At 32.2% G+C, this 118,831-nt stretch overlaps 13 protein-coding genes and 2 pseudogenes across 23 annotated transcripts; 9 read left to right on the top strand and 6 right to left on the bottom strand.

The window, feature by feature from the left end:
* Positions 1-8,993: 8,993 nt before the first annotated feature.
* On the top strand, positions 8,994-14,978 carry LOC110604172 (sphingosine kinase 1). 4 transcript variants are annotated; one of them, XM_021742300.2, is made up of 10 exons: positions 8,994-9,402; positions 9,691-9,813; positions 9,909-10,009; positions 10,851-10,923; positions 11,128-11,214; positions 11,332-11,409; positions 11,631-11,701; positions 12,722-13,018; positions 14,168-14,290; positions 14,685-14,978. In XM_021742300.2, the coding sequence occupies exons 1-10, from the start codon at positions 9,075-9,077 to the stop codon at positions 14,874-14,876; spliced, it is 1,473 nt and encodes a 490-aa protein (XP_021597992.1). In that variant the 5' UTR covers positions 8,994-9,074; the 3' UTR covers positions 14,877-14,978. The 4 variants fall into 4 exon arrangements, with proteins under 4 accessions (XP_021597992.1, XP_043808067.1, XP_021597993.1 ...); XM_021742301.2 differs by lacking the exon at positions 8,994-9,402 and having other exon boundaries at positions 9,791-9,813; positions 10,848-10,923; XM_021742302.2 differs by lacking the exon at positions 8,994-9,402 and having other exon boundaries at positions 9,795-9,813; positions 10,833-10,923.
* A 9,053-nt stretch (positions 14,979-24,031) lies between these two features.
* Positions 24,032-34,488, top strand: LOC110603579 (B3 domain-containing protein Os07g0563300). Of its 4 annotated transcripts, none has more exons than XM_021741337.2 (14): positions 24,032-24,439; positions 25,841-25,922; positions 26,051-26,149; positions 27,302-27,623; positions 27,775-28,105; positions 28,282-28,378; positions 29,366-29,540; positions 29,798-29,877; positions 30,124-30,168; positions 30,263-30,520; positions 30,908-30,957; positions 32,605-32,718; positions 33,090-33,160; positions 33,359-34,488. In XM_021741337.2, the coding sequence occupies exons 1-14, from the start codon at positions 24,306-24,308 to the stop codon at positions 34,126-34,128; spliced, it is 2,628 nt and encodes an 875-aa protein (XP_021597029.1). In that variant the 5' UTR covers positions 24,032-24,305; the 3' UTR covers positions 34,129-34,488. The 4 variants fall into 4 exon arrangements, with proteins under 4 accessions (XP_021597029.1, XP_043807757.1, XP_043807758.1 ...); XM_021741338.2 differs by having other exon boundaries at positions 24,033-24,439; positions 33,362-34,488; XM_043951822.1 differs by lacking the exon at positions 32,605-32,718.
* A 4,183-nt stretch (positions 34,489-38,671) lies between these two features.
* LOC110602832 (syntaxin-124) lies at positions 38,672-40,010 on the top strand. The gene has a single exon (XM_021740405.2). The coding sequence runs from the start codon at positions 38,920-38,922 to the stop codon at positions 39,826-39,828; it is 909 nt and encodes a 302-aa protein (XP_021596097.1). The 5' UTR covers positions 38,672-38,919; the 3' UTR covers positions 39,829-40,010.
* Positions 40,011-40,376: 366 nt separating this feature from the next.
* On the bottom strand, positions 40,377-41,492 carry LOC110603183 (annotated as a pseudogene).
* A 4,056-nt stretch (positions 41,493-45,548) lies between these two features.
* On the top strand, positions 45,549-51,067 carry LOC110603647 (pre-mRNA-splicing factor SYF1). The gene is made up of 5 exons (XM_021741460.2): positions 45,549-47,583; positions 48,064-48,248; positions 48,336-48,506; positions 49,437-49,889; positions 50,429-51,067. The coding sequence occupies exons 1-5, from the start codon at positions 46,098-46,100 to the stop codon at positions 50,885-50,887; spliced, it is 2,754 nt and encodes a 917-aa protein (XP_021597152.1). The 5' UTR covers positions 45,549-46,097; the 3' UTR covers positions 50,888-51,067.
* Positions 51,068-52,596: 1,529 nt separating this feature from the next.
* On the bottom strand, positions 52,597-54,153 carry LOC110603164. Its single transcript, XM_021740859.2, has 2 exons — positions 53,401-54,153; positions 52,597-53,023 (listed from the first exon to the last, which is right to left on the bottom strand). The coding sequence occupies exons 1-2, from the start codon at positions 54,011-54,013 to the stop codon at positions 52,629-52,631; spliced, it is 1,008 nt and encodes a 335-aa protein (XP_021596551.1). The 5' UTR covers positions 54,014-54,153; the 3' UTR covers positions 52,597-52,628.
* Positions 54,154-58,857: 4,704 nt separating this feature from the next.
* On the bottom strand, positions 58,858-64,631 carry LOC110603699 (ADP-ribosylation factor GTPase-activating protein AGD5). Of its 2 annotated transcripts, XM_021741543.2 has the most exons (11): positions 64,169-64,631; positions 62,610-62,668; positions 61,975-62,065; positions 61,795-61,849; positions 61,583-61,673; positions 61,237-61,471; positions 60,449-60,650; positions 60,164-60,291; positions 59,552-59,794; positions 59,413-59,471; positions 58,858-59,165 (listed from the first exon to the last, which is right to left on the bottom strand). In XM_021741543.2, exons 1-11 carry the CDS (start codon positions 64,217-64,219, stop codon positions 59,009-59,011), a joined length of 1,371 nt encoding a protein of 456 aa, XP_021597235.1. In that variant the 5' UTR covers positions 64,220-64,631; the 3' UTR covers positions 58,858-59,008. The 2 variants fall into 2 exon arrangements, with proteins under 2 accessions (XP_021597235.1, XP_043807802.1); XM_043951867.1 differs by having other exon boundaries at positions 61,795-61,871; positions 61,975-62,668.
* Positions 64,632-64,935: 304 nt separating this feature from the next.
* Positions 64,936-68,295, bottom strand: LOC122722115 (transmembrane protein 184 homolog DDB_G0279555). 4 transcript variants are annotated; one of them, XR_006348964.1, is made up of 5 exons: positions 66,688-67,249; positions 66,474-66,596; positions 66,068-66,358; positions 65,446-65,760; positions 64,936-65,257 (listed from the first exon to the last, which is right to left on the bottom strand). XR_006348964.1 is itself a non-coding variant. In XM_043951870.1 (4 exons), exons 1-4 carry the CDS (start codon positions 66,949-66,951, stop codon positions 65,554-65,556), a joined length of 885 nt encoding a protein of 294 aa, XP_043807805.1. In that variant the 5' UTR covers positions 66,952-67,248; the 3' UTR covers positions 65,277-65,553. The 4 variants fall into 4 exon arrangements, 3 of the variants coding, with proteins under 3 accessions (XP_043807805.1, XP_043807803.1, XP_043807804.1); XM_043951870.1 differs by lacking the exon at positions 64,936-65,257 and having other exon boundaries at positions 65,277-65,760; positions 66,688-67,248; XM_043951868.1 differs by lacking the exon at positions 64,936-65,257 and adding an exon at positions 68,100-68,295 and having other exon boundaries at positions 65,620-66,358; positions 66,688-66,965.
* Positions 68,296-68,711: 416 nt separating this feature from the next.
* LOC110603967 (quinone oxidoreductase PIG3) lies at positions 68,712-70,338 on the bottom strand. Its single transcript, XM_021741975.2, has 6 exons — positions 69,947-70,338; positions 69,681-69,860; positions 69,535-69,616; positions 69,343-69,450; positions 69,104-69,262; positions 68,712-69,017 (listed from the first exon to the last, which is right to left on the bottom strand). Exons 1-6 carry the CDS (start codon positions 70,196-70,198, stop codon positions 68,821-68,823), a joined length of 978 nt encoding a protein of 325 aa, XP_021597667.2. The 5' UTR covers positions 70,199-70,338; the 3' UTR covers positions 68,712-68,820.
* Positions 70,339-75,297: 4,959 nt separating this feature from the next.
* Positions 75,298-76,651, top strand: LOC110603968 (annotated as a pseudogene).
* Positions 76,652-78,123: 1,472 nt separating this feature from the next.
* LOC110603685 (quinone oxidoreductase PIG3) lies at positions 78,124-80,920 on the bottom strand. Its single transcript, XM_021741515.2, has 6 exons — positions 80,568-80,920; positions 79,591-79,770; positions 79,305-79,386; positions 79,107-79,214; positions 78,809-78,967; positions 78,124-78,525 (listed from the first exon to the last, which is right to left on the bottom strand). Exons 1-6 carry the CDS (start codon positions 80,817-80,819, stop codon positions 78,329-78,331), a joined length of 978 nt encoding a protein of 325 aa, XP_021597207.1. The 5' UTR covers positions 80,820-80,920; the 3' UTR covers positions 78,124-78,328.
* A 639-nt stretch (positions 80,921-81,559) lies between these two features.
* LOC110603686 (endonuclease 1) lies at positions 81,560-85,252 on the top strand. The gene is made up of 9 exons (XM_021741516.2): positions 81,560-82,253; positions 82,794-82,974; positions 83,057-83,149; positions 83,686-83,741; positions 83,831-83,914; positions 84,219-84,314; positions 84,413-84,477; positions 84,607-84,680; positions 84,836-85,252. Exons 1-9 carry the CDS (start codon positions 82,116-82,118, stop codon positions 84,958-84,960), a joined length of 912 nt encoding a protein of 303 aa, XP_021597208.1. The 5' UTR covers positions 81,560-82,115; the 3' UTR covers positions 84,961-85,252.
* Positions 85,253-86,416: 1,164 nt separating this feature from the next.
* On the top strand, positions 86,417-90,600 carry LOC110603684 (internal alternative NAD(P)H-ubiquinone oxidoreductase A1, mitochondrial). Its single transcript, XM_021741512.2, has 9 exons — positions 86,417-86,587; positions 87,598-88,247; positions 88,359-88,572; positions 88,655-88,815; positions 88,894-88,959; positions 89,043-89,206; positions 89,284-89,398; positions 89,479-89,658; positions 89,747-90,600. The coding sequence occupies exons 2-9, from the start codon at positions 87,690-87,692 to the stop codon at positions 89,900-89,902; spliced, it is 1,614 nt and encodes a 537-aa protein (XP_021597204.1). The 5' UTR covers positions 86,417-86,587; positions 87,598-87,689; the 3' UTR covers positions 89,903-90,600.
* A 16,684-nt stretch (positions 90,601-107,284) lies between these two features.
* Positions 107,285-110,977, top strand: LOC110603896 (PAP-specific phosphatase HAL2-like). Its single transcript, XM_021741890.2, has 3 exons — positions 107,285-107,893; positions 109,740-110,427; positions 110,588-110,977. Exons 1-3 carry the CDS (start codon positions 107,518-107,520, stop codon positions 110,889-110,891), a joined length of 1,368 nt encoding a protein of 455 aa, XP_021597582.1. The 5' UTR covers positions 107,285-107,517; the 3' UTR covers positions 110,892-110,977.
* Positions 110,978-114,384: 3,407 nt separating this feature from the next.
* On the top strand, positions 114,385-115,118 carry LOC110603737 (glycine-rich cell wall structural protein 2). Its single transcript, XM_021741622.2, has one exon. It carries the CDS (start codon positions 114,467-114,469, stop codon positions 114,905-114,907), a length of 441 nt encoding a protein of 146 aa, XP_021597314.1. The 5' UTR covers positions 114,385-114,466; the 3' UTR covers positions 114,908-115,118.
* Positions 115,119-118,831: the final 3,713 nt, after the last annotated feature.

Here is a 118,831-nt window from a genome sequence, read left to right on the forward strand (position 1 = left end):
GCCTCACAGGCCTGCTCGATCTTCTTTTTCAGCTCGTCAGACTCTTGATACTCCGCAATACATTATTCGCGCACTAGCTGAGCCTTATCTTCAACATGCTTTACTACCCCAAGCAGGGCTGAACACTTGCGCTCTAAGGTCTTGACTTCATGGTTGAGTTGCTGGTGGCGAAGGTTGAATTCCTCAGCCGATGAAGCCAGGTCTCTGATGCGATCAGAGCTCGTGCTCAACTCCTGCTCAAGGACCTTCACCCGAGCTAGAGCCATTTCCCCCTGAGCCTTCACTTCCTTCAGCTGAGCTTGAAGCTCTTCACAATCAGCCTTTAAGGCCTCATATTGTTGCTGGACCTCAGCTTTTTGCCTCACGGCCTCATCCCTTTCGCTAAGGGCCTCCGTCATAGAGGACAGCTGCTTCAAAACTCCTTCGCAGCGAACCTCCAAGGCAGCTGCCCTCTCATCAGACACTTTGAGAACCTCACAGGCCTGAGACAGCTCTGCTTTTAAAGACTCGGTACGCCCTGCTGTCTCAGCCGCCTTCTCATCAGCCTTTCTAAGGGCCTCCAGCGCAGAATGTAACTCCACCTGGAGGGACTGAATTTGCTCCCGAGCAGCTACCAGATTACCCCTCGCATCACTGGTTGCAGACAGATTTTCCTCCAGACGCGCCTCTTCAATTCGGCGGTCTACAGACTCCCGGAGGGAGCGATCACGAGCATCCACCTCCATAAAGAGGCCCGTCGCCTAAAAAGGAAGAACAACTGTCAGAAAAAGAAACGAAGCAAACCTAAAGAGAGGTGAAAAAATAACTTACCATCAGAAGCATCTCTCTAATTGAAGACCCGAGCTCCTCATGAGAGCGAGATCGGAAGGACACTTGCTCCTTGGTAGAACTGGCTAAGAGACCAGTCAGGGCAAGAAGACGAGGATCCGAAGCCTCTGTAGTTCCGTTGAACATTCGCTCTCTGAGAAGGTCAGCAACAGCATTAGCCGGAGATTCAGGAGTAATATCCGACGCGTTCAGAGAGTTGTCAGAAGAAGACATCGAAGGCTCAACAGGAACACTTTTCCCCTTCCCAATGGAAGGAAGAGCTGGAGAAGATCCTGCGGCAGCCCTGGATTTCTTCCGAGCAGGAGATGGGGCAGATATTCCAGGGGAGGCTGGACGCTTGTCCCCGGTCTTTGATGGAATGCCCTCAGAACCCTCAGGTTCGGTCCTCACAGGGGCAGGAGCATCTCAGGTAAAAACCTCTGGAATTGGGTCCTCTATAAGGACGATCTCCAGCCCTGTCCCAGAGGCCTCCTTATCTTTAGCAACAGGGGACTTAGACTTTCCCCCTAATACCCTTTCAGGAGAATGGGCAATACCCTGCTCCACTTGTTCAGCACCTTGGGTCTGCTCCACAATAGCTAGGGAGGCTTCCCTCACGACCTCTGAGGAGGCTGGAGCAAATCTAGACCCTTCAGCAGGCCTCGAAGTTGAGCTCGATCCACCTCGGCTAGACAGCCGAGCTGACTTACTGCTGCGAGAGCTCGGCTTCGAAGCTCTAGAAGAAGCTTTGGCAGGAGGTCGGCTAACCTTCTTGGAGGAAGCAGCCTGAACCAGCTCCGCAGCAATCTCAGTCATTGAACGCCCATCCCCAAAGGCGTCGAAAATGGCATGCATATTATCCCGAGACAGGACAAAGTTCTTGGGGAACTTGATGTCATCCATTTTTACCTCAGAAGCTGCAAAAGAAACAAAATTATAAAGAATCAGCATACTTTCTGATATTATGAGCAAAGAAGAAACAGAATAGTCGGACAAGGCATTATACCCGTGTCCCGGATATCCCTAAGGTTGGACGCGAACATACACTTCTCGACGTCATACTTCCTCTCAACGGAAGTCAGTCGAAGCAGCCCGACCTGCTCAATAAGACTCAATTGGGGCAACTCGTTGCAACCCGGAAAGATCTCCCCCCAACTTAGATCCACCTCCCACGATCGGGCGGACTCTAACTTTAGCTCCACCACAAGGAAATTATCCATCCATCCCTTTATGGAGTCCTTGTACCCCGTGAACAGAGATAACCCAGTACGGGGGGAAAAATAATAAAACTTTTGAACCGCCCTAACCAGACGGAAAAAAGTGACAAACAGACAGGCCGTGGGTGTAAAACCCCAACTCAGGCAGATAGACTCAAAACAGGACATGAACAAAATGGAATTTGGGGATAACATCCGAGGAGTTAACCCGAAGTATTCAAAGACCTCAATAAAGAAAGGGGTAAAAGGAAACGGTAGACCGAATTCTCTCTGCTTCAAGAAAAATACTATGCGACGACCCTCTTGGGGATCTACCAAACCCGGAGGGGGAGGGTAAGGAAGGACTATCCTTTCATTTGAAAGAGGCGCTCGAATGTAATACAACGGAGCATCCAAAAGTCTCTGGGAAATATACTTAGTTATGTTGGAGGGTGTAATATGTGACTCAAGGTTATCAACATCAGGAAGCTTTGGACTTGCCATGGAAGAACAAGGAAGCGTACCTGAGAACACAATGGGGTGAAAAATGCAGAAGGAGTTGCAGGAAGACAGAGAGCAGAAAAGAGCTAGTTTCTTCAGAAGACAGAAGGAATTCGTGATGAAAGGCAATAATGAGACGGCACGCTGATCTGAACAGTTTTGTCGTGGAGCGGCGCGATCATTAATTACCCTCGAAGTTTACCCTCTCAACGGTTAGATAAATAACCGGTGAGAAGGTAAAGGGGCAAAAAGATGATCGATGGGCTTCTCCACATCCGTCAAAGGCCAGATCCGTGATTACAGCCCATCAAACAAAAGCCCATTCGCCACCTACATAATACAAGCCCAACTCGCCAGTCAGAGCAACTTAGCCCACAGGAACAACTCAACCTGCAAAAATTCACCACTTCCATGGTAACTACCAAGGAAACAGAGGGGCAAGTCAAGAAAAGACTCAAAAGTACAAGCAAATGGGAGCATGATAAAGGGAGCATGATAATGGGAGCATGATAATGGGAACATGATAAAGGTCAGACTTGCTCATCACTTAAAAAGTTATAAGATTTGATTTATCGTTATTGAACAGAGGCTGCGAGATCAGAAAGAGGCGACAAGAGAACCTCGGGATCATACAGAGCTGAGAGCTCAGAAATTAACTCAAGGATTAAAAGGCCGAGCTCACAGGTCGGATTAGTCCAGCTCGAAAAACATAACTTGAGAGCTCGGTCGGCTAAAGGAGGCTCAAAGCTCAATCCATCAAGTAAAGACCGAGCTCACAGGTCGGTTAGTCAAGCTCGGAAAAGTAAACCGCCCGTCCAGTTGGTTAAGTAGGCCTGAGGCTCGGCTCATCGACTAAAAGAAGGAGTTCGCGAAATACGGTCAATTCAGCTCGGAAAAAACGGAACAAAAGTTAGTTGGCTAAAGCTACGAAGAAGAGCAGTATCAGTACTTCATCCATGACAGAGAAAGAACAAGTATGTGTAAAAAACAAGAATTTCATTAAAAGAAAAGTACATTACAGCACGTTACAAAGGCCTACATTACAGAATGGAAGACTATCCTTAAAGGATTTACATATCCGGATACTTCATCATCTACGATTATCACCTACCCTACTATTCTAGTCTTCAGTTCGGAGGACTTCTCGCAGCTCGGAATGCGAGTTTTTCAGAAAAGGCCAAGATCTGTCTCGCTATTATAGGGGAACTGAACAAGTTGATTCCCATAAGTATTTCTCACTGTTCCCCTATAATAGGTCGACACCCTGATTGCCCAGATGTGATTCACGATACGTACGGACAGGATATAATATCCGAGCTTGTCCGTATGTACCATGAAAACACGGGCTTTCTAGTTACGACTCCAAGGAGATCGCAGAGCATACGTTCGAAGGCATCGCCAGAAGCTTGACTGAGTGCAGCAGATCTCAGTCTCGCATAATACTGGTACTTCACCCCAAAGTCTTGCATAATACTGGTACTTCACATCAAAGGGAACAATAAGTTGATCATTCTCTCCACTTCCATTTATATCAAAAGAAGACGACGGGGGCATTAAGGAAATTTCCTTTTTCTTCTCGGAAGAAGGAGCAGACCTCTCATCAGCCCAGAACCTCTTTGGAGCTCGGACAGCAAACTGAGGAGGAGGCCGGCCAGACGACCTGGGTAAAACAGTCTCAGTAGCTTGCCGAATAGTCCCACCCATCGGCCGTCCTACCAGCAGGATCTCCAAAGCACCGTCCAGACTCCTTAGAGGTAACATCAAATTTTCAAGAATTTTGAACTGACCCATTCTTATCTCAGGTACTGCAAAAAGTTTCAAAACAGAGACAAGTCAGAAACAATTCTCCATCAAGATGATAAAAGCAAGATTAGCCTCTGGGGCAACAAAGCAATGCAAACTCAAGCTCACCTCATTCCGTTTGAAGAAGGCGTCAAATGGATCATTTGCAGATAAAACAGAACCATCAGAACAATCTCGCTGGAGGAAAAAAGCAAACAGAGAAACGGAAAGGAAGAACCTCTTGTTCCAACAGAGGATTTGAGAATGAAGAAAAGTTAGCGTTGATATATACCCGGAGCCTGAGGCCTTAGCACGGAGCAGAGCTATGCTAGACTCTAAGCTAACGGTGTCAGAATTTTAAAAGATAGTCATGGAAAAGGAAAGAAAGGACATGTCCAGATAATGATGACAGGAAAACAAAGACAGCAAAGAACACGAAGAATGGAGAAAAGCCAGAAAAGGGAAAGAGCAGATAGGATTCGGAAACTGCACAACGACAGAAAGATGAAAGGATGTTATTAAGGCACCTAAACACGAACAGGCGCGGTCATAATGGTTCTTGATATTCACCCCCTCGGCAGTAGGAGCAATAACTACCGAGAAGGTGAAGGGGCAATTGATGACCGCTGGATTTCTCCATCCTGGCCTAGGGCCTTGATCATAGCCAAAAGCCCATCTTGCAGAGGCCCACACACCTGATACACGAGACAAGCCTGGTTCGTGCCACCTTCAAGGCCGGGCTCAACCAAGCTTCTTCACTTAGATCGGCCCAGTCCGTGACTAGCAGGCCCTCTCCTCTCAGACTTAGCGTCCGGCCCGACTCTCGGCCCAGCCCAGTATCCAGAGCCATACTAAGGCAGCCTAGCAGATCCGCTCGAACGTACGCACGAGGAGAATCAGAGGCCGTTACGCATGGAGCAGGCTGCTGATACCCTCGTACACCCGAATCTGTATGTCAGAGACGCGTGTCCCAATCATGGAAAGGCCTTTACACGTCACCAACAAGCATAGCGAAATGGATAAAAGGGGAACCCCTCCCCAGAAAGTTTAAGTTTATTTTTCAATACCAAAACCCTTGTAAAACCCTATTCTATTGGATCTCAGATCATCAAATATTAAAAATTATTTTTAATTCAAATTATTATTGTTTCTTGTATAAAATATTTTTTATATAATACTCTTTATTATAATTTTTATATTAATTTAAAATAATATTTTTTATAAAAAATATATTAAAATCTGTTTCTTGTAGCATATATTTTTTATAAAAAAAATTGAATTTTATTAATAGAATTTAATTTATTTTTATATAAAAAAAATTATTTATTTAAAATCAATTTAAATATAATATAATTGAATTGAATTTTTTGTATTAAATAAATTAATAATAAATTTAAATTAATTTAATTTATTTATTATTTTTACTTTTTAAAATTAAACATAAATATTTATACTAATAAATAACAATCATTTTTATCACGAAAAATCATTATTAATATTTTCATAATATTTAAAATATAAATTTTACATAATTTTTTATTATTAAAAATATAAATTAAGATGTTTTTCTTTCAAAAAATATTAAAATAATATAATAAATTTTTTAATATGAATTATAATATTTTGTTGTGAGTAGTTATTATTAAAAAATAATAAATAAATTTAAAATTAAAATAAAAAAATAAAGAATAAAATAAAAAAATAATTCAAAATGACTAATTAAATAATTTTAATATAAATAGTTTTAAATGAAATCACTACTTTAAAAATTTTAATAATTTTGATAATATTTATTTTTAATTTAAAATCAATTCTTATAAGAATTTAAAAGAATTAAATTTTTATATTATTAATTTTGTTAAATCTAAAAATTAATAAAATTATTTCTTTTAATTTTTTTAAATTAGTCATTTTAAACAATGGTTAAACAAAGGCGTAACTTTGATATATCATGTCCATTGTTACAATTAATTAAGTAATGTCTATAGTGATAATTTCACATTCAAAATAAAATAAAATTTTATTACGCATGAATTTAATCTGAATGATTTAAATTTTTTCTTATTTATTTTTATATAAATAAAATTAAAATTTTAAATTAATTTAATTAGAGAGATTATTTCGATTTAGAGTTAGGAGTATTCGGTTCAAACTGAAAAAATTGATTGAATTGAACCAATTTAAAAATTTAGTTCAATTTTTTATATATTTCTATTCGATTCGGTTTTTAATTTCAGAAATTTCAGTTATTTCGGTTCGATTTGGTTTTGATCAGAAAAAATCGAATCGAACCGATTAGTGATAATAATATGTTTTTTCAATAATATAGAAATCATACTAAAATTAAAATATTTTAATTAAATTTTAAAATATTAAAAATAAAGTGTAAAAAATAAAAAAAAATTATTAAAAATCAAAATTAATCAAATCGAACTGAATCAGACCGGTTCAGTTTGATTCAATTTCTGATCAAAATCAATTCGGTTTGATTTTCATAAATACTAAAATTTCGATTTTCGATTTATTCGGTTGGATTCAATTTTGAAAACTATACTATAATGTGTCCTTATGAATGATAAAAGTGGTATTTTCCCTTGCCAATATTATAAATGCCCATTATTTTCATGCCACTATTACGATCTCATAAATTTTTGTACTCATCTGTACTTTTCATATACAAAATGGACATTTTTGCCCTTGAATTTTAAAAGCATTAACTTTAAAATCATTGAACTATCTAAAAAAGGAATGCGATTTATGTTTCGTGAATCCAGAAACAAAAATCAGCACAAAGCATTGGGCCCAACAAACTCTTTATATTCCCGAATCTTTGCCTGCATAATTTCCTCAATAATATCGTTAAAAAAAATTTCTTCAGTGATTGACATCATGCCTTCGCTGAAAAAAAAAAGTTGGAATTAAAAAGTAAGTGGAAAAAAATATGTGCCTATATTTTAATTATATATATATTATTTTTTTTTATATTTAAATTTAAAGTTGCAACAAAATTATGTTATTTATTATAATATCTTTGACGGAAATTGTTCTGATTCCGATCTCAACTTTTATGATTCATTTTTAATTAAAGATAAATTATATTTTAATTTTTAAATTTTATAATAATTAATAAATTAATTTTTTATTTTTAAAATCGAAAATTTAAATTTTTATATTATTATTTCAGTAAAATTAAAAAAATTTTCATCTTAAAATCTATTGAAAAAAGAAAGGGTAATATTTTTTAATTCAAAAAATACTCTTAAACAAAATTTCACCCTCTCCCTCCTTCTCCATTTACCTCCTTCACATTATTTCTCTCCACGTAAAATAATCGAGCATTGAAGAACACAGGCATAACTAACTAGATGCAAAGACCAAAATGGATACCATGGCAGTTGCAGTCTGCAATAGCTATGAGACAGCCGATCTGAACGTCTCTCATTTCGGTGCTGAGAATCCATCAGTCGACATGTCTTAGTCACCGGCATGGTTATCAAAACTAGACTGATTTAATCGAAACTGGATCACAGTTGAAATCAATTTAAGTAATAAATCCTCTCTTCGAAAAGCCCAGAGATCTAGCACGCTGAATGGCTGCACCACCATCCTTGCTGACTCCGACCAAAACTTCAGCCAACAGCGTCGGTAAAGTCAGATCTAAACCCTTAAATTTCTGTTCTCACTAGTTGATTAATCGAGTCAAATTTAAAAACATTGATCACTAGTCGCCAAACGGACATGGACATGCAAGAAGACTTCAACAGCGCAGAATAATCAAGCTTTAGTTTCTCTCAACTAAATATTACATACACTGAGAAGCCACCACCAAGAGGACCCAAACCCCAAAAGCTCAACCACAGCCACGACATCTCAATGAAGGAAGACCGGAGGAGACTCAGACTGCAAAACTATACAAAAAAACCAGCGCGAATTAGGGCAAGGGAAAACAAATCCTCGATGGGCCGATTCTGTCTTCCCCTTTCTCTCTTTCTCTTTCTTCTTTTCAATGTTAGTTTCAAATATTGAAGGAAACTATATTTTAATTTAAATATCTTTTCTTCCAAAATCTTATTATCTCTTAGATAAATACAATTATTTTAATTAATATTATACTTATTTAAGAACCTTTTCATAAAAATAATGATATAAATGAACTACAAATTAAAATTACAGATTTAATAGTATTGTGTATAAAAAATTTAAATAAATTAATAAACAATGTGTTAATTTAATTTAAACATTTAAAATAAATAGAACTTTTATTTTAAATTAATCATAAGTAATATTTAATTAATGATATTACGGTCTATTAATTCTTTAATGCAATTAAACTTGCAAGTCAGTAGATTGCTTGGTAAAAAAAATAATTGAATAAATAAAAGATTTTAAAACTCTTAAATATGTTATAATTTATTTTTTAAACTAAAAATTTTATTAATACATCTATGAAAAACTTAATTTAAAAGGTTTAGACTAAATTAAATCAGCAAATTAATTTACATATAATCAATTTAGAACTTAAAAAGTTGAGTGAAAAAAATCTGAAATACTTATGTACTAATTTGTAAATTACCAAGGAATATTTATCCACTGCCGCAAAGGCGCGTGGCTTAATCTCTAGCCAACCAAACCTCAGATGGCGTGCAAGTGGAAGCAATCATAATTGCCATTTGCTTTTAAGCATTGCTAGTCATCACCAAAAGCCGCCATCGTTTTCGTTTTCTATATAAACCGAACCGAGCCAACACAGAAGCTAAAACAAACCAACTACTATCCTTGAGACCCGAAATGGATCAATCCGAGAGCTCGCCACAGTCCATATTATCGGACAGAGTCACGGTCAATGGGACCGTCACGCAGTTGACTTTAACCGCTGATGGAAAGCTCCGGTGGACGGACAGAGGTCAACGGTGTTTGACCATCGAAAAAGAGGTGCTTGGATTTGTAATCGAAGGAGCTAGAATAAGGATCAAGGCTGTTGTTGATAGTGAAGATAGCATCTTCTGTGCAGGGAGTAAGGGAACTCTGGTCAGGAAGGATTTCGTGTTCCATCCTCTAAATGAGGACCAGCAAAGAATTTGGTTTCAGCATCTCCGTGATTACCTCGATTCTCTCGGTACTTGTTTCTGAGTATTTCTTTTTGTTTGTTTGATGAGAAAATTATAGGAGAATAAGATAAAAATTGGAGTTCCAATCTTGTTTGAATGACCGTTATTGATATTCATAGTTAAACTTGATTTAAACGTTAATTTGCCAATCTTCAGTAGCCGAGTAAATAGCTATGTGAATGGAAGTGCAAAGTTAACCTTGCATTATTTCCGCTGTTTGCTTGTCAAGAATCAGTAGGATAAAAAGCGAAAATTTGACATTTTGAGCAGTCAAGTGAAAGTCTAATTTGTTACAGGTCGGCCAAAGAGACTGTTTGTTTTTGTGAATCCATTTGGGGGAAAGAAATCTGCATCGAAAGTTTTTCGTGATGTTGTAAAACCGTTACTGGAAGACGCTGATGTCCAAATTACAGTGCAAGGTTTGGATTTTATACTTTATTGTGCATATTGGATATTTGATGCTTACGTATACGATGATTGCTGGTCATGCTCTTATGCTTACTAATACTGTCAGAAACAAAACATCAGCTCCATGCCAAGGAGGTTGCTAACACCCTTGATCTTACCAAATATGACGGTATTGTTTGTGTTAGCGGAGATGGCATCCTTGTTGAGGTTAGTTGGCTATGAGCAGTTTATGCATAAACTCTATTCTGTTTTGTTGTGAAAACGATCATTTTGGACCAAAGATTTTTAGATCATATTTGATTGAACATTTCTCATTAAAATTAACATTGAGATTGTCCTCGTTCATTTCGGCTTTTCAATTTAAGTGGTAGATTTTCCATTTCATACACCTGTGGTGGCAAGTTGGTTGAAGTCTCCTGATTGATGCACAATCTAGATTCTCCAGAAAACAGATTGCTTTAAATGTGAATTCACTCTTGATATTATAAGTCCACTCAGAATGATTTGTACCACAATTGAAAAGGAATTGCAACCATATTGCATCAGCAGAACAGTTTGCTTGTATGTGGTCATGTAGAGATTAATGTGTTTGCTCCACCTTGATGCTTGGATACTTAACAATTAAGGAACAAGATAACTATTTAATCAGATTGTAACAATTACCATATTGGTTTGTCTTCAGTGCAGGTAGGTAAACTGAGACCTAAGTTTGTCCTAATGCCTGAATATTTGTTATATTGAACAGTAGAGATAACTTTCTGGTGAATAATTGCATCTTTTTGTACATCTCTATTTGGATTGTGTTATTAGCATTTCTTGCAAGCTTCTTTAGAAAAGCTATGGTTCATTTATTCTTGTGCTTTCGCATCATAGTGTTTGTTTTTGCATGATTATCATTTCTTGTAAGCTTTGATGCAAAAGCTAGGTTTCCTTTGTTCTTGTGCTTTTCTGTCATACCTGTTTCATGCATTTCTTGTGCTGTTAAAGTAGGGCCTCCTAGTGATCTCTGTTCCTTTCACCTCTTTATTAGCGGTGTACTTTTTAGTAGGTGGTGAATGGATTTTTGGCCAGAGAGGACTGGAATGATGCAATAAAAATGCCTCTTGGAATGGTTCCTGCAGGTTTTTAATCTTTGCCTCTATTTTAAGACATTATTCTCGTGTGGCTTTGAGCTTATCTAAATTATATTTGAAAAGTTGCCATTTAGCTTGGGGAATTCATTATGATCATGAACTCACATCAGCAATGCTGCTTCTTTTATTACATAAGTTCTACTACATATTTTTACGATTGGATTTTTTAAAATGAACTGTATCTGATTGCAGGTACAGGAAATGGAATGGCAAAATCTCTTCTGGATTCAGTTGGGGAGCCTTGTGAAGCATCTAATGCCATTCTTGCAGTAATACGAGGTTAAACATGGCATTTTGAGTATTTCATATTTATTTAGCTGATTTTTTTTTGTCTTCATTAATGATTGCAATTTTTTTGCTCAAAGCATTTTCAATATCTTTTTTACTTGCTGGCAGGCCACAAGCGCTCACTGGATGTAGCTGCTATCTTGCAAGGAGAGACAAAATTTTTCAGTGTCTTGATGCTCTCATGGGGTAAAAAGATATTCCACTTTCCAATACTAGTACTGTAGTTAAAGTTGAGATTTCGGTCCTCCTAATATTTTGCAAGTAAATGTAATGTAAGCTTTGATAAAGAAGTATCTACCTTAACCCTCACCTGCAGCAAGCCATAATCAGAACGTATCTACCTTTAACACGCACCTGAAGCAAGCCATAATCATTCTCCTTTAAACTGAGTGTTTATTTCATTTCAGGTCTGGTAGCAGATATTGACATTGAGTCTGAAAAGTACCGGTGGATGGGTACTGCTCGTCTTGATTTCTACGTAGGCTCTTTCTTTCTTCTTTTTATTTTTTTCCTCCCAATGTTCCATTTGACTATGCAGCTGTTCATTCTAATGGATGTGTACATATCTTTTATGCATCTCACATGTTTTCTAATGATTGCTTAGTTTTGGGAAAATTTACAGTTAACATATATCCAAAGAATAACTTTTCTTAGGCAAGTGCTTAGAATCTTCTCTAGGACATAACTTGGTTTTTAACTTCTTAGAAATTGGTTCATGATAAGGTGTACAAAACTTGTCTGTAAATTTTTATTCTCTTGGATGGAGTACTGGTTTCATGGAATCAGTTCTTCTCACAGCAATAGTATGAATAATTAAAGTATTGTTGTAAGAGTCGCATTGATTAAAGCTTCAAATGGAATATGACTTTGCATTAGCCAGATAGATGGAAAGGCTTTTCTCTACTTTTTTTTTTGGCTAATAAGCTAATACTTTATTCTGATTTTGAACTCTCTCAAAATTAATAGCAAGGCTTACTCTGCCGGACCAGCATGTGCATCTTTCATGATTCTCTCTCTTGCACCTGTAACTTTTTTAATCCTTTTGATGAATATCTTTTCTTTTTTCATTATGAACTCAGGAATTATGTTATAATTATTGAATGCAACTTTCTGCTCATAATATGAGTCATTTATATCCTGAAATGTTTAATTAGGGGATGTCCCTGTGATACAAATTGTTATTAGAGTTAGAAGGTGCATGAAGTGTATGGTCTGTTTGAATGAAACATAATTAAGTTGATGCTGGGACAATAAAATCCTTTTTTGGTTTGCTGTTCAAGTGTAGTTATAATATAGCTTTGTTCATTCAGTTGAGTGTTGTTTTTAGTTATTATTTTGTCCTTTGCTTTCGGCCTTCTGTGTACAGGATATTCAATGAATATTTGTGATCTTCTCAGTTTTGTTGTTCAAACATAGTTACAAAAAGCTTTGTTCATTCAGTGGAGCGTTAACCATTTAATTATCATTTTGTCCTCTGCTTTCCTCATCCCATGTATAGGCTATTCAACGAATAATCCATCTAAGGAAATATAATGGGCGCATTTCTTTTGTACCTGCACCTGGCTTTGAATCTTATGGAGAGCCAAGTAATTACAATGGCGAAACCACAGGCAAACAGAGTATTTCAATTTCCAGCCAAGAACAACCTGTTAAGATTGATCAACATGGATATCAGGGACCTGATGTTGACTTGATCAATCTGGAATGGAGGACAATTAGTGGACCATTCGTTTCAATCTGGCTGCATAATGTACCTTGGGGTGGGGAGGATGTCATGGCAGCACCTGATGCCAAGGTTAGTTTATCTTGTACTTCCTTAGGAATGTATTACATCACTACTACTTCATCCCAATCCCTGGTTTCATCTTCTCTGCATGGCATAGACAAATTCGTGACCATTTATTATTTAGCATGTCCACAGACAATCCAGTCAAAAGACTTCTGAATAGGCGACTTTGAAATCTGATAATCTCATTTTCATGATTTTTTTTTTTGGAGAGAGGTCTATTGTTGGTTTATTGGACTGCTCCTTAACATTGTTGTTAGGAATGTTAAGTAATAATAATGGTTAGGGACTAGTTTGTTAGTTTTGAATTGTATTGTAAAAATAAGAGTATAAATACTCTAAGGAGATGTACGGAATATTAAATTCAAGAATTAATACAAAAATACTCACATTCTCTCTATCAGTCTTTACCTTTCTTCTTCTTCTTCTTCTTCCTCTGTTCTTCCTTTCCTCTCCGCTTTCTTCTATTTCCTTCTCCCCTTGCCTCTATTTCTTGATAGAGTTAGGCAGCATCCTAACAATTGGTATCAGAGCAGTACAATCCTAGACTAGCTTCCTGTTTCTTCCTCTTCTTGATTCTAAATTCTTTCCTTTTTTCTTCTCTTTGTGCTTCAATAGCCATGGGTAGGAATTAGAAGTTTCAAGTAGTCAAACCTTTGGGAAGCAGAAATTTCAGATCAGAGAGCATATTCAAGAGAGAATAGAACAAACTCATCAAACCTTAGAAACTGGACCAGTTATTGGAATTACTGGCTCAAGAATCAGGCATTGCCATTGCTGCCGATAAAGAAGGGTGTAGGAATTTAGATTCTTCCAATCTTGAAGAAGATCGTAATAATGGTCCTGTGGTTAACAAAGAAGGTGCCGAGTAATGTTAGGACTGTTAAATAATAATAATGAGTTAGGGTCTAGCTTATTAGTTGTTGAACTATATTGTTAAAATAAGAGTATAAATACTCTGAGGAGATGTACAGAATATTCAATTCAAGAATTAATACAAAAATACTCCCAATTAGAGAGGATGGTGCTATTTTCCTGCTTTTAAAACATATTCAATGAAAAAGTTCAGGAGAAAAGATTCATATGAAACTCTCATAGGATCCCTGTTCTTTGCCTGCAAGTAAAATTTTAACATGTCAGTTGCCTGTTGATTTGCAGTTCTCAGATGGTTATTTGGACTTGATACTCATCGGTGAGTGCCCAAAATTATCCTTACTAACGTTGCTGTCAGAGTTGAAAACAGGGGGTCATGTCAAATCACCATATGTTATTTACCTCAAGGTTTGTTCACTAACCCTCTGTTTAGAGTCCAAAATTACTCGGGAATTCAATTAAATTAATTTTTTTTAATAATTCTCTTGTTTGGAAGAAAAGAATTCAATTCTTTTTTACTTAAAAAATTTTTATTTTAAAATAAATTAAAATCTTATATGATTTTGCAAGAATTCATTTTATTTCTTTTCTTATAAAATGAATCATGCTAAACAAAAGTAAGAGTACATAACTAACTTCATTAGTTCTCATTTGCTTCCTAGGGTTTTTAGTACAGTCTGCAACTTTTTTTTAAAATTCAGTTCGATTTGTACAAATCGGAACTGTGTTGAGAATTTAGCAGTTCCCTCCATGTCAGTTAATAACAATAAGCAAAAACTTTGTTTTCTGCAACAAACTGCAGGTGAAAGCATTTGTTTTGGAGCCTGGTCCACGGGCCGATGAACCGATGAAGGAAGGGATCATTGATGTAGATGGTGAAGTCCTTGCCAGAGGGAATGGATCATACAAGTGTGAGCGGCCGACTTTGATGGCCTATGATAAACTTCAAATAACAGTGGATCCAGGTTTAGCTACTCTTTTTACCCCTGTATAACGTTATGTGGAACTCTCACATGAACGTGGTGACGTAATTTTACCTTTTCTTTTTTTTTTAAAAAAAAAAATGTTTTACAATGAATATGATTAATTTCATCCACAACCTCTCAATTTACAATGATGCAATTCTTCATCTTTAATCTGTATCATAAAATTCCTCAAACTTCAGTTCAAGGATAATAATATTCTTCATTCCAGATTTTGATTAAATTTAGATGAAAAATTGATGAATTTATGTTGATAATTTCTTTAAAAAAAATACAAATTTGCCATGGAAACAATTTTTTCTATCCAGATCTCTTTTTCTCTTACTTTTGATCATCTGTTCTCCAACATCAACAATGCAACCCTTCAAACTATAAATTTTTTATTGAAAGAATGCTGTCTAGCGGCAAAGATGTATGAATTAAAAGAAATATATAAAATTAATTGAATATCATTAAAGAAAAAAAGGGATTCATATATGCTTCTTTGATCTACATATGCACAATATGTTTCTTTGATCATTTCAGAACTCTTGCAAACCTTACAAAGTTTTATTATATGCATACAAACAATCTCCATTTATTTTGTAAGAAATAATTTATATGTAAATATTAAACATGTTTTCTAAATATATTACATTTTAAAAATAACTTATTTTTATTTTTAATTTCAATATTAAAAGAGAAATATAATAATATTTATACATGATATTTTGAGATTCAGAAAATAGAATTTACAATAATTGTGTAAGTTTGGGCGGAAGGAGGGTGTTTCTCTCTTTTTATTCATTTTCTTTTGTCTGATAGTGACGCGTAACGACTTCATTGTTACAGTGTCGCCCGCCTCCGTTATACGGGTCCGTAGGTATGAAAGCGTCAAACGTTCTCTCTCCACGTTAGACGGCCATTTAATTTTCTCCAGTGCGTGGGTACAGGGATGCAAAGTAACTGGGCTTACTGTCTCTCCTCACGCCACGTCACCGGACTGAGCCTATAACGGGTGGATTTGAGTTTGTGAGTGATTTGGTATGCTCCGTGGGCTTGAATCGGGGCCGAAAATATTGAACCAGTCTATTAGAAAGGCTTTCTGAACTTTGGGCCTACACTACTTCATGAGATCTGAACTCATACTAAGACGGTGAAATTCGACGGTTATAAAATATAGAGTACAAAATTCTAAAAATATAATAAAAGAAAAAAAAATTAAGAAATGGCTTAATAATTTTTTCTCGTTAAAATATTTCTATTCATCAACTTTTAATATCCCAAACGTTAAAAAGAAAATGAAAGAAGCATTTTTCAAGCCTTAAATTTTTTGTAAATCTTGTATCCTTCCTTCGTTTAGATTCAAGAACTTCATAAAAATTTAATTTAATTAATATTTTTATTTGTAATGAAAAAAATCAATTTTTATAATTTAAAAAAATTATAATAATTTATTTAAATTATTTAAATATAAAATGAATCATGCGAAGCTAAGGTAAAAGTTTAAATGTTTGAATAGTTTAAATGTTTGAATTTTGGTGATGATATAGAGGAACTTTCGCCTTACAAACTAACTCCATTTATAGCTTTAAAAATCTGCAGACCTTTTTTATCAAATAATCTCAACCTTTTTTGATCGTGTACTAGTAATAGCACGTTTTCACACTCCTTATATCACTTCCAAATATAATATCAAATTGTATTATAAAAATTATAGTATAAATTGATATTATATTTTTAATTTATAATATAATTATAAAAATAATTAATATCATATTTCTATAATATGATTTAACTAATTAAAATATCTCTCTATTTTTAGAATTATATTAAAATATTTCTATAATTTTATGTCATTAATGCAAAAGAATATTTATTAGTTTTTATTACTCTTATTGTTAGTTATAAATTGTAAAAAAATATTTTTATATTTAAATTATTCTTTTAACAATAAATAAAAAATTATTTCTCTCAAACTCCAATCAAATAAAATTACTATTTTTATAACAAACAAAAAACTATTTCTTTCTTCTTCAAATATTTCTCTCACTCCCACTAAATAAAAAATTATTTCTCTCAAACTCCTACGCCTCTACTTCTTTTTCTTTTTTTTTTATTTCTTTCATCAATTTATACGATTAAAAATATAATAAAATAAAAGATGAACTTCTTCTTGATGGTCTACGTATTTATTATTAGAACAAATATTTATATAGAAAAACACAACACTTAACCCTTTATTTAAAACAATTCATTTTATAATAAAAAATTCAAATAAATTATTGCAAAAATTATATGTAATTTTAATTCTTTAATAAAATATAAAACTTTTTAAATTAAAAATAATTTATATTTTAAATAATAAAATTGATAGAAAAATAATCAATTACATTGAAATTTCATAAAATTTTTAATTTCAAAATGAAAAATTTTAAATTAAAAATAGATGAATTCTCTATTTTAAATAAAAAAATTAACAATCAATTAAATTAATTTTTCATAAAATTTTTAATTCTATACAAAAAAATTGCATAAAATATTTTTAAATTTAAATGACAATAACTAGTTCTCTGTATCCCTAACTTAAAGAGAATCATAAAGTCCTGTAGGAATATTCCATATTTTTATTATCAATCGATTTTTTTTAATTCAAACAGGAAATAATATATATTTTTTAAAAATATCTTTATTTTAATTATAAACAAAAACTAAATATAACTGATAATCTACGAAAGAGGACCTTTAGAAAAAAAAATTATTATATAATGAAAATATTCTTCATGTTTTATAATTTTATTTTTTTATATTATAATAATATATAAATTAATTAGGATAATTCTATTTTATTTTATTTTATTTTTAAAAAAAATAAAATATTTTTTTAATATTTAATAAAATTTAATAATTTTAACATGAATATAATTAAAAATTTAATAAAAATATTTATATTTTTAATATCTATGAAAAAATATAAAATAAAAAGTAAATATTTATTAAATTTAACAGTTGAAGCAATTATTGTGAAGTCAACCATCAAAGTTATTGGTAATGGTTGACCATTAATTATTTGATTGCGACAATTAAATCAAATGATTCCTTATTTTCAAACATGCCATTTTATTAACTTTTTCAATTATATTATATTTATTTTAAATATATTAAATTTTATTAAATATTAAAAAAATTACTATAAAATCTCTGAATTTTAATAAATTTAACTACTTAATTAATTTTTATAATTATAAACTCTAATTAAAATATCCATTATATTTTTAAAATAAAATAATTAAATATTTTGTTAATCTATTAATAAAATCGTCAATTAAAAGAAAGAATTAGAAAATTTAAAATTACCTTCAATCAAATTCATTTACGAAAAACCTATCCTCTCCCCTTTTCTCTTCTCATATTTCTTCCTCCCTTTCATTTTTCTCTCGATCTCTTCTCAAGCTCATCCACTTCTGTCGCCCGGCCTCATTCTATCCCGTCCATTTCTCCGCCAAGTTCTCCACCTTTCCATCTGGTACAGTCTCGCACGTCCCTCCTCCCGTCGATCGTCCCTATGCTCTTTATAGTGCCCACATTGTTGCTGTGTCCATTAGTTCTAGTTGCTTCTAACGGTCGGCGAGGTGTGAAATTCTAAATTCAAGTAGTGATTTCTTTTAGTTTATATTACTTTTTTGTATTTGTACTGAGAAATAAATATGAATAAATAGATTCTTTAATTTTAGAGTGCGATAATGGATTGTATTTTCTATTCGCTTAAATATTTATTATAAATATTTTTTACTATTTAATAGTCATGCATTTAAATAGCCAGTAAAAAAGGTAGAGTACATTTTTTTAATTTATATGAAATAATTATAAGTTTATTTTATAGAATAAGAAAATAATACTCTTTTAAGTCCCATAAAATAAACTTATTATTACTTTTATATAAAATAAAAATAATAGTTACAATCAAAATTTTAAGTTCTTTTATAATATGGCCTTCTGTTTATTATTAAATTATTAATCCTTCCATTATAGAATTTTTATTCATATTTTTAAATTATTATCATTTTTTATTATAATAATATTTAAGTTAATTACTATAATTTATTTTATTTTAAAAAATATATATGTTTATAATAAAAATCTAAAATTTAATGAAACTCAAAAATATAATTAAAAAATAAAATGAAAATTTCAAACAAATTTAAAATAACATAGCTAAGTTAAATAAGCGCGTAAATTATATCGTTAAAATTAAAATAACTAACATTTAATTAATATTTTTAATATTTAAAATATATTTTAATATTTAATTAACATTTTTGGAGTATTAAGGTAATTAGTATTATCATAAAATTTAGAGGGTAAAAAACACGTGGATATCATGCAAGCTTTAAGGAAAAGCAGGAGAGGCACGAGGAAAGAAACTCCTAATCCAGGGTTCCAACTTCCTAATTTCTACTTGACAAGGTCAAGCGCGTGTCCCAAAGAAAAACAAAAACAAAAACCTTATGCGTTACGTGCCTGCATAACTCACCTGGTGGGACCATTCCCACACTCATCAATTATTTTTTTTCTTCCAAATTAAAAAAAAAAAATTCCTCTAAAATTTTACCACCGCTCAGTACGGATATAAACGGATAATTATCGCGAAAGTTTATCTTTTTGAATTTAAATTTAATTTATATTAATAATATTAAATTTATTTTAAATTTAATTATTATTATTTAAAAATTTTGAATTTATTTAATTTTATATATTTTAATTAATAATTTATATAAAAAATATTTATATAAATCTCCTATGTGATGGTATTTTTGTCATAGCACTCTCAACCTCTAAGTCCTATCGTCAGACAATTTATTTAAAAATTATATATTATTTCAATTCCAACACTAATAAAATTATTCTTATTTAAATGTAATAAATTATCTTTAAAGGTAATTACGATACAGTTCATGATAGCATTTTATAAAATTGATAATAGTTTTACTTCCGTTTAGTATTTATAGTTTTAATATTCAAAATAATTTAATTTTTTAAATTTAAATTGATTTCTTAAATTATGGTTAATTAATCTAATAGATATTTTTTATAAAATAAAAAATCAATTATTTAATTATTTTTATTAAAAATATGATTTTTTTAGAGATAAATACGTATAAATATGATTAGAAATAAGACTAGATCATTATTAAAATCATAATAATATTGATAAAAAATATTTAATATTATATTGGTTGTCTTTTTTTCCTTAAAAATAAATATACAAAAAATTTAAGAATAAAATCTGATAATTATTAAAACTATGATAATTTTAACAAAGGCATACCATATAAGAAGCCATTATAAGCAAAAAAAAATATATATATAAAATAATAAAATTAATTTAACAAGAGCATTTCACGAACTACTTGCTCCTTATCCAAGCGATTTCTTCTCTGCATTTCTCTCTTTGGAAATATCTATAAAACTCTTATAATCTGAATCGAACCATCTATAAAATTCTAATAGTCTGAATCAAACCACCCTTTCTTCTTATTCTCAATCCTATTCTTGAATTGAGCTATGAACTTCTCTATTTATGTAATTATTTTCATTTTATAATCAATCGTAGACTAGAAATCTCATTTCCAATAGATGTGCAACAAAATACGTATAATAAAGGATATGCAAGAAGATCTATAAAAGGTGATGGTATATTATAGCGATGAAATCAGGATGAGTCAGAAGCCAATCGATCGATGATGAAGGCATACGATGAAGCCCATGAATTTGAACTTCATCTTAAACCAAGGATTAGTTATTACTTCTTTGTCAGTCATGGCTTGGAGTGAAGAATAAAAAGAAAGGAGAAAGGCAGGAAAAAAGAAACAATTGAAGTGTGGTCGATTTATCAATAAAAGGAGAAAAAGACAGAAAAAAGAGGGAGGAAGGAAAACAAATAAGGGTATTTGGGAGATAAAATATAATCTCACCATAATTTAATAGAAAAAATAGATAGATGGACCTACTTTTTTGAACAAAATTAAAACTTGATCGAGGTGAGCAGTATTCGGTTCAAATTGAAAAAACCGATCGAATCGAATCGATTTGAAAATTTAGTTCGGTTTTTTATACATTTCGATTTGGTTTGGTTTTTAATTTCAAAAATTTTAGTTATTTCGGTTCGGTTCGGTTTTGATTAGAAAAAAACCGAAAAAACCAAACCGAACTGATTAGTGATAATAATATATTTTTTCAATTATATAGCGAAATTAAATTATATTAAGATTAAAATATTTAATTAAATTTTAAAATATTAAAAATAAAGTGTAAAAAATAAAAAAAATTATTAAAAATTAAAATCGATCAAACCGAACTGAATCGAATCGAATCAGACTGGTTCAGTTCGATTCGGTTTCTGTCCAAAATCAGTTCGGTTCGATTTTTATAAACACTAAAATTTCAGTTTTCGATTTATTCAGTTCAGTTCGATTTTAAATCGAACCGACCGAATGCTCACCCCTAAATACATCCGTTCTTATATTGAAACTAATTTTTTTTTCCCTTTAAGTCATTGTAATTAATAAATTTTATTTTTTAATATATATATATATATATATTAAATAATGGTATATTAAAATTAGTAAATAAGTAATGTTTTAAACAATGAAGTTCACTTATAATTTATCTAAAAGAAAATTAAGTCAAAGGAACAAAGCAAATATAATACTTTTCTCTATTATAAAAATATACGTAACCATGTCAAATAAATTTTAAACTTTTTTCTTAAGAAAAATAATTTTCCAATGGAATAGATGTAATAACTGTAACAATCTTTTCCTCATTTAAAGTTTTTTGTACTAGTATATTAATAAAAAATCTAAATTTTTTAGATTAGGATTGATGTTTAATATAACCTATTTATTGTAATAACCTAGAATGTCTATGTCCATAGGGGTGAGCATTCGGTCGATTCGGTTCAAAATCGAATCATATCGAATAAATCAAAAATCAAAATTTTAGTATTTATAAAAATCGAACCGAATCGATTTTAGTCAGAAATTGAATCAAACCGAATCGGTCTGATTCAGTTCGATTCAATTTGATTTGATCGGTTTCGATTTTTAATAAATTTTTAATTTTTTATACTTTATTTTTAATATTTCAAAATTTAATTAAAATATTTTAATATTAATATGATTTAATTTCTTTATATTATTGAAAAAACATATTATTATCACTAATCGATTCGGTTTGGTTTTTTCAATTTTTTTCTGATCAAAATCGAACCGAACCGAAATAACCAAAATTTCTAAAATTAAAAATCGAACCGAACCGAAATATATAAAAAACTGAATCAAATTTTCAAATCAATTCGGTTCGATCGATTTTTTCGATTTAAACCGAATACTAATCACCCCTATATATTACCATTGATTTTATTTTGGTCGATTAAAATCTATAAAAAATTGAGAAGGCTAGAAGTTTTATTCTGCCCTTATCAAGTCCGATCGAATATTTTTTCTGTCTAACTTCTTTTAAAATTAATCATTAATATTAATTTATTTTTAACTATATGTAGAAATATGTATTAAAGCTGAGAAGAGCTATACTTACGGAAATAATTAATAAGAATAACATTCGAGAATGAGATAATCAATAGTCTATTAATGAATCGGATATATATGATTTTTTTGTTTGGATTTATAGATATGAAATTCTTTAAGTTTACGGTTTGGAAGATAGAATTTGTTGTCTTAAAATTTTTAAATTTTTTATATATCATAATTTATTTAAATAAAAATTTTTATTTATAAAAAAAAATTAATGTAACTAAACTTTATAACATTTAATTATAAATTCATTCCTGATATAACATTGGTAAAAATGAATTAATTTTTAGTATATGCAAGAAAAATACATTATAAGGAGAAAAAAATATTATTACAAAAATTATTATAAATAAAATAATCGATAATTTAATTTCAAAGAAAAAATATTTTTTAAATAGAAATTAACCACCGTATGAGTGAAGCAATCGGCTGATAGTACATTGATTAAATTTGCAAGTAAATTTTTTTAATGAATTTTTTAAATATATAAAATAAGATCAATTTGTTTCGCATGATAAATCAAAATACTTTAGCCACTAAATGCAAAAGCAGCTAATTGCGAGTTTTCCCCTTTATAGTTTTTATGGGAAGCAATTAAAAAAGTTATATAATATAAATTAATTGACAAATTGCTTGTCTTTATACTATCTTATCACTAAGTCATTTAAATAAGGATCAGTCCATTTAAAAATTAATTTAATAAAAAAATCATAAATTAAAAAATTAATTTAGAAAAAATAAATTTCGAGACAAAAAATATAACTTCTAAGTTATTTTGTTATTTTGATTTTTTATAATTAAATTACATTAAAAATAATTTTAAATAATGTTTTCAATATTTTTAAATAATATTTTTTTAAAAATATATTTTTTAATTATAACACTAAAAAATACTATATTAAAATTAGAGGTAAGTAGTATTCGGTTCAAATGAAAAAACTCATCGAATTAAATTAATTTAAAAATTTGATTTAATTTTTTATTTATTTCAGTTCGATTTAATTTTTAATTTTAAAATTTTCAGTATATTACGTTGATTTGGTTTTAATAAAAAAAAATTAAAAAAATTAAATTAAATCGATTAGTAATAATATTATATTATTTTTAATAATATATAAAAATTAAATTATATTAAAATTAAAAATTTCAATTAAATTTTAAAATATTAAAAATAAAGTTTAAAAAATTAAAAAAATTAAACTATTTTAATTTAATTTAATTTTTATAAATATTAAAATTTTAATTTTTATTCGATTTAATTTTTGATTGAATCTCCACTTTTATATGAAATATTATGAAAATTAAAAGATTATGAAGAAAAGGTAAAAATTAAAAAGAAAATTATATTTTATAAGTAAGTAATTAAATTTAAAAAGTACAGCTAAAATCATGTACATTGAATGCAATCTAAAATCGGTGACGGTTAACATGTATTTAGTTCTCTCAGGTAGTTTGGAATTTCTTATCCAAACTGACCAACAAGAACAAGAAAAATGTTATAAAACGACAACGCCCACGGCTCTACGTGTTTTTAAAGCCTTTCATTCACACGCGCATCTTCACACGCGCACCAATATAAACATATACGCATTTATTTTCTCCCACACTCCCCATTTCTTTCTCTCTCACTTCAAAAACCCTCTCTCGTATTCGCTCTGTCTTTCTCTCTGTCTTTCGCCCCATGATTGAACAGATCAGGCCGTGACCTCCATTTCCAGCCTCCTTTTCTGCTTCCTTCTCTCGCTTTCTTTCCCAATATAGCTCGGAAGCCTTAGATTTTTTTTTTCCGGCGGAGTTATGCGGTAGGCTTTAGGCGTTGGTCTTTGTTTTAGCTCGCTCTTTTTCTGCTTGAAAATTGAAGTTTCGATGTCTACTGCTCCTTCCTCTTCGTCTTCTTCCATGTCGAAGAAATGCTTCAATTCGGATTGTACGGACTTCAAATCCAGGAAAGGTTGGCGGCTGCGTTCCGGTGACTTTGCGGAGCTTTGTGATCGATGCTCGTGAGTTGTTCACTGTGATTTTTATTTTCCGTTTAGAGTGGTTTATTTGAATTCGGCTATTTGTGTTAATTTTGGAGTTAATTTCAAGGTTTGGGAGTTGGGGGGGATTGTGTTGAGGGTGTATTTAAGAGTTTTACTTGTTTAGGATATGGCTGTGGATTTCTGTTTGGTTATTTGCTATATTTAGCAAGTTGTTTTGGTTGTGGAGCTGAAAATTGAGGTTTGTTGGAAGGTTAATTTGGGAAATTGGCTTTTGCCTCCAGCTCTGTGTAGAAAGTAGTTTGACTAATTAATGCACGTTAGCAGACTAATTCTCTTATTGGAGTGATATATCAAATAGCAATGGAAAAAGAATATCTTTTTATTTCAAAATTTGCAGTATTGTGTTTTTATGAGACAATGATTCAATTGAAAATGTTTGCTTTAGGATTTCCTTTTTCCCTTATTTTATCGTAGTCTCTGCATAATTATGCAAGTTTGGAATTCTACAGTTAGTAATATGTATTTATGTTTAGCTATAAACCTGCGCCTAGAAGTAATATTTGGTAACTGCAGTTTTTCCTTTATGCTCATTTATTTTGATGAACGTATAGCTTACTTCTTGTCAATATCTTGAAGATAAATAACTGCAGCTGCAATTAATACTTTTGCTCTCATATGACTGTTGACGTGGTTTTGTTATTGAAATTGCTTTGACCTGAATTGAAATTGAGGGATAGCTTGAGGTAAACCAGCTTTCTTAGTAGTTGCAGGAACCCTGTTGAAATCCAAAGAGTACAAGGATTTTCTGAATTTCTACAGTTATTTTTTTATTTTATTTTATTTTTTTTAAACTGAAGGAGCTAAAATGGGCACAGTGCCACTATTACAGTAGTACTGGACTAAGAACTGCTTCTGAACTTCTGACTGTTTAAATGGCTATATGATTTATGTTCATGTGCCAAGTACACAACAATAATAATGTAATCCTAATTGAAATTGTCTCTGGTATCATATTATTTCAAGACTCTGAATGGTTCAGGTTTCCAAAAAGTGATTTTATTTTATTTATTTATTTTTGCTTTTCTGCTGTCTCTGAATTTATTTATGATTACTCTGATGGCAAAGAAGGAAAAAATGGTCTACAAACTGCTGAGTTAATGTATATGTTTTTATTGGTGAAAAGATCCCAAGAAGGTTAAACCTTAGCTAGGGTGAAATGATATGAGGATGATATTTCTTTCTGTGATACTGGTCTTCTCTCTCTTTCCCCTCTCTCAAAATTTTTGTTAAAACATATTCTTGGCTCATCTTATGTTCTAATTATTTGTTTTTTCAGTTTTTACTATATCCTTCTATTTTGAGAATTTGATGTCTATCTTTCTTTCAGTTAATAATTATTTATGGCTATTTGTGATTCAGCTCTGCTTATGAGGAGGGGAGATTCTGTGACACTTTCCACTTGAATGCCACTGGTTGGAGATGTTGTGAATCTTGTGGGAAGGTGAGCAAACTATTCTTCTTCTTTTTTTCTCCCTTTTTTTTTACTTGAATATCAAATATGCAGTTGAATTCTGCCAAATTTATTGTTTGTTGGGTTTAAATCATCTTATGGTTAATTTCTAACTGCAGCGGGTTCATTGTGGATGTATTGTTTCAATTCATGCATTTACACTACTGGATGCTGGAGGGATAGAATGCATGGCATGTTCAAGGAAAAATGTTCTCTTGGTAACTAGTCATTCTAATCTTTCCATGAAATTTTGTAACTATTTAGTATTCTTTGTGATTATTAATTATTTTCTCTGATTGCATGGTCTAATTGTTATTCCATTAGTTGGATATATCTGTTCCCATTTGTTGCTTGTGATATATTTATAAGATTGTGCTCTTGAGTATTCTGTCTTGCCTGAATATTGATTTAATACTCTGGTAGTTATCATAATCATTGAAGTGGGTGACCATTAGAAATACGATTGCTTTGCATAAAAAGTTAAAGGTTTTGATGCTATATCTGTTAGTTAATTATTCCCTCAGTCCCAGAAAGATAGGCTTATAGTTATTTTTCCATGGATTAAGAAAATGTAGTTAATATAATTAAAACAAAAAATTTTATATTATATTTTCTAGAATGCCCTCATTCATATTGATCAATGACTAAATTATTCTTGGAATTAATAAATTTTACCTTTTTTATGCATATTTAAAAAATTATAGAAAGCTAATAAAGAACTTACCGTCTCAAAAAGAAAAGTAGTTTATAATTGGGAATGGTTAAAAAAGGAATGTCAGTCTATCATCATGGGATTGAGGGAGTATTATTTAGATGACAAAGAAATTGATGGTGGAATTCCTCTGTCTTGACCATAGAGTTAATAATTCTGATTAGTATGCCTTTATGGAAAAGGCCTTTTTTTTTTCTTTTTTAATTTTTATGTTGATATTTGACTTTCCTGTTATCTGAGGTTTGCTTAATGTGTCAATTTACTTATTAATCATACAGAGAGAATGTTTTTCAGACACATTAGGATCAAGGTGGATGGATCATTTTCCTTCTTTTTTTTGTATGGTCTTCTTGCTCGAATATCAACCCTTTTCTCCTCTTATTATTTCCCTTTTACACCTCTTTGGTTGCTACTTTCTTTTTGTTGCTCTCTGAAGTCATTGAGAGAATTGTAATGTGTGCATATTTTTTTCCTCCCTTCCCCATCTGAAGCTGTGGCATAATAACAGTTGTTATTTTTGGGGGTATATTTGCATCTTTAAATTTCTTCATTATCTCATAATTCTTTCTAAGTGAAGTTTATTAACAATGGCTGATCATACCTCATGTTCTTAAGTGGTGCAATAGATTAACTCTTTGCTCCATGCTCTTTATGTCAGACATCAAATAGCACATGGTCACCTTCTCTTTTTTATAATGCTCCTTTGTCTGAGAGGTTTAAAGACCTTTCTGTCAAAAGTTGGAGTCAATTAGCTGGATCAGGTCCCGTTCCGTGGCGGCAAGCACCCAATTTTTTCAGTTCCTGTGTTCCTCACTCTGAATTGCATCCAAGGACCCTATATGAAATTGACAGGCATAATACCGGTGAAAGATCTTCTGCCCCTTATCTTGAAAAAGGGAGAATAGAGGATTTTTCTGACAGATTAATAAATGGGGGCCTGAAACTTGGTACACGAGATTTGCGTGAGAATGGAAATGCAGGTAAGATCCTTTACCTTCAAATTTCATGCTACTTCAAGGAAAGAAATGTTTGATCATTTGGCATTTGCTTGATGTGCTGAAGACAAAGATGTCTTTGGAACAACAGGTGGTAGCTCACTGTCTACTTAACATGATGTGAATATTGCTGCAGGAAAAAGCAGTGACGAGAAACCTGGTTTGTGCTTAGGCATATCACAACAGCCTTCTTTAAAGGAGGATCCATCTGCTCCACAACTTGGAATGGCTCTACCTTTTGCATCTTTGAATGAATCTAATGGTCAGATTGGGGGCTCTGGAACTCCTTTACGGCAGCCTGCTCCACCTTTGGTTGCAAAGCAATTTCATGGTAATGGAACTGACTCATCACCTGACACTCAGATTCGCAATGGAAGGCCTCGAGCAGATGCCCGTGGAAGAAGCCAGTTACTTCCTCGGTACTGGCCTAGATTTACTGATGAAGAGCTGCAGCAGATCTCTGGAAAGTATCCTTGGTTTGATAATTTTTAAATTTGAAGGAGTTTGTACTTATGAACTTTGATCCCTTACACTTCACTTTTTTCCCCGAAGGGGTGACTAACTTCTATTCTGAATTTTATGCCAGGGTTTTCCTTTCTTTTTCTTTATAGTTGTGAGATCTAAAACCTTAACCATATGAAAGCTCAAATTCTGTAATCACCCCTTTGTTTGAGAAAATGTTGAGTGCTAGTGATGCTGGGCGAATTGGGCGTTTGGTGCTGCCAAAAAAATGTGCAGAGGTTGGTCAAAAATCTAAATGCTTCCTAGGTTGACTTTTCACTTAATTCAGCTTTCTATTATAAACCATTTTATATTAGAGAAGATTGATGAGATGCATGTCGTAGCCATAATGATCTGAGTACAGTATCCCTTGAATTGACCAAAACCTATTGAGTTTATTTTTTCCCATTCCAACTCTATCAAGGGTAACATAGAGAATTCAGTGTGATTGAGATGACATTTATGTTGTTCTTAATAACTGATTTCAATTTCATGCTATGGAAATGAATTAAACTCAGAGCAAATGCTCTATTGAATATTGATTTGATCCCAGGATAGGTTATCATTCATTTGATATGAATTCAAACTTAAGTGGAATGCTGACACATTCATACTTGAATGGATTACTGATATTTTTCTTGTTTTGTCTATGCAATGCTTTGTTTTTACCTATTTTGTGTTCTTCATATAGACCAAGAGCTGTTGGATATAGGATCTTTCCATAGATAAGAGTGCTGGACCAAACTGCAGGATACAAGATGGGCACACGTTCTTGATTGTTCTTTTGGGTGCTCATATTGTTAACGAGTTCTGTGCCAGGAACTGTTGGTCAATGGTGGATTCTAAAATAGACTGTTAACGAGTAGTATACTTGAATATAATTAGAAGGGCGGGGGTTTTAATTTAAACTTAATTCTTAATATGATCATGAAACCATGGTTTCTGCCATTGCTGATTTTGTTAGTTTCCTGGGTGGTTCTTTTGTGAAGGAATATATAGGAAGTTGAATAGGAACAGTCTTGTTAAAATATTTGCACATGCAGCTTGTGTTTGGTGCAACTCTTGTGAAACCTCATATTTTGGAAAGATATGTGCTGCCATTGCCAATGGGGTAGCTTGTAGACTGATTAAATAATTGAATTAAGGAAACCCATAGTAAAATTTTCCTCTCTGTTGTTTGTTTCTTGTTGGTTCTTCAATACTAATATGCCCTCACTTCATGATAGGCCTATTTCCCACCAATCTCACATCCTGAAGGGTTACCTCTTAAGGTCCAGGATTCAAAAGGGAAAGAATGGGTATTTCAATTCCGCTTCTGGCCTAACAATAATAGCAGAATGTATGTTCTGGAGGGCGTAACTCCTTGCATACAGAACATGAGATTGCAAGCAGGCGATATAGGTAACTTCCAAATTTAGTGGAAAGAAGTAGTAAAACATTTTTCTGATTTTGATTTCTGGGCATGATTAGACTGTGTTTGCCTTCTGAAATTGTGATCTCTGTTTATTTGATTTTGTCAATGTGGCTCTTGCATCTGGTAAATACTGTTGGCTGTTAGTTTAGTGTTCTGCCTATACTTGTTTCCTTGTGATGTGGTGCGAACTTCATGGTTTCTGAGGTATCTGGTATTGGAACTGAAATTTTGATTGTTTCCTCAGTAACATTTAGTCGATTAGAGCCAGAAGGAAAATTAGTAATGGGGTTCAGAAAGGCTTCAACTGCTCCATCATCTGATCAGGTATGACTTCATGAAATTGCCAAGTAATATTTTAGATTCTGTATCACTATGTACTGGGACAGGACAATTGGAAACTACTGGACTTTTCTATTGCACTCTTTCAGATGCTATTAGGTATCATTGAGCGTGTAAGCATAGGCATGCATGTGTGTGTAGTTTGTGCTCTTAGATTTAATTTTCAAGGTTACTTGCTTTGCCATTGATTTTTGGGTTTAGCATTAATACCTCATATGCTTTTATTCACAGGACAATGATACAAGTAAGACCAATGGTGTTCCCACAAATGGAGATGTTAGTATTACAAAGACTTATATGTTGAATTTGCATTAACCACTTACCATTTAAAGGATAAATAGGGATAACCTGGTTTTCATCAATCAAACAGGTTGAAATGGCTGATCCGAGTCCTTGGTCTAAAGTTGACAAGTCAGGGTACATCGCAAAAGAAGTTCTTGAAGCAAAATCTTCAAAAAAGAGGAAAAGCAGCACATTAGGTTCAAAGAGTAAGCGCCTGAGGATTGAAAATGAAGACGTGATAGAACTGAAACTAACATGGGAAGAAGCACAAGGACTGCTCCGTCCCCCTCCTGACCTTGTTCCAAGTGTTGTTGTGATCGAGGGGTTTGAGTTTGAGGAATACGAGGTTTGTTTAATTCAACTATAAATAAATTTTTTGGATCAATGATCGCCATCTTTTTTTAGCCACCTTTTGTGTGCTCATGTTACTGCCAGTAGTAGTAGGCCACTTGGATTTCATGTCTCTCTTGTCATCAAGTGTCTGTTATTTATTTATTTGTCATTTCCAGCTCCAATAACATGTGTTGCACTTTGCTGTTTATGCATGAATGGAGACTTGCTGTAGTGAGCCTAATAATTTTATTTAAAGAATCCTTACATTAATCAGAGAATTAATTGATCATTCCTCAATACTGTCATGTTTGGATGGAGAGTATATGCACATGCATCTTTGGCATGTCACATTTTATGAGGTTTCTATTTTGTTTCAACATTAACATGTTTGCTATCACAGGATGCTCCAGTACTTGGGAAGCCAACAATTTTTGCAACTGATAATTTGGGGTAAGTTACTCAAGCACTTACAGCATGATTTGGCTTGTCAGTCTCATGAGATATTTTATTAACATTACCTAGATTGATAGCTGAATATGTTGTTTTTGAGTGATATTTGTTCATTGAAGAGCTCTTACCACCTAACTATATTCTGGTTCTAATTTTAATGATATGGGATAGGCTTATTGGACGTAAAATGCCAAACCTTAATGTTTAATTATGATTATAGTCAAAATTTTCAATTTTGGATGAGAAAGTCCAATTTTTAAATTTGTTGCAATTATAGTCAATTTCTAAGATAATTTGTTCAATTGGATATAAAAGTCGAAAACGTTATATTTAATTATGAACATAGCCAAAACTTTCAATTGTATGTCCAAACTTTTTAATTTTGTTGCAATTATAGTCATTTTTTGAAATAATTTTGATTAATTTTAAATTAGTGCATGTGCCATACTTTATATTATTTATTTACCCTTTTTAACTATTAATTAAATTTCCATAAGCAATTCTTTAACTCTATTTAACCGTATATCTTAAAAACACTTTAACTCTTACTATTCTAATCTCTAATTTAAAATCTGAAATTTCCATTTTGAATGAATTCCTAAATTTAGCTAGTTTTGAATTAAGGATTTTAGAGTTTAAATTAGGAATTCGAACAATAAGATTTAAGTTTTCAAAGTATATGGATAATTAGAGTTAAGGAATTGCTTATGTGAGTTTAACTAATATTTAAAGAGGAAATAAATAACCTCTGACATGACATGCGCACCAATTTAAAATTTATCAAAATTATTTCAAGGGTTGGCTATAATCACAACAAAATTAGAAGATTGAGGAATAAAATTGAAAGTTTTGGCTACAATCATGATTAAATGTAAAATTTTAAACTTTTATGTCTAATTGGATAAATTATTTAAGGGATTGATTACAATTGCAATAAATTTAAAAGATGTGGTTTTATCATTCAAAATTAAAAGTTTTGGCTATAATTGTGATTAAATGTAAATGTTGTCTTTATGTCCAATAGGCCAAACTTTCAATTTTGGATGTCAAAGTTGCTGGGAGAATATAATAACTTTTACAGAGCTTTAGCCTGAATGTACGATCATGATTAAACATAAAATTTTAGATTTTTATGTCTAATTGGATAAATTATTTAAGGGATCAATTACAAGTGCAATAAATTTAAAAGATGTGGCTTTATCATTCAAAATTGAAAGTTTCGGCTATAATTGTGATTAAATGTAAATGTTGTCTTTATGTCCAATAGGCCAAACTTTCAATTTTGGATGTCAAAGTTGCTGGGAGAATATAGTAACTTTTACAGAGCTTTAGCCTGAATGAATTTAAAATTGTGACGTAGATTCTGACTTTGACACATTACATAAGGATGACCAAGTGCATGAAGGATCCCACCCTAGTGAATAATGTTTTACTACTGAAATCTTTTTTGGCCGTCTTTGTCATCTTTCTCTCTTATCTCCTGCCCTGTTCTTTTCTCTGCATTTATGGCACTTAGTGCACTGTCTGCTGTCAAGTATGAGACTGAATACTGATTTCTTTTATTATTGTCATCTTAAAAAATTTTCATGTTAGTGACATATTGTTATCTTTTGTCACTTTGAGCCATTCTTTTGTTTCTTTTTTCAGCCAAAAATTTCAATGGGTTCAATGTGAAGATTGTTTTAAATGGCGCAAATTGCCTGCTAATGCTCTTCTTCATTCCAAATGGACTTGTTCTGGTAACACTTGGGATCCAGAAAGGTACCACATACTTCCATATGTTTGCAGATGCAAGTTTCTCCCCATTACATTTATTACCTTATGCTTTTGAGGGCCTGTTGGAATAGCCTGGGAGCTCTCAATTTAAGCGATGCATAGCAGAACTTCATATCACTTTTCATCCCTCAGAAAGATCTAGACATGCATTCAGTAAGACCACACCATATAGGTTCTTGCTTATGTCTTGCAATGCTTGTTTGCTGTACTGCATTGTAAAATAATGGACTAAACCAGTGTTCTAGCTTATTTTCACTAATATGGACAAATGGCCGAGTAAAGTTGGAGACTATAGTAATACCTATGAATGGCTGTCCAAGTGTTTTACTAACATGTTTGTCTCTTTCTGTCACCAGATCATCATGTTCAGCAGCTCAAGAGTTGACAGCCGAACAGCTTGAAGATCTGTTGCCATCCTGTAATTTAGGTATAAATTTTGTCTTCTTCTCCATCTCCAAATCCACTGTCATTTACCAAGTGCACAATCTTGTTCTACCTTTACTATTCATGCTGTATGTTATGCATACTGATGATTTTAAAATGGTTTATTTTGTTCCAAATGGGGGGTACTGGTATTCCTACTCCAACTGCTCAATTCACAATTGGAATCATGGTTGCGAATTAGTAGCTGCATCCAAGAAAATGAAAGCTGCTAAACAGGAAGCAGATAATGTTGAAGCAATGGAAGGGCTCGACACTCTAGCGAACTTGGCCATTTTAGGAGAGAACGAGGCACTTACAACTTCATCTCAGGCAACCACAAAGCACCCCAGACATAGACCTGGCTGCTCCTGCATTGTGTGCATTCAGCCTCCAAGTGGAAAGGGCCCCAAACACAAGCAGACATGCACATGTAATGTGTGCCAAACTGTAAAGCGCCGATTCAAAACTCTAATGATGAAGCGTGAGAAGAAGCAATCAGAGAAAGAAGCAGAATCTACAAAGAAAAGGCAGCAGCAAACTTTGCCTGAGAAATATCTGGATGATGACCCCTCGCCATCCACCAACACTGGAAGTAGCAGCCCAAACAAGAAGAAGGTGGTCAGTGAAGGTTCAGATGATGATCCCAACAAAATTAAATCATCCACTTCACCTTTTAAAGGCCAAATAGACCTCAATATTCAGCCTGAGCGAGAAGAAGAGTTGTCACCTGGTTCAGATTCCGGAAGCATGATGAAGATGATTCAAGATGCCACTGATAGGTATCTCAGGCAGCAAAGGTTGAACTCTGACGGGGACAATATCTCAGCAGGTAATCAAACATTGGCATGCCATGAAATAGGTGAAAAAGTGAGCAACGGCATCTTGCTTGGCAGTAGTCATCAAGATTCTGACAAAGGTCATCCTGCAACATTTTCTGTGGAAGTGTCTGCATCCTCTCCGGCCGCTGGATAGATGATGCCTTCAATAATGCAATGCTGTATTGACCGCCCATGGAGGATTTGGGAGCTGATTCAAGGGTAATACTCTTTGTACATTTCCTCATCGGCATGGTGCTGCTTTGTTCTGTACATAAAGTATAGTTGGGAGGGGCAACCGTATGGTTGAGAAACTGATAATTTTGCTGATTCATATTCGTACTGTTATCTACTGTAATATTAGTGGATGCTGACTAGTTTTAGAGGGAGGAATGACGATAACATGTCAAGTGGGTAGTTGGTTGAAGCTATGTAGTTCATTTGTAGGAGCTCACCACTACCCTTATCAGGATGAAAGAGTGTAACTAAAGCTGTGCCAGTTTTTTTTTTTTTTTTTCACAGTTCTTTTTTCACTTGGTAAAAGAGAAATTGCCTTTCAGTAATTCTAGATTATATGCATTGATTGCCCACACATAGCAACTTTCGTTTCTTAATCCCAAATAAAAAATTTCACAAGAATTAATTTAATTTATTTTTTTTATTATTTATTTAATCAAAGAATTTATTTTTCTTAATTTAAAAAATTTTTATTTTTTATAAAAATTTATGCATGATTTTGTATTTTCAATATATATTTTTTTAACAAAGTTTTGGCCACTTGAATTTGCGCGCACGATGAAAAATTTAATAGAACGGTATCTTGCATTATTCATTAGAACGTATGAGACATGCATTGGAAGTGGTTGGGATATTGAAATTTGGGCTTTTTTGCAAAATAAGGGTTAAAATGTAGAAACAATTTTCCTGGATGATGGTGAATTAACTCGCTACCGCATTTTATAATTGCGGTAGAGAGTCTGTTGATCCAAAAATTTAATTTTTTTTAAATAAAAATTTTTTATCTCATTTCATTTGTTTTTTTTATATATCTACTGCACTTTAAAAGTACGGTAGAGGAGGGTCTCTATTATGTGCAGAAATTCCTACACCTGACAGAGAGGGTAGAGACGGGTCTTATCTCTACCCCGTCAGCAGAGAGAGCATAGACAAGATCCCTCTCTGCCTTATCAGCAGGAGGCAGGCATTTTTCCTACTGAAGTGCATTTGTAAAGTGCGATAGAATCTCTGCCAGGTGTAGAGATTCCTGCACCTGACAGAGAGACGCTCCTCTACCGCACTTTAAACTCAGTAGAGAAGAAATTTTGATACCGAGCTTTTGAAGTTCGGTATTATACTCTCCCCACTATAAAATCACACCCCTTTCTTGCCCATCTTTTTCTCTTGACGCTTCTGAACCATTTTTTGTTCTCTCCACGCTTCCATGCCTTTTTCTTTTCTCTCATATTTCTCTCAATATTTCCTCTCAACCCATTTCAATCAAATTTTCTCTCAATATTTCTATTCTCTTCTCTACCCATCTCTAACAAAAATTCATCACTTTTTGTTTTCAAAATTTTATATTCACTCTCAAACCCTTTCAAATTAATTTACATTTTCTATCTTCCCAACCCTATCAACTAAATTTTCTCACCTTTAAATATTCCTCTCAAACTCTCTGAAATTAATCTGCTATATTTATTTTATATTATTGGCGGAATTGAAATTTTCAACTAAAAAAAGTATGTTTTATATTAATTTTTTTAATGAAATTTAAAAAAAAAAATTATTAATAAAAATTTTTGTTTTTAGTTTTCTCGATTTCCAATACAATATTCGTGAACATGTGAAATTTGTGGTCGATTTTCATACAAGTAAATCATTAAATATTATTTATAAAAATATGTTATATTTTATTTTTTTAATTAATTAGTAAGATATTTATATTGTTAAAAAAATTGTAGTTTGTATATAATTAATAGTAAAAAATATATAACTGTGTTTATTTAAAATTATAAAAAGTAATATAAGAAAATAGAAAAAAAAATTCTGATTTATAATAATGTGATAAATAAAGTGGTGTGACAAAAATTGTTGAAATAAATAATTAATAAAAGTAGAAAAAATTTATAAATATAAATGTTGAGAATATTTTATGTAGGAAAAGTATTAGAAAATTAGGAAATTAGAAAAAAATCAGTTAGTTAAATTTATATTTTACAAAAATTAAAGTACCGTTGAGTAGTGAAATACTTTTATATTATTCATAATTAATATAAAAATTTAATTATTTGAAAATTTTTGAAAAATTTAATATACATAAGATGATGGGAAAAAGATTGATTGTAGCCATTCAAATAGTATAATAGTAGAAAAAATTTATGAATATAAAAATTATTGTGAATATTTTGAATAGAAAAAATATTAGGAGATGGAAAAAAGTTATTTAATTAAATTAATATTATTTAATAAAATTACAGTGTTGTTTGGTGTGAAATAAGTTTATATTATTTATAATTAATATGAAAATTTAGTTATTTAAAAAATTTAATATACATATGTCGTTGTGACAATAAATTATAGAATTAAAATAGTATAATAGTAGGAAAAATTTATAAATATAAAAGTTGTTGTAAATATTTTGATGAGAGAAAAATATTAGGAAATGAGAAAAAAGTATTTAGTTAAATTTATTTTATTTAAAATTTTAAAATAATGTTTTGTGTGGAAATAAATATATATTATTCATAATAAATGTGAAATTTTAGTTATTTAAAAAATTTAATATATATAGATTGTTGCGACCAAAATTGTAGGGACTAAGGTGGTATTAAGTAGGAAATATTTATAAATGTAAATGTTGCTGTGAATTTTTTGTGTAGGGAAAATATTGGAAAAAAATTATTTAGTTAAATATATTGTATTTAAAAAATAAATGAAATAAAGAGTGGTGAAATAAATTTATAATATTCATAATTAATATGAAAATGTAGTTATTTAAGAAATTTAATATGTACAGTTTGTTTGAAAAAAAGATGTAGGAAATAAAATAGGAAAAATTTAAAAATGTAAATTTTATTGTGAATTATTTGTGTGGGGAAAATATTTGGAAATAGAGAAAAAATTATTTAGGTAGATATATTATATTTAAAATTTTAAAGTAATATTTTATGGGAAATAAATTTATATTATTCATAATAAATCTGAAAATTTAGTTATTTAAAAAATTTAATATATATAAATTGTTGTGACTAAAATTGTAGGGATTAAGGTAGTATTAAAGTAGGAAAAATTTATAAATATAAATGTTGTGATTTTTTTGTGTAGGAAAAATATTAGAAAATTAGGAAAAAATTATTTAATTAAATTTATTTTATTTAATAAATAAATGAAATAAAGAGCGGCTAAATAAATTTATAATATTCATAATTAATCTGAAGATGTAGTTATTTAAAAAATTTAATATGTATAGATTGTTTGGACAAAAAAAATATAGGAAAAAAATATGAAAAATTAATAAATATAAATTTTGTTGTGAATTTTTTGAGGATAAAAAATATTAGGATACGGAAAAAAAATATTTAGTTAAATTTATTTTATTTAAAATTTTAAAGTAATATTTTATGGACAAATAAATATATATTATTCATAATAAATTTGAAAATTTAGTTATTTAAAAAATTTAATATATATAAGTTGTTGTGATCAAAATTGTAGGGATTAAGGTAGTATTAAAGTAGGAAATATTTATAAATGTAAATGTTGTTGTGAATTTTTTTTTAGTGTGGGGAAAATATTAGGAAATTAAGAAAAAAATATTTAATTAATATATTTTATTTAAAAAATAAATGAAATAAAGAGTGGTGAAATAAATTTATAATATTCATAATTAATCTGAAAATGTAGTTATTTAAGAAATTTAATATGTATCGAAAAAAATGTAGGGAATAAAATAGGTAAAATTTAAAAATGTAAATTTTATTGTGAATTATTTGTGTGGAGAAAATATTTGGAAATGGAGAAAAAATTATTTAGGTAGATATATTATATTTAAAATTTTAAAGTAATTTTTGTGGGGAAATAAATTTATATTATTCGTAATAAATTTAAAATTTTAGTTATTTAAAAAATTTTAATATATATAGATTGTTGTGATAAAAATTTGTAGGGATTAAGGTAGTATTAAAGTGGGAAAAATTTATAAATGTATATGTTTGTTAGTGATTTTTTTTGTGTTGGGGAAATTAGAACAGAAAAGAAATTGCTGCCACGTCTTCAACAAAAACAAAAAGAAGCAGCTAATTGTCATTATGTTTATATTATGCAGGATATAAATATAGATATTTTAATATGTATTGGGTTAAGTACGAAAGAAAATATTAAGTTTTACTGGGGAAACCATATTCCTCATCATTGATTACTTTACAATTAGAAAATTGGAGACTAATCAAAGCTAAGATAAGAGTGGATCCATAATATATCAGGTTGATAGATTAGGAGTCTTTGATCTTGGAAAATTTTAGTTATTTCTATTCCTAGCATCTGTGGTTGGGAAGGAAGCAAAAGAAGACCAAGTCAACCAAACTATCTAATTCTTGGATTCCATTGAAAAAGGGTAAACCACTTGTTGAAACTTCCGACAACCTTTTACTATGCTTCCCAACGACCTTTTCAGGTAAGCTTGTCTGGTTCTCATCCTACAATAACCTTAAGCCTCTCAGATTCTTTATCCCAACATCAGAAATTAGCTTACTTGCATTCATTTTCTTGGTGACAATATTGTCACCTCCTCTCTTCCTCCTCATTGAAGAGGAAGATGATGAATAAAACCATTACAGCCATGAAAAGATTCACTTTCTGTTAAATAAGATTATATTCGTATAGCAGCATTTAACATAAACAGATTGAGTTTGACAAAGAGGAAGAAGGGTGATACTTAAGTTCAGCCAAAATGAATGATTTATTCTCAAACTCGTTCAAGAGATTCAGTGATGTCAAGGAGCAACCAAATCTTGATGATTTGGAAGCTGGGAAGGGGAACATGAGTCTTGATAAATTCTTCGATGATGTCGAGAATGTAAAGGAAGATATGAAAGAGGTTGAGAAACTGCACAAGAAACTACAAGAAACTAATGAACAGAGCAAGACTGCTCATAATGCCAAGACCATGAAAAATCTCCGAGCTAGAATGGATTCAGATGTAGAACAAGTCCTCAAACGTGTCAAACTCATCAAAGGAAAGCTTGAAGCCTTAGAACGTTCTAATGCAGCTGCAAGAAACAACCCAGGTTGTGGTCCAGGTTCTTCTGCAGATCGAACCAGGACCTCAGTGGTTAGCGGTTTAGGGAAGAAGCTCAAGGATTTGATGGATAATTTTCAGAATTTTAGAGCCCAGATGTCAGCTGAATACAAAGAAACTGTGGAACGTAGGTATTTTACAATCACAGGAGAGAAAGCAAGTGAAGAAACAATTGAGAATTTAATATCAAGTGGAGAGAGTGAAAGTTTCCTGCAAAAAGCAATCCAAGATCAAGGGAGAGGCCAGATTCTTGACACAATATCAGAAATTCAAGAAAGATCTGATGCAGTAAAAGAGATAGAAAAGAATTTGATTGAGCTCCATCAACTGTTCTTAGACATGGCTGCTCTTGTGGAAGCTCAAGGTCACCAGCTCAATGACATTGAGAGTCATGTGGCGCATGCGAGCTCCTTCGTGCGCAGAGGGACTGAGCAGCTTGTGGAAGCCAGAGAATATCAGAAAAGCTCTAGAAAGTGGACTTGTATTGCCATTTATGGATTTATTATCCTTCTTTTTTTGCTCTTGTTGCCTCTCTTACCAACAATTATAGCTCTCATGTAGAAGAGAAGCTACTAGTTCTCCTCGGATCCCAGAAAATATATATCAGAAACTCTAGAAAATTTATGTTAAGAGAAGATTTCTCAATGTCCTAAATCTTCCGTTCTGAACTATGCAGAGCTCAACTTGTAAGGTTAGTTCAGAAAAACAATTTTCTGCAGAATAGATAGCTCATTGGCATCAAGCTGCCCATTTACACAGCTACAGAAATTGTCTTGTGTTCTATTTTTCCTTCAATTATATATATATATATATATGTACTAGAGATTTCTCTGTAGATCAGGATAAGCACTGATCTTAATATCTTGATGACAGCACGAATCCTCAGAAAATTTTCTCCTTTTTTTTCCATTTATTTTCTAAATTTTCCATCAAGGATGTTGGTAAGGTTACTAACAGATGATGCATATTTCTAAAATAAAAAACCATAGCCCATAAAGATTACAATAGGCCCAAGCTCTGAAAACAGGTAAGATGCTGAATCTTCCTGCACGAAGCTGGAGAAAGTTTCAGCTCTTAACATGCACATCCAAATAATTTCTTCCAGCATATTAAAGACACTAAATTGAAGTACTAACAATTTACACAACATATCACAACAAATACACTCAATTTAATGGATTCCGCCATCCCAAAAATGAATAGAAGCTATTACAAATTAGTAAAATTCTTCCAAATCATAGCTGAGGCTCTACCAAGTTGCGGAAACAAACAAGTCTTTGAATAACTCAAACCAAATGCCTTTGCTCATTTATTACAAGCTCCCACAAATCATTCAAGTATCAGCACTAGACAAGACTGCCACAAAAGATTTGTATGAGGACACTCGAGCAAAGTGTAGTTTTCGTGCCTGCTGCCCCCATGCTATAGAGCCTAGAAATCTGTCTTCACCTCAAAATTTGGTAGCAAAATGCTCAACTTATTAAGCGAAGCTGAGAGGTCTGAGAGCAATGGATGCACCTGATCCACTGCCACCATATCAGGGAAATCCATAACTGTAAAAAAGTTCTGAACACACTCGGCCACAATGGCAGCTGAGGTACTTGCTGAGGCAGCTGCAGCAGCCCGATGTTCTACAATGGCAGGCACCCCAGAGGTTACTAAACGATTTTCGCAGCAGGACACTCCATCTTGCATGTGTCTGCAAAGCGCTCAATGAGCAATAAGTTTCTGGCATTCGTTTTCATACTCAGAAGAGGTCACAAATTTGGGCTTTTTTTAAGCTTCTCTGTGGCTTTGATTATGGCATAGAGCTCAGCAAAGTTATCATACATTTCTCTCTTGCGCTTGACGTTCATTATACGTACAAGGTAAAAATCAAATTTATAAAAAAAAAAAAGGAAATGTACTTTCTAAGTTAGATATATTAAGGCATCTGTGGAGGATTGGAGAAGAGAAAGGGACACGCGCAAAGAACACTAACCTTCTTAGCTGCAAAACATCAAACACGAAGAAGATGAAACATGTTAGTTGGAAAAGGAGAGTAAAAGAGGCAAACTTCTTCATTCTGTGGATTCTTCCGGTTTCATGGGAAACAAAAGAGACATACATACAAGATTAACAAACAGATCTTAATGATCTTAAAAAAGAAACCAAAACTTTAAAACTTTTGAAAATCTTACCTGTAGATCATCCTTAAGAAAGATGAATCCCAAAGAAAGAGGCATGGAAGTGGAGATTAGAAAAGAGAAGCATATATATGATTTGAGAGAGCAAGGAAAAGGGTACTCGCAGGAAGTGAAAAAACGCAGCTTTGAATAACGTGAAGGAGCGTTCTTTGGGTTACTGAGAAAGGAGAGAGAGAGAGAGAAGGTGTTGCGTGTGGGCTCGCCTACGTTATTATGGCTGCTTACGGCATCTACGTGTCGCAGTTGGAATGGCCAGAAATGAAAAGAGAGAGAGAGAGTGGCGACCCTCCGTTACGTTCTGTTACTATGATATGATGCTACATTGGCTTTCATGGCCTCGCATGCCTTTTGTCCAATCATTCCTTTTTATTTATCACGGGCAATCCCGATGATGATCCCTCAAAATCCTTTTTTCTCTTCTTTTAGGCTTTAGGCCCATGCTATTACGAATTATTGACCTAATGAGTTTTTCAGCATGCTTTGTATTATTAGTAAACTAAATCACATTAATTTTATTAATAAGAAAAAGAAAATTTATAGTTAAGAGAGATATATTAATTCCAAATTTTTTCAAAAATTATAATAAATTTTAAAAAATTCAAATTTTATAGTAATATAATTTTTAAATAATTATTTAATTTGCTTCCGCACCCAAACTTTGGGCGGAGATATGCAATTCTACTCGGTTCGTACATAGCTCCACGATTGTCGTTTCCTATGCAATTCATCTGCCGAAAAACTCAGTTGCTGAATAATACCCATAAGTAGGGGTCAGCATTTGGTCGGTTCGATTTAAAATCGAATCGAACCGAATAAATCAAAAATTAAAATTTTAATATTTATGAAAATTGAATCGAATCGAATTGATTTTGGTCAGAAATCAAATCGAATCGAATCGGTCTGATTCAGTTCGATTTGATCGATTTCAATTTTTAATAATTTTTTATTTTTTACACTTTATTTTTAATATTTTAAAATTTAATTAAAATATTTTAATTTTAACATGATTTAATTTCACTATATTATTGAAGAAACATATTATTATCACTAATCGGTTCGGTTCGGTTTTTTCGGTTTTTTTGGTTTTTTCTGATCAAAACCGAACCGAACCGAAATAATCAAAATTTCTGAAATTAAAAATTAAACCGAACCGAAATGTATAAAAAATCAAATCAAATTTTTAAATCAATTCGATTCGATCGAATTTTTCAATTTGAACCGAATACTGCTCACCCCTACCATGAGTAGCCATTCTCCATTTTTTTCCCTTACATAAAAGCATAACCAAAATCGCCAATCTCACCCATTATTGTTTCAATAATAATGAAATCCAACTCTTCTTGCAATCCTAGAACCTTCAATTCGCCCTTTGAAAGAACCCATCTCCCTGGCAACTTTCATATCTGTAAATAGACTGTTCATCTTCTCTAATACAGAGACTCGCACCCACATTTCAGAGACCTATTTCTGATTTCCAAACCTCTTGACACACCCATATTCATATAGCAAACCGACTAATACACTAGTTTTCATATAACCTCATCGCCCCCTATCGAATAGAGTAGTTAACACTTAACCCAACTCTTACACCCATGCCGACTATGCTTTAATAAATATAACATATCCACGCAATCAAAGCTAAATGCACCATAATGAATTAAATAATTTCTAAATTGCAAACCTTTTCAACTTTCAATTATTATTTATTCCCTTCTTATCAATAAAACAATTATGACAATGACAACTTACTTGCATAAATAAATAGAGAGAAAAATGGAAAAAAAAAAATTAAAAAGGATAAGGACAAAAAAAGATAATAAAGAGAAAAGAGGAGAAAAAAATTTTAAGGATTCATAAGAAAATAGGGGTTTTAAAGTAATTCAAAAATCAGAAAAAAGGAAGAAATCTATTTTCCTGCAATCTCATTCAACTTCAAGAGCCAAGCTTTAGATTTATATAATAGATTTTATAAGAACTTTGAGATATAATAAATTTATTTTATTTTTAATAAAATAATAATTAAAATATAAATATAAAGATAAATTTAATATTTAGGAAATAAGTTTTTTTTTAAAATAAAAAATTAGAAATATATGGGATTTAAATCTAAGTTTAAATCTTATGGGTAATATAACTTTAGTACATTGGTTTTAAGTCATGGTAGACTATTTTGAAAATAAATTGATGGGTGTTGAATATACAGATTTTCCTAGTCTCTCTATATTTGGTAAGAGAAAAAAATTCTCAATATTTGTCATTATTTTTTAGTGTAAAATTTCTCTCCTGAAAATTCTAATTTGATTTTCTTTGTCCATATGGGTAGAAGAAGTCCTCATTTTCTTTGAAACCATTGTTGGGTTGGAATATAAATAATTTTTGGTGGTTTTGAAGGTAAAAGAGCTAATGATTTGAAAGAATTCTTGAGCTTTCTTTGTTGCTCTGTTTTTATTTTATATATTTTATTTGCCTTGTACGGATTTCAGATTTTTGTTGTCGGTTAGTAGACATTACTTACGTATTGAGATAAATGGTTTTCTATGAGATCTATACCCTTATATAAATAATGCTTTAATAGATGTCTAAATCTATTTTTGGCTGTGAGGAGAGTTTTTCGTGCATTCATGATGTTAAGAACTTTGGAACCATCGTTCTGCTATTCCTTTTAAGTAGTACCTTAGGCATGAAGATAGCAAACATTTCTCTTTATTCTTTTTTGTTGATTTACTAAATGATGGTAGTGCATCATCGATTTACCTTCTATAACTAGTATGACTTTTTGAAAAATCTTATACTAATGAATTTTGTATCTCTTTTGTTGACTCTTTTTTTAGCGACAACATGATTTTTAGATTGTTTTTTACTTTGAAAGTTAAGACTTCATTTGTTTGGATCTAGATTTATTTGTATGCTTTTCAATAGTGTTTTTTAGCTTCATTTATATTAGTTTGTAGTTTATATAGGCTTTAAAGTATTTTCTTTATTTTTTTCTTTGGTGTATTTAAACTTATTTTAAAATTTAGAACCTTCTAATCAATATATAATTTGTTTTTCACAAACATAAACTTTTATTAAATGGAGGTAGAAAGACCCAAAATACAATAAAAATCTAAAACTCACATAAGAGATATATACAACAAAAGAGTTTTTAGGGTTTAAAAAGAGTAAAAATTCAAGTACTACAAATGCTAAAAATCTAATGCCTAAACAACCTTTATTCCTGACTTGGACCAATAAGAAATAAATGCACTATACTCATTCATTTTGAAACTTTCGATCCTTGCCACTTCTCGAAAAACATTCATTAATATTTTACTCTTTATACAGACAGATAAACCCCTTATTAATCGCACAAAAATCAAAGAGTAGAAATAAAATGCAAGATAAAGGATTAAGCTAAAAGAGCTCAAAGTGAAAAAGAAGCGGAGCAAAAAATAATTAGAGTACATACAATCATTAGATCGAGGAAGACGGTGGCTAGATGCCTAATAAAGAGAAGTCTTTTTTTTTTTAAATTGAGTCAAACTACTGTCTTCATAAAAAAAGGATGAAACCTCTAAAATATTAATAAATATAGAAAGGAAAGGAGAAAGTTGTAGTTGAGACTTAGATGTGCAAAATTGACATTTCTTTATCATAAAAGCACCGACTAAGGAGACTTCTACCTACACAACCAACAAAAAAATAAAAATAAAAACTAATTAAAAATACTTTCCGCTTATGAAATTCTACTTGCCAACAACAAAGAATTCTTTAATAAAAATATTTATAATCTCATTTCAAATGGGAGAGATACAGTCCTCCGACCTTTCACAAAAATCAGATAATTTTTTTTTTTTATATTTTAGATAAATAAGTCAAACCCAAAAAAAGAACTCTCTCCTTAAACAATAGAGAGAAAAACCTCTATATAATCTATTGATATATCATTTGCCTTTTGGGAAAAAAAAACAAAAGAATACAAGAACTTTCCCTTGGTTGTGATATATGTATTTTTTTCAATAGATAAGAGAAGGTAAACAATAAATTTCTCTATTGGGCCAAAGGCCCAAAAACCGTATTGATTCGGGTCCAACGCGGTGAAGAACAAACAACGGGAGTAGGCCTAGGGCGATGGAACTCGCATCTCCCATAGGAAGCTTTTAGCGCCTGCTTGATAAGCTTCGTCTTCTTCATTTCAATCTTGCTTCTTTGTTCGGGGTTCAAATCTTCTTCATGCAGTGTGATTGATGCTGCTCGGGCTGATTCTCTTTCCGGGATAGATTGATTAAACAGGAAAAGGTGAAGGAAAATTTTTTCTAGCTGACCTATTTCGGGAACTTGGTTTCCTCTTTTCGATCCGAAGGATTCTCTGCAAATTTTTCAGGTACTTTTACCTTGGCTTCTGCGTTTTTATCTACAGTAGCAGTCAGTTGCTGCATTTCACTTTGACTCCGGAATTGGGGATTCCGTTTTATTAAATCAGAACAAAGTTTCAGCGGTGGTTATTATTTTGCCTGCTGTTGAGGTTTAAGGTTTTAGTTAGCAATACGCAATTTGGAAAACCATTTTTCTGTGGAATATGGAGTTCGTAAGAATCACTTTTGTGAAATATTAGGAGGTTTAGGGTTTATCTAGCTCCATAAGTTCTTCAATTTTCGCAGAGTCATGTCAATTTCTAGAGAGCTTTACCCTTCCCAGGATGATCTTTTATATGAAGAGGAGCTGTTGCGTAATCCATTCAGCCTCAAGCTCTGGTGGCGCTACCTAATAGCCCGCCGTGAAGCACCTTTCAAAAAGCGGTTCATTATCTATGAGAGAGCCCTCAAAGCTTTACCAGGGAGCTACAAGCTTTGGCATGCATATCTTACTGAGCGTCTCGAAATTGTCAGAAACCTACCCATTACTCACTCTCAATATGAAACCCTGAACAATACATTTGAAAGAGCATTGGTTACTATGCATAAAATGCCCAGAATTTGGATTATGTACTTGCAAACCCTTACCAACCAAAAATTGATTACCCGCACGCGTAGAACTTTTGATAGAGCACTCTGTGCATTGCCTGTCACTCAGCATGATAGGATTTGGGAGCTATATTTGAGGTTTGTGAGCCAAGAGGGCGTGCCAATTGAGACTTCACTTCGGGTTTATAGGAGGTACTTGAAATATGACCCTAGTCATATTGAGGATTTTATTGAATTTTTGGTGAATTCTCGTCTTTGGCAAGAAGCAGCTGAGAGACTAGCTTCAGTGTTGAATGATGATCAGTTTTATTCAATAAAGGGGAAAACAAAGCATACATTATGGCTAGAATTGTGTGATTTGCTTACTAGACATGCAAAGGAAGTGTCTGGGTTGAATGTTGATGCCATTATTAGAGGTGGGATTAGGAAGTTTACAGATGAGGTTGGCAGGTTGTGGACATCGCTTGCTGATTATTATATCAGGAGGGGTTTGTTTGAGAAGGCAAGGGATATTTTTGAGGAGGGGATGACTACAGTGGTTACAGTAAGGGACTTCAGTGTTATATTTGATGCATATTCACAGTTTGAAGAGAGTATGGTTGCTCATAAGATGGAGAATTTGGACTTGAGTGACGAGGAAGAGGATGAGTTGGAGGAGAATGGCTCTTTGCAGGATGAAGATGTTCGTTTGGAAGTGAATTCCAAGTTTGAGAAGAAGATACTTAGTGGGTTTTGGTTACATGATGATAATGATGTGGATTTGATGCTAGCCCGGTTGGAATATCTTATGGATAGAAGGCCTGAATTAGCCAATAGTGTACTTTTGCGACAAAATCCACACAATGTGGAGCAATGGCACAGGAGAATTAAGCTTTTTGAGGGTAATCCAACTAAACAGATACTGACTTATACTGAGGCAGTAAGAACAGTTGATCCAATGAAAGCTTTGGGAAAGCCCCACACTTTGTGGGTCGCTTTTGCCAAGTTGTATGAGAATCATAATGACCTTGTCAATGCAAGAGTAATTTTTGATAAGGCAGTGCAAGTGAACTATAAGACTGTAGATAATCTAGCTAGCATTTGGTGTGAATGGGCTGAAATGGAAATTAGACACAAAAATTTCAAAGGTGCACTTGAGTTGTTGAGGCGGGCCACAGCAGAACCATCAGTTGAAGTGAAAAGAAGAGGTACTCCTATACTAAGTCTTTCCTTATATTATTTGATCATTACTCTGAGTTTGGTATTAGACAATCCATTCTGGCCTGTCTCCAGAAGTATTCTTGCAAGTTATCGTACTGGTTTCAAACAAACTTAATTTCCATTAGAAAGTTATTTGTTTGTTTACATAAGTTTTAACTGTACAAGTACAAGTCTGAAGGTATGTGTGTAAAACCATATGTGAATGTATCTTCAAACTGTGAAACCTAGGGAATAATATATCTGCATGTTCGTATGTGTTTTTTATTTTTTATTTTTGTTGGTGTCGGTGAGTGGATGAGGGGATGCAGTTTTGTGGTGTTCAGGTAAAAGCCTTCCAATTCAAGTTATAAAGTACAACTAGATGAACATAAGAAATTATAAAGTTGGTTGATTTCTGAATAAGTTTTCATTTAGGGATCCAAATCAGGACCTGACCTTAGATATTTTATTATGTTTTCCACTTCCAGTGGCTGCTGATGGCAATGAACCTGTCCAGATGAAGTTGCACAAGTCCTTGAGACTCTGGACCTTTTATGTTGATTTGGAAGAGGGACTTGGGACCTTGGAGTCCACTCGAGCAGTTTATGAGCGGATATTGGACCTGAGAATAGCCACACCACAGATCATCATCAATTATTCATTGCTTCTAGAAGTACAGACATCTATAATTCTACTGTTCTGTTAGTTGTTACTTTTGTTGTTGTGTATTGACAAACTCTTATTATATGGGCTCATGCAGGAACATAAATACTTTGAAGATGCATTTAAGGTTTACGAAAGGGGAGTGAAAATATTCAAGTACCCTCATGTGAAAGACATATGGGTTACATATCTTTCAAAGTTTGTGAAGAGATATGGAAAGTCAAAACTGGAACGAGCGAGAGAGTTATTTGAACATGCTATTGAAATGGTATGCACCTTACCTTTCTTCTCTCTGTTTCAGTAATTCGGATGTTGTAAGTGTTAGTTATTGATAATGACTGGTCACAAGTTTTGCAATGTTTAACTGGGTTTGAAATTGGTTCTGGAGTTGTTAGCTTTGGAGAATTTTGCAGCCTTAGAGTCTGCTTACCTTATTATTTCCAATTGTCTGTTCTCTATAGACATTTCTGACTTGAACATCTTCTTGAGGTTGATATGAAAGGGTTTCTTTCTGGTTGTATGAATAAGTTCAATGTAACGTAACTCTCATCTACGAGCATGGGACTTGCAATCCAATGTTTATTGTATTGAGTTTGCTTCATGATGTGGTCTATTTGCATCATTTGCGTGCTTCATGAATAAATTATTCTGCCACTAGCTTTTAAAAAGAAATAGTGTGGGTTTGGTTGTGATACATTTCATTCAGGAACTCAGCTAGGAATTTTTTTTATTGACACCGGTTTCAAAAAGCAAAAAATTTTAGTCCTGAGTTTGTGTAATGACCTTGAGCTGGGTCATTGGTGGTTTGAGATTTATTGTGGATTTAAAATTGGTATTACCTAGGACATGCTTATAGTTCAGATAAAATTTTGGGGTTTAACTATCAGGAAACAGAAGAACTATATTAGCTTGTATTTAGTTGAGAAGCCTCTCCTTGATAGGAACTCGTCAAAATCTTGTTATTTAATGTTCTTTAATAGGTACTTTTTCAGTTCACTAGTGTCACAATGATATATATTTAATTCCTTCACATGGGTATTTGTTCTGGGGTGAGTTCATTGTTTGAGCTAAATTCGTCCAATATGGTGTTTCTATGGTTGTTCAACTGAGTGATGCTAAATGCTTTTGAAGTTTGAAGTAGTATTTCCTGTGGTGTGATGCTGACCTTCTTGTGCCTTTCTTCTTTTATCCTTGTTAGACTCCTGCAGATTCCGTTAAACCTTTGTATCTTCAATATGCAAAGCTGGAAGAGGATTATGGTTTGGCAAAGCGAGCCATGAAGGTTTATGATCAAGCAACTAAGGCTGTCCCAAATAATGAAAAACTGGAGATGTATAAAATTTATATTGCCCGTGCAGCTGAGATATTTGGTGTCCCAAAAACAAGAGAAATATATGAGCAAGCAATAGAGTCTGGTCTTCCTGACAAAGATGTAAAGACAATGTGCTTGAAGTATGCTGAGTTGGAGAAGAGCCTGGGAGAGATTGATCGAGCTCGTGGAATATATGTATTTGCATCTCAATTTGCTGACCCGCGATCTGACGAAGATTTCTGGAATGAGTGGCATGAATTTGAGGTGAAACATGGAAATGAAGATACATTTCGAGAAATGCTGCGTATTAAACGAAGTGTTTCTGCAAGCTATAGTCAGGTACATTATTATTCTGATGCTTATCATCATTATAGGTACATTATTATTCTGATGCTTATCATCATTATTCTTTTCCATATGTTTAAATTGCTTGTGAAGAAAAAGCTTTACAGTACCTTCTTTAAATCGTTTGTCCGCTGCTGATTCATGTTCTTCTCCTTGGACTGAGGTGGAATAATTTCCTACAATCCATGGCCAACTGAAATGAATTATACTTGGAGTTGATGAATTTTCCTATAGAATACCTTTGATTGCTACTGTTTTAACAGAAATGACTTATCAAATGAAGAAAGTGAAATACACATACAACACACATGTATATATACATAGATGCTGCAATTAGCTGGCCTTTTCATTCACTTTAATGTCTTTAGGATATCATGGTGCCTGAAACCTCAATGGGTCATGTATTCTATTTGTTGAGATTTATGAGTTCTGATAATAGTTTACTCAAATCAGATTTTTATATTTGTTTTTGCATCATTGTGAACAGTTGAGTTCAATTTTACAATTTTTTATTCTTATTTTTGTCATTGCAGACACACTTTATTCTGCCGGAGTATTTAATGCAGAAGGATCAAAGGCTGAATATTGACGAGGCAAAAGACAAATTGAAACTGGCTGGGGTCCCTGAAGATGAAATGGCTGCACTAGAGAGGCAATTAGCCCCTGTGGCCAACAATGCTAAAGCTAAAGATAGTAGCAGGAAGGTGGGTTTTGTGAGTGCTGGGGTGGAATCACAACCTGATGGGGCAATGAAAGGTAATGCCAACCAAGAGGACATTGAATTGCCAGAAGAAAGCGACTCAGAAGATGATGAAAAGGTGGAAATTACACAAAAAGACGTTCCATCTGCTGTCTTTGGAGGATTGGTCAGGAAAAGGGAAGAGACTGAAAAGGAAGAACTTGGAGATCATGCCACAGCTGCTAAGGATAAGGATGGTGGTGCAGGCCCCCTTGGTGCCCTTGAGAGAATAAAGAGACTAAAACGGGGATGATGGCCAAGAAAATTGATGTTAAGATATTCAAATTGGCGTGAAATTTTGACAGATCATATAATGTACTAACGGCCATATTTACTCTTGGACGTTGCTTTTTGTAATTTCTATGATAATTCTTGATTGTAATGAACTGAAGACCTGTATATTTTCCAACCAACACATGACGCTTCCTACTTATAGAGCAGGACCATGATGAAGCTTGGATGAACTTTTTCTTTTTTTTTTTTCTTTTTGTTTCCTTCTAAAGATATAAATTCGTTGAAGGAAAAGGCCCAAGACCCGATTATACAAAAGGATTGGAGCCTCTTGAAAGGCAAAGAGAGAAACAGAGAGGAACCATCAGCCAGACGTCATAGCGAACTCTAGAATACAAAAATCGCAAAAAACACATAAATTCATACACCAAATTGCAAAAAACACATACACCAAATCGAGTGAAAAAAAATACATAAATCCTTGACCAAATTGAGTGGAAAAAAGATGCTAAACACTTTAGAAAGGAAAAAAAGTAAATGCTAGACACTTTAGAAAGTGAAAGATTCTATAATCGAGCCAAACTAATTTTAATCCTCAAGGATTTACTATTTCAGGTTTTTTAACTTACTATGCATAAATTTAAAATTTTAGTGTCCGGTCACCAATTCCATAATTAATGATGCACGTAACACTGAACTATACTACTAATTTTAATAACATTTCTAGTAATTATATTTTAAAAAATTATAAAATTTTTTTATAAAAATAATAATTTATTAAATAATTTTTTTTAATAAGATACCATATAAGACTGAAAAAAAAAAAGAAAATATTTTTCTTTCTTTCTTCTAGGAATTATTACATGCTTGAGTTAGAGTAGCTTCCAGATCGAAAAATTATTACACGTTTGAATCAGAGTAGCTTCAAGATCGATAAAAATAGCTGTGGAGAACAAGAGAAAGCGCTGAGATCGAAAAAGGTGTGCGACTCTCCGGTAACTACCGCCATGCACTAATTTAAGCTCCTAAAGTTCTCCCTGTGATAGTCACAATCGGTTTACTTTGCATGCCATGTGCAAATAGATTCCAATTTTTTCACAAAGGCCAATGTATGTGATAAAGACTTTCTACCATATTTGGCGATGATTATAACAAGTGATGTGTCTGCCAATATCTGAAGTTTCTCCTTTGTATTTTGTTAATGATGAGCCCTTTGAATGGGGGAAGAGATGAAGGCAATTACACTTTAATTTTCTAGTTATTGCTAAACCGAAACTTCCCAGAAAGATTTGCACTTTTTGACTTGGGACAAAATAATGGCCGCAAATTACATCAAAATCCAGTAGCTTAACAAGAATTTCCCACTCCCTAATCATTTCTAGCTTGAACACCAAACCTGGTCGGTTAATTGTCCTTTTGTTCGTTCGACAGTAGAAGAAGATACCTTGAACAACTTTCATGATACCTTGAACAACATTATGAAATGTTTTTATCTTGAAATCAGAACAGAAGTAATCTAATAATAATAGAAAAACAAATAGAAGATAAAAAAAAAAAAAACTATAAATGAATTACAATATGTTTCTTCCTTTACAGACACACACATTTTACCTTCAAATTCTAGATTACTCTGAGAAAAAAAAATTAACAAAAAAAAAAGAAAAAGTATTTCCAGTTCCTGTGTAAAAACAAACCCATCAAACTCTTTTTTTCTTTTTCCTTTTTTTCAAAAAAAAAAAAACTATATTATGAAGTAATTATAATTACTGGCTTCCACGAGCAATCATTTCTTTGTACTGATTCAATGATTCTTGTCTCTGCAATCTCATCTCCTCATTGAACTTCTTAATAAACGCCTCCACTCGCCGGTTCAGCTCGTCCTGACTCAGCGACGGATCTTTTCTCAGCTTCCCTGACACAGGAGAGTTACCCACAGGTGGCAGTTGGTAATTGGTCCTGTCTTTGAACGTCTCTGATTTAAGAGGTAGAGCAGAAGGGTTCACTTCACAAACGTTGACTTGACGGCCGTGATTCTCAAACGTCTCGCATTTCTTCAAGTGCCTTGTTAACGGCATTGCTCGGCCCTCCGTTATCATTTTCCACGTGTTCTCCAGCGTCTCCTGCCGTTTCGGCTTTGCAACTCTCAACGCTTTTCCTCCTGAAAAAAAAAAGGCGAAAAATAATGAATCGTTGAATGACCTATTCCTCCTCAATACACAGCTCCACAAATCATCCAAGTAAAGGGCTTTTTCGGGTTTTCGAACTAAGCGTAAAAGATCAGCTGAAGTGATCATTGAAACGACAACGTTTCAAACAGAGTAGCTATAGCACGTTGGTTTCAAATTTCGAAGCAAAATGTGTAACTAGCAACCTAGAAAAACGGCGCCGGATTCTGCCTGCCGACGCCGACCAAAAAGCCGTGCAACTTTAAAACTTTGATAACCGAGCTGTCTCGCCAGCCAAATCTAACAGGTGAGATTTTTGTACGTTTAACTGTACTTGTAAACAAAAAGGAATAGTAAACCATACACGTACCTTCAGGACTAGCTCTGACCGGTTTCCGGTTACCAAACCGAGCAGAAACCAGAGGTTTCTCAGCCGGTAGAAGAAGCTCCATCAGATTCTCCGACGAATCCATGCGCTTCGGAGGAATCCACGTGGACTTCGAGATTACATAGTCATCTTCATCCTCTTTATCCTCAACCTCCACCGAACCGTTCACCAACACAGTACTCTTATCCTCAAAAAAAAGAGCTGCACAAGCACCAGCACCAGCCTTCTCCTCTCCTTTCTCATATACATCCTCCGCCACCACCACCGTCGACCCGTAATCAGAGCGAAACTCAGCAGCCGAGAACTGATCCGGCTCACGAACCGAGATTTTCGAAACAGATCGTATTTGCTCCTGCTGTTCATTATCAGCACCATGGGTATGGTGGAAGCGAGAGAAGGCAACGATGGTTATAATGATGCAGTTGACAATAACGTAAAGATAAGGAGGTTTAAGCCATGAAGCGAAGGAGCTCCATAAAAGAGGAGCTTGATAAACAGAGAAATCTACCATCAATGGAACAGAGGCTTTGAGAAACAAAGCCATGAACAAAACACCAGTAGAAATCAGTACAGTTTGAAGTGAGAATGAACCCATTTGGAATTCTGGATTGAACCTTACCTCTCTGCCGTGTTTGGTTTCAGGGATGGGAAGCAGAGATTATATAGAGAGGAAGTACCGTTGGATTTAGGTGGGAGAGAGTGTGGATGGTTGAGATGAGTTATGTGGAGGTGAAGTTGACGCACTCGCGTGGGAGCTTCTTCTTCGGCTTCTCCTTAAGATTAAGAATGGAAAGAATAAGAATATCTGGGATGGGCCCACTTAGATAAAAATGAATTAGGATAATGGTGGAGCCTCTAAATTACTTCATCTTTCGCATTCGTGGGTCATTGCTCGGGAAAAGAGCCATTTTTTAATGGTAAAAAATTCGAAAATTTCCCTCTTTTTCCTATATATATATATATGTAGATATTAATAATTTTTCTATATTAATATAAAATTATTATAAGAAAAATACTATATTATAAGAAAAAATTAAATTTGTTAGTATTAATTAGTTAGCTACATTCTTAGTTATTTATATATAAATATAAATATAAATATAAATAATTCCTTATGGTAGGAATGGAATAATACTCTCTAAAAAGAATAAATCATTTTGTTTTTTAAATTCTAAAATTTGGGACTGATATAAATAATTTTCATTTATCAAATAATTCCTTCGAAATAATAAATTAATTAAAACTGCATAGGGATGAAGAGAGGGTCCACTTCAGTGCTAATGATCTTTCTTGAAACTGGAAAGAGAACCGGTAGAATCTAGAATTTCAGATTATATTATTGGCCAGTTGGCTAAGGCTAATTGTAGTCTCAAAAACACTTGAATATTTTAAATGTGTGCCCATTCCCAACGGTCATATTATTGACCGTTACTCACGCAGGCTGTACTACGATCCCATAGCGCTGCTCCAGTGGGTGCGGGCTGGCTCGCCACTGCCATGTGACCAACAGCTCGGGGCCTGCAACCTCACCGGTCACTTCTTTTTAACTTTTAATTATAATACCTTTTTTATCCCAAAAAAATTCTCAATATTAATTTAATTATTTTGTTATTAAATTTAATTTTAGAATTTTATTCCACGCAAGGCAGCTATTTATAAAGCCAATTTTACTTTCTAGATAAAATTAATTTTTCTTATATTATAATTAATTTATCTAAATTCATCTGATTTAATTAAAATTCATTTAAAACTATTTACATTTGTTTTAAATATGATTATTACAAACAAACATTATCCAAACTCATTTAATTATATATTTTAATTAATAATGCATATATTTAAAAGTTTAATAGTTCTTCAAAATATTAAGTTCTACTCATTTAAAATATATGATTAAAAATTATAAATATTATAATAAAAAGCATATTTTATATTTAACTATTTATTTATATGAATAAATTCTAAACTAAAAGTATCGCTATAAAAAAAGTTAACTAAATTTAAATATATATAATAAAAATATTATTTAATTTATATAATATAAAAAAATTTATTAGTGATATTTTCTAATAATCGATCAAAATAGATTATAATTGTCGCTACGAAATAAATTTATGCAGCAAGAATATGATGAGTGAAAAATATATTCCGTTTCAAAAAAGAAAAAATATAAATATCTTATCATTCAAATCATTATCTAGACTTGTCTTTCTCTTAATAGAAAGAGTCTCGGCATCACGTTACCATTAAAAGTATAACTCAGTACATTCCTATAATTACGGAATTATTAATCTAACGATATATTTTATTAAATAGTCGATCATGTTACTATTAAATTATTAAAAAATATTATATTTATATTTATTTTTTTACAATACAGAAAAAGAAAAATTATAAAAATAGTCATTTTAAAATACTATTTAAATTATAAATAATTAATTATATTTTTTCAATTTCTAAGTATATTGATTTGAATATCGAGATAACTATCGTGAATATCTATTAGTACCTCACATTCTCTTTCTTATACGTCTAATTAATGAGTAATTTTTAAAAAAATATCAAATTTTAATATATTTTTTAAATTTAAAATCAACTATTAAATAAATTTAATTATACTGAAATTAACTGATATATAATTTTTTTAAAATATTATAAATATTTTAATATATTTTTTAAAATAAAAAAATAATTAATAAATTTTTATATATTATAAAAATTAAATAGTATATATATTTTTAATTTAAATACCCATCCATTATCATTTATGATATGAATTTCTCAAATATTATATATGGTAGCAATTGATGACCAGTTTTAATGGTATGAATTGAAGCCATCCCTCAATAATTTTCCACAATATATTATTATTTTATTAGGTCAAAGATTTACGCATTAGGTGAGAAGATATTTATTTATTTTTTTTTAAAAAGAAAGAGTTGTGAGTTCATGCACTCGCTCGCCAATTAATTATTTGCACGTCTACATACATGAAAATTATAATTGTATGCAATTATATTCCATTTATAATTGCTTTTTTTTTTTTATTCAAACTATATAAAAAAAAATTATATACAACACTTTATAATTTTGGTATAAATAATTAAGTTGTAAATTGACTATTGGCAAATGATGTTAACTTTCTTTATTTTAACTCTAATGTGATAATGTTAATTTTATAATTTTTATTGAAAATTTTCCACACGGTACGCGTGGACCATTCTTACAGGTCAAGTCTCACCAAGTCAACCGAGGAATTCTATTTCACTTGTATTTAATGGTATTTTTTTTTAAATATGAAAAAGTAAAACATTTTCATAAAATAAGCGAAACTGAAAAATAAAAATTGATATGGTAATAATTTTTCTTAAAATAATTAAAATGGATAATGAAATGGGATCGATCACTGGGTCCCACTCAAAGGGATAGGCAGTTAATGTAGTTTCCGTTGAACAGAACTGAACTAACAGGGAGTCCAACATGCGGTGACTTAGCTATTAATTGAGTAGTTGTTGTTAATTTAATTTTGTCTGAAAAATGTGAAACATGCCATGTGTCATCTTCACTAAATTAAATTTTGAAGAAATTTTTTCAATAAGAATGGTAGTTATGGCAGTTGTTTGGAAACACTACGCTCTTAAGTAATTGCATTGTCTAATTCTTTCCATTGTGATTTAAGCCTTTTTCATGATCAAGTGATTGCACTCCACGTTACTCTACAACTGGACGGTGTTCTAAAAGTCAAAGCATTCAATGGTCTTGATTGGCTCAACCATGCTCCTACGTCATTTATAATCACCTTTTTCTTCTCGTATATTAGCTCATCGTGATCCCCCTGCATGCATGATACGTGTCATACACATTATCCATTCAAAGTTAGTCTAATCTCATTAATTCTAGCAAATTAAAGATTGAAGGCATGATTAGGGCAGCATTTACAAGAAATTTGATTTAGATTAGGCAGTGCAATTAAGGTAGAGACTAAGATTCCTGTTGCGGCATTTTTATACAATAGATTTAGGGCTTTCTAGATCAATCCTTTTGTGGATTCACAAGTCATATGCCTTGAAATGGAGGACACCAGACCCTAATATTAATTATATAAAATAAAAGTATCATGAAATTGCGTGTGAATACTTTGAGATTAATGGGAGTCAAAATGTCGGTCTGTCAATTGGGACAGGGTTGGATAGCTTCAATATAAAATCAAGAAAAAAAGAAATTGCATGGTAATTTGAATTTATAAAAATCAAATCGAATTGATTTTAATCAAAAATCAAATTGATCTGATTCGATTCGATTCGATTTAATTTATTTAAATTTTTAATAAATTTTTCATTTTTTATATTTTAAAATTTATCTATATTATTAAAAATAATATACTATTATTATTAATCGATTTGATTTCATTTTTTAATTTTTTTTCGATTAAAATTGAATTGAATCGAAATAATTAAAATTTTTAAAATTAAAAATTAAATCAAATTAAATTAAAATAAATAAAAAATTAAATTAAAATTTTAAATTAAATTCAAATACGGGCTCACTTTAATCTCTTATGGTTCTGATTGGATGGCAAAGTCTAAATTCTGAATGGGAACGCTGAAAAGAGATGGCAGGTGTAGAGCGCACTAAGACGATTAGCAGTTAAGCTTAAACAAACCACCGCTCTTTTGTGATTACTTAAGGACCAATTTTGTCTGAAAAAGTGCTCTTTTAAAATGAAAATCTAACGAGGAACAAGACACACAACTTGTCTGCAATCACTAGGTAGATCCCAGGAAACATCAAAGAAATATCAAACCCATCAAGTAAGTGTGTGTGTGACCCCACAAGATGTCATCAAATTAAACGGCCATGATGGGTTCTGTTATGATGATGATGATCTGCAATTTACGAAGATAAAAATTGGTCAAAAACGAGTAAAAGAGCACCGCCCATTTCTGCATTGATCGCCAAATGTTGAAGCCTATCCAGTGCGGAAGGATCTTCTTGCTATCGTTTTCAGAATATTCATTCTTTTTCCATTTTCTCTTTGAGTTGAAAGTTCTCAAATGGATAATCTTGACGGTTAGTATTATTATACTGAAAAGTAATCAGACATCCTATGTTTTTTTTCCTTAACTCGTCAAGTTTAGGCTACCTAAACAACATATAGTTAGAAGATTTGAATGCCAGTACTTGGAAATTCTATGCTGCACTGATTATTTTTCAAACTGATATGTTTTTTTATTATATTTATTAAATAGTACTATTTTATAAAAAAAAATGATGGGTTTTTATTTCAGTTGAGATCCTACTGTCACATGACTTGGCAGCAGCTGAAAGGATTTGAAATTATAGCTATTCAATCAAATTCTTTGCATCAAAAGCTTCAAAGAGAAGTTGCATTTGCAGATAATATAAATTGCAGTTTCATGGATTAGAGAAACTTCATACTAAAAATTAATGTGGAACCAACTTTATTACATCAACAATGGTTCAATACAAATGAATGAAACCAAGGCAGTAAACCTCAACTACAGCAAGCAATATGAAGCCAAATTTCTTGTGATTTAACTAAATCTCTATAATGGAGTAAGCCAAGTTTTCACCGTTTTCTGAACATCCCTTGTGTTAATGAGGAGAAATCATAGTATCCTTGAGGTTGAGTTGGCATGGCTGGGACTTGGAATGCTGGAGCAGCCATAGTTGATCTGATATTTGTTGCACCATTGATGGGAGCTACTGGTCCAGAACTATACATGCTGCATAATAATTGATGACCAGGCATATTAGTAGGGATGATAAGCTGAACCTCATAGACTTTCTACTACTATAGCTATAGAAATGATATGTGTTCACAATAAGCATGCAGAGTTTATTATTTTCGAGTTCGTAATCAGGCTAATGACTCGTTTTACTCGGATATTTAACAATAATCAAGAGAGTAAATTTCCCTAATTATAAACTATCAATTTCCTAATGATGCCGCTGATTTCTGTAGCGTGCTACCTTGATACTGGAATATTAACAGAGTTCCCTGCTGTATACATTTGCTGGTTGCTTCCAATCTGGCACAGGAATATAATAACAACATAAGAACAGGTTCTCATCAGAAAAAAGGTTTGATGTGGGCATTTAAGAGCTTCACCTGAATATACTTGGGTAAATTATTGGATGGCAATGGCATCATCATTCCAGGAACTTGATGTCCAGTGCTTCCCCAATTCTGAGTGGATAAATGAATACCATTGGCACTGAATTTATGCACATTGACAGGAAAAGTATGGGAGAGACCACCAGACTGCACAGCAGCTGCCATGAGGGCTTGATTTTGTTGGGACAATGTAGAAAGCTGTTGTTGGTGGGCAGGAAGAGGAGAAACCACACCGGACTGTCCATGATCCACAGTTTAAATGGTAAGAGTAATTTTTTTTTGAAATCTACAAAATTAATGGACAACATCATAGGAAAAAAACAAAAATACTAGGAAGATATCACACTGATATTTCATGTTTTCACTCTCATGAAACAACAGGAATCTAAAAAGAAGAGCAAACTGCAAACTGCAATTTCTCTTTCAATCTCATAAACGGAAGATTAAGGGACACCTTCACACCATCTCACTCTAGCCAGAAAATTAATTATAAAGCTAACATCTAAGATTATAGATGTCCACATTATCAAAATATAAGGCAATATTACAATCCTCTGCGCTACGTCTACACTGGACACTTGTTTCTTCTCAGAATCAATTCCATACCTGAAAGAGATTCATGATATCATTATTTGCATATTTTTGAGGCTGTTCTATAGATGATGCAAACTGCTGCTTGTTTTCAGATATATTTGACAAATCACTTCTTCTTGATGTTGATTCTTCCTTGACAGCTGCAAGTTGCGAGTTTCAAGGTCAGTGGTAAAGTGACAGCTTTTTTTTTTGGAAAGCAAAACAACAATTATGAAGTGAGAATTAACAAGGAAACTGATAAAAGATCATTACAGTTAATCAACTGCTTAAAGAATATCAGTATAAGAAGAAACTCACATTTGAAACCATCAGTGGAAGGCTTGGAGCAGTTTCCACCAGAATCATCCATGCAAAGCAAGTTAAAAAGTTCAGTTGCATAATCCACTTTTGCTGGAGTTGAAACTGGTGTTTTTTTCTCTTCCTCCTTCACCAATTGAGCTTTTGTGACGGTTGCTTGTTCTGAATTCTGACCAGGTTGTGGTTTTATATCAAGTGCAACCTGTTCATTCAGTCCTTTAGTTCATCTGTATTGAAACTGAATCCAGCTAAAAAAAACAAACAAAATATATGCCTTTAATAATGTCGCTCTATTACCCATTCGTGATAATTTTTGTAATAAGAAAAAGCATGGCCTATTAAACTTTCTCAAGCAATTGGTTGTGCAGACATCTTATAGTCAAATGTCTCCCCCAATAATCCTCCTATGCAATTGCTGTACCGAACGCTTTACAATCAACTAACATCTTACAGTCAATATTTCTGTGTTTCCAAAGTATTTGGAGAACTTTATACAGTAGCACACTGTTTTTATGTCCCCAAATTGTCTCCACCTTGCTAAACAATGGATATAGCAACACATTTGAAAACTTGCATCAATTTTTCTTATTTCATTAACATATTTAGCAATTTAAAATTGATAAAACTAAAGCTAAGCAAAGTAGAACAGTTTCTCGTTGTCAAACATGATTTTTATTAGTTTATTCATATAGTAAATAGGTATCTACAGATCAAACAATGAATGAAGAAAGAAGAAATCTGAATATTGATGGTCAGCTAGTGAAGAGCAAACGAAAATTTGCATACACCTGTTGGGGCGCATTAACAGATGCTGGAGCTGGAGTGCAACTCTTAGAAGCTGGTCTTTTATCGTTTGTATTAGGTGGAGTAATTTTCCTCTCCTCGGCAGCATGGTTATTATTCTTCATTTGCTTATGCACAGTATTCTCTGGTCCTGCTCTAAAAATTGAAACCTTCTCCCCACTCAACTGTGGAGGTGATTTTGCTTTACTATCCCTAGGAATCCATTTCTTCTCTTCATACCTAACAGATGATGTAAGAATCCATGATCATGTTAAAAAACTAACAACAGCGACAACTCTATAGAATTGGGTCAAGCCAAATATTATTCCATTTAACCATATGAAGTCTTACTTTGCACGAATGAAATTCTCAATTCCAACTCTGTTATAGTTAGGGGGCAACTCAGCTTCCCAGTAGCAATTTGATTTCTCATTTCCCATAGCTGTGAATAAGAAACCAAAACAAAAATTAATTAAAAAGATGAGAAAGCTGTAAGTTTAATCTTAGATGAGAATCTAAAATAGGAAGGAAAACAAGTTGAATTTTGTAACAAATGGACTTACACTGGATAAATGCAATTTGCTCTGGAAGCCATGTGTCTAAAGTGGCAGATCTTACCTGCATTATAATCAAATAGAAGCTGAATTAATTATGCAACATAGAAGTCTTTCACCTTTAGTTGCAAAAATTTCAATCCTACAATGGTCTGACTTGGAAGAATTGTATTGAAAAACATAGCCCACCTTTGATATGTGCACTCCAAGACTTCTATGTATCCCTGAACATTGCATGCAAATGAAGATTCCTAGATTCACACTAGCCCATCGTGGACCTCTGCATAGCAAGCAAGATAGCAACACAACTTACAAATTTTCAAACCACTAGTATATGGATACTACCAACAAACCAATGTGGCTTGAATTTTGGGTATATTTTCTTATGAGCCGAATTGTGATTCGATCTGAAAGGTTCTGACCCAAATTGGATAAAAAGTATGAATCAATGTTGGGATGGAGGGTTATAAATACTTGTATATTTTTCTTATCCTGTATTATGTGAGATTTCAGAAAACACATTGGGGTTAGGGTTTTGAGAGTTCTGAGAAATTGTATCACTCTTTTTCTCATCATAGCATAATTTTATCTATGCCTTGCTCGTGGACGTAGACTTCATGGTCAAACCACGTTAAATTTCTTATATCTCTTTCTCTATTATTGCGATTGTGAGTACGTGCTTACGTTCCTAATATTGTGCGTTAGTCTCAAGACCAACCCTCAATGTATAAATGAAAAGCTTAAAACAGTCATTAAGATCACTCTTCCTCATTGTTTATTATATGAATGCTTGCACTGTTTTTATATATTGTTCAGATACATACTTGCTTTTGCAATCTGCACATTCCCTATTTTCTGGTAATTTAAGGAGACCTTCCAAGATCTGCAAACAGAAAAATAAGAACAGAATTGATTAATCTGTTCAATAAACAAATTGATACATGAATTAGAAATTTTTTTCACCAAGGTCAGAAGTGCACACTTTGAAATAAAGAGTTGAAACAGCAATCAAAAGGTTGCTTTGAAGAAGCATATTTGCAATTTTTCTCAACAAATAGCAAATTTAGTTTAACATCAATACCTCCCTCAAAATAAAAAGCCATCATTAGAGAAAAATACCATATATCTACATTCAACTTAACTGCAAAAGTTCATCTCTGAGCACATGAACTTAATGTCTTCAGTAAAATATGGAGTCTAAACATATCCATAATCCCTTAGAAATATCATGCTAAATGGATATGATTTTATTTCACAGGTCTGTAATTCAGTAATTGCAATCACCAGCTGTTATCTAGTCACTATTTGTACTCTATGACCAATTCTGGAATCAAATTATATGACAAGTCTCACAATAAATGCAAGCTTTAGCATAGATTTTACAGGTCTAATGTAAATGTGAAATACTCTTCCTAATGAAAAGGTCAAAATCTTTACAAGTAAGGTTTCCTTGCACCACCTCCTTAAAATTTTGCAAGAATTCAATTCAATTGATTTCTTTTCTAACAATTTTCTTATTTGGAATTAAAGAATTTTATTGTTTTTAACTTAAAAATATTTCATTTTAGAAGTTGAAATCTCGTATGATTTTGCAAGGATTCATTTAAATTCATTTTTGGCAGAATGAATCATGCCAAACGAAGGGTAAAAGCTTATGTTGTTTATCCAAAATGCTTTTCTCCACCCAAGATGTATCTAAAAGACATGTCTGCATGACCCTCACATGAATGATTTGGTTTACTTTAGATTATAAATTCTGCATCCAATATCAAACTTAAATTATAATACTAGGTAGCTTTAGTTCTGTTATTGCCGGCCAAGTACTGAACCAAACCATACAAGTTTATACCACATCATTAAGTGGGAGAAACTAGAGAGCGGCTACAATTGTTACCAACTCAAACTTGCTGTCTTTGACAACCACAACTGAAAAAAGATGCAAAGTTTTAGATTTTTCTTTTCTTTGCCATTACCCCACTAAATAAAAATAGATAATCAAATTTATTAGTCAAATTTTATTTGAAATTAAAAGAACTATCATGTGGAGGATCCAGTTAAAATTTTGTCAAGAATACACTTCTAAAGAGCAATACTTGCCTTTTTCTGTGCCAAAATTCTATTGAAATAAAAGCTTACCTATAAAACCCATAAGTTATTCATTTTCAGCTTCAACCCTTCTGTTATGCAAAGAAGTTGCAGACAAAAAAGCAATGATAAAACACATAACAAACAACATAGATGAATTCAAAAAACAACACAGAAACGATTCTTATCAAAAGTACATAAACAATTTATGACTCCAAACACCAAGATAAGCAGCAAAACACAAACATATAGATAGAAAATTACGCTATAGAGAAATAAATGCAGTTAAAAAACAGACCTTTCTGTGCTTAGCATTAAGTTCTTTAGAAACGTTGGCCTTCCCGTTCATGGTTCGCAGACTCTCTATTGTCTATACCCTCTCTCCACAACCAAAGAGAAAGAAAAAGATTTATTGATTGCTTCTTCAAATACCCTTCTTCTCTTTCGTCGCCTGTCAACTCAGGATAAAGAGAAGTTTCAGAGAAAGGAAGTTGATAAGTAGAAGAAGAAGAAAAAAGAAGAAGAAATGGCATAGTGGGTATCTTTCTCTTTGCTTTTGCTTGACTTTTCTTATATTCTTTGGAGTATATTTTTTATTGAAGAGCAGCGTGTACACACGCGTTGATGGGACTTCCTGATAATGGCGCTTTGTATGCCTTTCTTTTGTTCTGTGGCGCGTCAGGCTTCAGTACCCTTTGACAGAGCTTTTTCTTTGTTCGGTTGCCCACTGTATTCAATTTTCCTTTTGGTTGCTGAGAAAACAAAAGGAAAAACAGCACCTTTTTTTTCCCCCTTTTGTTTTAGTCCTTTTATATTTTGCCCTTTCAGATGGCAAAACGGTTGTCCCAAATGAGCTAGTGGTTCGGATATCATATTAGTTATTTTTTTAGGATAATTTATAATTTTTAATGAAAAGAATTTAATTTTTAAAATTTTATTTGTTAGATTATAATAATTTACTCTTTTAAATTTTACTTTTTATAATAATTTCAGTCATTTAATTTTAATAGTTTGTAACTATTTAATTTTTATAATAATTTCTCACAGACCAATCAGAAGCTGGCATATGTAGCAGAGAGTCCATTTTGTTTTGAACCCATTGTCCATTATATATTATTGGTTGCCATTGAAGTCGTCATCACTTCCACCAATTTGCAAATGGCCATTAGATATCAATCATAATCCTCATGTAATGCACACATCCTTAAGGCAAGAACAGAATCTGACCCTACATTTCAAACAAATGTTTAGACTAAAAAAACCTGAGTTGTATACCATGTGATGAATTGGTAGCTACAGATTCTTTAAAATAAAAGATGTAATGGTGCAGATGAAACCATAATCATAATTCACCTAGTGCACTTTGCAGCTGGCCATTTTCTGCTAGCTGTGTCATCAAAAGAACATACAACAAAACAATATTAATTTCTAACCTCATGGGTATTTTTAAAGCAATTCATAACCAATCAGATATCTGAAAGATCCTTAGAAATGGAAGAACAGAATAAACCAAAATGATTTTCTACAAAACTTGCATACTACTCTCAGCGACAAAGACACAATATCCCATTCTACCTTGAAGTGTAACTTGACGTGGGCGTCTAACAAAAATTTTCGGTTACATTTGTCCCTTTCTTTTTTCGATAGAAGCAAGGAATCCATTGGATGTTCCATATGCACATATCATTCTTTCTTCTTCAGTTTCATCTTTGTTTCCACTTCTCCACTATAAGGCGAGACATGGTATGCATACTGTTGGAGAACAGAGAAAACAACCATCTCCAAACACACTAAAACATTCTGAATAGCTTCCTCAATGTGCTCCACATCCAACCAGAAATGATGAGATTGAATTACACCCAAGGCAACTAGTATGTCAAGCACCACTCCCTGCACATTATCAAATATGGCTTTCTGAACAAGTAATATGGCACTCATTTCATAGTTTCCAAAATTATCACTTCTTCAAATTCTGGAACTTTGATTAAACAACTGAAGTAAAAGGTAATTTAAGCCCCGATCCACTGAATTGGTTGTGCAAGGTCAAATGATTTGCTTTTCGACCGCTGTTCTGTTGGAGGCTCTTTTTTGTGCCTTGGAGCCCTTCCAAGTTTCTTACATAGCTTTGGCTTACAAAGCGCCCCACCCTCAAAAGAAGAAGCAGAAGAACAAGCAACAGAACAGGATAGATATTTACCTGCCAAAAGCAAAAGAAGACAATTCCCTTGATGCACAAGAACTTGGCAAGTGGATTGTGAGGTTTCAACTCCTTTGCAAACACATGGTAGAACACCACCAGAGAATACAGCGCCAAGGAAACTGAAATGTTGAGGATGATGGTGAACGTCCAACTTAACCAAGAAGGATATATCCCAAGAATTTGTAGTGTTATCATCAAAACTGAGCATATTGGACGAACGATAACAAATTGCCACGTCCAGTATTTGAGGAGCCTCAATGTACGGTGGTCCAACCGGACAGTGTGAGGCTGCAGTTTGTGAAATCACAACACATTCAATACAGCTATAAGCCTATAACAATTTAGACAAACCTAATCCCATCAACTTAAAATAAGAAAAGGTAAAACAGAACAATAGTTTGACCTGGAAAAGTGTCATTGGGAAAGAATGGTGAATTTCCCTTCCTTTTATCTCGTCTGGCACAATATTTCTACTAATAGATATATTCAGGTAACTATACATCAAAGCCAGGAACTTGGCAATCACCTGAAAATACAAATGAAAAAGCTAAAGTGATGAAAAGATCAAAAGGAGCAGCAAGAGACAGCCAAATCATAATAGAGTACGAATCACTGACCAAAGCCTCGTAACACTCCTTAACGGAGTCTAAGAACATGAAGAATGCCTCGCTCCCCTTAACATCCAGCAAACCCACAAATGAGTCAATGGCATATATTGGAGCCATAAGGATAATAATTATTATGGCCTTCTGCTGCTTTGGGTTTTTCCAGTAAAATACATGCTGAGATAAGAGCTGCAGGGTAAAAAGCATTGCAAGCATCGTACAGAATGCAGATCCCATTAGTGTGAGTTGCCCCCGATTCAAATTGGTTATATCCATTATTCAACAAGAAGCTGCGAAGTAAACAAATCATCAGATCAGGATCTAAATATGATCAGTGATCAAGGGAAGGAGTTAGAAATTGAGCAATATACACAGCACATCTGGAAGAGAATACACAGAAATAAGCCTCTGCAACTTACCTGTGCCACAATGTGAGAGTTACAGCATTTAACTTATTGATGTTTATTATCTAACCTTGATCTACTTAAAGCAAAACATGCACTTAAAGAACTCAAAAAGAAAGCTGCAATGAAGCCACGGCTTTGAAACCCACCATAATTACACATCCAGTAACTTAATGCCACAAATTACAATACAAAGATACCAAGTTGCAAAGCTATTGCTAATACTAAAGTTGAAATATGATTGATGAGGTTGGACCTTTACTATTTGGATCGCAGTACGAATCCACGTAGAAAAGTCATAGTCTAATCCTATTAGAGTCCAATATAGAAGTCTGTCCTCTAACATGCAGTTCAGATCTGGTTCGGACAAATCAGATAGACCAGAGCTCGACCCAACAAAGAAAGATCCAATTTACTAACTTGAACAGACCCCTTTGCATCCAGGTCCTCAGACCATGATAACCATGTTAGCACGGGTGCCGGAGGAAGAATTAAATAGTCTTGACGATGGAAAAGGAACGGTGTGTAACGACATATGTTACAGTAGGTATGTCAGTTACACGTCATTAAAATATAAAAGAAAAAAAAATAAAGAAAGATGGTGGCGATTATAAGTAAATGGAGAAAAAAAATAAAAGAAGAATAAAAGAAAAAAAAAAAGGAAGAGGCATTACACACCTACCTAATCCTATCCTCTTCTTCTGTATCTCAAATTATCAATCATCAAGACACATGAATGCAAAATAGGACATGAAATACGTGGAATTACAGCCCATTGTTTCCTTAACTAGATCAAACACAGAATATCTCCATATGAAAGAATACTCACTACCACCAAGAAATCACTCCCCATTCTAAATACAGAGACATTTTGAGCAATTTCTTTAGCATCATGAAAAGGGTCAACGTTTCCACTTCTTATGATTTAGATTATAATATCAAAAACAAAAATTTTGCAGATAAGATCACAAATCATTTCCCCCAAATGATCATTGTGCATTAAAAAAAAAAATAACTTACCAATTCAAGGTGAGATAGATTGAGCGATAAAATGAAGATGGATGTAAGTTTTAGCGCTGATTTGATCGACACTTGTTCTAGCGAATTTGCTGGTTGAACTCCATCGGAATTCGCAGGTAAATTCCAAGCGAATAACGTGGGCCCATGACAGGCTGATACGTTTCGATTCATCCTATTTTCATTTTAATAAATTAATATTTCTAAAAAAACTGACCTAAACCTGTCATGAATTCTAATTTTTAAATTTAAATCTATACTAAACCTAATCCAAATAACTTAATAGTGTTATCTTATATTTTTATTAGTAATTAAGATTATATTGTTTAATTTAAGATTGTTTAAAATTATTTTAGAGCATTTAATTTAAAAAATTTTTTAATTAACATAATATTTAATAGTTACTTTGTCGGAGCAGGACATTTTAGATTTTTTTTTTATATATAACAGTTAAAAGTAATAAATATATTAATTAATATATTTTTAAATTAATAAATTATGTAATAAATTTTTAATATTATAGAATTAAATAATAAATTTTTATTAAATTTAATTTCCAGTTCTTGCTGTGCGTGACTGCACTAACTGAAAAATGCTTTTTCAATGATGGATGTGTAAAGGAAAGTCTTTCATTTTCTTATTGAATTAACTTGCAAGTACAGATTCAGTTGTAGTTCTCTTCTTATAGCAGACAGCAATAGCTGATCAATGGCTTGCTACATCATCATGGGACCAGAAGGATCTTTCCAACATGTTGGCTACTTTCAATAAGCCGGTGAGCCTCTGCCGCCTCAGACAGCGGAAATTCCTTATAGACCACCGGCTTCACCTTCCCTGCAACAACTTCCGGCCAAACATTCTTCTCCACCTCATTCACAATCTCAGCTTTGTTTTCTGGACTTCTCATTCGCAAACCAGACGCTACACAAACATCCAACAGCCATAAAACACATTATTACAGGTTTCAGGAAATAATACATCCATTTCAGACAACAAATCCAAGGTACCTTGTACAGTGAGGCGCTTTGCAAACAAAGAACCCAGATTAAACTCTGTCGCAGCTCCACCCATCAAGCCTATGATATGAAGTCTCCCATCAAAATTTAAGCTATCAAGGTTTCGCTGAAAGTAGGCTGCTCCCATACAATCCAGAATAACATCAACACCTGCCATTCAAAAATAATAATTTTGGCTTAAATTATAAAGAAGTTTTCATCTTTGACGTTTATGATCCTAAAGAACATGCCTTTTCCGCTGGTTTCTTCCTTAACTCTTACTACGAAATCCTCTGTTTTGTAGTTGATGCAGACATCGGCTCCCAGTTCTTTACATGCTGCTAATTTCTCCTCGCTCCCTGGAAACCAAGAAATATAATATATGAACACTAGCTTTGAATGTTTCTAGCTGATCAAATCATCTCTTTAAAATGGAGCCAGACCTGCAGTGACGAACACCTTAATCCCTCGGGCTTTAGCTATCTGAATTGCAAATGTCCCGATTCCACTAGAGCCGCCATGAACCTGAAATCCCATTTGGCGTCAGCTCAAATTATAGGATATCCAGCAAATACATTAAATAGTTTACCAGAAAAGTTTCTCCGGCAGAAAGCCGACTGGTCATAAAAACGGTCGACCAAACAGTACACGCCACCTCCGGAAAAGCAGCAGCTTCCTTGACTGAAATGCCGGAAGGGATAGGAAGAACGTGTCCGGCAGGAACTGCCACTTTCTCGGCGTAGCCTCCTCCACTGAGAAGAGCACAAACCTGTACTTGCATAATGCAGCAGAGATAGTCAGATAAATGATAAGAGTATGGAATGAATTGGGTTTCTATTTGAAGTAAGAAATTACTTGATCCCCCACTTTCCAGCGAGAAACAAGTTTCCCTGTGGCCACGACGGTACCGGAACATTCAAGACCAGGGAAGGGACTGGCACCGCTGGGAGTTGGGTACTTGCCCTGCCTTTGGATAGTATCCGCCTGGTTAAGGGCGGTGGCCTCGACCTTGATCAACACTTCATTGTCTTTTACTTGTGGGTCTTCTACTTCTTGCAATTGCAGCACCTCTGGACCGCCGGGTGTGGTGATCACTACTGCCTTCATCTTTAGTTGATTTTGTGCGTCTGGCACTTCAGATCTATTATCGTCTTGATTCTTGAAGCTAGAAGACACCTTTTGTCCTTAGCCGATTACTTTCTTCTCCCCACTATGCTACCTACTTGCAATTATTTTGTGTTGGAAAACAAAACTGCGTAGTCATTGGGCTGTCAACAGCAATAAACAATTCAAGCCTTTTGCTTTTTTATTTTTAAAGAAAAATATGAATATTTCATCCACGATTGATAAAAATGCATGATTGAATGTGCCCAACTAATTCTTTGCATTTTTAAATTTTAAAAAATAATTTTTTAAATAAAAAAAAATTAAAAAATTAAAATTAAAATTTCTCATATTTATTCAAATATATTTATTATCATATTAAATCTATAAATAAAAATAATAAAATTTATTATTTTAATTTTATTATAATTATAATTAATATTTAAAATTAATATTGATATGACACATGAAAAGTCACCATAATAGAAGGGTGATATGGATTTAAAAATTATAAAAAAATTAAAAGTTAATATAAATATGACATGGAACTCTAATCAAAATTAATTTTAGGGACAGATTAATTCTGAAATAATTAAAAAATTAACTTTTTTATTTAAAATTGAAAGGTAATTATGATCATGAAAAATATAAATGTTTATTTTTTAATATTCTTTAATAATATAGAATTAAAAATTGTTAAAATTTATAAAAATTTACATCTACATGTTAAATAAAAATAAAAAATTTCTAAATTAAAATAAATTTTTTTAAAAATGACAAATTTATTCATTCTATTAATAATCCAGTCGAATTTGATTATTATAAAGAATTTATTTTTTTTATTAATTTCTATGAATCGGATAAAAACAATTTAAAATTATAATTTTGATTAAAATTAATTTAGACATGTGTTATAATTGTTATAAAATTAAATAGATAAAATTTATTGTCCAAAATTGAAAAACGGGGTTATAATTGTGAAAACTGCTAAAGAATTGATTTTTTTTTCTCCATCACCAAAATTTTATCAATGAAGGGAGAACAAAAAAATGTTTATCAAATACTGGCAAATTTTTATTTTTATTTTTGAAAAGGGAAAAATTACTTTTTAGTCCCTGAGATTTAACGTAATTAACAATTCTGTCCCTCTATTTTGGCGACCCAACACTTAAGTCCCTCACTTCTCTTCCGTCCAAATTCGTAGTCCTTCCGTCCATTTAAAACGTTTGGTCAAAGAGTCAAAGGTGAAAGGTGATAATTTTTTCCAAAAATACCATTCTCTCAATGTGAAATCCCTATTTTTTTTTCTCTTTCATGTTTTCTCCACTTGCAGAAGAAGAAGAAGAAGAAGAAGAAGAAGAAGAAGAAGTTGCAGAAAGGGTAGGAAGAAGAAGAAGAAAGAAGAAGAAGAAGAAGAAGAAGAAGAAGTTGCAGAAAGGGTAGGAAGAAGAAGAAGAAAGAAGAAGAAGAAGAAGAAGAAGAAGAAGTTGCAAAAAGGGTAGGAAGAAGAAGAAAAAAAAAAGAAGAAGAAGAAAAAGAAAGAAGAAGAATAAGAAGTTGCAAAAGGGTAGGAAGAAGAAGAAAAAGAAGAAGAAGCAGCATTTGGGTTTGGTGATGGTTAATTTTGTGAGGGTTAATTTTATCAATTCACGTGTTCCAAACGGCTATTTTGGACGGAAAGACTACGAATTTGGATAGAAAAAAAAGTGAGGGGTTTAATTGTTGGGTCGCCAAAATAGAGAGACATAAGTGTTAATTATGTTAAACTTTAGGGACTAAAAAGTAATTTTCCCTTTTAAAAATTAAGTCTCGTGATTGCTGGCAGAGAAAGTGCTTGGTGGCAGGCGATGCACTTGCCTATATATATTTTTATAATAATACATATAATGTTAAATAATAAATATATGATTATAATATCATATTTTATAATGATATGAAATATATTTTATTATTTGATGAAATTATAAAATAAAGAAAAAAAAAAGTGCTTTTATAATGTAAGCAGGGCAGATGCAGTCTGTCAAACTATTTTTTGAATACAATTTTTTTTTTTATCAATGCAAGTATTTTGCTGGTAAAAAAAAAACACAATTTTCTTTTATTGATATGTGAGTTTAGAGGATCCATTTTTTTTATTTAAGTTTAAAATGTAGCTAGGTTTCTAATTGATTTTGAAATCAATATAGCTACACCTAAAAATGATAGTTCTTTAATTTGAGATTTTCATAATTTTTAATATAAAAAATATTATGTTTTGATATAATTAAATATTGTCTTTAATCGAATAATTATAAAAGTTATAATTAATTATAATAGAAATTATGTAGAGAATATTGAACAATGTAGATAGAATTTATTTTTCTTTTTTAGAGAAGATATAATTTAGATCCCTCGATAAGTGAGACTAAAAAATATATGACCGTACTCAAATAAATTGATAATGTGATCAATATCATTTATTTTTATCAATCTACTTAGAGATCGAGAAATTATAAGTTTGAATATTATAAGTTTGACATTGACCATTATTTATATTCAAATTAGATATCATGTGACAAAGAGATTAATATATGTTCTGTGTATTAGGTTTTATTGGGCTATCGATCCTTATATTAATTGGACAGTCATAATGTCTTACTAGAGGCCGCTTATAATTTATGAGTTTTGTTAGATTGGGCCTATTGCCAATTAATGTGAGTCCATTGAATCACACACAAAAAAACGTCATTGAAGTATCATATCATATTAATAGACTAAGAGTCCGTTAGTATAATTAATAATAATATTAATAAAGATGGTATTATTATTAATATTAATTATTTATAATTATTATAAAATAATAATATTTATAGTCTATCTATAACGGTTACAGATAAAAGGTCTTTTCGTTTTCTTTTGATTTATTGTACATATATATTGATATCTACGGTTATATGCCTATGACTATAATTATAATTCTTTTACAAAAAGAAAAGTGTAAAAATAAAAAATTTTTTAGAGACAACAAGTGAACAAAAATGCCTTCTTTGAGAGTTTTACAGAAAGCATGAGGAGCGTTTTGTAATCATTTTTGGTGTTGCAGATCTAAGCACATAGCTGATCCATCCGTTCAGAGAGTTAGCACTCCAGATAGAAACGTTTGTGTAGATACCATTGAGGGTGTTCATTTCAGAAGCAACACCATTAGTCCGAAATAGTTTCTAAAAAGGTTAGTTTTTTTATCCTTCCTTTCAAATTGAACAAAGCACTCAGATCCTGAAATGGAAAATAAAGATCTTTTATTTTTTCGCTGCGTATTTTTGAGTTGCAGCGATCTTTGGGGTTCTTTACAACTACCCCCGCAGGTTTCGAGGTCTGGACACGCTTAGCAGCCCTACCCTCAATCACAGATTCTGATGTTCGGGCACGCTTGGCAGCCTTGCTCTCGATCACGATAGCTCCCACGGCTTGGATAAATGGGACATCCAAGGGATCAGTCTTGGTACCCTCTTACAAGCTACTCTCAGCCAACTCGTTAAGCATGATGGGCTTATAACACCCCCTACCCGGTTATTTAATCAACCGAGCCGGAGACATTACATTATAAAACAATTCTTTTATTTTTACTTTAATATCATGTCAATCATGACCCCTTTTTTTTTTTGTTTTACTGAAAATCCGGCAGAGTTTCCTCTGAAATATGGACTTAATTCCACCTGTGAATAGTAATATCACACTTCTATAAACTTCAACCTTAACCCCCAAACTTCTTTTAACATCAATACAAATTCAATTCCAATCAAACACTTCATAACCATCTCATTAATCTCAACATACAAACTTATACTAATAAGCCATAGTTACACCAAAATTAAAGTCTTCAAATATATTTAATTCAAATAATCTACAACTAAAACTTTATGTACATGCCAAATTTCCACAATCAACTTTATATAAAATTTATAAAATATACCCCCAAGATAGATAATGATGTAACTCTGGCTGGATTGATACAGATCTTGATCTACTGCTACTTGGGTCTACAACCTGCGCGAGGAAAAAATAAAATTCCTACGCGCTAAGCAAATTGCTTAGTGGTGCTCAACTCTTTTTTTGGGATGTTACAGGGCTCCTTAGGAATTTCCTTAGAAGTAGGAGGAGCCTTGGAAGGAGCAACGTCTTAGTAGGGACCGATGTCCTGGATGTCACGAAACGGGAGCCTCCCGTCACAGGCACCAAAGCCAAAGAAGGCGTAGGGGCAGGGGCAGAGCGACGAGCTAAAGATGTAGGGTCTGTGGCCTGAAAAACCTCCCAGGTCACATCAGCTACTGACTTGTTAGCCTTAAAGGCAACCAAAGTCACCTTCATACTCTCTCGGGACAGAGTGAAGTTCTTGGGAAACTTGATGGTACTCATTGGCACGATAGAAGCTGAAAAGAAAATATCAGTCCAATTAGAGCCCAAAACAACAAAAGAAAAATATAAAAAGAAAGAAAACCAAGAAAGAATAATAGCTTCCTGGCAATCCCATAGGTTAGACATAAACATGCACTTCTCGACATCATATTTTTTCTTTACAAAGGTCCGTCAGAAAAGGCAAATTTGGTCTATTAGGCTTAGCCTAGAGAAGTCATTATAGCCCTGAGGAACTTCTTTCCAAGAGAGGACAATTTTCCAGTTAATCCCTGAGTTCTCTTTTAGCTTGACAACAATAAAATTTTTCGCCCAACCTTTTATTAAATTCTTATACCCAGTAAATATGGATAGTCCAACTTAGGAACCAAAGTAATAGAACCCATGGGTAGACCTAACAAGATAGAAGAAAGTGCAAAACAACTCAATAGAAGGGGTAAAACCCCAGTACAAACAAATGGACTCGAAATAACACATGAACATAATAAAATTTGGGGATAGCATTCGAGGGGTCACCCTAAAATGACAGAAAACCTCGATAAAGAAAAAGGTAAAAGGGAAGGTTAGAAGTCACGCTGTTTCACAAAAAATAAAAATAGGTTACGCCCTTGTTAGGCGTCAATCCGACCCGCCAGTAGTGGGAAGGAGAGAACAATCCGCTCATTAGGCAAAGGAGTCCTAATTTTAAAAATGATGGTGTAACAATAGTCATGGGAAAAGTAGTGAGAGAAGGAGGAAGGAGTGATAGAGGACACCAGACTCACTACATTAGGAATCCTAGTAGAAGCCATGAGAGGAGTATGACGTACTTTGGATTGGAAAGGCAAAAATTACAGAGAAGGGAAAGGGCAAGACGTTTTGACAGAATTCTCCTAGAGTCGCGCAGTAATAATTAGAGTCTCGAGATTTATTCCCTCATTAATCATGAAATAATTAATGAGCGAGTAAAGAGGCACTTGATGATAGACGGATCCTGGACATCCCGGCATAACTGAGCCCACACTAGGAAGATCAGGCCTTAGCTCTATTAGAGTCTGATACATGGGCCTACTTTACATGCAAGCCCAGACCTTACTTTGACGAGTCAGACTAAACTCAAGCCTACACATGGTAGGCTTGGCTCGATTAACCTGCTGGACCCATGTGGTAACAAACCCTGTAATGCCTGGGATCGTGTTTACATAGTGCCGGATGGAATTAAATGGCCGCCTAACTATGAGAAAGAACGCAGTACGTCCATACATATGGCCAAGCATGACTATAATAGGAGGTACAAGCGCAGGACGATAGTTACACGTCACTAAAAGACAAAAGAAAAAAGGAATAAAAGAAAGCAGAGGGAAGGAATGGACCAAACTTACTAAAATACACTTTGAAACTTTGAACCTACTCTTTATTGGATCTCAGACATTACATCTCAATTGATAACTTCCCACATTTATTATTCCTTCTCACTCTCCCCCTCTTTATAGAAATTCACAATCACGGTAGACTAAAGCACAAAACCTTCAATCATAGAGCTAAAGCCACCACATCTACTACACTCGATAGCAAAAACGCTAACTAATAAACTCCTTTTAAAGCATGGCTCAAAGAAGAGGAACTAATTTTAAACGGGATCAATCTTAAAGAGATCCAAATGGATTCAGTCTATAAAGAGATTATAGAGCTCCATATTGCTTTGCTCCTCTTTTCAATGCCTCCTCCAAAAACCCACCCGAAAGTGGATCTTTCTACAAGAGAGTATGGATCTTGTCGTTGTATTCTCTTTTACATCCTTTGGGGATAACTTGAGCTGTTTAATATAAAATTGATGTAGAACTCCACTTAGAGTTATTGGAGACAGAGAAAAAGAGGGTGGGAAATTATTGTCTAAGTGTGTAGAAGAACTAAAAAAGAAAGGAGTAGAATTTAATAGTTTGAAAAAAAGTTGATGCCTAAGAAACCAAGAGTTTGCCGGTGGAAACGAAGGTGGTAAGGAAGTGGTCTACAAGGGATTTTGTTACTATGTTTTTCTTCACCATCTCATGTTTGGTCTTGGTGTTGATGAGAATCATTGTATAGTAAAAACTTTTGAAGATTTTGAATTTGATTATGGTCGAAGATTTTTTGTTGTTACTGCTTAATTGAGTAGCACTTGAAAATGGTATAACATTTAGTTATACTAATTATGATTTGAGAAACTTATTATTATGAAAAAAAAAATTAACATGAACTAGATATTTGAACTAAAACTTTCTAAATTTTATTTTATTTTTCATACTTTTCCTAACGTAAATTGCATTTTTCAGCTCCTAATTGCATATATGTTGTTTAATAAAATGTTTGAGAGAAATGGATTAATGCATATTTGTGTGTGAGAATATTTTCTTTAGATATTTCTAACTTAATTAGGAGTATTATGGTTTTTTTATATTTTAGTAACAACAATGTTTATAGAAGAATCTTCAATTTGGATTGATTATAAAATTCTGAAATGTTTGATTATAAAATTACATGAACTAATTTATTAATTATGCTAAAACTCGGTAATTAAAGTATAATTTAACTTAAACTTTAATAATAGATATATATTTTTAAGATTTATAACATTCACCCAAATCTACCAAAGATATTAATTAAAAAAATAATTAAAGTTTAGTAATTAAATTAAAATAGAAAAAAATCTAAATTTAAATTTACTTTTAAGTGAAAATTACCCTTTTTAGGCCATCTCGAACCCTTTGCACCATTTTTTGCATTATTCTGATGCTTTGCACTAAAATAGTTCAATATTATCTTCAACTTTCTGCACCATTTTTAATATCAAAAAAATATTTTATTTATATTCTTCTCTCTCTTTAATATTATATGTCACTCAAAAAATTTATATAATTTTATATATTCACTCTAAATATTTATATATTTTATATTTTCATCCAATATTCAAATATTTAATTATTTTATAAATATGTTATAAATAAATAAATTTATTATAAATATTATTTATAATTGTGAATATATTAATTTAAATTAAATTTTAATAATTATAAAATATAAAATAAATTAAAAATATAATAAATTATGAGTGAAAAAAAAACTTAATTGAAAATATATATAAATTTTAAATTATATTATAAATTAAAAAAATAGAAAAAGATATAAATTTTGAATTATATTATAAATTAAAAAAAAAAAAAAGAAAATAGCGCTGCTACAGTATCACACCATATTTGACGTAACACTGTAGCGCAGCGCCAAAATCTCCAACGCTAAAATAGAATTTAGTAGTGCAGTGCCAAAATCTCCAACGCTAAAATAGAATTTGGCGCAGCGTTGGTGAAGATGCCTTAATTTGGTGGGTCTGATCAATTTTACTTTACTTCTACGTTGGACTTCCTAATTGTAATTGGGCTACACAATGTAAATCTACATCCAGTCCTTGAAAAAATGCAACTTGCTGTGAGATTGATAGAAAAAAGAAGAGATTGACATATTGATTAAGAATATATAACATGTAATCCATCAAACATATAGTTGAATTGAACTTATCTAAATGGGTATCAACTTTGCATTTCTTTCATTCAAGGGGAATCATCACACCATCTTGAGAAATATCAAGTTAACAAACTAAACAGTCTAACTCACAGGCTTCTTTTATCGTTAAATTACAAGCACACTAGCAAAGATATCAATAGTCATTCCAAAGATGTTGACACTGGCGGATCTCATCAACTAAAGCTTACTTGACCGTCCATAACATCATGGAACAAGAAGAATCTTTCCGATATGCTGGCTACTTTCCAGGAGTCGATGAGCCTCTGCTGCCTCAGCTAATGGAAAATGTTTATAGACCACAGGCTTCACCTTGCCTTCAACAATGGCAGGCCAAACATTCTTCTCCACCTCATTCACAATTTCTGCTTTGTTTTCTGCACTTCTACCTCGCAAGCCGGCCGCTGCATAGGCATTTATCAATAAACATATTATATAGTTACATTTCAATGCAGATTTATAACTCGCATACAGCTCAAACACACATCAGAATCATGCTAGAATTTGCACAGTAACTCAATATTGTAGTCAATCATGTTCATATGGATATAAATGGAGAATCTGGGTGACGCAACTACTAGAAGCAAAAATATCAACAACTTTGGTGGAGATGGGGACATAAACTCACACAAAGTCATTTATCTATGGAACATAAACTCAGAATAAATGAAAGGACTTCAGTCATACCTTGCACTGTGAGGCGTTTAGCCAACAAAATAGACAGATTTAATTCTGTCACAGCTCCACCCATGAACCCAATGATAAAAAGCCTTCCACCAACATTCAAGCTGTCTAGGTTTCTCTGGAAATAGGATGCTCCAATACAATCCAAAATAACATCTACACCTGATATTGATAATAATACAGAAGGTTTTAGAAAAGAAAATCTCAGTGCCTTTATCCATTGAGGAACTGAAGACCATTGACAGATTGCACTTTGCACATGTAAACCATTAAATTTATGATGCCTATAAAAAGCACAAACCTTTCCCTCCAGTTTCTTCCTTTACTCGTGCAACAAAGTCCTCTGTTTTGTAATTGATGCACACATCAGCTCCTAGTTCCTTACAAACAGCTAATTTTTCCTCACTGCCTGATGATCAAAGGAAAAAAAAAATAAAAAAAACTAGCTTGTACTGTTTCCATAGAAAATCAAGGAATTTTATGAAATATGCAGTCTGACCTGCAGTGACAAATACCCTAACCCCTTGATATTTAGCTATCTGAATTGCAAAAGTACCAATCCCACTAGAACCTCCATGAACCTGGAATTTAAATGGACATCAACTTAAGCAGTTCGCCACACACTAAAGAATCCATGTAGAAAAAAATACATTTAACAAGGTATAAGATGATATATAGATCTAAGTAACCCAACAATCATACTTAGTGAAACTGCACCACTTCAATGAGCACAAATTGTAGAATACCAGCAAAAATCTAAGCATAGAGTAAGATCAGAAGTTTACCAGAAACGTTTCCCCAGCAGACAACCGACTCATCATAAAAACAGTGGACCAAACAGTACATGCCACCTCAGGGAAACCACCAGCATCCTTGAGGGAAATGCCTGGTGGGACAGGAAGAATCTGTCCGGCTGGAACAGCCACTTTCTCCGCATAGCCTCCTCCACTAAGAAGAGCACACACCTGCATTCCAGAGGCACTCAAATGGCTACATAATAGTTTCATGTTTAATAAAGTAACTGAAATATCAGTGCCTTTAATCTCCATGAACAAGATGGAAACCTTAAACCCTTTCAAGCTGGAATATTTAATCTTTTTATACTAGAGAATAAAAAAACTCTCTCACACACTCTGTTTGTGGCAGTTAGAGTAAGGTTTTTCATAATTTTTAAACCTTAATCATTTTTATTATTTGGGAGAAAGAGAATATTTTTTAAGATAATATTTTTCAAAGTATTTGAAGGTTCTTCTCAATCCACCGACTTAGTAGGTTGAAATCGGACCTTACTTAAAAAACCATAATTCTCTTCCAAACACAAATGGGGAGAAAGTAGGGTAAAGTAAGGTTTTTATAAAGTATAGTTTTATAATATAAAGCTTTTAGTGATTCTTAAACCTTAACAATTTTGGGAGGAAGAGAAGATTTTTCAAGGCAGCTGGAAAACCTCTCAACTCACCAATTTGGTGGGTTAAAAATCGAAGGTCATTTTGAAAATTCGAACACTCTCTCAAGCATAGGTTGAACTTAAATCTTGAAAAACCTACTCTCAAACAAAACAAAGGGTAGATTTTCAATATTTTCCACTTTTGAATCGATTGCTGCAGACCAAGAACTAAACAATTGAAGAACCGCCAGCAATTTTTCTCATCATTATAAATGTAATTAAGAATTAATATATTGATCAAACCAACAGATATAACAGCCGAAATAGCTTGATCAAAATATCATTTACTTATGAATTGGGAAAGTTGGAAAATACCTGATCACCCACTTTCCAGCGAGAAACGAGTTTCCCAACGGCTTCGATGGTGCCGGAGCATTCAAGACCAGGGTAGGGGCTAGCGCCCTTGGGAGGCGGATGCTTGCCTATCCTTTGGAGGGTGTCAGCCCGGTTGACGGCGGTAGCTTCGACCTTGATGAGGACCTCATCGTCTTTGATTTGTGGGTCGTCTACTTCTTGCAGTTGCAGCACCTCTGGGCCGCCTAGTGAAGTTATCACCACTGCTTTCATTTTGTTTTCGCCTTTTTCTAGCGTTCGACAATGGAGTTGTGTATGGATATGACAGAGTGGTCAGTTACCCTCTGTTTGGATGCTTAGTTGTGAAGGCCAAAACCAATCGAAATCAAAGTGGAGAAATAAAGAAAAAAGAAAATAATATAGAAATGTAATTTATATTTTTTTATCTCCATTTTTTTTTCTCTTCTCTTATCTAAAACGAAAATTTAGAGAAATCAAATTTCTTTTATCTTCCATTTCACAGGATAACATGTTGCTTCATGAATTTATTCCAATTTTCTCAATTTGATTTAATTTTCAAAATCAAATGCTGGAACAATATGTCGTTAATATACAATTAAAATTGAAATGTCCATACCTTCCGTTTGCTGTCCTCTTTTCTTTAACTTGTTTAAGGTCATTCATGCAAGGGATAAGGAATATTGATGCCATCCACCGTGATCTATCACATGATATACAATTAAAATTGGAATTTCTTAGGTTGATTCTCAATAGGCCTGACTAATCAAGATAACTTACTAAATTCAGATTTGGTTCAATTTCATTTGATTTGAATTCTCTTTTTTGTTGATTTTCTGTGTTTTGTTTAATTAAACTTTAATTTCTATTTATTTCATAAGTTCTGCTGTAATTTGAACTTAATAATCAGTGTTTAATTCAACCCAAAACCTTAAGGGATGAGTTTATGGTCTTTCATTCATCTTATCTCTTTTCTTTATTGGTTACCTGTGTATAAAAAAAGGCTTGCCCAAGGCGGCATTCGCTTGGCGTAGCTGCCACCCCCAATGGCACTGTCGCTTCTCAAGGCAAGATTGCTCAAGCATGAGGATAAAAGAATTGGAGACGCAACTTCAATGGATAACACAGAGGCGGGACCACTGGGCTTGACAATTTTTTTAAAAAAAGTTAGCACGATCTTCCCATTTCACAACACACCTCCTACGTAACAACCCATTAATTTTTTTTTCTCTTCTTGCAAGTCTCTTGAGCATTCTGTAATAAGTATAATTTTATAGCAAACTGTTGACTTCATCCCATGATGTTGCTGGGATGCCTCTATATTCCAGAATATGCCCATAAGTTGCTTGGAAAAATGTCAACGTTAAGGGCACTCAAAACTGGAATTTAATTCTTGCACTCAATAGGAACATGTTCCTTGTTGAATATATTTTATTATATATATAACTAACTCAGTTCTGCTGGGCTCATTTCATTTATCAATTATCCTTTTTTCCCGTATTGTTTGATGCTGAAGAAAGAAAAACCAAAGTGATAAGCAAAGAACTGAGGATGGCTGGGCATGTAGGTCGTCTTTTGAGATGGTCTTCGTTTGCGTTTGTGATGTTGGCGGGTATGGCTGCCATTTTAGTGCCTGGAGCTCTTGGGTGGAGCAAGGAGGGTCACATAATGACATGTCGGATTGCACAGGTAATATTTTATCCACATCTCTATGTAGCAGATCATAATTGTCTCTGTGATCCATTTGGCCTCGTAGTTTGTTTTTCCTTTTTTTGGGTTAATTATTCAATTTACCATTGTTTAGCGATGAATTTAACAGAACTGGTATTTTCTTATAAATGAAAATTTTAAAGATTGAATCCTTTTTATTAAAAAAATAGATACTAAATTATGTTTTTTTTGGTAAAATCTCATAAACTATAATCTTAATTACCCTTTTATTTTCTTTTGGGTATGCAGTTTCTTTCTTTTCTTTTTAATATTATAGAAAGCTTGATCTACGATTTTACAATTTTTTTTCATCAATAGTATTAAATTTGTCTCTATTTATAAGCTCTCAAGTGGCTCTAATAAGAGCTAATTGAAAGATATAATAAGGAAAAAGAAAAAGAAAAGTGAGTAAGCTTAATTACTTGGCTTTGAAGCAACAATTGTCCATCTTAAGCATCAACCTTTCTTATGGCAAAAGACAATGAGGCCTCTTAATAACTAATGCTTTGTAATTAATAGAACCTTTTAGGACCTGAGGCAGCACACGCCGTGGAACATTTGTTACCTCACAATTTGAACGGAGACTTATCGGCTCTCTGCACATGGCCTGACCAAGTCCGGCACTGGTACAAATACAGGTGGACGAGCTCTCTTCACTTCATTGACACCCCAGATGAAGCCTGCAATTTTGATTATTCAAGTAAGCCCTCAGCCTAATTTTATAAGGTGTTGTTCTTTGTTATTTTTCTTTATTTGGGATTTTTTAACATGGGTTTTAATAGGGGACTGCGTGAAGGATTTGTGTGTTGCTGGTGCCATTCAAAACTTTACATCTCAGCTTTTGCACTACAGGGAGGGAACCACAGATCGCAGATGTAAGGAGTCCTTGGGAGTTTAAAGGAAACGAGCAAAATGAAATTTTAAAGAGTTCAAATTTAGTTTATTAAAATATATTTAAATTAAACTCAATTCATTTCAAAAACATATGGATAGTTTAGAAAATGAGTTAAGACAAGACGATAATTTGTTCAATTAAATATTAAATAGTTCATGATCAATTTAATTTATTTTTAATCGTAATAATTTATTATGAGCAATTCGACTCATTTTCAATCCTAATAAGCTTTAAATTAAAAATAATAAATTTAAAACTAAATATTTTTATTAAATGAGTATATTTACAAGTTGGAACTCTTAAATTTTAATGAATCCAACATCAAAATTAAGTTTAAATAAATAAATTGGTTTGAATTTGACTCGCTTGAAAAATCCTGAGTCCGGCCAAAATTTTATTGATTGGAGCCTCTAGTGGTTCATGAGTTGCTTGTTATATTTAAACCTTAGGAATCCAAGACTTCTACTGCTTCTACAATTCTCTATATACATTCCATTAATTTATTAACTTTTGCAGATAATTTGACTGAAGCCTTGCTGTTCTTGTCTCACTTCATGGGAGATATTCATCAGGTAAACATTTGATGAGTCTTTTGGTCTATCTTTTTGTAGTCCATTGGTGTCTAATATGTTCATCAAGATTTCAAGTTTTCAATTTTCAGCCACTACATGTTGGATTCACCAGTGATGAAGGAGGGAACACCATTGAATTGCGCTGGTTCAGACATAAATCTAATCTTCATCATGTAAGTAAAACCCGAAAAAATATTTTGTAAGGTCATTAGTGTCTCCTAGTCTCGGCCCCCCTGCAATACTGCTTACTACAGTAGTATTATGAGATTTTCGAAAAACACACTGGATTAGAAATTCAAGAGTTTTGAAAAGATTGTATATTATTTTTAAATTTTTATTTCTATCTTGCTCATGGTAGATGTAAATGGTGCTGTCGAACTACATAAATCTTCGTGTTTTTTTTATTCTTTTGACTATGCGATCTATGTGCATCGAAATCTCTATCTAAAATTATTGAAATGGGTGTAATGACTGCAGGTATGGGACAGAGAGATTATTCTTACTGCTCTAAAAGATTTCTACGAAAACGACATGGACCTCCTTCAAGAATCTATAGAGGGAAACTTAACTGATGTACGTAGTAAGATCATTGAGTTCATAATTTTCTCTTCTTTTCTGTTCGGGCTCTGTCGTATGCTGATGTCTGCAATTGCTGTTTATGTTTAACACAGGGAATATGGCTTGATGATGTCTCATCTTGGAAAGATTGTAATGATCTCCTTTCATGTCCAAACAAGTGGGCCCTCTTCTATCTCTTTTTTATAATATATTAGTTTCAATATTATTTAAATTCAATTAGATTTATAACAAGTTTATAGATACTTGGCTCATATTTATGAGTGATGCTTCATTTTGGCTGGTATAGGTATGCTGTAGAGAGCATAAACTTGGCTTGCAAATGGGGTTACAAAGGAGTGAAGGAGGGTGCAACTCTAGCAGGTAAACTCAATTACAACCGTATAGATTCAAAATACAAACGTATGGATTCCTCCAAATAAAAATTATATAGGATTCATAAGTTTGTGTCTTAATTTTATAGTGAATCGGGTAAAAATATCGTATATATTTCATTATTGTAACTGTACATATTGTAGATGATTACTTCAATTCAAGGATGCCAATTGTCATGAAACGCATAGCTCAAGGAGGAATTCGTTTAGCCATGTTTTTGAATCAGATATTTGGGGATTCTGAAGAAGGTATTGCATCAGCAACCTAAACAACTAGCCTCCCAACACAAGTACAAGAAAACAGATCATATGGACATTCTTTTCTTTAACCAATCCTTTTATCTGCCTCGGATTCTCATCAATTTCATTTCTTCATGTTTATTAGGAACCTCACTTGCCTTTTTATGTTCTTGGTTTATATTTAGAAAGTTGAGATATGGGTACAATCTACTTTTTATGACAAGTAACAACATTAATTCTAACTGGAGAATTATTGTATCTTGTAAGAATTTAGGCAAGCAGCAATAATATTGTCTGAACACAGGCATTAGCTCTTTTGGATATGTTTCTCATACAAATCATCACATTTTATTAGTCTTTTGGATATAAAGTACATGTATGATGATTTCCGGTGAATTATATTTTATATTTTATATTTTATTAGTTTTTAATTTAATTAAATTTAATATTTAATTTTTTTATTTTTCAAATTTATTTTAATTCAGAGACTAAATCAATCCATTCTAACAATTTAATATCAATTATGATTGTGAATCCATCTAGTTTATTTAATTTCTGCTTTAAATCATCCCACGACAGAGATTATTAAATAATTACTGAAAAATCAAGACCAACTTCCAGGTTACTAGATTCCTCGTTTTAACTTTAAGCTCAGTCCAAAACGTGGAACCAGGCGGCGGCCGATGCCAACCGTGAATCTCAAAACAGGCTTCTAGCTAAATGCCTACATTATGGGAGCCAACTGCACTGTCACCACCACTCAGCCAATCAAAACTTGACACGTTAATTAACGTCGAGATCTTCCTTTGACCCGAAAGCCTCTCCTTCAACAAGGAAAGCCGTCGCGCATGACTTTTTCTTTCACGTTTCCAGATTATTTAGAGCTTTGTGGGTCCCACCTAGATCTTTTGTTTACCGTTCGATTTTGTATGCATGATTCGAAGGACCCGTCGGGATGTCACTTTGGGCTTACCATTAACCAATAGTTTTTCAGAAAAAACTTGTAAAATTATAGACTTGATCTCACCTGATAACAGAAAAACCCTGCAACTAGGGTTTTTAGGCAGCCGCCAAGAGACACACGGTCAAACCTCTACGACATCACGGAGACCCAAAATTGCCCCTTTTGTTTTCCACAGACATTTCTATTTGAAGGGGACAGAATCGTCCCTACGAGCTAAAAACGACGTCGTTTCTAGAAAAAATGACCACCTAAAATATATTTTAAATAAATTATTATAAATTTTTCTAAAACTAATGCATATTCTAAATAAATTATTATAAATTTTTCTAAAATTAATGCTGCTAATTAATTTTATTGATTTGATTGTACAAATTTTATTTGATGGGATGGAAATAAAAATAATAATAAAGTAGGAATATACGAAACATGCTTCCTTCTTCGAACAGAATTTTTTTTTTTTTTTTTCCACTTTCTTTACTGTGTTTTATATCACAAATTCAGATATTTCTCCACTGACTTTCTTGCATCTCAAGTTTGCCACTATAAAGACATGAATTTTGATCTGGTTTAGTATGTTTACTCTTTATTTTTTTTCGAAGTCATTACTTTTGTCTTAAAAAAGCGGATCCACAAATCTTGGATACAATTTCCTCTTTCTCTATTCAAGCTCCAACCCCACAATAAATAAATCAGTAATTTTCTGTAACCTTTTAATTTTTGCAAATAATTTGTTTCTCTTGCTCTGTTTTTCCCATAACTGTTGTTGCCAAATGCTCTGTTTTCTTGAGTACCTCTATGTAATTATCCTTAGAACTGTACTTGTATAAGGGCAGCTTTTCGTTTCCCTTGATCTGTGCTTAGTTCATTTTTTGTCATTTTCTTCCTCCTCGTTTGGCATGATTTATATTATAAAACAAGAATTCAAATGAATTCTTACAAAATCTTGTTAAAGGAAATCAATGAGATCTGTTAAGACCTTTGTTCTTTAACAACCTGGTATTTTATGAGGGCAAATCTTTGCATTCTAGTGTTTATCGCTGTTCTAGTCATCTCTCTCATGTTAAATAATATAATTATTCAAGTTTGCATTTTTTTTCCTCCATGTGATGAGATTTTTTTTGAAGAAGCTGGCAAGATAAACTTCGGTTCATGAAGCCCTCGCGGCACACACTAACACCCAGATCTTGATCTTTGAAAACAAATATTGTAAGAGTGATGCCAAGTTTTTCAATTTTTAAATGTGAAATGAACTTCAGAATCTGATGATAATTCTATATTTGTTACTATTAAGAGCCAATCCCCAAAATCGTATACCCAAATTTGGCTTGGTTCTTGAAACCCACTTAAGAGATTTTGCAGAAGTTAGGTTTGGTAATTGATGAATAGGCTTGTTAAATACAAATGCACATGGTGTTTTAAAGGATGACAGCTTGTTGTGTTTTATCATCTGCTTATAATTACCTAAACTGTTGTCTTTGTGTCTGCCATAACATGATGAGGAAAGCTAACTTCGTCTTTGTTTTCATGTTAGCTAATCTTGGAAAAGATCGTTACAATACTTGAATCAAACTTCTGGACAATATAGCTTGCTTGTTTTATTTGCTGTCCTGAAACTTCAAATTGGCTTCCTCTATATAAGTCCGAATTCATCTTCCTTTCAGAATACATGCAGTCATGCTAATTTCTCTCCCTCCTATTGCAGGTTCAATAGTCCACAGCTTCTGATTATAATCTGGATTAAAGGGTATCTGAATATCTGATCTTCTGGTCAGAACTCAGAACTTGAGCCTCAGCATGGCATTTTCGAGGATTGCTAGGAATGGCTTAAGAAGAACAGGAGGAACATCATGTGAGGGGATGTCCAATCATAAGTGGTCTTCTTCACCTTTCCTTAAAAATGTTAAGGCAGGCAGTAATCTGTCATACATTTCCAGCATCAGGAACGTAAACCAGCCCAGTTTTTGGAGCAGAGGAATTGGGGGGACCCCACATTACCAATTTGCTAATGCAGAAAGAATTCTAGATGAGTCTGAAAGTGAGTACGAGGAACCAAGGTATCCAGGTCTAGAAGCAACTAAACCTGGTGAAAAGCCAAGAGTTGTTGTCCTAGGTACTGGCTGGGCAGCGTGTCGGTTCATGAAAGGACTTGACACCAAAATCTATGATATTGTTTGCATATCACCAAGGAATCACATGGTCTTCACTCCTTTGCTTGCTTCCACTTGTGTCGGAACTCTTGAGTTTCGGTCTGTAGCTGAGCCTGTTAGCCGGATACAACCTGCATTGGGAACAAACTCAAACTCATATTTTTATCTAGCTTCCTGCACTGGCATTGACACAGGCAAACATGAAGTAAGCCTTCTTTCTCCATAATGTTTTATGCCCATGTTGATTTTAATCTATATTTGGATGAACTATGAAGCTCTAGCAATTATGATAAGTATGCAACGTTATTGTGGTCAGGTGTACTGTGAGACAGTAAGCAATGATGGATTACCTCGGGAACCTCACATGTTTAAAGTTGCATATGATAAGCTTGTTATTGCTGCTGGAGCTGAGCCTGTGACTTTTGGTATCAAGGGAGTGAATGAACATGCTTTTTTTCTTAGAGAAGTGAATCATGCTCAAGAAATAAGGAAGAAGCTCCTTTTGAACCTCATGCTGTCTGAAAATCCTGGTGAGTATTACTTTTCCACCATGACCATTTCCTTTTTATTTCAAATTTTAATGAACTAGTTGTTCTGGTAATGGCATTGCAGGCATATCTGAAGAAGAGAAGAATCGCCTCTTACATTGCGTTGTTATTGGAGGTGGTCCGACAGGAGTGGAATTCAGCGGTGAATTGAGTGATTTTATCATGAGAGATGTTCAGGAGCAGTATTCTCATGTCAAGGATCGTGTTAAGGTCACCCTTATAGAGGTAACTTGAATCCTCCCATATTCATGAGTAACTATTGTTGTCATTTGCTGATGCTGGTTTCCTTTCGTTCTTCAACAGGCAAATGAAATTCTATCATCGTTTGATGTTAGATTACGACAATATGCAACAAATCATTTGACTAAGGTAATTAGTTTATCTTAATGTCCTAATATCCTAGAATGTGTTTCGTTCTAAGATTGTCCATGACATTTGGAGTTTTGTATCAGCATGGTGTCCGTCTCACACGAGGCATAGTGAAAGAGGTTCATCCCAAAAAATTAGTTCTCAGTGATGGTTCGGAGATTCCATATGGCCTCTTGGTATGGTCTACTGGTGTTGGCCCATCTCAGTTTGTGAAGTCACTGAATCTTCCCAAGTCCCCTGGTGGAAGGTATTAGACAAACAACATTAGTTCTGTGTTCTCTGATTTGTATAGATCATGTCAACTCATCTTACTGAGTCATACAGGATTGGTGTTGATCAATGGTTGCGGGTCCCTGCTGTGGAAGATGTGTTTGCACTCGGAGACTGTGCTGGTTTTGTTGAGCAGACGGGGAGGCCAGTGCTTCCGGCTTTAGCTCAGGTCAAACTCAGACTCCGGCAAGTGTTTAACATTTCTGATATGTTACGAACTTGGAGATAATCATCTGCAATTCTTAGCAGGTTGCAGAGAGGCAAGGCAAATATTTAGTTGAATTGTTCAACAACATTGGAAAGCAAAATGGAGGCAAAGCTTTCAGCGCAAAAGACGTCTCTCTTGGCGATCCTTTCGTCTACAGGCATCTGGGTAGCATGGCATCAGTAGGGCGTTACAAGGCACTGGTTGATCTCCGCCAGTCTAAGGTAACCATAAGATTCTCAGACAAGGATTAATAGTATGTTTCAATTTATTGTCATCCAAGAATAAAAATCTATGGTCTTTATGTGTCAGGATACAAAAGGCTTATCACTTGCTGGATTCATCAGTTGGCTAATCTGGCGCTCCGCTTATCTTACACGAGTTGTCAGTTGGAGGAACAGATTTTACGTAGCAGCGAACTGGGCAACCACCCTGGTTTTTGGCAGAGACAACTCCAGGATTGGCTAGGTTAGGCCAGACCGACATTCATCAGTACCACTGTTCATTCTTTTCGTCGGTTTGAGCTGGATCCTAGGCTCTATACTCCTTCAATCTTGACCTCCGAATCATAAGATTTTCGGAGCCAGGATGCATTGTAATAAAAGTTGATAATATTATGGTTAGAACATGCAGCTGCCATGGATTTAGGGTGTTCTTCAGTTCTCTAATGGACCAATTTTCAGACAAAACAGGGGTTTCCAGTTCCAAACATACAGGACTTCATGGAGCTGCCAATCTGTTCTCTTCCTTTTAAACTTTAATTTCAGGGTTGCCACAATAGAGAAACTTTCAAAAGAATCAAAGTTAAGAGAACCAAAAAGCAAGATTTGAAAAGAAAACAATCCATTCATGGGCAAAGACAAAAGCTTTCTTTTGTACAACAAGCTGCCTCTACCTCAGAACAAAACATCTCTCTTACAAAACCCATAAAAAAATATGGTCTTTGTACAGACAACTGAACTAATAAATACTAAGAAAGGTGAGTATGTCCTGCTCGGCGACTGCTGACGGAGAAGATAGACGCAACAGAGTGAGCCAAACCCACTACTATGGCCACCTTCACCTGCCCTCTCTTTGGGATCGGACGGCCGTAAAACCTTCTTGAATCCTTCCTGTTGTTGATCACCGTTCTTGTACCTGCCATCTCTCTATTCTCTCTCCCTCTCTCAAGATAAAGATGATAAAAGAAGCAGAAGCTCTGATTTGTGTTGCGTCCTGAATCACGAGTTAAGACTCGACTCAAGAGTCCATGATTATATACAGGGGCTCGTTGATTGCTGCCCTCTGATGTTCATTTAATTACTATATATGCCACTTTAATTTTTTGACTCTAAGTTGACAATCTTGCCCTTTTATCACGTGAACCGTTATTTTTTTTTCTTTAATAAAATTTGTGAACTATTATTCCATATAATATAAAAAAATTAATTAATAACCACCCATGTTGGAGTTATTTTTCAAATTAAAAGATTTTAAATAAAATTTTTTATAAAAAAAATGACTTAAAGAAAATAAAAAATTAATATATAAATAAATTTTATAATTTATATAAATATATAAATAGATTGAGTGAACCCTTAAATCCTCTTCTGAAATTTTGACTTTAGGATGGGTGAGTCAAATTTTGGCCATGGCCACTCTTGTTCTTATTCTGAGAATTCAAGTCCAATACACAACTTGTCCTGATCAAATCAAATAAAAGGGGCGTGAGTTACTATTGCTCGATGGATTTTGTGAAATTAATTATTTAGTTTTTATTTTAAAATTACTTAATTAAAATATTTTTATATTTTATAAAATTAAAATTTTAATATTTTAATAAAAAAATATTAATCAACTTATTTTCATCTGAAATATTTATATGTTTAATACATATAATTTGACTATGGTTGGTTTTTTAATAAAAAAGAGAAAAAGACGGTTTAATTTTAATTTGATGAGAAATATTCATTACAATTATCGTGTAATACTTTATACTTTATTATTTAAAATGCCTAATAAATAATAATTAATTAAAAAGATATGATCGGTGAAATTTTTATTTTTAGAATAAGGCTAGGATCACAGACTTAAGGTTCATCAGGTTTTCCTCAAACAAATCATTCCAAGGTCCATTAGATTTTCCTCAAGCAAATCAGCCCCACACTGTATATTTCAATTGATGACGTGAAGTAAACCGGACAGATCACGCATGCGGACCCTTCAAAAAAAGTCTAATCTGCTAAAATGATAAGAAATTAGAAATAGACTCAGTCACTTCGCAACTTTATTAATATGCATGCTGAAAAGAATTAAATGACTGTCTAATATAAAAATTAATTCTAACGCATCCGTACGTATAATTTTAAGTATTAAAAATAGATAGTATTGAAATAAAAAATACGATTATATTAAAAATATATAAAAAAAATAATAATAATTAATACTTTGTGCTTGCCTTTCGTATTAGTCCCGTGGGATCTTGAAAAACATTCCATTCAAGGTGCATTTGGTCAAAAACAAGATGTTCACATTGCTTTTGGTTTTCTTTCATGCGAACAACAATTTAAAAAATAAAATAAAAGATGATAATGAAAAGAGAGGGGGACATTTTTGTAAAAACATAAAACTATAATAAGTAGTTAGTTAGTACGTCATCGTCAGTCAAAGGGACACTACTGACTACACCCTGCAAAATGTCGTAAATCATGCAAAAGTCACGTGCCCAATTTGCTCTATTATCTAACCAAGGGTCCCACTCTCACCGTCTGCCTTTGTTTTTTCTTAAATTAAATATCTTGTCCCCACTTCAAAAAATTAAAGCTCTATCGGTTAATATTACCGTTTTAGTAAATCTTAAATTATTTTTTTATACTTGCTCTAATTGGTATAATTTATTTTATAAACATATTTTTTTCTAAAAATTATATATAATTTTATTTTTTTAAAAAATAAAAATTTTATAAATTTTTATCTCATCATTCGATCGATTCGATTTAAAATTAAATCAAATTAAATAAATTAAAAATCAAAATTTATATTTATAAAAATGAAAACAAATTAATTTTGATTAGAAATCAAATCAAACAGATCTGATTTAGTTCGATTCAATTCGGTTTGATTGATTTAAATTTTTAATATTTTTTTTATTTTTACAGTTTATTTTTAATATTTTAAAATTTAATTAAAATAATTTAACTTTAATATAATATAATCTCTTTATATTATTAAAAACAATATATAATTATTATTAAATCAATTCAATTTGACTTTTTAATTTTTTCTGATTAAAATCAAAATAAATCAAAATAATTAAAATTTTTAAAATTAAAAATTAAATCGAATTAAATTAAAATAAATAAAAAATTAAATTAAAATTTTAAATTAATTCAATTCAATTAATTTTTTTTATTTAAACTAAATATGCCTCACCCCACCTATCGCTTACCATCCATCTAAAGGCGCAGACATAAAAGTGCAAGATTATAGCAATAATGGAGGAGTCCTTTTCATAGTGGACGCCAATCACCCATCTTTATTAGTGGGCATTATGGGGTTTTCACTTGAAGATGGGAAGAATTTAAAAACCATTAATTAAATCAAATGGACTTTATATTTATAATTTAATTTTTAATTAAATAAATATTAATTCCCATTCATAGAATCATGTACTTGAAAAGACATTGATTCAATGTACTTGTTATAATCCCTTCACATTTTAGTTTAATTTAATTTTAGTGTGTCAGATTTATCAAAGATGGGAATAGATTCGAATCTAACAAATTTATTAAATTTTAAATTAATTAATTAATTAAGGCAGCTGGTTTTATTACTGTATTATCAATTATTATTATTATTATTATTAGTTTAAACATACCAATCATTTCAAAACTTCACTCTATCCGGCAGTCCGGTTTCGAATAGAACTGATTCAATTCATAATAGTTACAGGTTTAATTTTTAATATTTACATATAATATAAAAAATTTAAATTTAATTATTTTATAAAATAATTTATTTTAAATTTTTAAAATTAAATTAGTCAATTTCAATTTAATTTTAATATTGATCCAAAATGAATAATCTATAACTAATTCTTTTAATTTAAAATTTTAATTCAATTTAAAAATTAAAATTAAATAATTAATTCAGTTTTAAATTTCATCGATCTGGTTGATTGATCACATCTACGGCGGGGCAGCCGAGGCATTTAATCCCTTTTCTGGAATTTTGACTTTAGGGTCGCGAAAGTCAAATTTGGGCATGGCCACTCTTGTTCTTATTATGAGAATTCAAGTCCAATACACGACAACTTGACCTGACCGAATCAAATAAAAGCGGTGAATTTACTATCAGCTGGATTTTGTGAAAAATAATTATTTAATTTTTTTTAAATCACTCCATTTAAATATTTTTATATTTTATAAAATTAAATTATTTTAATATTTTATTCAAAAACATTAATTGACTTTATTTGATCTTGAAGATTTATATGTTTAGTGGTGCATATAATTTAACAATATTAATTTTAATTATATATTATTTAATTTTTATAATTATAAAATATTTATTATTCAATCTATTTAAATAATAATAAAATAAATAAATTAATAATTTATAGATAAAAAAGTATTTGCTTTCATAAATTGCATGTATTTTTCAATAATAAGCTTAATAGTTAATTTTACAAAAATCCATTAGTTATTTATCCAACAAAAAGAGAGTGAAATACGGTATGCTCTTAATTCGATGAGAAAAGGCTTAATGGTAGTTACTAACTCTATTCCATAACGGTAGTCGTTTTAAGATTTTTTTTCATAAATTATTTATCATTTTAAAAATTTCAAAATATTAATGTTGGTGGTTTGATGTATCAGACCAACGAATAGTTATTGCATGTGTCGGAAATCTATCATTTTGTAAGGTTTTATTGGTATCTCTTAGTTTTATTCATTAATTCATTATCACTCTCTAATTGTTTGGAGTTTATTAACCAACTTATGAATACTGCATTTAGGAGGTGTATTTTAATGTGGATTATTTAAAATGTTAGAACGAGTTCTTTTGGGAAGGAGTTTCTTCCACTCTCAACATGTGTTTCTTTTGACTAATAACTACTTACATGATTGGAGGGCAACACTCTAATTTTGTCAATGAACTTCACCGCTTTCTGAATATTTAAAGTGTAATGTTGATGCATCGATCAATAAAGCAGACATATTGAGTATATATGGTGTGGTAGTTCAAGATGTTGATGGTATCTTGGTGTTGGTTTTTTAGTGTTTTTCAAAAAATTTATTCACCAATTATATATTGCTTAGTTTTACCTGAAGCTTTGACATGTTTACTCTTGTATGATTTTACTAATGTTACTATCAAAGTGGACTATCATATGGTAGTTAATGCAGTAAATTCTCCTTACAGGTCAATAACCACTAGCACACACTCGATGTGTCATACACAGGGAAGAACCCCAAAGTATATCAATTTATGAAGAAGTGGAAGTTAAATGTGAATATTGTACGAACTCAATTAGAGATGACTTCCAAGCATATGAAAAAGATGGCTGATGAACATCGAAGATCTCAAGAGTTTGCAATGGGAGACTTAGTGATGGTCAAGCTGCTACCAAACCAACTGCGATTTCTCTGCAACCGAGATCGAAGATTGGTGCGCAAATATAAAGGGCCAATTCCAATTGTTGCTAGAATTGGGCCTGTTACATATAAAGTTAAGCCACCACAATAGATGAAGATCCATCTAGTACTTCATGTGAGCATACTCAAGCTATACCATGCAAATATGACAGATAACACCAGAAACAAACCCTTAAGACCAGTTGTTTCGCGAGCAGCACCAGTGCATCAAGGTGTTTGAAGGAATTTTAGTTGAACGAGTTGTTAAGACCACCAACAACATTTGCAGAAAACTGAAGAGTTTCGATAAACTCAGTTGATGAGGACGTCAAACGTTTAAGTGGGAGAAAGTGTTAGGGGTCTAGAATCTTAGAGGGACTAAAATGTAATTTTTCCAACATAGAATTTCTTAGAAACAAGATATGTAGAACTTAGTATAAAATAATAATATCAAAAGTGTTATGTTAGTTTTTTATAATTTATTTTCATGTATTTATTAGGGGGTATCACTTTAAACATATTGATATCTTCTCCTACCACAATTCAACTTGTCCTTAAGACTTTTTAGGGGGGAGTGGCTAGTTGGCCACCAGTGAGAGCTGGACTCAGTTTGTCACCGTAGACTTATTGAATCCCTATGTTGTGCCTTCACTGCTTGTAAGCATTTCCCCTGTCTATAAGTAGTGTGAGGACCGTTACTGTAAATTATACAAGGATTGTTTGCCATTTGAATAAAATGAATAGCCTTCTATTAAAGTCTCTGTATCTACATGCTATATTGGCTTTGCTTGTGCTATTGACTTTATTTGATGCTAAGATCTACTTGATATGATTATATTGTTCGCTATTATAATATACTATCTTTTCGGTGTTAGTTGACATGTTTCATTGTACAATTCAACGTGTAAATATAGTGGCTGATTTATTTTGATAACGTTCAAGTTAAGTGTTATATGGTCTTAAATATCTAAACTTGAATTCATGATACATGAGTTTTCTGTTACTAGTTGTATAATATCCCAATACTCTCTTATTTTAAAGGTTTGAATTTTTGTGTTCACCAATGTATTAGCTCATAATTTAGTTAAATTGATATATTTTTATTCAATTCCTTTTACTTGAACAGTTTTAGCCTCAGTTTATAACAGATTAATAATATTTTAGTTTTATTTAAAAAAATTTAAAGGAAATATTAATTTTTATTTTTTATACCTACCATTACTGTTTTAAATCATTATTAGTATTTTAAAAATTATCATAAATATTTTTAAACTAAACATTATTAATTAATTTTATTAATTTAAAAATATCAATTTTAAAGGATAAATATTGTAAAAAATATATATTTTTTTAAATGACTGTTGAATATAGTCTTCTCTTAATTTTCTATGGGTGTCCCTTTGACTAGGGTTAAGATAGTAGTTAGTACGTCATCCCTGGTCAAAGGGACACTCCATCCTGCAAATGTCGTGAGCACTAAAAATCACGTGCCCAATTTGCTTCATTTTCTAACGGAAAATGTCCCACTCTCACCGTCTGCACCCTTTTTTTTTTTTTTTAAGTTTAATATCAATAAAAATTTAAATATTTAAATGTTTTTACGTTTTAATTTTGAATTTTAATATCATAGTAAAAAAATTCAATTTATAAAAAAATTGAAAAAATGTGATATTGATTCAATGTACCTAAAAAAGCAGAAAACGAGATCTCTTACCTTAAAAAAACAAAAGCGACGACAGGAAAAGAGCTCCCTCGCAGAGAAAGATGGTCTTCCTGCCAAAAGAATTTGAAAAGACATTGATTCAAATCCCTCCATATTTTAGTTTAAATTATTTTTACTGTGTCAGATTTGTGAAAGATGGGAATAAATTCGAATCTAACAAAGTCATTAGATGTTTAATTAATTAATTAATTAAGGCTGCTAGCTTTATATTATATACTATTGATAATGATGATGGCGATACAATTTCTGGTGCAAACATATCAATCAAAACTTAATTGAATACCTAAATTTAATTAATTCATTTGATGGTTTTTGTTATGAACCTTTAAAATAATAAAAAATATTGAAGAGTTGAATTTGGATAATCTCTCGAATGCCTAATCAATATAGGATGCAATAGTAAAAATATATTTAAATTGTATATGGAGTGTTCTTTTAAAACTTCAGGTATTTGAATCTTTTGAGAACTAAAGTTTCTTATGAAATCCATTTTAGTCGTTATTTATCTGAACAAATATGGATAAAGAGTCGTGCATTATTACATGCAGGACTCTTTAAATTTTTTAAATAAATAGCACTATGATGTGGGATTTGTATTTTTTAAAATTCTAGTCGATTTAATTTAAAATCGAATCGAACTGAATAAATTTAAAATTTAAATTTAAATATTTTTAAAAATCGATTTTAATTAAAAATTGAATCGAACTGAATTTTTGATTCGGGCTGATTCGATTAGTTTCGATTTTTTACGCTTTATTTTTAATATTTTAAAATTTAATTATAATATTTTAATTTTAATATGGTCTAATCTTTTTATATTATTAAAAATAATATATTATTACTACTAATCGATTCAGTTTGATTTTTTTTATTTTTTTCTGATTAAAATTGAATTAAACTGAAATAATTGAAATTTTTAAAATTAAAAATCAAATCAAACTGAAATAAATAAAAAAATTAAAGCGAATTTTTAAATTAATTCAATTAGATTAATTTTTTCGATTTGAACCGAATACTGCTCGTTTCTACTGATTGTATGTATGAATTTTAGAAGTTTAAGAAAGGTTTTCGGATTTGTTAGTCTCTCAATTTCAAAGAATTTAAACTATTTGATCTCTGAATTTGAATATAACGGTTCAATTTAAGTTAATAATTTAAATTTTATTTGGTTGAAATATACTACTTTTTGATAATTTACTTTTTAATATATTACTTTTTGATAAATCACGTTTGAGGGAATAACTTAACTAAATTGAATTAAGTAAATTACTTCCATTCCACTAAATTTTTTTTTTTAATTTTTTGAAAAGTAAAAAAGAAAAGTACCAACTAAACAAAAATAAAATAATTTTCACTGTCTGAAAGTTTTAAATTTTTTAGTTGATTTACCTCGAGCAAATAAGGCCTTAATATATTGTTTTGGATCTTCTTTACTGGTTCTGGGTTGGGATCATTGAACTCACGTTAATTTTAAAATTTTATCATAATTAATAGATTAATATTCATATTTTTAAAATTAAACACTTAAAATATGTTATAATTTATTTATTTAAATTTTAATATTTTCATTATTTTTTATGATTAAAAATATAAAAATATTTATATTATTTTCTTTCTAAATTAAAAATATTAAGAAGTTAAGATTTTATTTATTTTCCTTCGTGTATTAAAAATTTAAACATTTTAATTATTTTTCATTTAAAAAAATACTTAAATATTTAATAATTTTTACTCAAATTATCATTTAAAAATTTTAAATTTTTTATTTTAAATAAAAATTTAAATTCTTTATAAAATTTTTTATTTCAAATGAATCATATTTTATAATTTTTATTTTTTTATTTTAAATTATTATTTATTTATATTAAAATAATATTAATATATAAATTAATTATCATAATTTTAAAAAAATCCTCACATTGCATTTTAAAATAAATATAATTAAAAAGTTTATAAAACAAATGCCAAACAAATTCAATCTTTTGGGATCACTAAATTCACATATTAAACCCTAATTGTGTGGACCATTTCAGCAAAACTCATAAATGTCTATAGCTGTATGTCACCAAAGCTTGCCCCTTCTAAAGTAATCCCATCATATAAAAAACAGAAGGTTAAAGCTTTAAACATGAATATAATTTGAAAAGAAGAAGTAATTAATTGAGCTAATAAAGCAAAAGCAAGAAATAGAAGACGCTTAGAAAAAGTGGGAATTCTATTAGAAAACCAAAAATCTATCTGTACAAAAGATTAATTAATTAACATCATTAGATCACCTATAGTTTCTAATCTATCTCTCTCTCTCTTTCTGGAGACTCTGATAAGATAAAATTAACTGGGAACTCCACCAGCCCTTCTGCTGCGAAGAGAGAAGATAGAAGCAAGAGAGTGAGCCAGACCCAATACTATTGCCACCTTCACTTGACCTCTCTTGGGTATCAAACGGCCAGAATAAACCCTCTGTGACTCTGAATAATTTCCACCTTTGATCATACTCCTCTTAGCACCACCTGATGCCATTTTCTTTCTCTTCGGAGACTGCAAAGCTTAAGAGATAAAACGCTGCTGCTGTCTTGCTGGATGGCGATGTCTGATTGAGGCGTTGTTATATACAGAGGAGGTGGCTTTGCTGAAGCTTTGTCCTTTACTTTGTTGACGATATTGACCTTGCATGAGGGATATAATTGTAGACAAGTGAGGGGTGATATAGGTATTTCGTAGACTAAAAAGATAAAGCAGAAAGAAGATGGTAGATCATGCTTTATAAAAGTTGATAAAGCTAAGGAAAGTAGCTTGCTTCGGTAATTCCCACAACCGATTGCACAGAAAATGCTGCAACACTTGGGATTTGCATGTGGTTCACGTGGGCATTTGGGTTTTGCATTGGTTAGAGCAGCAGCCACAAGCTTAGCATGGGCAAGATTGTCACCGTCTAATCCTATCCTTATCTAGTTATATTGTCCCATGATGGAGCAGCTCATGAACTGGCCCACCCCAGCCAGAGCCGGTTCTGACTCAGGTCGAGCCCGAGAGCATTGTTGTGAGTGGCATGTCAAGGGAGGCCATCGTGGGGTCTGGGAAGTGGGAAGTGCTCCGAACGTTGAATCAGGACATTTTTCTCTTTTGGAGATTCCACTAAGCATTTAAAGCATCTAATAATTGCAATTGCTTTCTTCAATTAAGGTCCCATTGTTTTAAATTTGAAATTCATTTTTCTCCACTAACTGAGATTGATCGTTGGCCATTAGAAAATGGCTAACTCAAGCAGTCAATTTCTTGCTACAGAAACAGGAGCAGGCATAATCCAAATTAAAAGCATGTGAGAGGATTGGATGTAACAACCACCAACTTTATTTATTAGTTATTTATGTTGAATATTTAGTTGTACGAACTTTTTCTTGCTTTTCTTGATTTGAGATTGTATGTTGTTTTTTTCTCTGCTAGACATAGGACAAACAGGTTCCTTGTATGTTTGTTAAATTTGGGGAAATAAACTTCTGGGGAGGACAACAGATTCCTTGTTGTCTTCTGAATGGAGCTTTGTTTTGAGGAGGCCTAAATTTTTTGCAGTTTTTTGGCCCTATTCTCATGGTTGGTCGCTTGGTAAGAGATGCTTTTCTTTCTTTTTCGCAATTTCAGACCAGAAAAATGTGCAGATTGAGAAGACAGCCCATTTCATTCAGAAAGGCCCAATGTTGGAGCCAAGTCCAATGAATTGGGCTTAAATTTCCATATATTAAGATGGTAGAGCAGCCCATTTCTTTTCTTAACTAGTTTTGAGTTTCTGCTTTTTTGCTGCGGATGGAACATGGGTGTAAACGAATTGAGTCGAGTTGAGTTTTAAAAAGTTTAAATTTAATTCGTTAAAATTTTTTCGAGTTCAAGTCGAATTCGAGTTTTACTCATTCCGAACTCGAGTCGAGTATTAAAAGTTCAAATTTAGCTCGTTTAGCAAATGAATTTAAACGAGTTAAACTTTTATCAACTTAGTTTCAAATAGTCTAAGAGTAATTCAATTTATTTATATGTATAATAAATTTTAGTTTAAAATTAATAAATTTAAAATTAAAATAATTTTAATTAAATAAGTATATCTATAAATTAACTCGTAAATTTATAAAAATGAATTTTTAAATCTTAATCAAGTTTAAGAGTGTAATTAAACTATATAGAGCTGAATTTTATAAAAATTTAGGTTTAACTCATGAAAGTATATGTAGGGTTTGAGTTTGATTTCTCTTATGATAATAATTTCAATTTACTTAACGAGACTGTTCACGAATTAATTTGCGAGTTAAGTCCCAAACCGGAAATTTCACTTCAATTAATTCACCTCCTTTTCATTTAAGATCAAATAGATTCAGAATCTGATAATAACCCAAACTTATATCATAATTCAAGTTTAAATTCCCTCTTTAATTTAGACTAAGTTTATATTAAATCTAAAATTAAAATTAAAATTAGATATAATAAATACAAAGTATTTAATTAGTGATCTGCTGTTAAAAATATAATAAAAGACCAAATTCCCCTCTTCTCCTCCTCCTCCTTCTTCATTGATTCTTTTTCCTTCTTTCTCTTCTTCTTTTTCTTTTGTTTTTTTTTTTTTTATCATTATCATTGTCTTCTTTTTCTTATTTTTCTTCTTTCTTCTTTTTTTTTTTCTTCTTCTTTTTTAAGAAGGAGGAGGAAAAAGATGAGTATTATTTCGTTGATAAAAAAAAACAATAAAGATATTTTAATAAATATGAAAAAAATAAAAATTTTTTAATAGATTTCTGAAAATATAGGGACTGACTCATTAATAATAGCAATATCTAAGGACTAAATAAAGAATTTTATTTGAGGATAAAATTAAATTTTAAAAATATTCTTTTCTATCCTTTATCTATTTTTAACGGAAAAGTGAATGAAAGGATTATTTCGTTGACTGAGAGAAAAAATAAAAATGTTTTAACAGAATTTAAAAAATACTAAATAGTAAATTTTTTAAATAATTTTATATTTATTATACATAAAATATTTGTTCAAGCGTTTATGCCAAATAGGTGCATATTATATAATGTCAATTTTGTAGTATTATAATTATAAAGACTTTTCCTTTGTTCCGATTAGAAAATTTCGTAAATTTTAATTTAATTAATTTTTTAAAGTAATTTTAAAATAGAAGAATTTAATTGAAAACTTAAATAATTTTATAAAAGTTTTTTTTTTTAAATTAACAATAGCTCTAAAATATTTAATAAGAATATAAAAATCTTTCAATATTATATCATGCAAACGAATTGCTGAACAAAGCCAAACCCAACCAAGTTTTCGATTCACAAACATCCCATTTAATTGGTCAAAGTATCTTATACTGGTGATAGGATTTGGATATAACATCACAACTTTTATTGATTTTTTTTCCTAACTCGAATTTAAAAAATAAATTTAAAATGAGATTTATATTGCAATCTCACAATATCGGCATATCCTTAGTTGGCATCGTGGGGTGAACAATCCAACAATCGGTGAAAAAGCAACGTCTCTATGAAAACTTGGCTGCCACACAGGTAGGGTTGTAAATGAACCACATCGTTCGTGAGCTATTCGAAGTTCGATTCGATAAAAACTCGACTGAGCTCGACTCGATTTCTAAACGAGCTAAACTCGAACTTAATTTTTAGGCTCGTTTGGTAAACGAGCCAAACTTGAGCTCCATAGTATTCGGCTCGTTGAGGCTCGTGAGCTCGGCTCGTTTCTGAGTTCATGAGCAGGCTCGCGAATAGGCTCGTGACCAGTCTCGTTAAGCAAACTTAAATTACTATCATAAGAGAAATAAACTCAAACCCTGCATATACTTTAATAAGCCAAATCTAAATTTTTAAAAATTCAGCTCTATATAGTTTAGTTACACTCTTAAACTTGCATATATTTGGATCATTGAAATTTAAAAACTCATCTTTATAAATTTACATGCTAATTTATAGATATACTTATTTAACTAAAATTATTTTAGATTTAAATTTATTAGTTTTAAACTAAAACTCATTATACATGTAAATAAATTAAATTACTCGTGAACTATTCGAGACTCAGCTCGATTAAAGCTCGACTCAGCTCGATAAAAGCTCGACTCGTCTAAACTCGTTTGCTAAACGAGTCAAGTTTGAGTTTCTTAATACTCAGTTCGAGTTCGATATGAGTAAAGTTCGAATTCGATTCGAGTTCGAAAAAATTTTAACGAACCAAGCTTGAGCTCTTCAAAAAATACTCAGTTCGAGTTCGATATGAGTAAAGTTCGAATTCGGTTCGAGTTCGAAAAAATTTTAACGAACCAAGTTTGAGCTCTTCAAAACTCGGCTCGGCTCGGTTCGTTTACACCCCTACACACAGACCAATTATTTCTGTGCTAACTTTTTTTTATATTTCTAACTTTAAATTCTAAAAATCTAAAAAATTTATAGATCACGTTTTTACGGTTCGTATTCGTACCGGTTAGTCTCTCTCCACTTCTACGTCTCAGTACGACATTGAAAAAAAATTTCAAGCGTTAGGATTTAGTGGGCCATTTCAAACTCGGTGGAGCCCGTTCTAGGCCCATTGATGAGCCACGTTGAGTTTTAGCTATTATTAAACAATTAAATAAATCATCACTTATAAATATTTAAAAATATGAGATTTTTTGAGTTAATTTAGTCTTATTTAATTTTTTTAGTAATAATTTAGGAGATAATTTAGATGAAAATATAGAATTTGATATTTTTGGAATTTATTGCACTTAATATTTTAATAAAAAATTTATATGAATGAAATTTTATAAATATATAAAATTTTATAATTATTATAGGAAATCATTTATGTTTTGAGTTTATATAGTTTGGATATGAACAAAATAAAATTATCTTTGTTTTTATGTGGGTTTTCCAATTCACACTGAAGTTTATCCGTTGCCTGACGTCTTGAAGCTTATCTTATCAATTCCAGAGGCTGATTGATCGTCATTTTTCCACTAAGAAGGAAGACTAATTTTCAGTTGCAGAGATGATTTAATTAAAATTTATTTTAAATCATTTCAAAAATATCAAAAAAAAATATAAAAAAAAATGAAAGAAGACAATTGAATCACCCATTCTATCGCCTTATTTAATTTGGATATAACAGCTTTATTATAAAATCTATTAAATTTATCACAAATGTTACGATTGATATTTAATTTTGATAGAACTGCTTATTTTTTATAAATAATGCTAAATTTATCACTAATAATATCGCTAGTACTCGATTTTGAATTAATTATTTTTTATAATAAAAAAGAAAAATTTATAAGTTTTAATTATATAAAAAAATTGTATATTTAAATATTCTTTAAAAAAATAAATATTGAATAATAATAGAACCTTCTGCTTTCTATTTTAATAATTGAACTAATCGGACACCAATAATTTAGAAATAATGAATTGATTTGAAAAAATCATGACGATAGGACATTGATGAACTCATACATAACGTATTGGTGAAATCACATATTCAAACGTATTCATGAACTCATACTGACTCTTCCTCATGTACACTAAGCGGGAGCATTCGGTCAGTTCGATTTAAAATCGAATTAACTGAATAAATTAAAAATTGAAATTTTAGTGTTTATAAAAATCGAATCGAATCGATTTTAATCAGAAATTAAATCAAACCGAACCGATCTGATTCGGTTTGATTCAATTCGATTTGATCGATTTCGATTTTTAATAATTTTTTTATTTTTTACACTTTATTTTTAATATTTTAAAATTTAATTAAAATATTTTAATTTTAATATGATTTAATTTCTCTATCTTATTGAAAAAATATATTATTATCACTAATCGGTTCAGTTCGATTTTTTTGGTTTTTTCTGATCAAAACCGAACCGAACCGAAATAACTGAAATTTCTGAAATTAAAAACTGAACCACTGAACCGAACTGAAATGTATAAAAAACAGAATTAAATTTTCAAATCGATTCGATTTAATCGATATTTTTGATTTAAACCGAATACTGGTCACTCTGATGTAAACCTTATTTAATCTCCATAATGAAATTTATTAGTTAATTTATAATTTATGATTTCATAATTAACTTAAATTTTAAACAATAAAATTATCGTTATCAAATTAATTTTGTTTAAATTTTCTTAATTAATTTAATTTTATTAGTTTTTCACCTATTCTAATAATAGGTTTTAATTAATTTCTGACATAGTAAATTAAAAATATAATATTTTCTGCTTATTTATATGTATATTAGTAGTTTTCATAATTATTTTCTTTAAAAATATAGTAAAATTGCTTTTTTATAAAAACAATTTAATATAAAATGAAAACATTAATATAAAATAAAATATTTTCAATTAATTTTCAATTATACCATCTTTAATATAAAATGAAAATATTAATTTTTATTAAAATAATAAAATTATTATTAGTAAAATATGATTTGAGTTAAATATGAAGAGATAATTTAGTGTCTCATTTGAAAAAAAATAAACAATTAGTGATAAATTATATTAAAAGTAAGTTAAATTTAAATAAAATTATAATAGTTAATTTATATTTTAATTATAATATAAAAAGAGAAAGTGGACTAAATGAGCTAATTTAGAAATTTTATTTCTTTGAAATATTTTTTAGAAAATTTTTTTAAATTTTTGTTGTCTAAAAGATTTTCATAAAATATTTAAAAGTTAGGAAAATTTTAAATAAAAATTAAAAATTGAGAGAGTAAAAACTGAAATTTTTCAGATTTACTCAAATATATTTATTATTATGCTAAACTTTGATTATAATATTTATAATATTTTAGCTGTTGTTTAAAAACAATATTTTAATGTCATTATTAATTTTATTAATTAAGACAATCGTAAATTATATTTAATATTTTAAAATTTTATATCGTGGAGTATGTATAAATAAATTTTATATAAAATTAAAAATTATTAAAATCGTTATGATTTTAACAATAATTCAATATTATTTTTGAGTTTAGTATTTATTTTATTTTTAATTTTATATTTTTTTATCTAATGTGATCAGAGTTTTGAATTGAGATTCATTCCAAATGCGTTTCATGATTAATCTTTCAGAATTCCGCACTAATTGTGGAGTGCCTATGAAATAGATTTATATAAAAAAAATTAAAAATTTTATTAAAATTATCATAATTTTAAATTATTTTATTTTATTTTTAAACTGTGTATTTTATCTCTTATAAAAAAGTCAATTATATTTTTTTACATCATTTTTTTATTATGGCAATTTACTTCAAAAGCAATATATATTTATAAAAATTATGAGATTTTTTGAATAAAAAAAATTTAAATATTTATTATCTTTTATATTTATATTCTAAATCTAAAATTTTAGATAATAAAATAAATCTTTTAATAATTGACTCAATTTTAGTTATTTATTTTAATTAATTTTAATAAAATTTTTTTTATCTGACACATGTAAGATTATTATTTAAAAAATCTATTGAATAAAAAATTAAATTATTTATGTTAATTTATATTTATATTTATATTTAAAATTTTAAATTTAAATTAAATTTTTTTATTCGATCTCGAATATAATTAAACTGAAAAATTATAATATAGTTTCTATAATTTTATTTGATTAATAAAATAATTTTTAAAATATATATTTTTATTTCAATAATATTTTTTTATTAATTTTATTATTTATTTCTCATATTCATTTATATATAGATATTGTAGATTAATAAAAATTTTAAATATAAAAAATTATAATATAAAATATATGTTATTTTATTTTATTTAATATTATTCATATAAAATATCATTTTTATCGAATTAGCTAATAAATTAATATATATTATAAATTTATTTGTTATATAAATGAATAAAATTAAAATATTAAATATCTCAAATAACTTATAAAAAATATTATTTTTTTTATAAAAGTAGATGTGAAATGATTTATAATATATTATTTTATTTCATGTTATTAATATAAAATATAATTTTCATATATTATAAATTATATGTATAATTTATAATGATAAGTATAAATCTTCAATGAAATATTTTAATATATAATATTTTATATAGTGAAAATTTAAGAAATTATATTATAATTTTTATTAATTTTTTAAATTCAATTTTGATATTTTTATTATAATTATGAATTAATATATTAAGAATTTTTCTGTTAAAATTAATTAAAGTAAATGATTAAAATTAAAGTAAATGTGAAAATTTTAATTTTTATTGTTTAAAATTTTAAATTCATAATATAAAGTGAATAGTGGTAAATAGTTTGTATTTTTTTAATAAATTAAATTATAATAAGTAAATATAAATTAATTATATTAATAATTATTTATAAAAAAAATTAAAATTACCCTACTTAGTAAAATGTTTAATCATTAATTAGCTATTCAGCATTTTAATTTTCATGTAAGCAAGGATTTAACTCATGAATTTTCAATCAAAGTGAAAAGAGGCGGCCTTCTTGTTTGATCCTGGCCGCCCTGTAGATTTGCATTATGTATAAAAAGAGCTTCTCAACTGTGCTGAGAACAGTATAAACAAAGCTCCAATCATTTGCCACTCATCACCAGTGTTCCGAAGCTCTTTGCTCTCAAATGGGTCAATTTCTTCAATTTGTCTCTTCTTATCTTTGCTTTTGGTCTCTCGTTTAATTCCCTCTTATCAACGTCACAGGCCACACATAATCACACAAACCCACGAGTCCAGAGAGAGATGACTTTAAATTCCTTGAGCTTGGCTGCAAAAATCCCACAAATTCTCGGACAGAGAAGTGCTTACACGCCCAACTATGTTGGGAAATTTTTCTACTTCTTCTCTTGCAGTAGAACTCATCAAAACAGCTCTCTCCAAATTGTCTCTCTTTCTAAGTTAAACCAAACCCAAAATTTTACTTCTTCAATAATGGAGGACCCAAAACGCTTGAGCCTTTCTTCTCCAGAACCTGAAAAATATTCCAAAGAAATGGAGGTTGCTGTTAGAGCTGTGCAGATGGCTTGTTCTCTTTGTCAGAAAATTCAGGACAGTGTGATTTCTAAAGCCACTAGTCAGGTTCAAGCCAAGGATGACAATTCCCCTGTCACTGTAGCAGGTACCCATCATCTTGATTTTTTTTCCCCTTTGTTTTGTTATGGGTTCTTGCTATTTGTTTTCAGAGTTCAAAATTTGAATTGGGTTTAACATGGGACTTAATATTTCACTATCATTCTACTGTTCTTGTTTTTTCTTGACAATGTTGTTCAATTAGCCATCATTAATCTCTGCTAATTGTTATCTCAGTTTGAGAATTATGCTAGGGAATATACACTTGCGGCTGATAATGAAAGTGACACTTTTCATATATGCTATTCCTTATTGTTTTCTTTCTAATTTTGGTGGGAGGAACTGTAGACAGCTGTTGCAATTATGGGGAGTGAGGAATAATTTGCCAGACAGCCCATGTTACTGCTAAAATGAAGAAATCTTCATCCTCTCATGGAATATTTCATATATTTACTGTCTTATACTAGGAAAAAGAAGAAGTGGACAACTGAGTCTTTATTAAAAACCTGCAAGAATTCAGCAAATTTGGTGATAAAACAAGAAGTTTTTTGACAGGCCACAATTACCAATGTAGGAAATGGAAGTTAGAACTTGAGCATCTATTTCAGCTGATTAATTTCCTAGTGGGAGAAAAAAGCATGTATTTACATAAACTAGACAAATGAAAAGGGGATGACCAATGTATTAGACCTACAAGTCCAAGTCTAGTTTTTCTTAAAATATGCATAAAAAATTCATACATGTTCTGCCAATAAGCTGCATCTTCTGTGCAGATAGAAATGTTTTCTTTCTTTTTTAGATGCCAGTGCTAGAGAATTTACATGTCATCACCAAATAAATGTCAATGGAGCTTTTTTTTTCATGTTAATGAAGCTATCTATCATGATAAAGTTATATACCCTGGTTATCATTAAGAAATAATGCTGGAATTAAAATATTTAACAAAATAGCAAATGGATATTTGCTTTGTTCACAAAATGTAGTCTGCCTTACTGCAAAAACAGTGGAAGACATAAGATGCATATGTTTGCACCAATCAAACTAGCGGCAGTAAAACAACCATCTCCTTGTCTTTTCTGGTTGTCTTCCTCCACAAAGATTAATAAATTGTCTTTTGTTATATGAAAACAAATTCTCATTCAATGGAACTGTGTATTGAAACACTGTGAGTTATGTATTTCTCCTGCATGTAGTGACAGTAGGAAACACCAAACTATTTTGCAGATTGATGACTTCCTTGTTTTAGTCGTTGTATGCTTCTTATTTGGTTTTTCCTTATCGAAATATTTCTGTTTGTTTCTCTCTTCTTTCACTATCAAAGTCTCTGTATTGCTCAGAAGAGCTATCCACTTTAAAAACATTCCTAACATGCATTTGTTTTTAGATATTGTTTGATAACCTTTTTAAAAACTATTCAATTGCCATTGAAAGGGAGATCAAGATACTATGGTAACTTTTGCTCGTGAAATTCTTTCAAATTTTCTGGCTGATTTTATTGTTTTCAATTTAATGAAACTTTGGAGTTTAGTCGTATCTTATCATTCACTGTCGTTGATGATTTATTGTTGGGCTTACTGATTAGTCTCATGCATGTGGTTGTAAGTGAAGGTTTCTGAGAAAATTGTCCACTCTGTGCTACTAACCAAACTTTATTTTTGACTACTTCGATATTTAGACAGTTTCTGTATTCTGATGTACTATACAGCAGAGGACAATTTTTGTCTAAACTGGATCTATATGGATTCATAGTGTAAACACATAGGGCTTCATATAGGTGCCACTATCATTTTACACTACGGGTTCATGTAGACACGGTCTAGGTAAGTTTTTCTCTACAGCAGATTACTGTATTGCAGCATAGTTGGCTAATTCTCTTGATGGCACCATGCAAACAGATTGGAGCGTCCAAGCCACTGTCAGCTGGATACTATCAGAGTCCTTAGGGAATACGAACGTCTCAATACTTGCTGAGGAAGATGTTCAAACCCTCTCCAAGGCTGATAAGTCTGGCCTGTTAGAAGCTGTAGTTCAAAATGTGAATGAATGCTTGTCTGAAGCCCCCCGCTTCGGTCTTAAAGCTCCACAAATGTTTCTCACCACAGCAGAGGTTCTTGAAGCCATCAGTCATTGCAACTCAACCGGCGGTCCCACTGGAAGATTTTGGGCCCTTGATCCTGTGGACGGTACATTAGGCTTCGTGCGTGGAGATCAATATGCTGTAGCTTTAGCATTGATAGAGGATGGAGAGGTTGTGCTTGGGGTTCTTGGTTGCCCTAACTATCCAATGAGGAAAGAATGGTTAAATTATCACCACCGGTATCATCGAATTATATCTAAGTTAACCCCACCAACATCTGAATCTTGGGATAAAGGCTGTGTGATTTATGCAAAGAAAGGGAGTGGAGAAGCTTGGATGCAACCTCTAATCCGGGGACAAAAAAAGCTAGTGTGGCCAAACTCTGCACGGCCCGTCCAAGTATCATCCATCGACAATCCAGCTCTGGCTACTTTTTGTGAACCAGTTGAGAAGGCGAATTCAAGCCATTCCTTCACTGCAGGACTAGCTCATAGTGTGGGCCTCAGGTGAACTCATTTTCTATTCTTCCTCCTCTTGAATGTAACTTAAAATCTAAAAGCTCATCTCATGTGCTAGGAAGAACAATTGCGATTTCATATAGATGAAGGGGCATGATACTCAGCTGTGTATAAGAGCTCAATCATCATATTTTTCTTTTAAGTGCAGAACGCAACCACTACGAGTGTACAGCATGGTGAAGTATGCTGCTATAGCTCGAGGAGACGCAGAGATTTTTATGAAGTTTGCAAGGGCTGGCTACAAGGAGAAGATTTGGGATCATGCAGCTGGCGTTGTCATCATAGAAGAAGCAGGTGGTGTGGTTACTGACGCCGGAGGGCGTCCACTGGATTTCTCAAAGGGCATGTACTTAGAAGGTCTTGATCGAGGCATAATAGCGTGTGCCGGAGCCAAATTACATGACAAAATTATCAAGGCTGTTGATGCTAGCTGGAACTCCTCTAGTCTGTAAGGTTTTCATTGTTTTACGTTAATAAGAGTGAACAAGTTACTTAGAAGACAGTAGAGAAATAATAATCATTTTGCAGTTCTTTCTCATGTTCATAGAGAAGCAGTAAGCTTTTAAATTGTGTTCAGCAAAATATATATATATATATATTACTGTAAAGCATAAAATTTGCAGAAAAATTTTGAGAATCCAAATGGGTTCATGGAGCTGCAGTGTTGATAACTAGTAAAGATGTTGTCATCCATGGAGATCAACAAACGAATCAATCAACTGAAGGATTTAAATTTTAATAAAAAGAAACACCAGCCATTTGGTCAAATTAGCATTAAAGAAGGCAGGCATAGGGTTCAATTAATTTTCAGGTCGTAGAAGTTGAACTTTTCTCAACTGGGCAAAATTGCAATTAAAATTTGTGAGGATTTGGGTTGGCTGGGTTAGCCCAGTTGTCTCGTTGTAGTTAGTCGTTGGCTTTTGGGTCCCAAAAGGCTGAATGGGCTGAATGGTAGAGCTGATTGAGAGGATAACGACTCAAAGGATACTAATTTTTCATGAATTTCTTACATGTCTGATAGTTTTTTAGTACAGATTATGTGATAATGTTCTAGAAATGATTCAAAATCTAAAGACATGAGGTAGGGACATTTGATAGGTTTGGGAAGTATCATCATCCCCTAACAAATCTTCCCTAAAACAACATTAAAGCTCTTAATTGTAGGCTAACTGTGAAGGATGGGACAACATTTGCCTCAAGTCTAAGGTTGCTCATATAACTTTCTAAGCTGTAGCTTTAATAATTAATGCATACACTGCTGTGCTTCCCATTTCAGCAATGGAAATTCAAAACTAGTGTTTAATTAATGTCAGGCTGGCTTTTGACTTTAAATAGCAATATCCAAATCAAATATCTCATTCAGAAGAAAAATAAAATGGATAAACATATATTTACACTCGAAATTTAAATCTATAAAATAGTATGACGCCAGCATATAATTAGGGTTTAAAATATCTTTTTCATAATGTCCCTCTTTAAAGATGGGTCCAAGTAGAGGTGAGTAGTATTCGGTTCAAACTCAAAAAATCAATTAAATTGAATTAATTTAAAAATTCAGTTTGATTTTTTATTCATTTTAATTCGATTTAATTTCAAAAATTTCAATTATTTCGATTAGGTTCGATTTTAATTAAAAAAATTAAAAAAATGAACCGAATCGATTAATAATAATAGTATATTATTTTTAATAATATAGAGAGATTAGATCATATTAAAATTAAAATATTTTAATTAAATATTAAAATATTAAAAATAAAGTATAAAAAATAAAAAATTTATTAAAAATTTAAATCGATCAAATCGATTCAAATCAAACTGATTCAATTTAATTTAATTCTAATCAAATTAAATCGATTCGATTTTCATAAATATCGAAATTTTAATTTTTAATTTTTATTTAATTCGGTTGAATTTAAAACCGACCCGACCGAGTGCCGTTAATCCCTAGCGCCAGGAGATGGTGTATGCATCTTGCATAATTTATTATTAATAATAATAATAATAAGTTGTTGATCCACATTAATTCAGGATGTATTTATAGCTTGAATAAGAAAATCAACTTGAGCAAAATCACTATTTTTATCAGAATATAAAATTTTGAAAAACAAATAATAATAAATGTCTCAAATACTGGCCTGCCAACTGAATTACTGATTTTCTAATGAATTTGCAGATTGGAAGTTGGCCACATTTATGCATAGCCTTTTGTCAACCTTTATGCACTGGCTATAAGAGGAGAAGAACATAGTACCCATAAATGGATTTGACCCGAACCGATCTAAAATCTACCCTATTTAATAATAAATTAAAATTAAATTGAAATTGATTGATTCCATTTTGCATTAAGATAGATTATTTTAAAAAAATATTAAAAACTTGAATTATTAAATTTGAACAATCAAATTAGATTTGAAAACAATTAGCTTGCTGGTTGGATTTAAATCATGGGCAACATCGACCCATAATTAAATCTCTCTTTATTGCTGACAACGAATAGGTCAGTACTTGATTGCACCAAAATTGGGGGTCTAATTCCTGTTTTGGTGGGGGAGAAGAAAAGCAATATTTAGGGTAGAATTGAGCTATTGCAGTCCCGTGATTTAAATAAAAAAATGTATTTAAAATTTAAACTACGTAAATATTAACAATTTAATATTTCAAATTGTAAATTAAAATTCACTAAATTATTTGTTTTTATATTAAGTAATCACTGTCGGATTTCTTATATTAAGCGATCACCACTGTATTTTTTACATTTCTAATATTCGGAATGAAATTGAATTCTAAAAAAGAAAGTAGGCTCAAACTTAAGTAGATTTCACCAAATAGAGCGATTCATTAGTATATCATTCAACTCGTGATTAAAGTAGGTCGGACTGATTCAAGATTTGGATCCATCAGCGAAGAGTCTAACACCTGTGATGGGACGGAGAATAGAAGAGCGAGTCCAATTACGATATGATCCTACTAATATACGTGTTAAAAAATTAAATAGATGTCTGACGAAAAATAGGGTGATTCATTGGTATACCGTCCAACTCGTGATTAAAGTAGATCGGACTGATTCAAGATTTGGATCCATCAGCGAAGAGTCTAACACCTGTGATGGAACGGAGAATAGAAGAGCGAGTCCAATTACAATATGATCCTACTAATATACGCATCAAAAAATTAAATAGATATTTGACGAAAAGAAATAAATGATTATATTCGTATGCATAGATCTACGTGATAAAAACATATGGCGATTATACGTCATTAGAAAATAAAATAAATAAAATAAAAAAAATAAATAAAAAAAATATATAACCTCTATAAAATTCTATTTTCTCTAAATCTATTTTATTTTCTTTTGAATTTTAAAACATCATAATTTTAAATATTATCATTATTATTAATGTTATCCAAATAATTTTTAACGAAATGATAAATAGCTAATATACTATCTCACCTTTATAACTCTTATATGTAGATTAGGTGATATTTTGAAACCATTGAAATTAATGGTGCAGAAAATCAGAAGTTTCAATCAAACTAAAATCTTTAGTGGAGCACCACACAATAAACATTATCCCTAACAGTGTGCATGATGCCCATTTCCACTTGCTACCTCTTTCTGCAATTTTTTTCTTTTAGTTTCCCAACTTTCCACTCCTCAAATTCTTCATATCAGGCCTATAATGCTCACTTTACCAATGACCATGCTGCATGTGATGACTGATGAATTATACAATCAAAGTGGCCAAATCTTTATCTCATCAATTTCATTTGGGTCGACAGATTGATCGAGCTGTTTAGATCAAAAGACACGTATACCAAAGTATATATGTTATTGTACACAAGACACCACAAAATAAAGTGTCATAATTGCTGCCAACCTACTCTTGAATAGGCCAACTGTCCACTAACACTGGCTCCTTAAATATTATCTTTTTTTTTACCTTTAAATATTCACTTACATTTCCTCTATTTTCTCTCTTCATCTTCGTCTTCCTCTCAAAACCCATTTCCTAAAATCTTCTCACAAATGAAGACCTTCACTTGCTTGCTTCTCATGGCGACTTTGCTTCTCTCAGGAACAGGATCCCTCTCCTCTGCAGCCAGAACTGAACCCAACTCATCAAAGGCCAAGCACACCAATCCAAAACACAAAGCTGGTGGAAATGATGCTGGGATTGGTGGATTCTTTGGGCCTGGATCTGGGTTTGGTATGCCCGGGTTTGGAAATGGGATTATTGGTGGCGGGTATGGAGCTGGATATGGAGGTCCGAATGGAGGGTACTCAAAAGGTGGTATTATAAGGCCTACTGTGATATGCAAAGAGAGAGGTCCTTGTTACAAGAAGAAACTTACATGTCCTGCAAAGTGTTTCACTTCTTATAGCCGGTCAGGGAAGGGCTTTGGAGCCGGTGGCGGCGGTGGTGGATGCACCATGGACTGTAAGAAGAAGTGTATTGCTTATTGTTAGAGGAAGAAGAAGGCGTTGGACGGTGGCTGGCCCTAGTTTCTGCTATATATTAATACTAGTAGATGAAGAACGTGATCCGGTTTAATATCGAGTAAATGCCACGAGTGACGAGTCTTTATATATATAAACTCATTCGAGTTACTGGTTTTTCTGAGATTTTCCTTTCCCCTTTATTCTGATCTTTGGTGTTATATATAAACTCATTTGAGTTAAGCTGTTTTCTGATATTTTCCTTACCCTTTTTCTGATCTTGGTGATATATACATGTTGTATGCATCTATGTAATGAATAGCTGAGATTCGGTCATGGGATTTAAGACAATAATATAATGGATATTACATGAAAATTCAATGGCTCATAGGATCTTCTTTTTTTTTTTGTCTAGACACAAAATTGGCCAAGAGGAATAAATTGGTATGGTAAGTAGGCCCCGCTAAGGGCTGGTTTTGGTTTGAAATCAGTGGTTCATTCTGATTTTTGGATTGAATTGGAATCAGTTTGAAAACAGTTTCGATTGTTTTAATGGTTTTGGTTTGTTTTCAAGTGGTCTATGGGCACTAAGACAGGGTGGGTTTCTTGTGGGTTCACTGCATGACACGAGAATTGATTGCAGGCGGCTCTCAGCTTTCGAGTTTGTTTGTATATCCCATATCCCTACAATCCACCAGACAGATACGAGACCGGACCCAAGATGACTGGACCCAAAATGACAGTTTTAATTCAAGTTTTAAGAAATCTCTTAAGTGGGCTGGCTTAAACCTTTCGGTCTTAAAATCAGGCCTCCTTTAAATCTTAATCTCTTCACCCTTTAAATCTTAATCTCTTCACCCCAACACAGTTATAAGGCCTATCAGAAAAGAAAATAACCGGTTCATTCACCTAATAGATCTGTTTACATACGCGCTAGAAAAAAAATTAAATGGTCGTTCAGTATAGAGTAGAGGTCTAACGCTTTTATACGTACGTATTCGTATGACAGAGACATATAGCCCAGTCAGATGAGCATTTAATTATTAATATTTTATCATTGAATTTGATATTTAAATATTTAAAAAACAACTTTTATATTAGTAATTTATTATAAACTTTGAGTCTATATTTTCTTTTCGGATCTGAACTTACCCCATACATAAAAAACCCCGGACGGTTATCAGTATTATTCATCATCATTGCACTTTAGAAAATCCATTTTCCACATTTGAAGATAACAATCCATCAAGAGAAAAACAAAAAGAGAGTCGCACTTTTGCAGAAAGGGAATCCAGGGACTCGCCCGCCACATGATGGGAGCCCAAATTGCTGGGCCTGTTAAGCAGGTAGTGGGACGAGCGGGCTTGACAGAACAGGTTGGAAAATGACCCAGTGGTTTCCGCAGTGCTGGCTTCCATTCGATAAAGTCAACAGCAGTGGCATTTAAGTCATTTTGTCGCATTCGAGTCTCTGCACACTCAATTTCTTAATAAAAAGGCAGAGAAGAGCTAAAGCCAAAGAAACCTACACCATAGATAAACAGGCGCAAGAGACCCCGACAACCATCAGTTGAACCAGAGACCAAGCTCCAGCGAACACCAACGAAACAAATTTGACCAATAACACCTTGTATAGAAAAGCCCCAAATCTGAAAACCAAAACTATACAACCTATAACAGAGAGAAGACGCCAAGGTGTTACAATCTCCTCTCTTCCAAGACTGTATCCTCTGCCCCTAGTTAACATTTAAATTTATAAAAAAATTATAATACGCGAAGATCCAAAATTAAAAAAATAAGATTTACGATACGTGCGTGTAAGTTTGAGTGTGGGGAAGGTGTCATTCCCTCTTTATAAGTTTGAGTGCGAAGAATGTCCTTCCCTCTTTAGTTTTTTTTCTTTTATTTTGTTTGTTAGTGATGCCTGCAGGCCGCCATTTAATTCTCTCAATGCTGATGTAGATTGGACTACGAGGTGATTGGACTTGCTTGGGCTATGAGGTGATTGGACTGTAACGATCCGAAAATCGGACCGCTACCGGCGCTAGAATCCGGGTCGACTTAAGGTCACCGGGACCCGTAGCAAGCCTAACATACCTCCTGTGAACCTGATTAATCCCATACATGATCAACAACATACATAAAAATTAAAAGTTTCCTTTCATTCATTCTTTTTCTCATACACCAAACTCAACCTGTGCATGCACTGAACATAGCCATAATCATAAACTTGACCCATCTGTGGGATCTCATCAATGCCCCCAATGGGTGGCAATACATGTATTGAGTTGGTTTACATAGGCAGTATAAAATATCTAAGATCATGTATTAAAAAAAAAAAGGATTACAATATACTATGGTCAAGCACACTGCTAACATCCTTAAACATCAATACCTTATATATCTATACTGTACTTTTACATTACATCTTTCTATGATTTATCTTGTCCACATTCTAACTATTACATGCATAAGACTTCATTACTCTTGCTGACCTCCTGGTCTACCCTGTACCTGCAAGCCTGGGGTTAAGGGAGAGGGGTGAGTTACAAGAGCCCAGTGAGCAGAATAATAAAACATTTGAAACATATGATAACATGAAATGCATCACATCACAGCTAATCACATCAAGGATGAATTTGTCACCAATAGTCCTCTACATGGTCCAACTGTGCCAGGGGCGTAGAATGGGCCTCACTGATCTTTCTCTTACATAATCATAACATAGCATGACATAACATTCCGTAATGCCAGGGGCGTACAATGGGCCTCACTGGTCTTTCTCTTACATAGTGCCAGGGGCGTAGAATGGGCCTCACTGGTCTTTCGTACCGTATCATCATCATATCATAACATACGAGGACTAAAGGATCATTCAACATTTATCCACATCATCAACATATTATGCAATGCAACATATTCGTGATTTCTAATGTAAACAACCTAAAATATTTTGTGGCATTCATGATGCGTGAATCATGCTAAAACTGGTTTATTTATTTAAAAGCATAAGAGTTATTCCACTCACTTTTAGCTGAAGCTCTATTGACTCAGAAGCAGCTGAACTCACTGTTAGGGTCCTCGGTTCCTCGGGTCCGAACCTACACAGGTGGACTCAAATGAGGGACCAACCATACAAGAACATAACTCTAAACTACTCCCCCAAAACCCCCTAGAACATCATGAAACAATAATGTAAAACATGCAAAAGAAGGCTGGACAGGGCACTTTCGGCGGTAGGTTCGACGGCCGAAAGTCCCTCCAGAGCCGAAAGTCGGGCAGGTTCGGCGGCACCTTCGGCGGCCGAAACTCCCAGACAGAGGCGAAACTCATGCATGTTCGGCGGCACTTTCGGCGGCCGAAACTCCCAGACAGAGGCGAAAGTCCTCTTTCGGGGGCAAGCTTCGGCAGCCGAATGCTGCCTCCACAAGAGGGTTCGGCGGCCGAAAGTTCCTTCGGCTGCCGAACCTGGTTTCTCCCAGAATGGCAGAAACTCAGCTCTTCTATGCATATTTGCCTCTAAAACTTCCAACATGCATATAACTCATTCAAATCATGCAAATATACATACATTGGCTCCTAGGGGCTTCAAACTAACTTAAACCCCAACTACAACACACAACAACAACACATTACTCAAAAACACAACATAAACTCAAAAACCTAACTATGAGCTAAACATGCATTCTACCCCCTAAATCTTGCATAAAACTTGCTTTAAACATGAAATGAGCTTAAGATCGGCTCTTACCTCTTGAAGATCGAGAGAGAGACGTCTTAAACTCGGAGGTGGGAGATTTTTGAGTTCTTGAACCTCAAAACTCCAAAACTTGCTTTAAACTCAAAAATCTTCAAAACAAAGCAAAAACTTGTGAAAATCTTGAAAGATTTGAAGGAAAAACTCAAGGATTGGTGAGGAACGGCAGAGAGCTCACCTTGGCCGACAATGGGGAGA

This window comes from Manihot esculenta, chromosome 16 (genome assembly GCF_001659605.2).
Source record: "Manihot esculenta cultivar AM560-2 chromosome 16, M.esculenta_v8, whole genome shotgun sequence".
NCBI classification, from domain to species: Eukaryota; Viridiplantae; Streptophyta; class Magnoliopsida; order Malpighiales; family Euphorbiaceae; genus Manihot; species Manihot esculenta.

What these genes read in the sequence shown, in the direction of transcription:
- LOC110604172 (XM_021742300.2), top strand. Translation starts at nt 9,075, where the DNA reads ATGGATCAATCCGAGAGCTCGCCACAGTCCATATTATCGGACAGAGTC. An exon ending in TCTTGGAATGGTTCCTGCAG is followed by an intron (nt 10,924 to 11,127) that starts GTTTTTAATCTT and finishes ATCTGATTGCAG; the next exon opens with GTACAGGAAATGGAATGGCA. An exon ending in CATTCTTGCAGTAATACGAG is followed by an intron (nt 11,215 to 11,331) that starts GTTAAACATGGC and finishes ACTTGCTGGCAG; the next exon opens with GCCACAAGCGCTCACTGGAT.
- LOC110603579 (XM_021741337.2), top strand. Translation starts at nt 24,306, where the DNA reads ATGTCTACTGCTCCTTCCTCTTCGTCTTCTTCCATGTCGAAGAAATGC. An exon ending in GTTGTGAATCTTGTGGGAAG is followed by an intron (nt 25,923 to 26,050) that starts GTGAGCAAACTA and finishes TTCTAACTGCAG; the next exon opens with CGGGTTCATTGTGGATGTAT. An exon ending in GTGTTCCCACAAATGGAGAT is followed by an intron (nt 30,169 to 30,262) that starts GTTAGTATTACA and finishes TCAATCAAACAG; the next exon opens with GTTGAAATGGCTGATCCGAG.
- LOC110602832 (XM_021740405.2), top strand. Translation starts at nt 38,920, where the DNA reads ATGAATGATTTATTCTCAAACTCGTTCAAGAGATTCAGTGATGTCAAG.
- LOC110603647 (XM_021741460.2), top strand. Translation starts at nt 46,098, where the DNA reads ATGTCAATTTCTAGAGAGCTTTACCCTTCCCAGGATGATCTTTTATAT. An exon ending in AGTTGAAGTGAAAAGAAGAG is followed by an intron (nt 47,584 to 48,063) that starts GTACTCCTATAC and finishes TTCCACTTCCAG; the next exon opens with TGGCTGCTGATGGCAATGAA. An exon ending in ATTATTCATTGCTTCTAGAA is followed by an intron (nt 48,249 to 48,335) that starts GTACAGACATCT and finishes GGGCTCATGCAG; the next exon opens with GAACATAAATACTTTGAAGA.
- LOC110603164 (XM_021740859.2), bottom strand. Translation starts at nt 54,013, where the DNA reads ATGGGTTCATTCTCACTTCAAACTGTACTGATTTCTACTGGTGTTTTG. An exon ending in GGTCAGAGCTAGTCCTGAAG is followed by an intron (nt 53,024 to 53,400) that starts GTACGTGTATGG and finishes TTTTTTTTTCAG; the next exon opens with GAGGAAAAGCGTTGAGAGTT.
- LOC110603699 (XM_021741543.2), bottom strand. Translation starts at nt 64,219, where the DNA reads ATGAACGGGAAGGCCAACGTTTCTAAAGAACTTAATGCTAAGCACAGA. An exon ending in CTGTTAATGCGCCCCAACAG is followed by an intron (nt 60,651 to 61,236) that starts GTGTATGCAAAT and finishes CTGAATGAACAG; the next exon opens with GTTGCACTTGATATAAAACC. An exon ending in TTCCACTGATGGTTTCAAAT is followed by an intron (nt 60,292 to 60,448) that starts GTGAGTTTCTTC and finishes CGCAACTTGCAG; the next exon opens with CTGTCAAGGAAGAATCAACA.
- LOC122722115 (XM_043951868.1), bottom strand. Translation starts at nt 66,951, where the DNA reads ATGGATATAACCAATTTGAATCGGGGGCAACTCACACTAATGGGATCT. An exon ending in AGGAGTGTTACGAGGCTTTG is followed by an intron (nt 66,597 to 66,687) that starts GTCAGTGATTCG and finishes TTGTATTTTCAG; the next exon opens with GTGATTGCCAAGTTCCTGGC. An exon ending in TCCCAATGACACTTTTCCAG is followed by an intron (nt 66,359 to 66,473) that starts GTCAAACTATTG and finishes CACAAACTGCAG; the next exon opens with CCTCACACTGTCCGGTTGGA.
- LOC110603967 (XM_021741975.2), bottom strand. Translation starts at nt 70,198, where the DNA reads ATGAAGGCAGTAGTGATCACCACACCCGGCGGTCCAGAGGTGCTGCAA. An exon ending in GGAAGAAACCAGCGGAAAAG is followed by an intron (nt 69,263 to 69,342) that starts GCATGTTCTTTA and finishes TTTGAATGGCAG; the next exon opens with GTGTTGATGTTATTCTGGAT. An exon ending in AAAGCGCCTCACTGTACAAG is followed by an intron (nt 69,018 to 69,103) that starts GTACCTTGGATT and finishes ATGTTTGTGTAG; the next exon opens with CGTCTGGTTTGCGAATGAGA.
- LOC110603685 (XM_021741515.2), bottom strand. Translation starts at nt 80,819, where the DNA reads ATGAAAGCAGTGGTGATAACTTCACTAGGCGGCCCAGAGGTGCTGCAA. An exon ending in GCTGGAAAGTGGGTGATCAG is followed by an intron (nt 79,771 to 80,567) that starts GTATTTTCCAAC and finishes TCTGGAATGCAG; the next exon opens with GTGTGTGCTCTTCTTAGTGG. An exon ending in TAGGGTATTTGTCACTGCAG is followed by an intron (nt 79,215 to 79,304) that starts GTCAGACTGCAT and finishes TTTGATCATCAG; the next exon opens with GCAGTGAGGAAAAATTAGCT.
- LOC110603686 (XM_021741516.2), top strand. Translation starts at nt 82,116, where the DNA reads ATGGCTGGGCATGTAGGTCGTCTTTTGAGATGGTCTTCGTTTGCGTTT. An exon ending in CTGCAATTTTGATTATTCAA is followed by an intron (nt 82,975 to 83,056) that starts GTAAGCCCTCAG and finishes GGGTTTTAATAG; the next exon opens with GGGACTGCGTGAAGGATTTG. An exon ending in CTCCTTTCATGTCCAAACAA is followed by an intron (nt 84,478 to 84,606) that starts GTGGGCCCTCTT and finishes TGGCTGGTATAG; the next exon opens with GTATGCTGTAGAGAGCATAA.
- LOC110603684 (XM_021741512.2), top strand. Translation starts at nt 87,690, where the DNA reads ATGGCATTTTCGAGGATTGCTAGGAATGGCTTAAGAAGAACAGGAGGA. An exon ending in CATGCTGTCTGAAAATCCTG is followed by an intron (nt 88,573 to 88,654) that starts GTGAGTATTACT and finishes ATGGCATTGCAG; the next exon opens with GCATATCTGAAGAAGAGAAG. An exon ending in TGCTTCCGGCTTTAGCTCAG is followed by an intron (nt 89,399 to 89,478) that starts GTCAAACTCAGA and finishes AATTCTTAGCAG; the next exon opens with GTTGCAGAGAGGCAAGGCAA.
- LOC110603896 (XM_021741890.2), top strand. Translation starts at nt 107,518, where the DNA reads ATGACTTTAAATTCCTTGAGCTTGGCTGCAAAAATCCCACAAATTCTC. An exon ending in TTCCCCTGTCACTGTAGCAG is followed by an intron (nt 107,894 to 109,739) that starts GTACCCATCATC and finishes CCATGCAAACAG; the next exon opens with ATTGGAGCGTCCAAGCCACT. An exon ending in GCTCATAGTGTGGGCCTCAG is followed by an intron (nt 110,428 to 110,587) that starts GTGAACTCATTT and finishes TTTTAAGTGCAG; the next exon opens with AACGCAACCACTACGAGTGT.
- LOC110603737 (XM_021741622.2), top strand. Translation starts at nt 114,467, where the DNA reads ATGAAGACCTTCACTTGCTTGCTTCTCATGGCGACTTTGCTTCTCTCA.